The sequence below is a fragment of the Ylistrum balloti genome, unplaced genomic scaffold (assembly GCF_031769215.1).
Source record: "Ylistrum balloti isolate Yb309-2 unplaced genomic scaffold, AGI_CSIRO_Ybal_v1 Utg370370, whole genome shotgun sequence".
NCBI classification, from domain to species: Eukaryota; Metazoa; Mollusca; class Bivalvia; order Pectinida; family Pectinidae; genus Ylistrum; species Ylistrum balloti.
Window position 1 is genome coordinate 198,880 of NW_026782260.1, and position 144,179 is coordinate 343,058.

Consider the following 144,179-nt stretch of genomic DNA (forward strand, 5'->3'; position numbering starts at 1 on the left):
ATACAAATTATTGTTGTGTTTCCCTCGGTAAGATGTAATGCTTTGGTCACCAGATCTCACTGCATGAAAAACTTATCAAGTGCTTTGAGTTAAATTTCTGGCCAGGATTGTTTCCTATCTGAACTTAAGAGCAAATAGCAAGCCAAGTTATGAAATTACCGGAAAGCTGCAGATGAACATATTTAGAGTGAAACTCATGGGTTCTAAGGGTGCTCCCAAAGTTTATCCAAAGAGTGAAGATCATAAAAGACTGTTAATGTAATAAACAAACAAAAAATACTATATTTGAAACATGTTAAATGTTTACTGCAAATATATAGCTTGTTTGCTTTTTTACTTTTAAAAAATCTACGATCACTTTGAATACCTCCCCTTGGAACTTCATCGGTCCCCTTCAACGGAATTGTCTCGTGGCTATGTCTCCGACATCAAAGAATTTATGCTCATGTTAATGAATGGTGAAAGTGACAACATCAGTAAGAAATAAAATTATTTAGACGATTTTTTCACATCTTTGTATGCTTTCCTCGGACAATGTCACCCTTCTGTATAGGCCCAACACCTGGGAATCAAGAGTCCATCTGGTAAACGAAATGAGTCACTCAGAAAGAGGGAACCACCGTCTATTTTGGGCACATGGACTATTCTCTGCCAAAAATGTGACGTGAAAGCTATATATAGTAACGTACTTTATAACATACAACTTACCGGTATTTTGATATAATTGATATACGACAGTTGTATTTTCTGCCTTTGCTTCTGTTGGTGATGTCATGTGATCAACTTACACATATAGGCAATGCGTTAATTGAAAGTGTAATCAAGAGAAACGACACCGTTTCCCGCTGTCCGGTTAAAGATCGATCGATGTGTGTATTCTGTTGGATCTTCTACTAGTTTAGTTTGCCCCAACAAACAAACAATTATAGAAATATTCAACAACGATTCCCTTGTATCAAATTAATGATTGTTTTGCTGCTTTTTTGTTTTGAACAAACAGTCAATGCTGATAAAGAAATAAAACAATGTAAGAAATCGTATTTTCAAAATTAATAATACTAAAACAGGGAGTACACAAATTAATGGAACAGCAGGGAAACGCTGTTCGGCTTAGATAAGAATTACTTCCCCTGTACTACAACAATGCATTCCGTCCGTACAACAAAGTACCAGAAACCCCGAAGAATGTATTTGTTTCCGTAATGTGTAATTTCTAGATACTCCATCTTCAATGAAGGAGTCGTTTAAGGAAATACCGCCACAGGACTGCTCTTTCAAACTAGACTAGGCTAGAACATGCATTCAAACACTGACGTAATACATATATGTCTCTGCTTCGAAGTACCTGGATATCAGTTTATTTATTATTGTATCATTTTTTGAAGTATTTCAAATTGTATTTTCCTTCCATTTGTGTCTAGTAATATATCTGACCCAACAAGAAGCCTGCAGTAGCTGTTATAGATACGGACGACGGTCGTCTACTGTATTTCTATTTTGGTGTTTCAGTTGTTGCCGGAATGGAAAGATCTTGTCTAGTTCAACATTTTCGTTGCCCGACTAGTTAATGCATTTTAGTTTTCATGGATTTCTAGTTCGATTTCACCACATGCAAAGACCACGCGACCCCGCACTTATCTGAGGCCAATACATTTAGTAAATATTTGATCAATATATAATACCAGGAGTGTCATTACAGATATATATGCAATATATTCGGTTTACGGAACGTGCCGAGGTTGTCTCGCTCACCCAAAATTGTGTAGTCTATAGTTACGTCACCATTGTTTGCGTATAGCAACCTATAGCTAAGAAGTTTTGCAAGCGCGCAAATATGTCGGGTAAGAGAATGCATTATTTCTGAAACAACATGTGCATTAGCATAAACCTGACGTGGTCTTCACCTTCAAAAAATATCGATTGATCTTATGAACGATGTTTCCAATGGTTTCTGGATAATGTCTATTAAGTGTAGTAGTAGACTGTCCTAGTTTATTCGCTAGACCTGGCCCCAGGATCTCGAAACTGGGGCCTGTCCTAGGCAATGTGCATAACAGACTGGGTGATGGTGAAGGAAAGGTCGTAGATACAGGGATTAATTAGAAAATAAGCAACTTTTTAATATTCTTTAAACATAAATTGAAAACATTATCATCTGTGTTGCTAGGTTATTTACCTAATGTAATTATAACTGAAGCCTCATCTTTCGTAAATACTCACAGAAGTAGAGAAATTTTTTCGCATGATTCTAATTCAATAAAATTTCAATACGTTTATAAAACGCTTATCAGATAGAAGTCTACATTTTGGAATTCAACTTTTAATTGTTCTTAACTGTGAAACTAATTGCACTTCAATATTTCGAAAAATGATGATATGATTCATTAAATAGGACCCTGGAAGCCAATTTTACCCATACCATACCCCCAACCTGCTAACAGGAATGAAGTGATGAGATCACGATTAGAAAAATACCTGGAAGCACCAAAATCATGTAAGAAACTGAAAATGAGTAATATACAAAATAGGTTTATAGTCATCACAGTGTTTTTAATGATTGACAGATACATGTAGAATTTGCTTTCCAATTGCACAGTGACTTGGGTGAAAAAGCATTCGTCAAAATTAAAATGATATACATGTTCAGTGTAAAAATTGAAAATGATTATGTTTGAGTTTTTTTTCTTTACATTGAGCAGACAGTGATGTAGGAAGCATGCATGTACGGAATGTATCCCTAATCAAAACCTGGCTTCAGTGTGATCCTGAAATGGAGGACCAAGCACTGCGCAAAAAACATGCAGAACGTGTCAATGTCTGGAGGCTGCTTCTTGCCAACAAGAAAAATGGTAATTTTTGGTAATTTCTTTTTTATTCCATACTAAAAGGTGAAAACAGTAGTGTATTGTGCTTTTCATCCTGACATTTCAAAGATTAAATTCTGTAATAAATTATTGCAATTAGGAAGTTTGAAATTACAATAAGATCTTATCCACACCATAATATATATGCAAGAAGATATTTTGAGGAAACTTGAAATACAACTGTATCACCTACTGGTGGTGTGTGCTCACTGCTGCATTGAAATTAGATCACTCTGACTTTTACCATAAGATCAGAGGTCAAATCATGTCAGGGCCTAAACCTCTGAACCATCAAAAATATCTTGATGAAACATGTGATAGGCATTGTATAGTGATGGAAAATTGGTAAAAAGCCATAATCAATTATTGGTTAAAATTGGAAAGACTTTTTGATGTAAATTATCAATTACTTGATCCGCTGACTGACTTAATATTCATTAACAGTGAATTATGACAGTAATTTTCTTGAAACTTTTCATCTAAAAATACCTCACTTGCGTAAAATTTACCCAAAGAGTGAATATTGATGGCAATTGGCATCCTTATTATGCTGAATAGGAATTTTGTTTATGCTAAAACTGAAGTAAATATTAAGGTACCAATGATTATGAAAAATTACAATCAATTATCACATTAGATGAGGTTAAAAGATTAATCAATCAATTATATCTGGTCATTGTCCCATCACTAGCACTGTGCACAACAGTAACTCTGATATTTTGTCACTTTGACCTTCAACCCAAGGTCAAGGGAATCAAGTTGACCGAGTTTAATGAGCTAGCTTTATGCATAAAATTTTAACATAAATGTCAAGTTGATTATATATCAACTAATAATTACTTTGTTGTGAACAAGAAATGTGCTTGGCTAGCAAGCAGAGACAAAATTTCCTGATAGCATGGAATTTGCTTTCACTTTTTTTCTTTTATGTATCAGAAACCTACCTTCCTGGTGTATTTAGATACAAGTCTACCAAGTCTCTCTGGGACACCCTCTGCCCAGTAAGTCTTTATTGCAATTGTGTATATATGTATTGCAATTTGCTGTTTTACAGAAATACATGTATTAACAAGAGATACATCTTTATTGGATAACTTTAAACACATGTAGTACAAATGTTCTCATGTTTTCTTAAATGTTATTTGAAATGTCTTTTTTTCTTTCTAATTTTCTGAAGAATGATTTTCTTTTTTTTTTTCAAATTTTATTGTTTATAAAACATGTCAAAACAGGTCCTTGTGAGACCTTTATCTTTGATTTGTAATTCTTACACATGCATAAGGTACAAAAACTTATGTGACATTGTAATTTTTCTAACACCACAGATGGAGAAAACAAGGCCAGAGGACACATTTGAAATCATTGATCTGAATGATATCATCCCTGAGATTTCCATCCACCTCTGTGAAGATGTGGGCGAGGTCGCATTAGAGAAGCCACAGGAAGGCAATAAGAAGAAACAGAGAAAAGGGAAAATTCTCTGTTGCTTTTGAAAGTAAAATGCTTCAGATAACAGCTGTAAATAGAGCACAGACCCACAATACTGATTTTTATCTTACACCTTTTTTTGTTAAATGAGTATTAATTTGTTAAGGAGATGCATTGTAGTTTACAAGTTGCCAGTCTATTCCCCATGTTGTGTGAAAGTGTATAAGAGAATAATATCTCTTGTGTTCAGAGTCAGTCCCGTGAATCAATAACCCATGCAGAACCTTTTAATTCAACATATTATTTCAAAGATATTAGAATTTCTAAGATGTCCATGTATTATCATTATTCAGGCAAATATCATTTATTTGATATCCCAAGTTTTTAAAAAGCACTTAGCAACCGGTTTTTCTCTATTTTCTTCATTCAACATCTAATTTGATCATAAACAGATTCAATTTTCAGAAGATATCTAATGTTTACAATCTGTAATAAATACGTTTCCACATTTCATAGAAGAGCAAAAATTCCATACCTCTAAAGTTTGCATGAAAAAGATAAATTACTATGTATTTTTCATTTCAATACTACTGTTCCTACGTAAATTTTCTTAATCATTATCCCTTTACAGTAGGATCTTGGAGAAAATCTTATTTTCAGATTGTCCATTCTTGTTTATCTGTTTATATCTTAAGACATTGGAGAAGACATCGTTTGAAATTGCTCATACAAAGTACTTGTTTACCATTTGTTGTATATAGGTCATGTATCAGAACACCAGAAACAAGTTTGTGTTTTTGGTCGTCAAGACCATGGTCAATGTTACCCCAAGTGACTCGGGGTGCTGAGATCATCTCATGCATCCAAATGGGCTGTTATTGTTTACAGTTTGAAGTTATTTATTCTTTCAAAAAAATTTTACCATCTTTTCATTTGCATTAATAACACTGCAATAAGTGGTCTTTATATCATGCTATTGATATTTATGACTAATCATCTAAGAGTTAAAAGGAAATGTTTAGGATAGATTCAGGTGATTTATATCCTTTTTACTATCATCATCCTTTAAAATTCTTCAAATGTTTGTTCTATTCTGAGTACAAACATGTATAGAAATTCTATAAATTTGCTTAAAGATTTGATTAAAAAATTCAAAACAAATATATTTCTAAAACCTATCAGTTTATTTTGAATTTCAATTATAAATTTTGTTAGTAAAAAAAAACTTGCGTTACCTGAATTGTTTTTAAAAAATGAAGTTATTTTCTTTTAGCATCTTTTTCAGTTTTTAATCCACCCGTGCCTACATGCAAGTATAATTTTTAAAAAAATTCAAATTCATAGTTAGCTTAAATTTCAATGTATGTATACAAAATTGTTGGAACATTCGCTTTCCTAATCTTGTCAGCCACACTTTTCAAATTGTATTTGATTTTCTCTCCCAACTTTGGTTTGTAAATAACTTCCCTTCTAAGAATTCTTATATCTATTAAAGATAGCCATTCAGAATATTTATTTAAATGTTTTCAAAATCTGATCTCTAGTTCATACCATGAAAATTATTATTTTTACCTTTCAATTCTTAGTTGATAATTGGACACCTTAGAAGTTCTTTCTATCTTACAAATCTTCCAAAAAATCTTATACGAGTATAAAAATTATTACTAAGTGTATATCCTATTATTATTCCAATACACCTTTTTATAAAAAAATATTTTCATTATTCATGTATATTTAATGTTTCCTGGAAAGTGTAAATAACTTCAGAAATTGTTTGTATGGCAAATATTTTTACATCTGTTTATATTGTACATGTACATGGTTTTATAGGCTTCATCAAGCTGTACTTGTCTCTGGTTAAATGTTCTGTGGGTTTTTACTCTCTACATGATAATGTTTACATATTTTTTAAGAACTCTTTTATGTTTTACGTTATTAGTACAAATGATATAAAGATACTTTTTGATTTCATGAAAAATCTCCATTAAATTAGATATCGTTCTTAACTCTGTTCAAGATGATGTGATACAATTTATATACATGTTCCATGTTATATTTAATATTTTTAAGCACATTTTAAAATTTATTAGCCATCTCTATTTAATCAATTTCCATACTCCTTCACTTCTTTACAACCATGTATGTCTCTGTTGCCAGTTAATCCATATTAAACATTTAAAGTTAAATCTGTTCTTGTCTTCATTTGCTGAACATGTTTATATAAATACAAAGCAGAAGAAATTATATCAATAGAATTTGTGATGATATACTGGAATGCAATTGAAAGACTTTCATCTTTTCTAGAATATTGATTTTCACTAGTGAAGATTTGGAATTTCCCTCAACACCTTTTACATCTTATAAATTGAACTTTGATCTAAACTGTCAGTATTCAACGTATTTTATGTCACCTGAGACAAAATGACTTTTATCTGTTGTCTGTCTGGCGTCATAAAGAATATACAGTTTTGACTTCTCAATGACCGCAAGGCCCAGTTCTGATATTGGGACTGTAGCATGCAGGGAGCTTGACCTTGACCGACTTTCAAGGTTACCAAGTCAAATGTGTTAAAATCTTCAAACCACTTCTTCTCAATAACCAAAAGGCCCAGAGTTTTGATATTGGGACTGTAGCATGGCAAGATGATGAGCTACAAAGTTCATTCAAGTGGTTGACCTTGACTCTCAAGGTCGTAAGGGTCATATGTTTGCATATTTGTATTCATATTCAGTTGGAATTACAAACAAAATAAGTTGGAATTCAGGGCCCTAAAAGTTGGATTTTGCAATGTCCTTTAAATCCACACTTGGTGCAAACAATACTCTGAAGGCTTTAGTCTGAATGCCAGATATTGGCTAAGGCCATTTTGTTAAGTTTTTGCTTGTTATTTGTTAAAAACAAAAAAATCAACTCGGGTGACCCTCAGGGCCTACTGGCCTCTTGTTTAACTATACCAGATTTTAAAAGAAAATCAAAACATTCAATTTGTATCATTTGTCTCTTAATCAGTACAATGATGTGATGATGCTGATTGTGACATTGAGGTTGTGAAGTTGGAATTGATTCAAAGCGATACTGTATTCAAGATGTTGAGGTTGTGATATTGAGACTACTAATGTTACGTTGAAATTGTGTTGTGGAGTTTTTGTGTATAAGTTGCGGTGCTAAATTTGTGGCATTGAAGTTGGGGTGTGGAAAATGTGATGTTTAGGCTGCAGTGTTGAGAATTTTGTGTCAATATGGTGATGATGAGCTTGTAATGTAGAGGTTGTGTTGTTAAGGATATGATGTTGACATAGTGTTGATGGGAGGTTGTGATGTTGAGGTTATGGTGTTGCTATGAGGTTGTGATGTGATATTGAGATTGTGTGGTGAGATTTGTTGTAATGAGGATAAAGTAAAGAGGCTGTGGTGTTGATGTTGTGATCTTGCGATTGTGCTGCAAGGTTTTTGATGTTGAGGCTGAGCATATTAGGTTGTGTGGATAATAATAATAATAATAATAATAATAATAATAAATTCTTTTATTTAAACAGGGTAGCACATTTAGACTTACGTCTAGTTTACAATATGACCCTGTAAAACACATATTTCCATCAGCACATTACAGACGAATACAAAGCATTAACATGTTGACATGACAATACATGATATACATAATGTATTAAATAAGATACATCAGTAAGTATGGATAAGAACAGTTCATCATTCGGTTGCATAAATAAATATCAAATTAAATATCAAAAGTTTTCTGTGTATAATAGGTATGATTTATGAAATAATTAAATACACAAAATTGATACAGTACCATCACAGATAAGCCTAGAATTGACGAATACATTTCATGAAGTTGGATTAAAATAGTTTTATAGGTACAATGTTTTAAAAGACAAAACATTTGTTGCATTCCTGATCTCGTCACTAAGATTATTCCATAGGTTGTGCATGAATATTGCAAAGAATGTTTGTATAAAGTAGTTCTGCACTTAGGAATATATAATTTGTTTGAACTAAGAGAACGGGTTGTCCTGCTTGAAATTTGGCTAACATAGGTAAATAAATTTTAATTCAAATATCCAGGAGCCTCATCAATGAGGATCTTATAGGTAAGAACACATTTTCTGAAAATATAAAAATCAAGTATAGGCATCCAGTTCAAATTCTTTAAAAACTGCGTGGTTAGAGTAATGATTTCTTTTATGTTTAAAATAATTCTTGCTGCTCTTATTTGGAGCTTTATAGCTTCTCTGTAAGTGATGTATTTGAAGGGGTACTCCAAACAGAAGAACAATACATAAAGTGTGGTAGGACAATAGTTGTATACACTTTTTTGGACATTTCAATTGACATAAATTTTCTAACAGGTTATAGAACACTAATCTTTTTTGACAGTTTCTTACATAAATAATCAATACGGTCATTCCATGATAAATGATTATCAATATAAACTCCACATCGGACAGTTCCAATTACATTGTCTACTTTAATACATAAAGGTCTAAGTTTTGACAGCCTCTGTAAGGAACCAATTAGCATACATTGAGTTTTTATTAAGTTTAAACTCATCTTATTTTCTGCCATCCATTTACATGATAATTCCAGATCCACATTTAGTTTACATTCAACTTCATCAATAGATGAACATTTCACACTTTGTGACGTGTCATCAGCATACATCGTAACTGATGAGTGCCGTAAACTTTTGGGATAAGCATTCATATGAATTATGAAAAATAATGGTCCTAAAATTGAACCTTGGGGAACGCTGATCGTGAGATTCGGTAAGTAAATCATTAGACGACAAATAATTATAGAATGAGTTGTGAACATGTCTCTCTAAATTTTACTAACAACAGAGAGAACAGATACAGGTCTATAGTTATTTACACAGGTCCTATCACCAGATTTGAATATTGGTGTCACCTTTGCCTTTTTCCACTCTGTAGGAAATGATCCTGAGTTTATTGCTCCAATAGAGAGTAGTGGTGGGTAGTTGTCTAGTAAGGTAGCAGGAAACAGTTAATTTGCATTTTTCCTGAAATTATTGGTCACATTTGAGATATACAGGTATAGCATTTTGGTTATGAAAAATACATCATTATATGTATATATATTTATAAATTACATAACAATTAATCTAATGAACAAAAATACCACCCATGGCCACACTGAGAAACTGTGTACTGCTACCTAGGTAGCAACAATAGAAGAAATTGGAGTGGGTATCAATCTCAAAGAAAACAAAAGTGAAAATGTATATTCATATATGTACCTATACAGGCGGTGGAGTACTGCTAAATCATTGACATCATCAGCCGGGCCCATCTGTCTCTGGACGTTTCAACCCCTGTCCCGGAACGTCCTCGTGATGGTGGGTCGACAGTGCTGATCAACTCACTGCCTGTCAATGGATGGCTTCCAGTCTTTCTCCTCCCGTCTACTCCACAGCCAGCATTATGCGCGTTCCGCAGCCTCCGCAAGTCTGCGCACCACCGTCTTCCGTGTCCTCCCGACCACACACAAACCCTGAAACATCTTCCAGACTGAGCGTGCCGGGAACCCTCTACAGCCGACTTCCACAGGGAACAGCCAAGTGCACCGCCCACTTCTTCCCCAGGTCCTCTCTCATCTCCATATCATATACATATCAAAATATAAAGGTTGCATTCATGTATTGTTTAAAGTATTTATGTATATTATATAGTATATTTTGATTGATTCAGTACTCTACATTATAAGCCGGTAGAGTGTTTGCCTATGCACCATGAAGGTCAAAGGTCACAGTGTGGTTTGATGCTTTCTACCCATGGCGATTTGTCTTGTACATGGAGCTAAGGAAAAATACTGTTTGTGATATTGTGTTATGTCCTTGGGTATGACACTTCACCCGTATTGCTCTGAATGGCATGCAATGAACCTTCCTTATGCTGTTCAGTAAGGTAGTCAACAGCTTCAATGACCCTGTCTTGTTAATAGCAACAATAAAGAATATTCTTAAGAATATCACCTTTCTGTGATAAATGTTTGTCGTTTCCATTTACAGCAGACATATTAACTGACATTTTTTGGTTTAGAAGTCATTGAGCAAAGTACATAATACTTTGACAGAAAACACTACTCCACATCCATCCCCAACACGAAATAGTGACAAATAGGGTTTTAAACGGGCCTGGAAAATAACACCAAATAAGATTCATTTCTGGCTAAAACAAATGCTGCAACTCCATGGTTGAATCTTATCAGTACCTTTTCCTCAACACCGCCAACTAATTCCAGTTCGATGACCAACAAGTGGCAGCCAATGGTTAAGTGATTTCAGACCAGCTAGAAAAATAGAAGTGTGCTTTTGCATATGTTGTACACTTATTTGTGTATATTTACTTTTCTCTTTTGCGACATTTTAATGAGCTAGTGAGCCTATATAAACAGTGAGTCAATTAGTAAAATTCTTCACAATTTAAGTTTCGGTTCCTGTCGGAAAAGAAAGATCATGTCCAGTTCAATACTTGATTTGCCCCTGACCAGTTAATAGCTGGTGCAATCTGCTCAGGGGATTCCAAACTACCATCTATCTACAAGTATCAGCCTCGTCTGTCAATACACACTCATATATTAATTCTTAACATGAGTGTATGGATACTTGTGCCTGTGATCTACCCAACCCACAAGAATTATGGCTGCATTTGTACCAGACAGAGACGTATATATCACGATATATATGTCTCTGGTACCTTACCTTATGTTACCTTATGTTGTCTCTGCCCGCAGGACCTGTTGGTCCTCTATAGGCAGCTCAAAATTGTCATTACGTCGGTTTAATGTCCTTCCGGTGTCTTTATCTGGTCCATATCTTACTGTATGATTAAACCTCAATGGATGTCTTTCCCAGTATTTGTCGAGCCTGTTTTTGAATTGGTTTGTTGTGGTAGCTGTAACAACTGTGTCAGGGAGGCTGTTCCAAGTGTCCACTACCCGATGAGAAAAGCTGTACTTCCTAATGTCCTTAACACAATGTTGTTTAGTTAACTTAAGTGAGTTTCCCCTGGTGTTGCTGGTCATGTTTAAATTCAGTATTTTCCTGGTTACTTTTTGGTCGTATATTCCCTTCAAAATTTTTAAACACATCGATCATATCCCCTCTCATTCTTCTAAATTTCAACGATGGTAGTCCTAGGTGATTCAGTCTTTGTTCATAATTCCAGATATTTTTTCATAACTTACACCTTAGGATTTTCGGAATTGTAAGCATGCCAATGGGATATGTCTCCAATATTACTTGGAACACAACTCGACCCCGTGGTGTAGGTACCCCTCCATATTCCCCATATTTGTGCAGTAATTCCCCTCCTCTGCAGTATATTTCTTGTTTGCGGAAGTCCCGATTGGAACTTTTGTAGTCTCGGTCAAAGAGCTGCTTAAATACGAATATTGAGTGTGCAGACAATAAGCGTGTAAACAACCATGACTAAAACTGTGTAGTCTATAGTTACGTCATCAATGATTGGGTATAGCAACCTATAGCTGAGAAGTTGTTCAAGCGCGCAATTATGTCAGGTAAGAGAATGCTTCACTTCTGGAACGACATGCATGTCAGCATATCGTTTCCAGTTTGGTAAAAGTATTGATTGATTTTATGTGAGATATGCCCAATGATTTTTTTTAATACTGTTGTAGTTCAGTAGTTGCAGGTAAGGCCATTGATAAAAAAGTTAACATTAAAACCCGTTGGAATAAAGCTTTGATATTTCTTGCAACATTAATTGCAAACATCACCATTTGTATTACTTTTAGAATATGTGATGAAATTGTTCCCCAAACACCTTTCGGGGATGCTGGCACAGTGGATGGGAGTTTTATGTTTCAAAAAAGGATTCTATGTTCCTTGTGATAAGTTTTTGTAATGTATAAACAGTTATTTTAAATAAGACCAGTAAATTTTAATAGCTCGTATAATGTTCTTTATTTTTCTCTGGAATATAAAGCAAAAACATCATCTGGCTGTGAGGAAACACCAGTCCTGCTCTCTGTTTGGGGTAAGTTTCGCTTCTTTCGTTTAATGATTTGATATTTTTCCACATCATATTTGTGTAACCTGTATTATAGTTATACGTCCCTGGTGTAACAGAGATTATTATTCAATGCCTCTGCTAGGATTCGAATTTGGGACCTCTGGCTTATGGTAGCAGGAAACAGTTAAATGGCAATTTTCTGAAAAATAAGGAACACATTCCAGATAATTACACACAATAGATTAGCTGTGCAAAACAGACAAATAAAAGTATATATTTGCATAAACTACACACCACATGCAATTTTGATATACAATAAAACATTTCTAAACACATGTTTAGTCTGTATTAAACACTGTTGATAACCATGGCTACCACATTAAAAGACACTATAAACATCAAAATATTGTGATTTTTTACTGAAAATCTCACCAAATATGACAGAAATTTCATACAAGAACAAAATTATTTCTGTTTAAGGAAAATGTAAATCAGAATTTTTTCTCAACGTTACCTGGTGTCCAGACATCAGAATTTGGCTGCTGGTAAAGCTATTTTTTCTGTGTAGGTGCACTTTGGTATAATGGCCAAAATCGTAATCTCAAACCAGGTACATTATTTTCCTTTTTTTTTATGTAAAGCCCCAATATCCAACATCATCATGAATATACCAAATTTAGCCTTCATTTCTTTTCATTTTTTCTGCATGCATTTACATAGAGGTTCTCTACTGTACAAAAATATCACCCATGGCCACACCAAGAAACTGTGTACTGCTACCTATATTGTAATGCTCAATCAATCAAGCTATATAGAGATCTCTCTAGTTGAGCAGTATAGATTGGCTAGTATATTACCAGGGTTGAATTTGTATAGAAAATGCACTTCAGATTATTCCATGATTTCAAAGGATTTCAGTACACATGCATCAAAATTCAAGAAGCCTAGGGATGGGTTGGAAAGGGGGCTCACATAAATGTACATATACAAGTATACATAGTTTCAAAATTTGACCTAAACTGTCAATGGTTGTTCTTGAAATAAATGGAGAGTATCTTGGTATATTACCACACAAAAGAATATTATTCGTTATAATTTTATAAATTTTACATGGGACTGTAACTCTAATTTTTGCTACATCAAAATTGTAATTCAATCACGATGATTACCGAAAGTCTTACATGTTTCACCATCAAAAGCATTCTCAACACAACTTCTTTGTAGTGAGAACTTTTCAATTCAGAACATAAATTCATAAGGAATACGACATACCTCAGAAACATAGGTAAATCAACCTACTTCAATGAAAATTTGATAAGCTTTCCTTACATTTATCAGATGGAAGTCAATACTAAAGAAATTCTGCTTTAATTGGAAACTAATTTTATTTCTAATTTTAGACATAAAACAATGTTATTGATTATTTAAATAGGACGCTGGAAGCCACATTTTCCCCTGCCATGCCCCCCACCTGCCAACAGGAATGAAATGATGAATCCACGATGGGAAAAATACTTGGCACCACCAAAATCATGTAAGAAAACAAAAATGATGTCTACCTCTGAGGAAGTTAGTTGACAAGCCAGTATCACATTTCAGATATTATCATATCAACATTTAATTTCAGATTTCTGTTATTTGTAGTTTAGTAGATTCAGAAGTAAGTTTTTATTTTTATTAGCCCACCATCTGATGATGATCTATTCAAATCGCCCTGCGTCCAGAGTCCGTCATCCGTCCCTCTGTCCGTAAACAATTCTTGTTACCACTATTTCTAGAGTAGTACTGGTTGGATCTTTCTCAAATTTCATATGCAGGTTTCCCTTGGTTCCTAGTTGTGCATTGTAACTTTTTTGGACTGATTTGAAATCAAGGTGGCCCACAGGCAGCCATCTTGGATGTCGACAGTAATACAGTAGTTTGTTATCGCTGTGACAGGATCCTTCTCAAATTTCATATTTAGCTTCCTCTTTGTACCTAGTTAAGCATTGTCCCATATTTAAAATGATCTGAAAAACAAAATGGCCTATAGCTCTCCATCTTAAATTTTAAGAGCGAGTAATTGTTTTATAGCTATTTCTTACCTACATGATCAGTCATTCTCAATTTTCAGATTTTCTAAATTAAGTAAACATTGATAAATACACTGTTTAGGGTATGTATACTATACCATGCAATGAATTGAGTTAATGGCAAATGGGTTGACACATGAGAAGTAACAGAAGAATTGATTTATTTAAAATGTCAACAATTCCTAATATTTAAGTGTTGGTGTTACAAAAACATTAATGTAATAAAATAAAATCTAAAATTTAAAAAACAAAAAAAAAAAAATAGTTTTAAAAAACTTTGAACTTTTATTATACTTGTTGCACTCTTGTACATGTGCATCATTTCATCATCATCATCACCATCATCATCCATTTTGAATTTAATAAGTATACAACTTAATAAAGGGTGTTCATTTTATCCCTATATCCCTATAAAAATATCTTGTGCCATCATTTAGTACATTCAATGAAGACCAGTTCATGAAAATTTACAACACCTGCAAAAAAAAAAAATGAAATAAACAAATCTTCAAGAACTGAAAACAGATCCTCAAATGGTGGGCGCCAAGATCCCACTGGGATCTTTTGTTTTTTCATAGATAGCTAAGCAATTAGAATTAGTTAGTCATCAACTTGGTTAACTCAACTAAAATCAAAAAGACATACACTGTAAAAATTGAAAATGTCTGTTTTCTACTTTACATTAAGCAGACAGTGACATAGGAAGCATGCTGGTACGGAATGTATCCCTAATCAAAACCTGGCTTCAGTGTGATCCTGAAATGGAGGACCAAGCACTACGCAAGAAACACGCAGAACGTGTCAATGTCTGGAGGCTGCTTCTTGCTAACAAGAGCAATGGTAAATACTTTTTTATTTCATACTGAAAGGTATAATCCATAGTGTATTGCACTTTATATATCTTGTATTGTGCTTTATATATCTTACATCCTGACACTTCAAAGATTAAATACTTTAGGCAAATTATTCGATCAGGAAGTTTCCAGTAACAATCAGATCTTTTCTAGACCATAACTTCTGATCTGTAAGAAATGTTTTGAGGAAACTTGAAACGACTGAAATCACCCAAAAGTAGTGTACGCTTCTCTGAAATTAGGTCATTCTGACTTAACTCAGGATTAGAGGTAAAGTCAGAGCATTATCTTTTGAGCTATCAGAGATATCTTAATGAAACTTGAAACATAATACTGCATTACATACAGATGTGATAGAACTTACTTGTACTTACAGACGAGGTGCACTGTACAATATAGGAACACTGAAATTATGTCACTTTGACCTTCACTCCTGGGTCATGTGAATCAAATTTGTATTGGCGTACTTGATGTCTAAAATTATCAGATATGTGAAATTTACATAATTTACGGAATTATTTGTCTAACGCACCTCACAGTCGAGATTTTGAAATTGTTTGTATATCTCTTTGGATTGTCCTCAGTTGCCATCCATGTCTAAAATTTAGGCCTTAAGCATTACTTATGAGTCCTAGAAGGACAAAACAACTGTATGATACTGTAAAATTCATAGTTTGACTCAGCTTTATCTTAATAAATTAATACGAAAGATGCTGTTCACATGTGTATCATTTGTACAAGCTTTATTAGAGCTTAAAGAATATTGTAAAAATCATGCTTATTATTTCTAAACCAGTAAATACATGATTATGAACAAGAACTGTAAACAGCAAATAAGTTTTACTGATAGCATCAAAATTGACTGAATTGCTTCACTGATAACACTTTTTTCCTTTTACTTACCAGAAACCTACATTCCAGATGTATTTAGATACAAGTCAACAAAATCTTTGTGGGACACCCTCTGCCCAGTAAGTCTTCATAATATTTGTGTATATTGCTGCACTCAGACTGCTGAACATAGCACTTCTGTTCTTCTACATTCTAAATATTGATAGTCTGTTGTATATCGTTTAAAGTGTCTTTTTTCTCTGAACTTTCTGAAAAATGGTTTTTTTTTCCAAATGATATGGTTTTCGTAAAATGTCAAAACAGGTCTTAGTGAACCCAATATCTTTGCGACTCTTATGTAAAGGCATCAAACAAAACTAAAGCAAGCAATGTAATTTTTTAACATCACAGATGAAGAAAACAAGGCCAGAGGACACATTTGAAATAATTGATCTGAATGATATCATCCCTGAGATTTCCATTGACCTCTGTGAAGATGTGGGTGAGGTCACACCAGGGATTGCGTATGAAGATGTGGTTGAGATCGCATCAGAGAAGCCACTGGATGGCAACAAGAAGAAACAGAGAAAAGGGAAAATTCTCTGTTGCTTTGGAAAGTAAAAAGCCAAAGACATTGGGTGTAAACAGTGAAACAGATGAATAAGCTAGTAATTTTTTATAATTTTTTTAAAGTTGGCAATTTGTTAAAGAGATGCTTTTGTAGTTTACAAGTTTCAATCTCTTTTCATGTTTACCAGTGAAAGTGTATAAGATGATAAAACCTCTTATGTTCAAAGTCTTTTTAATCCATCTAGAATTCTTTAATCAAACATATTATTTCTAAGATGATAGAATTTCTAAGATGTCCTTGTATGTATTTAAAATTTGAAATGAACATAAGTCAATTTGAAGAAAAATGGAAAACTGAATGCTTAACATTAACAGAATTCGTTTATCCTCCAAAATTAAATTTCCATACTTGAAGTACGGAGAAGAATCTAAGCTGGCTACTAACTATAGTGTAAAAGATTTGGTCATTTCAGATAGATTTGATGTAAAGATAAAAAAAAAACCAATAATCCGTATTTTCTTCTATCAAGATATCATGATATCTAAAATAGATTCAACTTGAATTTTTATGTACTGTTCACATTCAGTAATATATTTTGGCATTTCACAGGACAGCAAAAATTCCATAAATTTGAAGTCATTATATATCTGTATCATAAGAAAACAGATAAGTTGTGGTATCCATAAATTTTTATCTGTTTATTAAAGATCTTGGAGAAGATATACTTTTAAAATTGCTCATACAATCTACTTATTTACTGTTTGTTGTATACAGGTCATGTATCAAAACACCAGAAACAAGTTAGTGTTTCTGGTCACCAAGGTCACGGTCAAGGTTACACTGAGTGACTCAGAGTGCTGAGATCATTGTATGCATTCAAATGAGCTTGTAATGTTTGCAATTTGAAAATGTTTATTCTCCAATTTTACCATCTTTTTATTTCTTTCAATATAAATTTAATAATAGGTATTTCCACCATGCCTTATAAACTAATCATCCAAGAATTTAAATAGAATTTAACATAATAAATTGTAGCGTTTTGAAAAAAAAGGGATATTTGTAGGTATCCTTCTAGCCATCATCATCCCTTAAGAGTCATTTTCAGTTTTTTGTTCAGATTTTGAGGATAAAAATGATTTACATCCATAGAATAAGTTCCAATAAAGATATGATTTTAGAATCTTTTTATCAAATGTATATGTATAAATATATGTAAAATATATCATGTCATCTGGATTTTCATACATTTAATGGTGTTAGTAACAAAAAACCTTTACTTTACACAAAATGATTTCCACAAAGTAATACGATATTGATCTTTACTCTTTAAGTTGCTTTATCTAGCACATTTTCTGTTTTATCAATGATATAAATATCTATAAGCATTATTTTTCAGCTTTTCATACTTTAGATTCATTTTTAAGTTCAATAATAAAAACATATAAGTATGTACTACAAAATTTATCTGTTGGTACCAAAGCATTTTGAAATCCTGTCAGCCAAACTTTTTCAAATCATTCCAACTTTTATGATATTTTACTTTTTTCTTTTAACTATGGGTTTCATAAAATTTTGATACTGATTTGAAAAAATGGACACCTTAGAAATATTTTTATATCTTGTAAATCTTCAAAAAATATTATTAAAAATATCCATCCAAATTTTTGCAAACATCGAGGGATATCATCTGTGCATTTTGTATTATAAGATTTTTACTTTATTTAGAAATAACTGGAAAAAAAGTGGATATCCTATTAATTTTACAATGCATGTTAGAACACCTTTTTATAAAGAATATCTGCATTATTTATAAGAATTTAATATATATTGCTAAGTGTAAATAACTGTTAAGAAATTGCTTATATGGAAAATATTTTTATATTGTACATGTACACAGTTTTTGTAGGCTTAATTAATCAAGCTTTACTTGTCTCTGGTTAAATGTTCTGTGGATTTTTACTCCACACATGATAATGCTATACTGTTTACATGAACTGTATTTTAACGTTTTATGATATAAAGGCACTTTTAAATTTTATAAAAAATTTCCATTAAATTAGATTTTATTGTTCACTTCATACAAAATAATGTGATACCATTTATATACATGTTCTAGGTTACATTTTATATTTTCTAAGCACACCTTTTAATTCATTAGCCATCTCCAATTAGTAAATTTCTATAAATTCATTCACTTGTTTACAACCATGTATGTCTCTGTTTCCATTTATTCAATATTAAACATTTAAGGTCAAATCTGTTCTTGTCTTCATTTGCTGAGAACATGTTTATTCAAAGCAACAGATATTCTTACAAAGAAAGAATTCATTTCAGAATTCACAAAAGGATTTTCAGAAGAATAATTGATGGTGTTATACTGGAGTTCGATTTTTCTGTCTCTCTGAGAATTACACAATAAATGAAGATCTGGAACTCTCCTACTGCTTTTTCATCATTACAATTGACCTTTGTATAGATACTCAATTCAAATTCAGTGTCAACTATGGCAGATTCAAATACTTGTTATGTATTGTGTAAGTAAATCAAGAGGTTTCATTGGTCTGTATCATTTGACCCTTATTCAGTATACTTGGCGGTAATATACTACAGATAAATTAGCAACACATTTTATTGTCTTGAAATTAAAAAGCAGGTTTCTGCCATTTGAACAAACTTTGAAGCCCAGCAATCAAGAATGTTATTTGATAGTAACATGAACTTAAAAGTCTATGTCACTTCATTGAAAGACTTAAATCAAGGCCTCTTTTTAAAGAATATAATTAACTTGCTCAAGAAGTGTGTTTGGCCTTTCAAAATTTTGAATTATCAACAGTTTACAATATCAGAAAACACTGTAGTTCTCCTGGATCAGGAAGCTGAAGGTTTTTGACTGTCTTTTTTTTCAAAACCAATATAATTTGGTGTCATTTTGTCAATTTCTCATGACACACCATTGGATCTGGAAAATCTTCATGAAGTCATTTTCTTTGGTATGGATAGATACAAGACAAAATGGGAAAATATTATATATTCATGTATTACTACCGTTACATAAATATTGGTCAACCTTACTGTGATGTCCAGATGAATCTCTGGTTATCGTACATAGTGTTGAAAATATTGGTAAATATTATTGGGTATTAGGGTATTGTAACTTGTCAGATTTTATTTCTAATACTGTAATTTGATCCAATAGTTAATTTCATGCTAATCCAATCAGTTTTGGACACAAACCTTAATCCTTTTAGCCATCACTGATGATTAATTTCTTTTTCTTCAACTATGAAAAACAAAAATTCACATAAAATAAATAACGTTTAAACACCACTTAACTATAATAAATATTTTAATAATCACATTGTTGATCCTCCATGTATGTCTGACAGTATAATATAGTACAATTATCATTTAATTATCTATACAGAAGGAACAAAAACAATATATATTATATAAGTAATTTTTCATAAATTATATTTGAATTACTAGTGTAGATTCAAATTGTTACTCCTATTCTGATGGATTTAGATCTTCTCATTATTCCTTGGGTAATCTCATGGACGAATTTTACTTGTGAAAAAATCGTACAAAAAGTGAAATTCAATCTTGAATTTTAAAGGAGAAACATAACATTCAACCATAAACAAGATGAATATGATATATTAGATATTCCAAGTTGATTCTAGTGTACTGTGGTAACATACATACTCAAGCAATCGTGCAGCTTTTCCAATACATATATGGCCATATAAATTGACAAGTATAATCTACATGCTACATATAGTTTACACAGAGAATTCTAGGGAGACATTTGCTTGTTGGGTTGATCGCCCCATGAACAACCGGGGTTATCTGAAGGCAGGAGCTTGTGGCTACCTCAACAACAATATACGGGAAGCCAATGGCATGACATTCAGAGTAATATGGGTAAAGAGTCTTGCCAAAGGCCATAACCATTTTTGTTTGTTTCTTTGCTTCCTGAGAAACAAAACAGATTGTTGAGGAACCACATGGCTGAAGGTGTACAGGCCAAGCCTCCCCTGACTGAGCTATCACAGCCCCAATAGATGATATTAAGTGGTAACAATTTAATAACCTTTAAGTAAACATTACAGGTTAAATTCAACAATGACAAAATTCAACAGACAAAACAAGCATTTGTTCCATCAATTATTGATATGCATTATACAAAATTTAAGAAATTTGATAAAAAGTTGGATGATGTGAAATATTCTCTACCCTTGAAATACAGAACACAAGACTATTTCTCATCAACGTTGATACTCTGTATTTCGTGGTTTCTTATACTTTGACAGTTTATGACAAGAAATTAAACACTTATTCTAAATCCTATAAATTTGTTATTTTGAGGAGATCAATCCATGGTACATGAATTTCAGAAAATTGTTATTTCACAGGCATTTGATATTGTTGATAAATAGTTTACAAGAAATCAGCTAGTACTAAAATTTATGTGAATCTGTATCATTTATCATTTCAGGGACATATGAACGTTTCACTATTTCAAATTCTTAGTTCTTATACAGTTTCGCAACGAAAGATTTAATAAAATATATTTCCCAAACTGAAAATCACAGAGTAATGTCATATGAGAGGATGTTTTAAACAAGGGTTGTGAAGTGAGAGAGAAATATTGTTAACATTGTCCCAACACCACTGAATCCATGATCATTTTACGAATGCGAAGGAGATGCTGTATTTTTCAAGGTTTTGAGCACCTTTGGGCAATATTAATTAAGTTGTTTGTACTTTGTGTCATATTTGTAAATTATCAGATTCCAAGTGATTTCCGAACAGTTCTTTCTGCAATTTCAAGAAATTTTTTCCTGTCATCTCTCCATGTTTTGGCTGCATCTACATTTGCTGCACTTTCATCATTTGGCTCTAGAAAACAATGGAAAACAGAAAATCATTGACCGATATTGTAAAAAGAATTATTATTATGTTCCAATTGCAGAAATTAAAGTATTAATATTTATTGATTTGAATAAAAGAAAAACATAAACAAGAGGCCAAAGGGCCTAAACGATCACATGAGTGAACTCACAAATGTAAACTACTGGAATGTGTAGGAAGAAGATGAAATGAGAAAATGCTATTTGTACTGGGGCAGAAGAGTTTTAACTTTAAGACCCTTCAATCTATAAAGAGTATTAGAATCTACTACATTTGTGTATAGAAAATTAAAAATAAATTCCAGTCAATTTCATCCTTTTTGGTCACATCTATCAGCCCCTGGGATCAGCCAAGGTAAAGTGCCTTAACGTCCTTCCATCAATGAGGAGTACCTATTTGATTCTACCTCGTTTGGGTATAGAGAAGAAATTTTATGAAATTTGAATCCATTTGATTTTTTGGCCCCGCCCATCAGTCCCTGGGAGTCAGTCATTATCAATATGTGTAAAACATCAAACTCTCATCCTAAGCTAACAATTCTAACAAAGTTTGATCTATTTCCAATTAAAAATAAACAAATCATGCTCAAAAATGTAATTTTCCTATATGAACTAGAGTAAACTTTACCTGCTCTCTAGGGGGTAATGTGTGACCCTAGGGTCATGAAATTTTCAATTTTGATAAAGCACATTAAGACCCTTCCATCCATGATAAGTATTAGATTCTACATATTTGGGATTGAGAAGAATATTTTTTTAAATTTTAGTCCATATGACCATTTTTGGCCCCGCCGCTCAGGCTTCTTTGGGGGTGGGGAACATATAATTTACAATTTTGGTTTATCTTTGGCCATGGAATGGTAATGCCATGTTTCAATGAGATATCAGTTCAGGGATTCTCCAGAAGTCAAAAATGTAAAAAGTTCACCGACGCACAACAGACGAGTGCTAGATGATGGACAACAGAAGACAAAAAAGTTTCACAATAGTTCACCATGAGAATTTGTCTTAGGTGACCAAAAACATAAATATGTTTAAAAGTAAACATATATCTTGCACAGTTGTGATTCATTTTACGATGCAAGATTAATAATAAATAGTAAATCAATAATTTTTTTAATTCTCATCTTTAGAATATTAAAAGATAAAAAACAATTCAGCAAAAACAGTCCCACAATACATCACTAAGGTCAAAGGTTAAAGTATAGATCAAAGTGACCTTTCGGTATGCAACACACTGTCTCACTAAGATGAACCCATATCCCCAAGTTTTCAGTTCTTATGATTAGTTATGTATGAGATGATTCACCCACTCAGGGTTTTCCATAATTTTGTTAGTAGTAGGCTGTGTAGTGAAAGTAGGAGGCTGGCGAAGCTAGCTGCAACGCGGCGAGGTGGGGGTGGCCTGCCATGTACGTGTAGTCGTGTACGGAACATTATTACGGAACTGGATTGGTGTAGGCGGTCAAATGATCAAAGTAGCCGGTAAAATTGGCCGCCGACCAGCTCTTATGGAAAATCCTGACCCACTGCTTCACCACAAATAGTGGTAATAAGAATTGTGTAAGGGGGACGGACAGAATGGATGAAGAGTAATTCTAATAGTCCTCCATCTAATGATAATGGGCTAAAATTATCTAAATCAAAATATAGGAAAACTGCTCCTTGAAAACATGTAAAAACCGTAATTTAAAAAAAAAAAAAAAGTATTTACCTGCTAACATACTGACAACAGACAAAAGTATTTTCTCCACACTCTGCACTGGACTCCATCTCTCTGCACTTGTCTCGTAACCCATTGGATCATCACCCGGTGCATGAAGAATTGATATACAAACACGACCATCAGAATATACTGCAAAGGGAAACCACTCTTAAAGTTATGAATGCACAAAATACTTATCAGTATGAAAAACGAAATTATTAAACACATATATTTGACCTCTTTCAGTATATTTCAACTGAGGAGATGGATTTTTAAATGTTAGACTGGCTAAATGCTTTGCTAAATTAATAATCTTTCCCAGAGTGTTGACATCTCCCTATCCAATACGTATAAATGAAAAAGAAAAGATCGTTCAACAGTGTTCAAAACTTCACTAATCAGTAATTTAATCAAACCATTCACTTTGAATGTACAATTTCATATTTAGAATACCATTCTGCAAAATTTGTTTCAGAAAAATTCAAATACTTGTAACTGACCTGTATTTCATCAGTAAATGAATCACTTTAATGAGCCCAGAGTGATGTAAAATCTACAAATACTAAGCTAGTGAAAGGATAAAATCCTAAATAAACAAGCTTACAGTTAGTGTTGCATGCAACACGTCCCCTGCTGTAAATTACTGTATTTATCAGCAAATAAGCCCATGTCTGTTAATAAGCCCACCAATGTTCTGTTGTAAAGCAAATGGGAGCAAATGCTACTTAACTGTTTGCAATAAGCTAACCCTTTACTATGGATCCGAATTTATATGTTGGCCCCATGATCTAATTGAAGTATAAATACATTATTTTTTCAAGTAATGCAGAACTTGTTCTGTATCAGAAGTGTCTTGTTTTCTTATTTCTAAGCTTCCAGTGTATCAAGTTTCAACCAAATCCATCAATCCGTCCTCAAATTATTGTCTGAAAACCAAATTGTGACAAGATTCTATTTTTAGTAACAGTGACCTTTGTAGTTGATCTTTTGACCCCAAACAAAATCCCACGCTATATTGCCTTATAAACTACCATTATATGAAGTTTCATCCATATCCATTCATCCATTCTCAAGTTATTGTCCGGAAACTAAAATGTGACAACAATTTCTATTTTTAGTAACAGTGACTTTTGTAGTTGATCTTTTGACCCCAAAACAAAATCCCACGCTATATTGCCTTATAAACTACTATTGTTTGATGTTTCATCCAAATCCATTCATCAATTCTCAAGTTATTGTCCGGAAACTAAAATGTGACAGCAATTTCTATTTTTAGTAACAGTGACCTTTGTAGTTGATCTTTTAACCCCAAACAAAATCCCATACTATATTGCCTTATAGACTACCATTGTATGACGTTTCATCCAAATCCATCAATCTGTTCTCAAGTTATTGTCCGGAAACTAAAATGTGACAACAATTTCTATTTTCAGTAACAGTGACCTTTGTAGTTGACCTTTTGGCCCCAAACAAAATCCAACACTGTATTGCCTTATAAACTACCATTGTATGAAGTTTGATCCAAATCCATCAATCTGTTCTCAAGTTATCGTCTGGAAACCAACATCCAGACAGATGGACAGACGGAGACAAACACTAAAGTCCCCTCCGGTTTCACCGGCAAGGGACTAATAATTTGATCAGACAAGTACAAATTCATGATAGTATGTTCATAGCATGTTTTAATTTACTTACTATTAGGGTGGAAAATATCACAAGTAAATTTCATTTTAGGAGGACTTAGAGGGTAGTCTGAAGGGAAAGTAAGTCTGGCAGGAAACACTCCTCCCTCAAAACAAGTATCCTCAGGTCCCCTGAAGACGAAGAAAAAGTGTTTAACATACAACATAATGTACTGTAATATTTCATACCTGTCCAATATAAAATGAGACAATTAACCAGTAATAAAAAAGATATATCTGCACAGTACCTATACATGTAAATTAATTCCCTTTGTTCTTGATACCCCACTTAGTAATATTATACAGACAACTGGTGAATAGACCTTACCATAATCTCATTTTACAATGAACATCAAACACAAAACAGTAAATATGTTAAATAATTGTTTTAATGAAAGATTGTCTCTGATATTTCACTCATATGGCTAGAATCAATCAGCCATTCTGTAAAATTTATGTTCTACACTTGAGTGACAAATTTCACCATTAACATACCTCAAACAGAGACAGCAATAGCTCAGTCAGTTAAAACGTTAGTCTATCTAATCTCAGATGAAGATCCGAGGTGCATAGTTTGACACTCCCTATATACCTATGGTAGCTTGTGTATCAACCATTGGTTTTTACCCTAATTGCTCTAAATGGCATATAATGGGTCTCCTGTATGTTGTACAGGGAGGTGACCACCTGGTACTGCAAGGAGACCCCATCTTAAAATGACCATGGCTGATCACAAGGCAATATACCCAACCATGATGACAAATTTACAATACTACAATGTATGATAAGACATGTATTAACATATATAAAGATTGCAATATTTCTTTTTCTGTTTTTTTAGATTACATATCATTTTAAATCCTTATTTAGGTTATCAATATATTTATAAAAAAAACACTCCATTACTTATATTCTTTACTCAAATCTAGCTACCTCAATGAAAAATATTAGTCCCTGGTATACTATCACACTTGTAAAACCCTCAAATCCACAGAATCCAGAAAATATTTCAACATCTACAGAAAATATTGCTAAAATTTATGTCCAAGGCTTCAAGTCTGGATACAAAATACAGATTATGGCAAAAATGGACAGCCAGGAAATAAAACTTCAGTAGTATTGTAATGAATAAATTGTAATACTTTTAAAGTTTCAATGAAGGAAGCAAATTTTTTATTAATAGAATCAATTATTGAAAGATTATCTGTTATCACAGCTTTTCATTAAAAGAAAATTTAATTGATATAAAAATTGTAAAAACATATTTTACATAATTAGTGCTTCCCATTCAAAGAAGTTTTCTTCGTCGACCGGTCCAGCTATAATTCCTTCTGGGGGATTCAGTGTCAATTCTGTCAAGAAAAAGAAGATTGTTGTAGATACCGTTACATGCATGTATCATGAGAATATTCATAACTTCTAAAATTGCAATATTTCAGAGTTTCAAAAAATATACTGAGAAAAGAGGTATCTTCAAATGATATCTGTTCATCATGTGCTGTCCATAATTTGATACTGTTATATATTAAACAACACTGACATGTTCTTTTTACATATATGGAAATAACTATATGCAAGAAATGTAATTTAGAGAATTTGATGAAAGACGCGACAAAAGGTTTAAGGCTAAATATTTAGTCGATCGATACACACTTCATCACAACTGAATGTGTCTGCCAGTTATCCTTGCAACGTATATGCTCACGATTTATTCAAAGTGTGATGCTCACTTATGCCATAGATTTCTTGTTGTTTAAATTCTTGTGTTAGTGTTTCCCCTCTCTGAATTATTCTATATCATAATCTAAATGTCATATGAAAACTACATGAATCATATCCTAATAGTAATAGTGTACGAGTTTACGTATGTAACTAAAGACTTTCAAACACCATACAAGTGATTTCTTGGGAAATATCAGATCATATTCATTTCAATTAACAATTCTTAATGTTATATGATATTCACGTTTGTATTCAGCTAACAATCTCTTTAAAGCTGAACCAGCCATGGTGCCTCTGTGGAGTTGGAAATCAAGCAATACAAAGCATATTGCAACAGCTTCTGACAACATCAAGCTCTTTGGTGATGAAGGTTTGGTTTGACTCTTGTTACGGGAATGTCTGTTGGTCAGCTACATTACATTCATCCAATGAAAACACACCATACAACTCGTTCTACTATCTCTTTAATGGCGGGTGATAATTAGGGCTGAGTGTCTCGCATTGCAGCTCATTTATTCTAGCTGCAAATACGAACTACATGGTGACCACCAGTTTATAGTACCACTCTATTGGGTGCTATGAAATGCAATCAAAATGTGCAATGTGAATTAAAATAAGACGGTGTAAACATAAAGGATTGTTCGGGAAGCACCGGCCATCACATCACCGTCGGCTTTGTTGTGAAATATTATTTTGGATTTTTAACCCATTCTAGTGATCTGGATATATTATTAAACGAATACGTATGGCCCAAGCAAGCATTAACAATAGCCTGCAATGGGTGGTAAGTACATAAACTGATACGGTCAGCATGTTGATAGTTTTAACAAACAAACATTCAGTTCACAGATGGAGGAAAGGTTATGACCCCATGTCAAGTCACGTGGCTATTTATCCGATATCCGATTGGACGCACACCGCGGGCACTTTCAAATTTAAAAGCGGTGCGAAATCACAACACGTTTGCTGGGAATAGGGGGAAGGTAGCGGAAAAAATCACCTTAGCTAAAAGACCTTGTCAGTCTCAGCAGAGAGATTTTGCCCTTCTTAATGGTGGTCGTCTTATAACAACAAACAAAATGGCAGAGGGACCGTTGAAGGTAACATCAAAAGACAAGGCAAACTTTTTTACTGAAGAGTGGTGACAGAATTACAATTCTCCATCGAAATGGTCTCAATGTAGATCATAACGTTAGCAGTCATACCACGTAACACAATGTTTGAGTGATGAAGTTCTATTGAGAAAATAAGCCGTTATTGAACTATACAATCTCTTCCTCAGGTTGACCTCCCTGCCTCCCCAGCACCAGTGTTCTTTACTTGCAAGATACATGTGCCCATGGTGTCGCCCACCTATTGATATGCCATTGTCTTGTATACATTGACTGAATATATCAAACCCACATTTATCATTGGAATGACACTACATCCTAGTGGTGATACAATCACCATTTTCCAATTTCTTTTAAATAATATAGTCTTTTGATGCTTACCAAACCAATAACACAAGGTGTATTAGATTTTTCAGCAAGAAACTAAGCAATTTTCTAATTGTGCTATGTCCATCAGCATGACATGCCCCACATTACAAACCCCAACCCACTGTGTCCAACTGTTCCAATCCATGGTCTCGTTTACATTGAAAGAACAGTTGAAATCCACATTAAAACATGTGTTCAGTGCTATCATGAAGTACAAAATTGCCCTAGAATTTACAGATTAGAAACATGATTTGCAATCATATTGATGTCTTGCAATTTAACAGGACAGGGAAAATACAGCATTGTTGCTAGAACTATAACAGTACCAGTAAAGTAGATATTATAGAAAGTTAGTTGAGTTACTACAAGTTAAATTTTCCTTGACAGCTGGTGGTTCACATTTTGATTGTATTTCATTCAAGAAAAGTGTCTGATTATAGATTAGCCTCCCTTAAGCCCACAACAATATTTGCTAAACTGTAGTTTTTCCAGGGACCAATAAGCCAGATTCTATGGTAACAATCAATTTCCTATAAACTTCCAGATATATACTGTCTCTTTCAGTTTTGTATATTAATAGCATTTGTGCATTGCTTTCATCCAATTCACCACCAACATGATTTGGTAAGCCAGATTTTATAAGGTGGTATACTTATACAGATGCAATACCCAAAGTTATTTATGTCATGTCTTACAGAGCTCTATTTTAAAGATTGAAGTTGTCCCTGTAAAATTTTTTCACGATCAACTGTGCATTTTGGTTCAACTTATTTAATTTATTTAATTTTTCATTTGCTTTAGACTCTTTTCGATAACATGAATGCCAAGGCTGAAAATGAGAAAAAGACCAAGAGTAAAGGAAAAGCCACCAAACCACAAGTTATGGAAGGAGAAAACACAGATATCGTACACTTACCAGCGTCGGGGGAGGGAGAAGATGCCAAAAAGGGAACAAAGAAACGTGTTTCTATTGAAAGAATATACCAGAAGAAATCACAGTTGGAACACATTCTGCTACGTCCAGATTCCTACATTGGTTCCACTGAACCTGTAACACAGGTAAGTGTGTAACACTTAAAGTATCATTTGAAGTAAAATTAAGCAAGATGCAGTAGTGCAGTGGTGCTAGCTCTTCTGAGTTTGTAAGGTCAATCTAAATATGGCCATATGACTGACTCAGATAAGGAAAAATGCTACAATCTTCTGATATTTGAAAGTTTCTAATTCAATTTGGGATCTAAGATAGTCAAATTAATATTCAAATAGACAAAGAACATCCAGGGCTCACGCTGTCGGTAGCCAAAGTAGCCATTGACTACTTTTATTTTCAATTGGCTACTCAAAAAATGATGTCATCATCTAAGTACTTAAACAGATATGATACAGTGAAAAACAAAACAAAAAATGTTTCTGGAAACCTTACCTGTCCTAATGGTTTTTGTGCCTACCCAAAGCTTTTAAGCAAATTTACAAAGAAGCACTGTACAGTCATGAGGTTGTTCTTCTATATAACCCTATAAGATTATTTGTTAAAGTAATAAATGTTGCCTACTTCCTAACCATTTTTGCTCAAATTATAATTATTTGGCCAAACTATGCAACAGAATTGATTGTAAGGTATTTTTACCTGATTACTCTCTAAAACAACATGTCACCCTTGAGTTTGAAGGCCATGACCAGATACTATTTAAGAAGAGGTTGGTGACACTTGCAGCTTGCTTTTGCCTTACTTCCATAAGTAGAAACCCAAGTTTTCAAAAGTTTCATTATGACAATCTCACAATATTCCGTTTTTGTTACTGCAAAGCATATACATTCTCTTGAAACAACTTAGGTAAAAACCATACTGTTTGGATAGCTGCTGTAAGAATTGCATTGTGGGGGAGGGGGGTGGATGACCACGTATGAGTATGAGTGGCTCTTTTGTTTTGAATTGATGCAATGCTGTGCAATACCTTGACAGAAGTCTTTGTCTTCAACCGGTTTCTGAACCGGGATGGGGGAGTATTCAAATCAGCAAAATTGAACATATAATTTTTGAGAATTTAACAATTTTGAACTAATATCAGGAAATAAGAGGTTTTTGTTCTATTTTTTGAAGGCAAAGAATGAAACCATCTCTGATAGCAACTGATGTGATGAAAGACTAGTAGTGTCAGTTTCCAGTAAAAAAAAAAAAAAAAGATGAAAAATGTTGCTGCATATGATACTGATATGATGCTTTGTTGAAAAGATTTTTTGTCAATGACCTCTTATTTTTCAGGGTATGTGGGTGTACGATGATATACAAGAACAAATGGTTCAGAGAGAGATCACATTTGTGCCTGGCCTGTACAAAATCTTTGATGAAATTTTAGGTAATATTATAAATTTATGTTGAAATGTAATACATTCAAGAAAAACAGATAAACTGATCCTGTTTTATTTGATAAAAAACAATGCTTAAGGTTGTTTTTAAACCAGAAATTTTTGTAGGATTTTTCAGGCGAGTCCAAGACACCCAATTCCAAAATTTTGATGAGTCCCAATACTTAAAGATATAGTGGGTTCTCTAATTTGGAAGTCCAGTCATGTTGAACTGCTTTTTTCCTTGCAACACACAAAATGAAAATTTTTTTTTTTTTTTTTATTATTCTTTTCCTAAATTGATATTTGACTAACTTTAACATCAAAGCAAACCTTTGAATACTTATAATCTCCTGGCATAAGCATTATGTAATTGTATACGCTAATTGTGACTTTAAATTCAATGTTTACTTTTGTAGTTAATGCTGCCGACAACAAGCAGAGAGATCCTAGCATGAACTGTATAAGAATTGAAATAGATCCGTAAGTTTTCATAAAGCAAAATGTGTAATGCTGAACTTAAAAAGGACTGATGCATTATTTTATAATCTGTGACATACTGATAATATTCCCTGGAAAAATTCTTGTAAGCATAAGTAGTTGTGATCATTCTTTCTCTCAGAGGATTTCTGGTTTTTTTTTTTTTTTTTTTTTTCTCTATGATTAAGAACAAATTTTATTTCTTAACAGCTTCTGAATCAGAATTTCGAAAATTACAAAGGTCTAAAAGCTGTAAAATTGTCAAGAATTTTCTATTAAACTGTCTGTTTTTCATGTCTCCTGCCCAATCGTAAAGTTAATTGATACTGTTTTGACAGCGAGAACAATAAAATAAAGATCTGGAACAATGGCCGAGGCATCCCAGTTGTTGAACATAAAACAGAAAAGATGTATGTACCAACCATGATTTTCGGCCATCTCCTTACCTCAAGTAACTACGACGATACAGAGAAAAAAGTCACAGGTAATTAGCTGATCTTTTTTATGCTTAAATGGTTCTTATTGCAAGAAAATTGATGATTATAGACAATTTACAATTTGCCATCTTTTGTTCTCTGACTCCCTATTTGAAAAGTTCATTGGTTTTTAGACCTTCATCATCAGATGGTGGGCTCTTCAAATTGCCTTCCCTCTGTCCGTAAGCAATTTTTTTGCTATTTCTTTAAAGGACTTATTGGATCTCTCTCAGATTTCATATGTAGGTTCCCCTTTTCCCTTAGTTGTGCCCATCTAGTTTTGGGACTGATCAGAAAAGCAAAATGGCCAACAGGAAGCCATCTTGGATTTTGTCTAGTAAAGATTATTATCCCTATTCCTTCAGAAGTACTGAATGATTTTCTCAAATTTCACACGTAAGTTCTGTTTGGTCTGTATTTGTGCCTGTTTGATTTTCGGACTGATCAGAAAACACAAAATGACTTTCAGACATACATTTTGGATTTGGCAGGTAAAGATTGTCATCACTTTTTCTGCAAAGTGATGTTCAAATTTCTTACCATTACGAGCAAAAACAGAGAAGAGAAAAGAAGGGGGAAAATCCAACTGTCAAAGAGAAAATAAAGATCAAACAATGGTGGGCGCCAAGATGCCTTTGGGATCTCTTGTTTATAGATCATATATTGAATTATCCTTTTTATCACAGGAACAAGTATGATTGCAAACATGACAGAAAAAAAAATTTCTTTGTCATTTTTCTAATTATGGCATCTTAATGCATTTTTTTTTTTTCAAGTTTTTTACATTGGTTTAGAAATTACAAAAACCTTACATGGTACATTACATCAAACATTTTTAGCAATAACATATTTACAAGTTCAATATTCTTAGGTCATCATACAGCATGTAGTTCAAAACTCAAAGACTCAGAGTAACACATCCTTTCATCCTCCATCACACATGATCCCACCCACACTACCAAACACCCTTCCTGTCACTTTCGAACATACATTAATGACATCATTTCATTGTCATCCTATGACATCACAATAGGTCATATGACATTTTTCTTCACAAAAACATGAAATGGGTATACGCAATGAATATCAGCAGTCACATGAGAAGTAAATACACAAAGAGAATGATTCAATTTGACATTCTTTATATGATGCCGTCCTTTCCAGGGGGCAGAAACGGATATGGTGCCAAGCTGTGTAATATTTTCAGCACTAAATTCATTGTTGAAACCTCTTCCAAAGAATACCATAAAGGATTCAAACAGGTAAATATTGATATTTTGTCTTGGCATGGTCTATATGGTCTGAAACTTTTTATAAGCTTCAGATGAAGATGAAGATAAGCTTGTATATAGGATGTGTGAGGGAAGTGGCTTAGTATGACCTGTTTGCATACCAGAACAGTTTTATTGAATATGGTATAATACTCTGACAATGACTATACAGTTTCATCATATTCATTCTAAAACTTGACTTCATAAACAAGTGACTTTGTAATTGAATTCAAACACTTTTGTGAAAACTTCACCTGAAAGTTACCAAACAAGGACTTGTCAGAATAAACACACAAGAGAACAAATTGTCACTCATCAATATCAATATATTTATGAAACAAGCTTGGCCTTATCACAGTATATGTATGGTACATGTAGATACTCATAGATTTAAATATCAGTGTTTAATATTTAACATCCATGTTAAAATTCTCTTGTGATTACTTTTACAATTTTGCTTCGATAACAAAATTTGCTGTAACTTGCATCCGAAAGAAGATTGTTTCACAGTTTCTTGATACGTCTGATTTCCATACAGATTTGACCACATTTGGACCAGAAAGATTTATTTCATAGTAAAGAATTTGGTGATTATTTTGTTTACAATTCATTGTAGACTTGGATTAACAACATGGGCCAAACAAAGGAACCAACAATTACAGAGGCAAAGAGTGACGACTTCACAGCTATCACATTCTACCCAGATCTGCCTAAGTTCAAGATGGAGACCCTGGATAGGGACACAGTGGACCTCTTCACACGCCGAGCCTATGATATTGCTGCAGTGGCAAGCGGTGTAAAAGTGTGGCTCAATGGGAAAAAGCTACCAGTAAGTCATGATTGGAAAAATCTCACCAAATGGACTAATGCAGGGATCTGAAAAAGGCTCTCAGAAGCGTCTTCATAGGAAAAAGGATTGGAATGGCAGCCCTTATAATGTGAAATTATGATTTAAAAATTGTTGTGTTTCAATATCTGACTACTTTTATTTTTGCTTAATATAAAATTGTCTTGCAACGAGGACAGAGAAAGTTTTTTGGGTACTGTCCACACTGATTTCTATATTCATCGATAACATTTGAAAAATCATTTGCATATATAAACAAAAGTTATGTCTGTAAAAAGTGAGAAATTACTAAGACCTTCGTTCATCTTTTCATGTTTTTCTTCAGGTAAAGAATTTCCAGGAATACATTAACCTTTACGTGAAGGATAAGATGGATGAAAATAATATGCCTATCAAGGTGTGTTATGAGAAAGCTCACGAACGCTGGGAAGTGGCAGCCATGATCAGTGAAAAAGGATACCAGCAAGTCAGCTTTGTAAACAGTATAGCCACCACGAAGGTAATTAGTCACTGTAGCCTAGAGACTCTTATATCTGATATTGATAAAACATATTAAAAAATCCAGCAACATTTCATGATCACTTAACTAACCCTGAAGAAATGAGCATTATTGTTTTAAAAATCAAGAGAAACCTGAACACATGCTACCTACTACTTGTAGAGTTTATATGAAACCTCCAAACACAATTTTAGATATTGATAAACTGTTATTATGTAATTGAGTTTGAAAACTTAAGTCCTGTGACATTTTTCCTCTACCTACTTCACTTGTCGTTGACTTACTTGTCGATAAGACCATCTTACCTGCAGATTACACTCATTTTTCATCAATTCTAGTCTTCTTAAAACCATTATTAGTGTTGCTGTATGAGAAATTGATCAATATTACATGTTATTTATTTCTCTCATGCATTAGGGTGGTCGTCATGTTGACTACATCACAGATCAGGTTGTCAACAAGCTTATTGAAATTGTAAAGAAGAAAAACAAGGGTGGAGTGGCCATCAAACCTTTCCAGGTAACCTTATGCTATTTTGTAAACATATTTTTTTGATCATCCATTACTTTTACAGAGATTAGAGCAAATCTGTCTGTTTTCTTCAATTGTTACCATCTATCCAGTATATGTTTTCAAGACCAGGTATTTTCTCAAGGTTTTATGGGATATTTTTAGATTGCATGTCTATTTCAATGTTCCACAGGGCAATAACCATTGGCATGCAGACAGGTTCAAGTTCTATGAACTCCTATATATTGTCACAAAGTATTTTCCTGTTAAATGAAATCTACTGATAAACCAAAATCATTTTCTTTCTTCTTTTTTTTTTCCCTATTTATATAACTGATTATTTCACTTTACTATAATCATGTGTTCCCTTTGAATTTCAGATCAAAAATCATTTATGGGTGTTTGTGAACTCCATGATCGAAAACCCTACATTTGATTCACAGACCAAGGAAAACATGACACTGCAGGTCAAGGCATTTGGATCCAAGTGTTCTCTGTCCGAAAAATTTGTTACCTCAGTAAGGAGTCTCTAATCATACTTTTTATGGAAATGTTTTATTAATTAAAAGGATACAGATCTGGGAAGTTATTTCAGTTAAACATGAGCTGTCTTGGACAGAATTGATAATAAATTTTCAAGTCAGTTAATGGTGTTAAGAAGATGCTATTGTGATTGGTTAAACTTGAAGCAAATAAAATGTATTTTCACAGAAGTCAGGGAACAGACGGTGAATCTACTAATTTCAGTAGCAAGGTATCTATTTTTTAAGGTTTTATCACATCCTTGAGAAAAAGTCCCTAAAAAAAAAAGACATCATTTGCAGAAAAAACTTTGATAAGTTCTTGCTTGTCACTCCTGATGTCATACTAGTATATGTTATAGGAAACCAAGTACATAGTGAAAGACTTTTTTGAAGGTAATCTTCAATTATGTATTGAGTAATTTAGGGTACATCTGCATGTGAAATTTGATTCAGGTGATATTTGTAGAGGATATATGAGTTTGTATTATTCATACATGTAAGTGTAGTGTTAAATTCTGTGGAAATATTTCAGGTGAGTAAGTGTGGAATTGTGGAAAGCATCATGAGCTGGATGAGATTTAAGGCCCAGGCTCAGCTCAACAAGAAGTGTAGTGGCAGCAAGCACTCTAAACTCAAAGGAATTCCCAAACTGGACGATGCCAATGAGGCTGGTACAAAGTTCTCCAAGGATTGCACTCTTATCCTGACGGAGGGAGACTCAGCCAAGACTCTGGCAGTCGCTGGCCTAGGGATTGTTGGACGTGACAAATATGGAGTGTTCCCTCTCAAGGGAAAGGTGCTCAACGTACGAGAAGCTACACATAAACAGGTATTATAGGTTGTCTGATTTGATTTATATCTGTCTAATAAGGGTCTCAAAAGAAAGTGCAGGTGCCCTAAAGTAATCACTTGTCTGTCCATCCGTCTCTCTAAACAAGCTCAAACTGTATGCAGTGCTTCCTTATTGAAATTGCTTGCATCGGACTGCTTTTCAGCTTCAAAGGTCAAGGTCACTATTACTATAGATAGAAAATCAATTTCTGTGCAAAAACTAGAGTTTGATTTGACCAATCTAACCAAAACATTTTACGATGCTTCCTTTCTTAAAGTGTTTGCATAGGATTGCTTTACAGTTTTGAAGGTCAAAGATCTAGATCACTTATTATAAATAGGAAAATCAGTTTAAAATATCTCCTGTACCAGAAATAATGTTCTGAAGCGAAGGGAGAATAGATGGAATCATGAGTATATGATGGGCTATCCTGAAACTTAGTCTTGAATATAGATTAAAGTGTAAGGCCCTTGTTGACCTGTCAGTGGTCTAGTTGTACAATTTTTCATTAAGTCAGGGCTTAACAAGTAACGAAGCTGTATAAATTAGCATGAGTTTTATTCACAAGAATTTCACAGATGCATATATATTAATAAAGAAGAAGAAAAACCTGTACTTTCAAAATATATGCAAACAGCATGTATACAGTTGTGAAAAGTTCAAGTGTTATTGCTAATTAATTCACTTGAACCATGCACTAATTCACTTTGTTACCTACGAGTGATTTGTATGTAAAGAAACATTTTAATCATGCTACATTTCAATCACTTCTAGATCATGGAAAATGCAGAGATTAACAACATAATAAAGATCATGGGCCTACAGTTCAAACAGAATTATGACAGCGAAGAATCACTGAAGACATTACGTTATGGTAAACTGATGATCATGACAGATCAGGACCAGGACGGCTCCCATATCAAAGGTCTCCTCATCAACCTGATGCACCATTTCTGGCCTGCCCTACTCAAACGTAACGTCGTCAACCAGTTCATCACACCAATCGTCAAGGTAGGAAAGATTTTTTGGGATTTAACTTTGTAAATATGTAAATGTTCTCTGATTTTAATATTAAATGGGGAAAAAGCATACAAGATGAATTAAATGAGTTTTGTTCAATATTAATGTGAATATTTTGGAGATAGACTTTCATTATGATTGACAGTTGCTTGTTTTTTTTGTTCATCTTATAAACACTAAAGTTGTTACAAGTATTGGACTCTTTGACTGTGGGTTTTACCAGTTTGTGACCTCGAGGGTGAAATATCCCATCCTTCATTCCAACATATATGAAAGAGTATTTATCTCTCGTTTCTATTTCTAAAATATTTGGGAAAATAGTGCCACACATTGACAATGCACAACAAATGACACCATATTACACAGTAATCATATGTTTAATTATGCAATTAATTGACATAGAAAAGGAATTCTCTGCTCATAGATTAAGCAAACAAAGTTTGCTCTGGAAAACTGAAACAAAATATAAACAGTCACTGCAGATAACTATTTGTACACTAATGCGTATGCATTGTATTAAACATTAACATCATTTGGGAAGGGACACCTCACATTTCTATATGCACCTGCTTGTATTGCATGGGTGGATGTGTAGTACAAGAACAGTGAACCTTGCCCTGTAGAGAGCAACAATACCTGGGTAGAAATGAGAGAAACAAAAAGTTAGCTAGGTAGCACAAGAATACACAAGTAAACTATCTCAAATCAAACTTAAGGAATGAGCTTTAGGCACTGGAGAAAAGGCAGCTTATCAATTCTGAACTTTGAAAATGGTCACTTCTCTCAATGTTGAAATTTCTAGATAGAGTAAATATTTTGCTGCAATTGTTTTGCTGTATTGCTTTAAATTACCATTTATTTATATGTCTTTGACTTATATTATCTGATATTTTGTCATATCTAATGGTTGATTGACAGGTAACAAAGGGTAAGGATGAATTATCCTTCTACAGTCTACCGGAGTTTGAGGAGTGGAAGAGGGATACTATCAACTGGCACACATGGAAAGTCAAGTACTACAAAGGTTTGTCTCTGTTGGTCTTCTCACTCATGTCACTTAGCTAGACATTCAGAATAGCCAAAGGCTGCTAATAAAGCAATAAAGAAATCAGATGATTGTAACCACAGAAATTCTCTCGAATGCGATAGTTTATTGTGTGGCCTACAGAGCTGGCGGACACTTAGGGATCACTTTGTCCGTCATCAAGCATCGTTGGCGTCCGCAGAAAGCTTTCCAGACATTTTTCGGTAATGCTTTGAGTTATCAAAATGAAATTTGGCATATGGCTTTTTGTTGCAAGGGTACAGATTAAGGTTGATTCCCGGCTGTCTGTGACCCTTTTTGGCAGAGTTATGCCCCTTTCAACTTAGAAAATTTCTCAGGAATATTGCTTTGCCCAGTTTTTCCTTTATGCTTCAAGTTATAGAAATGAAATTTGGTATTACAACTTTATGGTTGATCGTTGCACATCCAGTTCAATTTCTGGGTAACCATGACACTTTATGCAGGTGTCACATACAGTTCCGAGGAACTCTTGTTAAGTATAGCAAAAGCAACAGATGAAGCTCAGCATGTAATGCTATATACCAAATTGTCAAATTGGTATTTGCGCAACGAAACAAAATAAAAAATTTGGTTATTCCTGTTGCAATCCATGTGAAATTATGCATGCAATTTGTCATTGGTGAAGATAAAAGACTGGGATTTTAGACTGAGAGTAAGAAATGAGCTTTTCAGATGGTTAAGTTGACAGAAACAAAATAAATCCATTATACTTAAAGATCAGATGTTATTTGGAAGAATACCATGGTTGTAGGTTTGGGTACCAGCACAGCCAAGGAAGCAAAGGAGTATTTTGCTGATATGGATAGACACAAGATTGACTTTCGTTACACTGGTGTAGAGGACGACGCCTCCATTACTCTGGTATGGTAGCTATTTCATAAGTAATGACAACAATGATTTACATATATAGTAAATGTTGAATTAAACAAACACTTTAGCATACATCTTGGTATGAAAACTTGATAATTTGTAATGGAACAAAAATTTACTTCTGACATGAGTCCATAGATTCTTATGTTGTTGTTTCCTGTCTGTTGTGTGAAATCTTATGACATTTGTTAAACCTCAGTTTTAACAAATACACAGCTATGTACAGCATCTGGAATTATGATTTTGAATACAGGCATTTAGCAGAAAGAAGATTGAAGAGAGGAAAGAATGGCTGACTACATGGATGGAGGAGAGAAAACGTCGCTCAGAGATGGGGTTGCCAGAGGTACGTCAAATACTAAAACAACAATCATAGATGTTGGATTAAACGTTTTGTGAAATATAGGGAATGCCACTGAAGGGACTGCAACACTGTAGTAAAATATCAATTTCACAATAAGTCTGCAGTAATAGTTCTTATAAAACATGCTGACTTGATGAATTGGACTGTTGTAGCTGTACCTGTATGGCAAAGAGACGAAGCACATCACCTTCAACGACTTCATCAATCGAGAATTGATCTTGTTTAGCAATGCCGACAACAATCGCTCCATCCCTTCCATGGTGGATGGCTTCAAACCAGGACAGAGAAAGGTTCTCTTTACATGCTTCAAGCGTAATCAGCTGAAGGAAATCAAGGTTGCACAGTTAGCAGGCTCTGTGGGCGAACAGTCTGCCTACCACCACGGAGAGGTAAACTACATATTTTATCTTAGTTTGAGCATTGTTTCAGGTTTAAGTTTTCTTAAGGTTGGTAATTTGCTGTGCCAACTTCTTTTATGTATGCAACATTACATCTCAGAAAATTTAAGCTGAAATTGTCTTATTTTGTCCAAAATATTTCACAAAAAGGAGATAAGGAGATATGTGAGTTATCACAAGATAAGTCTATGATATCGCAGACTTCTCTTCTACCAAGTATTTCATATCATGTAATTGGCATATGTCCTTTTTAGAACTCCTTGATGGGCACAATCATCAACTTAGCCCAGAACTTTGTCGGTTCTAACAACATCAACACGCTGAAGCCCATTGGTCAGTTTGGTACCCGTCTACATGGTGGCAAGGATGCTGCTAGTCCCCGTTATATCTTCACTGCACTCAGGTAGCATCACTTTACCTATATTTGATAGAGTCATCACTGTAAAATTTAATGACCACTAATAACTTGGGGTATTAACCTTCTATGTTCCAGCTCTTGCAATTAAGTTATGAGGGCTATTTCAGTAAAAATTCTTGACAGCAGGACTCTCAAAATAATTCGAGTCTGAACCATGGTTCAGTTTCCTTCCAATTTTAAACAATTCATCAAATGTTTTCTATTGGTAGTACCTAGAAGCAAAACCCTTGAATCCAGGGATGGGATAGATGTTTTTTTTTTCTTAAATAGACCTCAACTGATGGAAAATAATAGGAATATGATCCATATTGAATAGAATTTTGATAGTAAACTGGTGCAAAGATTAAAAATATAATAGGATATATCATTACTGGTATACAGGATAAAATACATAGTCTATTAGGTTATACCTCCAGTGACTGATTTATAACTGATGAATACATACGAAGCTGAAGAAAGGCACAGAAAAAGCAGATTCTCTTACTGCAGAAAACACACAATAACTCTCGGGGTAATTGGATTGTCATTGTAATCGATGCATTAATTCAAAGAATTTAGTGTGTATTTAGTAAAAAAAACATTACGATACTTAATACCATTCTGTGCGTAACCTATTAAATTGAGGATGGATCAGGTATGTGAATACAGTTATCATGTATACAAAAATGGAATTGATACTCTTGCAGTCCAATGGCCAAACTTGCATTCAACCCCAAGGACGAGCCACTACTGGAGTCCAACTTCGATGATAATCAGAAGATTGAGCCAACTTGGTACTGTCCGATCTTACCTATGGTGTTGGTCAATGGAGCTGAAGGAATCGGCACAGGCTGGAGCACAAAAATTGCCAACTATGACCCACGAGAGATCATCGCTAACATTAAGAGACTTATGGACAATGAAGAAGTTCACCCAATGGTATGGTTAATTTGGAAAGTGTTTTCTAATTGAGAGAAAAGTTTTGTTGCTTCCATCTACTAATATTTAAATAAAAGAACATTATGTGGCTTATTTTGATGTGATATTGTGGTTCCAGTTGCCTTCCTTCAAGGGTTTCAAGGGCACCATTCAGGAACTGTGCCCGAACAGGTACCTCGTGTCGGGTGAGATCTCCATCATCGATGAACAGACAGTGGAGATCACAGAACTGCCAATACGTACCTGGACTCAGAACTACAAGGAGGATGTACTGGAGCCTATGCTTTACGGCAATGACAAACAACCTGTCATGATCACGTAAGTCACAAAAAGAATTCTGATCGTACAACAAAGACCAAACACTCCTAAGTTACATGATATGTGAAGGCATGTTTAAGAATCTGATGACTATTCATGTGTTGTTTATGGAAGTTTAAGAATTAGGGAATCATAACTATAAAAACCTGTATGAAATGGTCAAAGCATATTCACACTGACAGGCCACGTAATTAGCAAGATTGTAAATTAATTGATTTCAACAACAGCTTAATCTTCTGTACTTTGTGTCTTCAGAGACTACAAAGAGTATCACACAGACACAACGGTGAGGTTTGTGGTCAAGATGACTCCAGAGAAGCTGGCCCAGGCAGAAGACACAGGGCTACACAAAGTCTTCAAACTACAGACCAACTTGTCACAGACTTCCATGGTGAGTTGTGTACAAACTTGATCCTCCACCTTGATCAGGCAGAGTTCCATGTTATGCCTCCATTTCTATTGATTTCAGGTCAAAGCTAATTCATAAAATAAAGATGGCAGGCAAATATGTCTTCATTACCTGTGCTTTTCAACTTCTATATTGAATATGAATAGATAAAAATGGTGTTGTAGTTGATTTAATAGATCAGTGTTTTAACATTAATTGTGCTTTGCAGGTATTGTTTGATCCCAATGGTTGTATCAAGAGGTACGAGACAGTGGAAGATATCCTACGCGAGTTTTATGCCCTTCGCTTAGAGTACTACCAGAAAAGAAAGGACTACATGCTGGGAATGCTATCTGCGGAATCATTGAAGTTTGATAACATGGCTCGCTTCATTCTTGAGAAGATTGATGGCACTATTGTCATTGGTGAGTTAGAGATGTAGGATTGGGTTCTGAGGCAAGTTAAAGTGATATGTTCTTCTGTGTAAGATTCTACAATAAACCAAATGATGGTGTGTAAAAATAAAAACAAATTGGAATCCTTGTTAAGGTAGCTGTGACCCTAAAGCTCATGATGTAGAAATGATGTGCATGTTGGCTTGGTCGCAGGGAATTATAATACAGATACAGTACTAGATGGATTTTAGGAAGCTTAATGGCCAGATCAAAGGACTTTACCTGTCACTTACAAATGGCTGTCTGATTGTGTAGAATATCCATGCAGATATTGTGTTTATGAGAAGTGTGGGGTGGCTTAACTTGTCTTCAGAGGATTCTGGTAATGAATACGCTATGAAAATCATTATTCTCATTTGATACAATTATCATTTTTCATAATCAATCAAAGGTGCCTTAATATTTCCAAAACTAGATTCATATTATGCATTATAAAGATGCCATTTGCCAATAATATGTTCAATATTATGCAAATTCTAGGTAAGTGAGGTATTTCAGGTAAAAGGTTGTTTCAAATATGTTACTGCAACAAGGAAACCATTCACTTTCTTTAAAAATTGAACAGGTGATTATGAAGTTGTTTAACTTCATCAAATAGCCTATCTGATTTTAACCAATAATGGATTATAGACATGTAAACAAGGAATTTATCCAGTATACAAGAAAACAATAAATTTATACTGTACACATGTAAACATGGAATTTATACTGTACACATGTAAACAAGGAATTTATACTATACACATGTAAACAAGGAATTGAACCTATACACATGTAAACAAGGAATTTATACTGTACACATGTAAACAAGGAATTTATACTGTACACATGTAAACAAGGAATTGAACCTATACACATGTAAACAACAAATTTATACTGTACACATGAAAACAACAAATTTATACTGTACACATGTAAACAAGGAATTTATACTGTACACATGAAAACAACAAATTTATACTGTACACATGTAAACAAGGAATTGATCCTATACACATGTAAACAACAAATTTATACTGTACACATGAAAACAACAAATTTGTACTGTACACATGTAAACAACAAATTTATACTGTACACATGTAAACAAGGAATTGATCCTATACACATGTAAACAACAAATTTATACTGTACACATGAAAACAACAAATTTGTACTGTACACATGTAAACAACAAATTTATACTGTACACATGTAAACAAGGAATTTATACTGTACACATGAAAACAACAAATTTATACTGTACACATGTAAACAAGGAATTGATCCTATACACATGTAAACAACAAATTTATACTGTACACATGAAAACAACAAATTTGTACTGTACACATGTAAACAACAAATTTATACTGTACACATGTAAACAAGGAATTGATCCTATACACATGTAAACAACAAATTTATACTGTACACATGAAAACAACAAATTTGTACTGTACACATGTAAACAACAAATTTATACTGTACACATGTAAACAAGGAATTGAACCTATACACATGTAAACAAGGAATTGATCCTATACACATGTAAACAACAAATTTATACTGTACACATGAAAACAACAAATTTGTACTGTACACATGTAAACAACAAATTTATACTGTACACATGTAAACAAGGAATTGAACCTATACACATGTAAACAACTAATTTATACTGTACACATGAATTTATACTGTACACATGAAAACAACAAATTTGTACTGTACACATGTAAACAAGGAATTGAACCTATACACATGTAAACAAGGAATTGAACCTATACACATGTAAACAACAAATTTATACTGTACACATGAAAACAACAAATTTGTACTGTACACATGTAAACAACAAATTTATACTGTACACATGTAAACAAGGAATTGAACCTATACACATGTAAACAAGGAATTTATACTGTACACATGAAAACAACAAATTTATACTGTACACATGTAAACAAGGAATTGATCCTATACACATGTAAACAACAAATTTATACTGTACACATGAAAACAACAAATTTATACTGTACACATGTAAACAAGGAATTGAACCTATACACATGAAAACAACAAATTTGTACTGTACACATGTAAACAACAAATTTATACTGTACACATGTAAACAAGGAAATCCTATACACATGTAAACAACAAATTTATACTGTACACATGTAAACACATGTAAACAAGGAATTGAACCTATACACATGAAAACAACAAATTTGTACTGTACACATGTAAACAACAAATTTATACTGTACACATGTAAACAAGGAATTGAACCTATACACATGTAAACAAGGAATTTATACTGTACACATGTAAACAACAAATTTGTACTGTACACATGTAAACAACAAATTTATACTGTACACATGTAAACAAGGAATTGATCCTATACACATGTAAACAACAAATTTATACTGTACACATGAAAACAACAAATTTGTACTGTACACATGTAAACAACAAATTTATACTGTACACATGAAAACAACAAATTTAGACTGTACACATGAAAACAACAAATTTATACTGTACACATGTAAACAAGGAATTGATCCTATACACATGTAAACAAGGAATTGAACCTATACACATGTAAACAAGGAATTTATACTGTACACATGTAAACAAGGAATTTATACTGTACACATGAAAACAACAAATTTGTACTGTACACATGTAAACAAGGAATTTATACTGTACGCATGTAAACAAGGAATTTATACTGTACACATGAAAACAACAAATTTGTACTGTACACATGTAAACAAGGAATTGAACCTATACACATGTAAACAACAAATTTATACTGTACACATGTAAACAAATTTGTACTGTACAGTGATTATTTACTTCAGTACCAAGGATCAAATCTCTGATATCATTTTTATTTGTAACAGAGAAGTAAAAAGTTTTTCTGATCATTATAAAAAAGGCAATATATGTATGAGCTGATGCTTTTCTATATCAGACTGAAGTGTTCTTGTCCTTACTGTGAATTACAGAAAACAAACCAAAGAAGGAGCTGATCTCTATGCTTGTGAGGAGAGGTTACGATAGTGATCCCATTAAGGCCTGGAAATCCAAGCAGGATATAAACATCAAGGTGGGCCATTCTAAACATGCAGGAAACAAAGAACTTTGCAAATATTCTGAGTTTGTTTGATGACAAGTGTTTAATCTATATCATTTGATGTTTGTCATTTTTACGTCTTTGGCACAGCTTAGATTAGTTGAGACATCTAAAAAAGGAAAAAATAATGTGTTGTATATTCAATACAAAAGTTCCATGAAATTTTCAGCAAAAGCCACCAATAAAATACTTACATGTCAATAGAATCTTCATTCAAACTTAAATTTCATGAAACTAAGGGAAAATATTTAAAAAGAAAACCCCTGAAAAAGGTCAAGGAAAATAGATCAGGTGTTCTGGATAAACTGGAATGTTGACCTTTTGTTGAGTTGAGAAATCTGATTTTATTGTTTATTATTTTATTGTTATATCTTGCCATAACATGTTAGCACAATGTTTTCAATGATATTTGTGCCTGGTAAAAACTATGACAATAAAACATCAGGGTAGATATGTCTTTTGTTGGCAGGATGATGATGATGATGATGATGAAGACAATGAAGGTCCAGACTTCAACTATCTGTTGGGTATGCAACTGTGGAGTCTGTCTCGCGAGAAGAAAGACGAACTGCTGAAACAGAAAGAGGCAAAGGTAGGAATGTCTCCTTGTTGTCCTAGAATATCCTCATCTGGTGAAAGACTGACCTGAATGTCCCATCTGTTGAAGAAGACCACAAATAAGAGATATTTTGGTGTTAGAAATTTTATCTAAATGGCAAAGTGGTTTTATTTTGATTCCTATTTGTTAATTAAATTGACAGCTCCTTCACTGTTTATGTCATCTGGTAAAAATTTGGTAGCCCAGAAAGCATTAGGCCAAATGTACCTCAGTGTACAGACAATGGGTTTAATAAACATTTATGTGATATACCACATGTCCCAGTTTTCAAATCTTAGTTGTGACCATTTCAATTGATTTGTCAAATTATAATAGAATTGATTAAAGCCTTGTGGACATACTAAGGCAATGATTTATACAATTAGATTGACATGTTTAGTTTTGGTACTTTTTTGCCAGGTGACAATTGTCAAATGTGCCAAATTGTACCTACAGTCTTGATCTTCCAGTTTTCGGTATGCCAGTGTAATAAGTATGTCTCGTGTTGGGATCTCTAATTGCCTCAAATCAAGAATTAATAGGTATATGTTTTTTACTTTCCTAGGCCAAAGAATTGTCCAGTCTCAGACAGAAGACAAAAATGGACCTGTGGAAAGATGATCTGGAGGAGTTCCTAACTGAACTAGATGTAAGTTGGAAGTGGCACTGATACATTACCATAGCATCTACTTGTTTGTCAGCATATTTATCATCCCCTCGCAGTGACCGCAGAGGGGATATAGCATTCTGTTTGTACGTATGTACATTCACTTCTTGTCATCACTCTAGCAGTTTCATTTCTCAACCAATTTTGAGTGTATGAAAACCGAAATGTTTTGTGAACTCGGTGAATACTGTAACAAATTTTTGTACTTGGACAGGAAGTGGAACTGAGAGAAAAAGAGGATGAAGCTATAGGCATCACAAAGGTGACCAAGACAAAAGGTGGCAGCAAGCCACGTGTCAAGAAGGTGGCTATCATAGAGACACAGCCATCGCCAATGGGCAAGCGTGTTGAACCACGAATAGAATCGGCTATGAAGAAGGTTACAAAGGCAACCATTGCAAAAGGGAAAAAGGCAGTAAGTATCAAATGTTTCTTCACACAGGTAAACTCTCTGCATACTCAGTTCAAATTTTGTGATCACAATTGGAGACTTTCAGGTCATTCTTTTGCGCATGGCGCATTATTATTAGAGCAAATGGCTGTAGTTCTTCAATAAAAGGATCATTTACGACTGTGTGGTGCCTATGATATCTGTAGGTTGATATTTTCTGGCAGTGATCTTATCATTTGGAATAAGTTGAAATGTTTCTATTGAATATCTGCTTGGGAAAACAATCATCGGTTCAGTAAAGTGATGAGAAGTATAACTTCATGTACTCACCATGTCACTCGTGTATAAATTATTGCTTATTTGTAACCTGTTTTTTGTTGCTGCACAAGGTATACATATTCCCATTTTGTTTTCACAATAAAATGTACTCAGTTTGATGTATTAAATTGTTTTTAATGGTTTGGTTCTGTTTTTCTTGTCATGAATGCCTCAGAAATTGAAAGCAGAATCAAAGTCCACCATTTTTTGTAAACAATCTTAACACTATCCAAGCAATATCGGAGTATTTCATTGTTTTAAAGAATGAATACACTTGAAAGATGGGAAGATTGTCATCATAGTTCTATGTTATAAACACTTCGTAAGCCAATTCCTACACATTTCAGACTTTCACAAGTATCCAATATTATATTGTTGTATGATATAAATTTCTGCTCCTCCATGGCAAAAGGATAACACTTGCAATTAGAAATTCTGTTTTTTACACCAAACTGAGAAATTTGCATGTGGCAACTTATTACATAGGACTTAAAGATTTCTCCATTATGTACTGTTGGAGAGGCATTAACTTTTATTGTGTAATGTTAAGTGTCTACTGGTACTTTCTTCTTCAGAAAAATTTTCAAGTGTAAATAATTCAGTGGATAAGGCATAATAACTAAACAAATTACAATGTGGAGTCTTATTTCTTGAATTTTTTTCATGATTTCTTGATTACGTCTAGAAAAAACAGAGCAAAAGTTTATTCACAACAAACATGAAACAGTATTTTCAATAATGGCAAACTATTTTATTAGATATTGTATTATTGTTTCTTCAGGGGAAGGAAGCCAAGACTTTGGAATTTAAGATGGAGGATGAGGAGGATGAGCCTATGAGTCTGGCTGATCGTATTAAGGCTAAAGATTTGGGCATGGCAGCAGGCGAGGGCAACGAAAAAAAGAAACGAAGTAAGGCAGCCTGTGCTACCAGTATATGTAAGACAAGCTTAAAGGAGTGATGTTTTGCAAAATGGCTAACGTCATATAAATTGAAATGTGTTTTTTTCAGTAATTGCACTTTCATGTTTGACATCTTTTTATTTGTTGTGGGGAAATATTTTGGAGGAGGAAAAAGAAAGGAATGGTGCCCGACTGAGAGACAAGACTTTTCATAAGGTAATATTTTTGTGTTCTAAATGTAGATCCAAAAAAACCGAAGGCTGAACCTGGTGCTCTTAAGAAAACCTCACCCAAGAAGTCCCCTAAAAAGGGCAAAAAAAGGAATCCCTGGTCTGACGATTCTGAGGAAGAAATGTCTGACTTCTCTAATGAGGACATGGATGGAAGCTTCCGTGAGACAGTTATCAGCAGAGACAGAATGCCAAGACGAGCAGCAGGTTTGTGTGCTCTAATTCATACATCAGGAGGGTAATGTGTGTCTGTTTTAAGTTTTTTTAGTCTTAAACAAAACAAAGACAGATGATTCTAAAAGATGTTTGTTCTTTATACATTATACATGGCTATCTGGCTTGAATCTGTCTATTTGGTAGGCTGCACTTTATTGACAATAAGTTATGCTTTTGATTTCTATATTAAAATGCATTTTGTTACAGTTATATCTGGTGTGGGATGGGTGTATATTTTTCAATCCTGTGATACTCTTGTTTTGGATTTGTTACCAAAACCCATTTGACTCATGTAAACAGCCAGAGGCTAAATAAGTTTGACATCCCATCAATAAAACTTTGATTTTTAAAGCTTGAAATGATGAGGCATTTATCAGAAAGTGATAGGGAAACTGGCATGTTTACAGCTTCTAAACCTCGATATAGTTACGGGTCAGACGAGGAGGCTATCAAGTCAGACTCAGACAATGATGACTTCCAACCAGTGGCAGATGCAGACTTTAAACCAGCTGCTGCAGATGAACCATTGAGTGAGGAAGAAGAATCGTTCATAGGGAAACCAGTCAAATCAAAGTTAGTATAATGTTTCATTTGATTACTTTTGATAATACTTTGGTAATTTATTTTAAAATAAACTGGTTTGTCTATTATCTTTAATGTAATAAGTTTTGACTGATATGTTAAAACCTGGTTAAATCCTTAAAAAGATTGCAAACATGAACCTTGTTATCCCTTGCAAAAACGCATTTTGTAGGGGATATTAGATTTGACCCGGGGCGTCTGTCCATGCAAGGTCATTTTCCAGACCAGTGCTCTGAAACCATTCAAGATGTTATTCAAAACTTTGTACTGTTATCAAGCTAGTAAAGATGTAGTGCTGTGGAAATTCTCCATTTAGACACTTTTTCGGTGACCAGGGAATCACAAATTTCAATTTTTCTGGACCAGTGCTCTGAAACATTCAAGATAATAACTCGAAATTTTGTACAGTTATTAAGCTTGTGGTATCTTTGGCTATTAAGGTTATCAAGTGGTAAGAGCTGAAGTTATATCAGTGTATTGTGATTATAATTATATAACAAGTATATTAAGGTCTGTTTCTGTTGTTTCATGAAAGTCATAGACGAACTCAGTCATTGAAATGTGTTTCACCTGTCAGAAGTAATGACCAGTGATGTCACCTTGTGAAATCTATGTATGGAAACCTTAGAAACATAATAGGAGAGATAGGGTTAAGAAATCTGCTATTCTAATTGGTATGTAATTATTGTTACAGAGCAGCTCCAGCAAAAACGACATTAATTTCATCTGGTGAAGAAGATGACCAGTTTAATGGGGATACAAACTCACAGGACATTTGGGGCCAGTCCCAATCACCAAAAGGTAAGCTGTGTTCATGTCACAATCACCAAAAGGTAAGCTGTGTTCATGTCACAATCACCAAAAGGTAAGCTGTGTTCATGTCACAATCACCAAAAGGTAAGCTGTGTTCATGTCACAATGACCGAAAGGTAAGCTGTGTTCATCTCACAATCACCAAAAGGTAAGCTGTGTTCATGTCACAATCACCAAAAGGTAAGCTGTGTTCATGTCACAATCACCAAAAGGTAAGCTGTGTTCATGTCACAATGACCGAAAGGTAAGCTGTGTTCATCTCACAATCACCAAAAGGTAAGCTGTGTTCATGTCACAATCACCAAAAGGTAAGCTGTGTTCATCTCACAATCACCAAAAGGTAAGCTGTGTTCATGTCACAATCACCAAAAGGTAAGCTGTGTTCATGTCACAATCACCAAAAGGTAAGCTGTGTTCATGTCACAATCGTCGAAAGGTAAGCTGTGTTCATGTCACAATCACCAAAAGGTAAGCTGTGTTCATCTCACAATCACCAAAAGGTAAGCTGTGTTCATGTCACAATCACCAAAAGGTAAGCTGTGTTCATGTCACAATCACCAAAAGGTAAGCTGTGTTCATCTCACAATCACCAAAAGGTAAGCTGTTCATGTCACAATCACCAAAAGGTAAGCTGTGTTCATCTCACAATCACCAAAAGGTAAGCTGTGTTCATGTCACAATCACCAAAAGGTAAGCTGTGTTCATGTCACAATCACCAAAAGGTAAGCTGTGTTCATGTCACAATCATCGAAAGGTAAGCTGTGTTCATGTCACAATCACCAAAAGGTAAGCTGTGTTCATGTCACAATCACCGAAAGGTAAGCTGTGTTCATGTCACAATCACCAAAAGGTAAGCTGTGTTCATGTCACAATCACCAAAAGGTAAGCTGTGTTCATGTCACAATCACCGAAAGGTTAGCTGTGTTCATGTCACAATCACCAAAAGGCAAGTTTTGTCCAGTCAGTCACCCATAAGGTAAGATGTGTCCATGTGGCAGTATCCTCAATACTCCAGATATTACAATCATTTTTACTCACTGCATTAGTGGAACATATCATGACAAAATTGAAGATTTCATATGCGACAACTTGTGGACAAGACAAAAAGACTAGTTTGATCCTTTGGTGTACATCAAATGTATCTCAGGGTCCATTATGTATTGTAATGGCTTGGAAGTTGGGTGTCACTCCTTTGTTATCTTCAAAAGGAGTGTATCGTCTGATTGGTCAGTTTTTTCTCCTGGAACCAATCAAATTACCTCACTTCTGCCTTCAATTTTGCCATGGCATGTTCCAGGTGTGCAGAGAGTGAAAGTGATCATAACCTCAGCTGTGTCCATATCATATGTCCATGTATACCAAAGGTAAAGCAAGCTTCTAGAAATAGGCAAATGATGTGTCCCACCTACTGCATACTTTATTGTTTTACATTTCATTGAGAATATTATGAAATCATTTTGGTCATTTAATATATTTTCATTAATTAAAGTTTAACTTGTACAACTCAAAGACCCTGTTTATTTTGATGAATTTCTTCAGTACTTGCAACCTTCACACCAAATATTAAAACTCACTTAAATTGAAAACTCAGATAACTCAAAGTTTTCCCTTTTTTCTAATCAACCACAAAATAATAAAGTTCAACTGTATTTGTATTTTACTGTCTTTGAACACTTTCAGAGAACTTTTGGTAATAATTTGACATGATAATTAGTGAACTTGACCAAAATATGTGCCATGAAAGTGCACTTGTTTTAATCCAGCACCTGAATGTTTACTATAGATAGGTAGGACTGTATTACTGTGTATTTAATATAAAAATACTGCTGTGATTTAACAATGTAGGAAAACTAGCATTGATATATAATTGAAATTTTCTTTGTAAACTTTGTAAAGTGTAAAATTAGAGAGAAACTTGGATCAGAAAAAGGGATATTGATGCTGCTAAAGTATAAACCAGTTGTTTACTCCAATTTAATTTGTAGGGTTTAATTGTAGTCATCTTCGTCACACTTACAGATTGTCTGTTTAATTTTCCAGCTGATCCAGTTATGGTAGGTGATAGTGATGAAGAGGAGATGTTTAAACCCATAGCACCAATCAAATTAAAGAAAACTGGGGCCAAAAAACCTCCAGCGAAGAAAAAGCCTGGTAAGAGAATGTGACCTGTTTTATGTAATATAGAGGATGTGCACCATGTAACCTGACACAAAAAGTAGACATCATAGACTTTTGCAGCCAGGGACCAATACTGAGCTTTTTTAGATAACCATTGGAAAATAATAAAAAAAAAAACAGTTCATGAAATCACTTTTTCACATGTTGTTGGGGCCTGTATGTTATTATTCTTCTTGAAATTAATATGATCCTCTATGACAAAGCTTTTAAATTCTTAAGACATGAACATTTTTGTAACATGTTCATATTGAAGGGAAATGTGAATTTTTTTACTATGTGAAAAACTTTACTTATATTGGTCCATTGCAGCAAATATCACTGATTTTAGAATTTGTTATAGTACATTGTAAAATTAACATTATATTATTCATTTTTCTGTGGGTTGTGTATTAACCGTACTGTGTGTATTCGTATAATGAAGTTTTCATCTCATGATAGTTCTGATTTCCATCAAACTCTTAGACTTTTATATGAAGTGTATTCCTTTGTGTTTCAACTAAATAAGCCAATGTATATTGTACCATTAACACATGTCCTTGATTTTCTATGTCCACTCTGGTCAGTTGACCAGTTAGGGATGTGATCTGTCCCTTTACTTATGTGACCAGTTCTGTACCCCTACAGCTGACCCAAAACAGCCCTCCATTGCCCAGGCCCTGGCCAAGACCAAGCCTGTCACAAAAGCCCCTATTCTACTGGACAGTGACGACGATGATGATGGAATTTTACTGCCCATTCAAGGTCTATAAGCTTTATCAAAATAAGTTTGAGAGAAACCACAAAACATACTAACTATATGTTATATTGAGATGTATTATTAATATTTCACTATATTGCTTTGCCATACATCTAATTCAGAAATTGTAGTGTTATCTTCCACAAATCATGTTTTTTACCAGCATTTGATTGTCTGTCATTCCATCTAAAACTGGTTCTCTCAATCTGAGGTGACCTGTTTGTTGAGTAAGGAGCTAGAGTACTAGTCCTAGCTTCAGTTTTGAAATAATGGTGTCATCAGTTTGTGGGATATGGACATTTGAATCAATTGTTGGGGTCTAGAATAAAAATCAGAATCGATGCTTTGCTGGGGCAGAAAATCTCTCAAGTACAGTGTACCTACATCATCTTTCACCGTCCCATCTTTTACTTGTATGTTTGGTAAAACACAAAATATATTAAAGTTTCCAGGTAAGCTTCATGCAATTAAGGCCATGATTAGAAAATAAGAAAAGATGCAGTATATCTTTTGTGTACTACAAATGTGTCTGACCACACAATAGCTTTACAACAAGCTTGTGTAATTTTTATTCTCCTAACTGTGAAACTGGTGGCGACTAAACTTTTCCTCCCTGTCCCTGTATATGCTCTAACAACTTCATTCCCAGAGCGACTCTCATCAAACTTCACTCACTTATAAATCAGCAAAATATCTTTGAGGAGTTAAAGTTTCAGCGTTTTTGGATGAAGGTCACTACTTTTAGAAAATCATTGTCAGTAGTCTAGCGGCTTCATTCCTTGATGGGTTCTTACCAAACTTCACACTCTTATAAAGCATCAAATCATTTGGGACAAGGCAGAGTTTCAGGGTTGTTGGGTCAAGGCCACTGTTACTATTTTTAGAAAATTTCTAAATCATTATAGTGTAATAGCTTTTGGAGGACATGTGTTGCTTGAGCAATACTCATTATGCTACTTTCTTTTGCTCTTGAGTCAGTTACTCGAGTGGGAGTGAGAAGAGTTGAGAGAGCAGTTTTCATGTTAAGATTTTCGCTACAAGTAGTAACAATATAGTCATTGAAATGTTTGAAGGCTCTTTCAGTTTTATGTTTACCCATTTTAGTAGACCAAAAGGAGTCAGCCTAACTTTCTTTATGCAAGTCTAATAAGTTTTTTGAAGCAGTACTGGATTACCAAAAATCTAGAAGCCCCTTTGACAGATATGCAGCTGAAATACTGATACCCGGATCATCTTATGAGACCAAAAGTAAACTTTCATCATCTTAGATATGAGCAGTATGGTAACCGTACTTCTTATTCTCTCCAAGATGTCAAAAATTGTTCATTGTTTTCAGCAATCATTTTAAAGAACCATGGATCATCTCAGACAAAGACTCTTCTTAAATGGCCTTAATATTTGTCAGTTGTTGAGGTAGTATCTTTTTGTGGGGGGAAAATGTGAAGTTTAAGAAGAAAGAAAGAAAACATCTCCTCATTTCATTAAGTATGATATAGGTGTAATTGCCATTCCCTCTCATCTAAGAGTTCTGTAGGGCCACTCCTACTTCACACACAGTTTCTTTCCATATTCAACTCATATCACTGTATGATCATCAGTTAACATGTCATCTGTTGAGACCAACTGTTGGACACCATTTAAGGGAATAGATGCATAAAACTTTACTTAGTATCAGTACTGCATGTGTGGTGATATTTAGCATATTTACTTGTGTAACAAGAGGCCATTGGCAGTTGTATTGATGTTTTATTGAACAACAAACATGCAGTCTTCGCAAAAGGCGACTGTCATGTCCGGCAAAATTCCCACCAGTCTGTCACTTTTGTCAAGTTGTCGGTCTGGTCGACGGGCAAGGTTTTTTGGCACAAGTATCTATTTTCGCCGACGTTTTTTTTACGAAAGAGCTGAGTTTCCAGTTTAATAACTTTGTAATGCATCAACATTTTTGATTGGTTAAGCAATGCCAGCCTATCCAATCGATTTGCTTGTATCATAGCCGATTTGTAAATGCTGTTAGCAAAGTTCCCGGACAAAAACAAGAAGAAAATTTCGATTATTGGAAACATTTTCAATACATTTCGGCTTTTGAACATCATGTAATGTATTAACATATTGTCATTACAAGTATTATGTCATTTCTAAGATATTGTGAAGATGCAAAACCTGGCCAGAAAGAAAAACAAACAGAAAGTGAAAAAAAAAAAAAACCAAAAGGTCAAAGAATATGAATCTAAAAGACCACCACGCTCATTTCAAGAAAGTTGGCAGACCGAAAGAGATTGACTAGAGTATGACACTGAACAAAATAAAATGTTCTGTAAAGTGTGTAGGGCTATGACACCAGAAAATGATCCAAAGGCATCATTAAACACTTTTGTTAAAGTTACCAGCAATTTCCGCACCTCAACAATTACGGATCACGAAAAGTCCAAACCACACCAGCATGCTTCCCTATGGGGCAGAGTAAGCCAAAAACAGCAGCTGAAGTTAGTCAGTCACAAGGGGGTGTTGCCCTAAAAATGCTTCATGCATCGGAACGTCACCGCATAACATATCTTTTCAGAAATGTCCATGCAGTTGCAAAGCAGAATCAGCCTATGTCAGATTATGTTCGGTTAAAATGCTTGTTTTTTGGGAGAATATTGGTGTTTCTTTTTTGGTCTGGCAGATTTATTCCGGTTTGGCAAAAAAATATTTTCAACAGTCCGGATTACTGGCAATTTTTCAACCCTTTCGTGAAGACTGAACATGTATGATTAACTTTATAATTTTTGCTAATTTCTTGACATTTTAAGAAAGTTTTATCATTGAAATTATCTTTTTCGTAAGAAGCAATTTTCATACCAAACTTTGCAAAGGCTCATTTCTTGAATAAATTTGTAAAAGGTCAACATTACTACACCATGTATAACCCTGTTGTTAGATTCATCTTTATATCACATGATTGCTGTGTTATTTTGCTTATGACCTCACTAATAAAACCATACACCGAATTGGGATGACCAAGAAATAAGACACATTTTCACTGAATGCATTATGAAGTCACAATGAGGATTGACATTTTAGAATCAAGATGACTCCAAAATGTGACGGAAAAGTACATTTTCTATAATGTTTGCGAAAATCCTTGTTTATATAATGAAAAGGATCTTAAATTTGGTTCTCATATGAAATGTAACTATTCAGGCATTATGACAAGTAGCTCCAGTTTAGGTTTTTGTATTATAGATGGACCTCCAAAAGAGAAGAAAGCCAGGAAACCTAAAGCTAAGAAATCTGTGGACTCTGATGATGAGGACAAGCCCAAGAAAAAGCCAGTGAATAAGAGACCGGCAAAGTATATTGATTCAGATATGTCTGGAGATGAATTTGTACCCAAGAAGAAAAAAGCAACAAAAAAACCAGCAAAGGTATAAATGTTAATTGCATAGAAATGATAGTAGCTGCATAACAAGGGTCTCCACTCAAAAACTTGTCTTCAGTGAATTATATAGGGTTCTTGTTGAAGGTTTTTCTTTGCCCCGTTATCCCCTTTCATACAATCACAAATACTTTATTGACTTCTATTTTATCTGTAAATACATGATAGGAGTCTTTTTTTTAACTTTTCACTTAAGATGATAGCTAATTTGAATTTCTGAAACGTTCTATCAACCAATTTAAAAGGAAATAAATGTGTAGATCTAATGAACACCTACTGCAAAATCATTATTTTTCCCGCAGGATTTATTTTCATTTTTCATTTTAATCCACAAATTCATATGTCTGCTAATGGTGAAAAAAAATTGGTGGCAAAAGGAGAGCTATGTTTATCCCAAAACTCAGGTGTCCATGAAATAGTTTTCGAAAAACCACAAAAATTTAGCTGCACAAAAATGTGATTTTACTGTGAGCAAGATTTTCTGAAAACATCTATGGAAACAAAAAATATCAGAGGTAAATCTAATATGTGAAATAGCAGTATTTGTATCTAGAAACCTCTTTCTTAAGACATCAATTTTCAAGCTTTTCTGCACTCAATTGTTCACATTGATACCCATGCATTTCAACATAGAATAAAAATTACAAAGGTCCGAGTACAAAACCAGCAATACTGGATATATAATGAACTGATACAATAGTAAACATTAACCAAGATGTTTTCATAAACATGAAAGCAACATTCTCTGTACGTGTCTAGGAATGTGCTGGACATATTTCTGTAACAGGTTTTACAACTGTATATATAATGTAGGATAATTATAATCAAGATGAAACAATTAATTGTGATTCAATATATATCGCAATATTTGTGCTAAGACTCGGTTTTCGCTATCTTTTCACTATTTTGATATGATACCATACACCATTTAGTATAATCATTCAAAATCAATAGCTGTTCTCAATAACTAGGAGGAACGTCTAATTTTATACTCTACATTTCTAGCCTTATTGGTAATTAGTTTAAATACATTTTACGTTGGCATCTTGTGCTGATATATCACTGTTTTGTAGTTGACTTTTTGTTGCTTTTAAAGTCAGCATTATACGGTAAATTATCAAATCAAAGGCTGTGATGTGCACTGCATTCAAGCCAAACTGCTTACAGCTTTATCAAACGTACCCTGTTTGGAAAGCTCATTTTTCTTAGTATCTTAGTGCTATTAAGATATTGTTTCATTGACATTTGGTCTCCACAGGGCAAGAAGAAGGCCTTTTCCAGTGACGATGATGGAAGTGACATGGCTGACGAGGTGTATGTCCCACGTGCTACTACAGGAAGGGCTCGCAACGCTGTCAAATATACATTTGAAGACGATGACAGCGACATGGATTGAACATAGCCGCATGGTTTAAGAACCTACAAACACTTGGAACACTGGTTGAACTTTGATGTGTTCTCACAAGATCATAGCATTGGGACTTCAATGTTCGGATAAGGTCTTATTTCACACAAAATTAGGATTTTTCCCGACATCCTTGTAAGATCTGTATGGAATAACCTCACTTGTTCTGGTTCAAACGGGACCTTTTCTGATTTGTGTTACAATGTTCTGCCATTGCGGCAGTCCGTTCACATACAGATGTAGCTCTTGTAAAGATGACTACTGCACTATTGTATGTTGTGAAGAGAGCAGAATCTCAAAATATGTATTCTGTAATCATAGAATTAATTTATTTTAAACGAATGACAAGGAATTTTATCAACGACTGGGGATACTTTGTGTCTTGTTTGTGAATTAAATTTGTAATACATAAATGTATGATTGAAATATTTGATAGTCTGCAAGGGTTTGAAGAAATTTCTCCATATTTTTATGGACGGTTAAATTACAGTTGAAATGATAAGAGACTATATCACACAACAGATGGGCAGCTTTGAAATTTTTAGTGTATACTCCTGTTATTAAGGGTAACTGTAGAGAGTACAATATGAACATTGTTGCTTGGGCAGACCCTTATCAAACTACACTGGATATTGTACAACTATATTCGCTATCTCATGCGAACTATGATATGAAAAGGTAGTACAAATATCATGATTCTCCTAATGTACTTGTAGCATTTTATGTTTCATATTTTTGTCACTGAACAAAATTCTGTGAATTGATATTGAAGTGTAAATTGTTTCTTTCTGTGCTTTCGTCGCCAAATAGAAACAAAAAAATTTTTTTTTAATTTGAAACATTTTGGAGAGCTTTTCTGTATTGATAACTTACAGACGGTATCTAGCAATTTTTAGTACATCATAAAAAATGTAAGTTTAAAGTATATTTATCATCTGTTTTTAGTTTTAAATCTGTTTTGATTGTGAGAAATGATTGTCTGTGATCAACTTCATGTTTCATTACCATCCCATGTTTGCTGTATTTCATCTCATTAGTATATTTTGTGACTACTTACTTTACATTGGTAGCTTGAGACGGTTGAATGCTGGATTTAAAAAGTCACTTTCATCAATCAACGTGTACTGTTTTAAACTTTCTGGACATTTTGCTTTCTGTAAATCTCCTGTCTTTCTTTCGATCGTGTTTTGTGTGAGAGAGAGTACGATCTACAGGCAGTTATACTGTATGAAAACAGAATTCTTGTCATGATAATATTGTCCATGTCTCATTAAACCATTGACCAAATTTTGATTGATTTGTCATCTTTGTCGTGGTTAAAGTTATTTTAACCAGGTTAGTGAGAATCTTTCTGGTTATTGAATCAAGAATCAAAGACTGAGTTTGGAAGTAAGCAAGATTCCCTCATGCTTATATCCTTGATATGTAATGGGACAGTTGTGATAAGATATGACTGAGGTTAAAGATTATTTCTTAAGAAAAACTTGTGGCATACATCACTGCTCGGGTCCTTTGGTCGTGTTTAAGTTTAATAAAATTGGTGTTTGGCAAATTCAATGGCTCCGTGCATGATATAGACCAAATTTCATGAAAATAGAGAAAGTCGAATTTGAATTACATGACTAATGAAAGCTTGTCAAATTCTATCATTCAACACATGACAACAAAAGAGTTCAGTAATCATCTGTACATATATGTCTATGCAATACTAATAAATGGACAGGACAAGCTGTTGTCCAAACAAACTAGCTACACACAATTCTGTAACACTTTCATGTGATGGGATGAAGGGTAGGGTTTTACTACTCTTTGTGATCTCAAGGGTTAAATATCCCATTGTCCTCCCCAACATACGGTTTATCTCTCATTTCTCACGAAATTTTGAAAAAATATGAACAACAATGTACTACCAATGATGATAAATCATATGATTTGTTTAATTTCCATTTGAAACATTTAGAATTATGACCAAATGATAAGCTTATTGGTATACCCATATTGATCCTGGTGACCTCCAGGGGCAGATGGGTGGAGCTAAAAGGGGGTGAAATTGACTTAAATTTCCAAAAATCTATTTCAGCACCCAGGTATGGTAGAATGAAATACTTCTCATGAATGGAAGTATCTTTAGGTGCTTCACCAAAATGGCTCTCACATTTCTTCCTGGGGAGGAAGTTAACTTTACTCTTAAATTTTAAAGAAAAATTGCAGTTTTTTGCATAACATTGTATATTTCTCAGTGGAAATAACTTTGTAAGAATTATCAGTATAGGATGAAGAGTATTGATGGTATGGATGTATTGACACTGGATTACTATCACCAATGTCACAATTTCCTTTTCATGATGCTTGAAAGCTTCTTACCCATTAACTTTTATAATTAACATTGCTTATCTCAGGTGACTGTCAAGGCCGCTGACCCTCTTGTTGAAATTTTTTGTCAATAAAATCGTTTTCGGGAAGCATTCATTAGATTCACTGATACTCTTGTTTTATTATACAGTTAATCAACAAGTTGACATCAAAAATGAATTCTCCATACTTAGATTTGACAAAGTCTGCCATAGAAAAACATAATATAAAGTAGAGGGCGAAACGGATTGACAGTTAGTAATAAATCTAAAGATGTCCTGATGAAGCCCAGAGAGAGTGAAACGGATTGACAGTTAGTAATAAATCTAAAGATGTCCTGATGAAGCCCAGAGAGGGATGAAGCCCAGAGAGATAGACAGTTAGTAATAAACTGTGATGAAGCCCAGAGAGAATAAATCAGTTAGTAATAAAGTGGTCCTGATGAAGCCCAGAGAGAGTGAAACGGATTGACAGTTAGTAATAAATCTAAAGTGGTCCTGATGAAGCCAAAGAGAGCGAAACCGGTTAACAGTTGGTAATAAATCTAAAGATGTCCTGATGAAGACCAGAGAGGGCATAACCGATTGATGGTAAGTAATAAATCTAAAAGGGTCCTGATGAAGCCCAGAGAGGGCGAAACAGAATGACTGTTAGTAATAAATCTAAAGTGGTCCTGATGAAGCCCAGGGAGGGCGACTGCTAGATATAAATCTAAAGTGGTCCTGAAGAAGCCCAGAGAGGGCGAAACACAGTTGACAGTTAGTAATAAATCTAAAGAACTCGTCTGATGCTGTCGTGATTGATATTCCTCACTTGAAATTATAAAGTTGCTTTAATAACTATTTATACACACGTGTATACATTGTATCATACGATGGCATCAATTGGGAAGGGACACGTTACAGTTCAATACATACATGCCTGTATTGCATGGATGTGTGTGTAATAAAAAAAAACCAGCAAACCTCGGTGTTTTGCCCTTAGAAGACTAGTATTACACAGGTAGAAGTAAGAAATAGATATATTTGATTGTTTTACCTACTGTTGAATAAATATTTATGGATCTACATCTTTATTTTAAGATCAAATCATATAGTTTTTTTAGGATAAAAAAAAATAATAAATTAAAGTATTTTTATCTTTATTTTGATTTCAACTCATATATTTTCTCTAACTCTTTTAAACGATCTTGAATATGTTTTCCATCAGCTTCCGTTTGACTTTCAATCGAGAGCTGAAGTTTCTGAAATAAGTCTGAACACACTTGTTTTTCTTTTGAACTCAAAAACTGCACAGAAAGGGAAAATCTGTTGGCTGAAGATAATCCCTCAACAATTGCAAGAATAGCAGTCGAGTCCGAGTTAGAAAATCCACTACACAGAGCTGTTAAAATATCGCCCAATAATCCAAAGCTGATCTCAGTTTTAAAGATTTCTTCTAGACGTGCTCCTCCAATGCTTAGCAGAAAGTCATATTGACCCTCTACTGTTTTGTGGTGTCGTCGCCAGTCTCTTGCAAATTCTTGTCCATTTTTAGGTAAATTGTCAGTCTGAAATGAAAAACGATAATTCATTATTGAAATTATTTCCATAATAAAAAAATTTACTGAAAGCTGTCCCTGCTTGAATAGAGAACTAGCACTAAACTAATTGAGCCAGGCATGATAATAATAATGATCGGATTATATTATTCCAGTAACTCCTCCACCTAGAAACATGGAACATACAATAAGGATAAGATCGTCATAAGTGATGTCACAAAACTGGTTGTGAAAAGGAGTCGCTAGAATGATGATTTTTTTTATGCATTCAGGGTTTATGTTATAGAGTAATGGTGAACGAAACGGCCATTGATGGTTGGAATCCACCTGACGATGCTGACAACAGAAGGCTCCAGAGCTCCATGTCATCAGTGCCTAACCAAAGCAGTGGTTGGGTTATCATTAGCAGAGAAATTTGTAAGTTCACATCGTGACCTTGACCTAAGAAACTTTATAAAGTTAAATCCAGTTTTATTTGTGTTGACTTTCACAAGTCTGCTCGACATAGGAACACCAGTAACTTATAAAACTCATTTTCTGCTATAAGAGAAAATTCATCACTAAAAGTGGTATCAGGTTGCAGTTTGACTCATTTGAGTGATTTGCAATCAATGCCTTTTTTGTGGTTGAGTACATGAAGATTAACAAACCTTGTGAAGATTGCTTCCTGTTGATTTGAGCGGTGCTGCATTCTTCATTTTAATTGCATGTGAATTCCATGGCTGATCAAACACAATATTGTTGAGGTTATCTCCCTTTTCTAATGGTTTTAGATGAGATGCTTTGACAATGTCTCTGTAATATTAGAAATGAAGACTGTCATATATATATTAAAAATACTGGTGGTTTCTTTCGCACAAAAAGAAACAAGAGTATCATGAAGTGGATCATTTACATCTCTCCAATATCATATCACAAGCTTGTAGTCAGTGTTGCACACAAAACTTGTTCCCAGTCGTTAATCAAATTTTCTAAGCAACATAGACCTTTATAGCAATGAACAAATATCTCATTTTAACAACTGAAAGTCATCCCTCCAAAAACCAGTATCTTGACGGGAAGGTCACAAAAAGCTGAAAGTAACACAGGAAAATCACTTTATATGTACTTCCTTATGCTAGATATGTAGTTCTAATCAAGTTTGTCATCTCTAATTCAATTAAGTGATTATCTGGAAAACAAACTATAACACTGACATATCAGAAAGGACCTGGTTATGTGTCTGCCCTTTCAGGGTAAATTAAGCATGAAAATATGTAAAATTTGACCTTGACCTTTTGACACAGTGACCTTGAACATTGCTAAGTTCACTACTTAATAATAGTGATAAATGTCTATTGTAGTGACTTTCACAGTCTTAACAGTTGAGCTTTTGACCTCTAGCTCAATTCCACCCTATATTTGTTTTAATCATTTTTGATTGTATCAAGTTTCAATACAGTCAACCCTATCACAAGTTATCATCTGAGAGCCAGAAGATGATGATAAAAGTCTATTTTTAGTAACAGTGACCTTCGTATTGACTTTTTGACCTCAAACTCAAATCCACTCTATAATACTTCAAAAGCTACATTTTATAAAGTTTCAACCAAATCCATCAATGCTTTCTGAAGTTATTATCTGGAAACCAAAATTTGATGATAAAAGTCTGTTTTCTGTGACCTTAGTAGTTGATCTTTTGACCCTAAACATAATTCCACTGTATATTTTCTCATAAGCTTACATTTTATGAAGTTTCAACCAAATCCATCAATCCTTTATGAAGTAATCATCTGGAAACTAAAATTTGAAAAAATGATCTATTTTCAGTAACAGTGACTTTCGTAGTTGACCTTTCCATACCAATCTCAATCCAATTACCTAATATGCAAATATTGTATAAAGTTTCAACCAAATCCATTAATCCTTTCTGAAGTTATCATTTGGAAACCAAACTTTGATGAAAAATTATCTATTTTTAGCAACAATGACCTTTGTAGCTGACCTGTCGACCCCAAACTCAATCCCACTCTGTATTATCTCATAATCTAACATCAGATGTTTCATTCTAATCCATCAATCTTTTCCCAAGTTATCATCTGGAAACCAACATCCGGACAGACTGACAGACAGACAGACAGAGACAAGAACTTTAGTCCCCTCTGGTTTCACCAGCAGGGACTAATAAAAATGTTTCATAAAAGTACATAAAGATATTGAAATCCAACGCATCTTGCACCATGTCATAATAAAAACTGAGAATGAGCCCAGCTAAAATTTGCAAAAGATCTTCCAAAAAGATTACTACCAACATAATCAATTTGTTATGATTAATAGGTGCACTCAGTAATTGCCATGTAAACATACAAAAACAGCAATTACTGTCATACATACATAAAGTGCAAAAAATGCTTAAATAAGATTATCACTTATACATTGTAGACTAAGCATTAAGAATAAAAAAGGTCAGGGATACTAATTCTTCTAACTTTTATCAAAATCCCACTCAAAGGAAAACAACAATACATTTTGTGATAAGACATTTTATCATGTTTCAATGATATTGTTAAAAAAAGCTGGGAGAGATATCTGTACAAGTCTCTAATGGTGACAAAAGGAAACTAAAAATCTTAGAAAAATGTGTGTAATCAAAATACCACACAGCAAGTTCACTGAAATCTGTGAAAACTTAGATATGATATTTCACGGCCAACAAATTTTATTGTAAGGTACAAATGAACAGATGATGTCTGGCTTTGTTATGTCCCAACAGAAAATATAGTTGGGTACACCTCGCCAATGGTTGTAATTAAGGAAAACAATTTTATCATCAGCTATCAAGCTCTGCATAAAGATACTTAACAACTTATATTACTACTTAACCAACTGAACATTCCTGGTTGCTGAGAGCAATGAGCCTTTTGTAGTATTTTTCTTTTAAAATAATATGAATGGGAAAGAAGAAAAACTGAGAGGTCACTTCATATATTTTTATACTTTCAGTGGCATTTATCAATGTATGAACCGTTAACTGTACTTACTGAAACTCCTCATAAGATTCCACTTTTTGTCCAACTGCCCGAAACTTTGCATCATTTTCTCGCCAATATCTCTTGTCTGCATCTACAGCTGCATACAGTTCTTTCTCCAATTTGTCAAAGTTAAGTGATTCATCATCATGGGACTTTGGCTTCTGTGTCGACATCTCAGATTGCAAATGTTTGTCTGCTATGAGGGAAATATAAAACATTTACTATCAAATGTAGCCGAGTTGAGGAAAATTTGTCTTGATTCAACTGGAATCGTAAGTAGTTGGATGACACTGTTTCATGAAAGTATTCTAAATGTATGAAATGTTTTTTTCAAGTTTTGAACTTGATTTATGTCTTTCATGGGTGCTTGTTATAAACAGCAACTAAATAAACATTTTCACATTCATAGATGGATTATACTTAATCTCTGTATCTTATAGAGCTCTACATCATTTTTAAACTGCATCTTTTAATAGTCTTCACAATTTTGGCATTGATTAACTGGTTAAATTTCTTTCAAGTGATTAATCCATATTACAATTATTAGTAAATCACTAAGAATAAGCCACTCATTGTAAATAAGTTATTAATAACGATGCTTTAATCATGAATGTCAGATTTTGCTCAGAAGAATGCATGCATACATGATGTATTTATTGCTCATGAAACTTTGATGTAATTATTTATTTATTAGTTGTTAAAAAATCGATATCTGTTCATCAAGTTGGTCATTGTTGACATAAAATTTAACTACTGGATTATTTCTAGTTCGATGCTGACATTTTTCATAAGTAAAATAGGCATAGATGTAACAGGAGACTATTTGAACAGAATGTCAACAAACAGTCCTGATACTAAGTAGTCCGAAATATTCTAACGTTCTATCGACTAAACATATCAGATTGAATTCGACAAAATCCCAGCTGATATATAAAAAAAAACAATAGAACTTCAGAAGAATTCTGACTAGAGACACTGGAATAAGTTGGTTAGTTTAATATTCAATCAGGTTTTGTACAAAAAGCAATTTTGATCTTCACATTTTTGTTTTATTACTTTTCATGTTGGGGATATTTATCCGTGATTGAAGGCAAAAAGAAAAATTGTTTACAAGGGACAAAATTTTTTTTATCTTTTATTTTTTATTCAGTTTTATCATCACAAACACATAACAATACATTGTACATCATAAATCTTCAAACTACAGCAAATTTGTTGACCTTATGTTCTTCACATACAAAGCAGATAATTTATTTTTCACCACACACATACCAACAGACAACCCAAGTGCATACACACTTGTATTAGCCAAATGTCACACATACAACACAAACCACCACTAGTACCGATTAAAACAATAATGTATGTACTTGGTATGAGACCATGCATCCTCTGAACAGTATTGGGTTATTAGTAAAACATATATATAGATCTATAGGAGAATAGTGAATGTATATTTATAATGTATATTTTACATACCCATTGTGTCAAAAATGTATAACTTTGCATTCATACCTCAGCCATAATCAGAAGGCATACTTACCTTTTACATGTATATTTACTTACAGAAATAGTTTACAAACATTTTCATACAATTGTGTTGTGACTTATGAGAGAGAAAGGGGGAGGGAAGATATAAGGGATAAAATTAACAAAAATGTTATATTACTGTTACGACGATTAAATGTTTTATTTAAAAGGGAAAAAACTCCACTGCAGAAGAGAGTGAGCGATTTGGTTCCTAGCCTATTGATGACAAGGGTTTGTGAGTGAGAGGACCAAGACTTACCACAAGAACACACCAAGAATAAAGCCGATATTCAAATTAAGCCTCTCACAGTGGAAAAAATGTCAAACGCGTCCCTACCAACTCCACCATGTTATGACACGTTGTCACGTGATATAATCTACGTCATTTCATTTCTTGTCTTCGGTGGTTGCAACAATAACAAATTATTCTTCTGGTCGTTTCAATCATTTTATATATATTTAGAGCTGATATTAGAAACCAAATATCTACTGTGGCAGAATGCGGACAGATAAATAGATGGAGTGGTTAGAGATATGTGTATGCGAGTCTTTATCATTCAGACGCTTTTGTGTTTATTTCCTGTTTCCTGCTATGCGCTAGTGAAGGATTTAAACGTTACCTACGCCAGGACCGTGTTTATTGACTTTATTGTCCTGATTTTAATGTTACTATAAAAACCCGTTCTTAACAATACATATTAGATGTTTTGATATATTTTGATTTAAATTGTGAAAGTAAGTGGACAATTTGAAATATTTAGGGTTATTTCATTTAAAATTGAAAAAGAAGAAATTCAAACAAACGATATATGAATGTGGACAGTCTACCGGATGTTGAAGAGTCGTCTGCTTTCACGTCAGGGATATATTGACGAAGAATCATGTCCTATGATATGATACGATGGCGTTTCCTTGTTTATGTATACTACTTATCCTTTCAGTGGTATAGAACATACATGGTCTACCGTTGTAATCTTGATAGCTTTACAAATAACTCGTACAACTTGAATGAAATGTGTGTCGACAGTTTGGTAGGTTTTTGCATCATGGACCAAGTTGTCATAGAAGACGTTCAAACGGAAACAACAAATGGATAAATGATCACATCAGGGGCAATAATATAGAGAAATGCAAAGAAAACAATGACTAAATACTGTGTAGTAGAGTATAAAAGAGGCCGAAAAGCCGATATGAACGCAGTAAACAAGTTTTCCCAACAATATTAACCAACTACAGAAACAGGAACTGTTTAGCTACTTTTCGTCGCTATTGGAATTTGCGTTTTCCAAATTAACGATACATCCGTTTACCCCCTTCCCCTCTCCATGTAGATAACTGTACATAAAACGAACCAGAGAGGAAAATAAAAGATGCCACTCATAGGACCAAAATTCTTAAAATACTGAAATTGAAAATGACCTGGGTATGTCAGTGGTTGGACAATTTGATTTTCGATCTCATATTGAAAATTCTATTCCATTAGAGACATGTAATATATACGTCTCTGATGACTCCAATGACCTTTTGTGTGTTACCGTGCCGTTAAGACTGTAATAACAATATTATTATTAAGTAAATATTCGTTTCTTTTGAGGCCCCCGGAACGGTCTTTTTCCAGGTGGCTGGTTCACTTCCAGGAAGGTCCTACAATTCTTTGTACTTGTCAATGCAATATATATATCCTCCTTTCCGCTGAATTCCGTTTTCTCCGCTGAATATATTTTACATGTTCATCCATAAAGTTGCGATATAGCTTATCAGCCTCGGTAAACTTGCTTATTTTCAGCAGTAATTTTCTAACTAGCAAGACAGTTTGGTTGGTAAAAAATGTATACTTATACCTACCCTCTAAGTCTGGATGCGGAACAATGAACCACAGAGAATTGAATACTTCTTAGAAAATCAGGAGATTGATTTACACTAGGTATCATTCCTGCACTTGTTACATCTATACAAAGAGGAAAGACTGCATTTTAAATGCCTGCAATTTTGTCAACTTTCTCCTTTCTTTTTGTTTTTAGTGCTGTGCTTTTACTAATATTTCATTTTGTACAAAGTATCTGTCTTTAATTAGTTATTTGGGCCATTGACAAAAATACGACTTGCGCAAGTAATATACACTGTATCAGGCCAAGACGACCGATAAATCACTTTGCTAACTACGCAGAGTTATTTACACTGATGTGCATTCAACACTCTCGGTCATCAGAAATGGTAGAGTGTAAACATTGGTGAAAAGAGAACCTTCTAGCGGGGAAGTTCAACACCAGCATGAGCTCGGTAATTTCTTTATTCATTTGTGCGAAGGGTAAAGTAATTCAACACTAATTGGAAAAGACGTACAGCGAACCACATTTTGGCAACCCATGTTCTCTGGCTATGGCCATTGCGAAATGTCAAAATGTCTGGGTAGCGCTTACGATTTTCTCTGCAACACGCATCAACAATGTACTGTAGAATGTAGGAAATGTTTAACTCTGAAGTCTGGTGTTAGAAGATCGAGAAGACCATGTACAGGGAATTATTCAGATTAAAGTCAGCAATGGTTTAGTAAACTTAAGCTTGTACTGCTTGCAGCACTCAGGTACTGTAGCCTATTGTAGCGTAAATGAGAATGGTCATTTAATGTTATAGATCTGTTTTCGTTTTTCTATGATATAGCCAAACCTTATCAATCATACCTGACAATGAGTGCCACTTGTGTTCTGGTATAGAGTTAAGAGTTGATAGCTCGCCACGAAGTGTAAAAAATATCTGCGCCTCCAAATGGTATAGAAAAAAAAATCAAAATATCCAGTTATATTCTGTCAGTATAAATGACTGGTGCTTTTAAAACCTGTCAAAAATTTCTCTATCTGTCACATGGGCTTGATGATCTTCATTATGTAAGAGAGGTCATTATTCATTTTAATGCCTCTGCTAGGAATCGAACCCGGGACCCCTGGCTTACTAGTCTGACGCTCAACCAATCGAGCTAAAGAGAAGTTCTCTCTAGCCGAGTGGTATATTGCGGCTAGTATTTTACCAGGGTTACATACTCCCCCTCCAGGAAAGAACTCGTCCTCGAGTTTCCAGGGGTCACAGCGATGCCGATGGGGCATGGCTAAGTACTAATCCCGGGTCCCTACATGGGCGCCAATGTAAGAGAGGTCATTATTCATTTTAATGCCTTATCTTTAATCAACCAATCGAGCTAAAGAGAAGTTCTCTCTAGCCGAGTGGTATATTGCGGCTAGTATTTTACCAGGGTTACAATTATCTTTAATCATCAAGCCCATGATGTTTAGGTTAGTATATCATGCATCACTTGATATACAAATAAGATGTGATAATGTCACCAACAGAGCAGGCATTTTTTCAATATGTTACAGCATGCATTCATGTGCATGTGTTTACCAAAACGCCTTGGAGCTAAATCAGATGGAATCATGCTGAAGGTATTGACAAGTTCACTTCTCCACAAAATGTACTTGTAAAAGTCCTCATTGAAATAAGTTAGGAACAATGTTAACCATCATGACATTTTTTGTTTCATTTTTGGAGAGTAACACACATTTTGCCTAGGGGAAACAGTCTTTCATTGGCTGTAAAATAAGGCAAAAAATTCACTTGATAATTTATTGATTAAAACACTGAGCATCATGAAGATCTACATGTAAAAGGAAACCTAAGTTCTTGGAAGAAAACCTTAAATCAGATCAGTAAAATATCATAACTTTTAGCTACACCTGTATTTACTCTTTATTGTTATTCTTTTGTAGATTAGAAAATAAGGTTAACTGGAGCTAGAATCTACTGAACAACAATGGCGGAAAAAAATGATCCAAAAGGCTGGGTGGAAGGTCTGGAAAGTAAGTGATGTTACAGAGGTCATCATTCATTTCAGTGTTTCCGTAGGGGATGAACCCAGGGCCTGTGATTGACTAATCAAGCTAGACTTACTAGGGTTTTTACTAGTATAGGAGATTGGATGCTATTGTGATTGTTTGCATGATGTTAAATTTAATAAAATTCAAAATGTTGCAAAATGAAGTCATAAACAATAGCATTACCCTAAAAACTAAATAATTTTGTCTTATTTCGAATGTTTCTGATATCGCTGATCAATGGAAAAGAAATTTTTTGAAAATTCTCTTAAAAAGCTGATTTTTGTTTCTTTTTAATTATTTCTGTTGTTGTTACAGCTAATTTTAGAATAAGGAAAATCTTGCAGTGTTTAAAAAAAACTGACATTTTGCTCATACTATTACAGATTCTTGTGTTACAAATGAAACCCAATATAAAACAGTTTATCTTGATAAATATGTGATTAATACAGCTAATTCCAAAACACTGTCAGGTTAATTCTTGTTTACTTAAATAAAGCCAAATTAATATGCTTAAACAATATCTATTTAATTAATCATTTGTATATCTGTGTGTCTGTATATTTGGGATTGGAAAACAAACTGATATTGATTTCTCCTTTATTTCATATATATATATATATATATATGTGCATGGTATGTCCCCGTATATATGCATGTGCATATATATTGCCTTTGCTTGTTGTTGCATATTACATTCTTTGATATCAATATATATGAAATATGATCTCACAATGTTTTTTCTTTTTTTTTGAGAATTTTTTTCCAACCAGCCACAACACCAGAAATTTCTCTGTAGTCACTACAAACACAATAGTCAATGATGAATTTTAGTAAAAGCGTGGAAAGACTTTTCAAGATCATAGTCTGCTTGGAGAAATCATCCATTATGTGCTCTTAGTCTAAAATTAATAACAAGAAAAAATGGTTCCTTGAAATCAGTCAGATTTATTCACAAATGATGTAGTAAAATAAATTAAAAGGGTGGAGACATTTTAAGTTTTAGGTCAATAAATGTTTCAAATTTTCAGCAAAATTGATATCCGGTATCGATACTACTGAATAGTATTACTTTAAAACCCAGAAAATGTCAAAATGTTTTAATTAAATTGCCATAAGATGATGAAGATGATCAGGCTTGCACGGAACGGAAGAATTTTCGGGATATGGTTAGAAAGGTTTTACAGCAACAACAAGCCCTGCAGGTTCATGACGATCAGGGGCCTATTGTGATGATGCCACATGTATCAAAAAAATGGACCACTCTTATAGATGACACTATAGGTGAGAAATCCTTCCAGATCAATATTTAATTATGGATTAGTCAATTTAAAACCCACAAAGTCTGAAACACAAATTGTTGTTGGTTCTAGCTTAAAATTGATTTTGAATAGTTTAGTAATCTGTGTCTGAAATATTTAATTTACTAAAAGAAAATAGCCTAGTTTACTTATAGTTAGCAGAATCTTTGGACGAGTTGGCCCATCATAAATCATCACTAGTTTTATATGTAGCCTGCATTCATCATTATACCTTTTATATTATTCCACTTTTTACCATCATTAATTTTATGTTAATCCATCGTTCATCATCCTAAGTTAGTCAATTTTTTTATCATCACTAGTTAGTTAGTCCATCTTTTCATCATCACAAGTTGGTCCATATTTTCATCATCACAAGTTAGTCCATATTTTCATCACAAGTTAGTCCATATTTTCATCATCACAAGTTAGTCCATCTTTTCATCATCACAAGTTAGTCCATATTTTCATCATCACAAGTTAGTCCATATTTTCATCATCACAAGTTAGTCCATATTTTTATCATAAGTTAGTCCATATCACAATTTATTCTGTCTTCATCATCACAAGTTAGTCCATATTTTCATCATCACAATTTATTCTGTCCTTCATCATCACAAGTTAGTCCATCTTTTCATCATTACAAGTTAGTCCATATTTTCATCATCACAAGTTAGTCCATCTTTTCATCATCACAAGTTAGTCCATCTTTTCATCATTACAAGTTAGTCCATATTTTCATCATCACAAGTTAGTCCATCTTTTCATCATCACAAGTTAGTCCATATTTTCATCATCACAAGTTAGTCCATTTTTTCATCATCACAAGTTAGTCCATATTTTCATCATCACAAGTTAGTCCATATTTTCATCATTGCAAGTTAGTCCATATTTTCATCATTGCAAGTTAGTCCATATTTTCATCATTGCAAGTTAGTCCATATTTTCATCATCACAAGTTAGTCCATATTTTCATCATTGCAAGTTAGTCCATATTTTCATCATCATGAGTTAGTCCATCTTTTCATCATTGCAAGTTAGTCCATATTTTCATCATTGCAAGTTAGTCCATCTTTTCATCATCACAATTTATTCTGTCTTCATCATCACAAGTTAGTCCATCCTTTCATCATCACAATTTATTCTGTCTTTCATCATCACAAGTAAGTCCATCTTTTCCTCATTACAAGTTAGTCCATATTTTCATCATCACAAGTTAGTCCATTTTTTCATCATCACAAGTTAGTCCATATTTTCATCATCACAAGTTAGTCCATATTTTCATCATTGCAAGTTAGTCCATATTTTCATCATCATGAGTTAGTCCATCTTTTCATCATCACAAGTTAGTACATATTTTTATCATAAGTTAGTCCATCTTTTCATCATCACAATTTATTCTGTCTTCATCATCACAAGTTAGTCCATCCTTTCATCATCACAATTTATTCTGTCTTTCATCATCACAAGTAAGTCCATCTTTTCCTCATTACAAGTTAGTCCATATTTTCATCATCACAAGTTAGTCCATCTTTTCATCATCACAAGTTAGTCCATATTTTCATCATCACAAGTTAGTCCATATTTTCATCATTGCAAGTTAGTCCGTATTTTCATCATCACAAGGTTGTCCATATTTTCATCATCACACGTTAGTCCATCTTTTCATCATCACAAGTTAGTCCATATTTTCATCATTGCAAGTTAGTCCATCTTGTCATCATCACAAGTTAGTCCATATTTTCATCATTGCAAGTTTTATGTTATCTTTTCATTATCACTTGTTTTATGTAATTTTTGCATTCTCACAAGTATCAAGGTGCCCAATTTTCATTTTTCTATTAGTTGGTATACCATCAGGTAAGAATATTTACTTTTTATAGCTTTGTTGTTTGACAAACATTTCCAGGTTGTAGAGTGTCCAAATTGCCTTTCATCTGTGGTCTGTCCTCAAATATTTTATGGTATTTATGTCGTTTGAGTTTCTTGTCAGAATTATTCTGACATTCTGTCATTATTGATTGATTCTATAATGCTATATAAAAGTGGATAGAACATCAGAATAATTCAGACTAACAAATTTCATATGTATGTTTCCCAAAGTCCCTAGTTGTAGTCATTTGGAGACTGATCAGAGGATGCTGAAAGTAATATCAGATTACTTCTTTTTCATAGAAAGGACTGGATACTGGGCAGAGCTTTTGTAAATTTCACATTGAAGTAGCTCTTTAAAAACATGATATTTAATTCTGATTGGAAGAACAGAGAACTATCTTGGATTTTGAAAACTATACTAATCTCTAAAATTTTCATGGTAATGAAGTCAGAATTCATTTTTCGGTTCAGCGAGGTTCTCTTAAAATTGGAAACGACTGAATGATAAAGATTGCTTCATCTTTTTAACATTTGAGTATTGTTGTCACAGTTTTTCAACAGGTGCATATGGATCTATCTTAAATTTCACACACAGATTTCTCTCACTTCCAAGATTTGCAAATAAAGTTTGAGAATGATTTAAAAATATAGATAGAATTAAAAAAGTGAAATTAAAAATTTGTTATCACTATTTGTCCGAGGGTACTGGAGCAACCATTCTCTAGTGTAATCAGTAGGTTGCTCTAGTTTTGCTATAGAAAATATACTTTGTCGGAGTTTAGTGATATTTGAATCACTTGTCAGTAAGCTGAATGATAACCTCTCTTTGTAAATACAACAGGTTATATCTGTTGTTGGGTTTATTACCCTGTGAACAGGGTCATTTTGAGACAAGGTGTCCTTTTAGGAACTGATGGCGACCTTAGCAGCAAACAACATACAGGAGGCCCATCACATGTCATTCTGAGCAATTAGGGTATAGATTCTTGCTCAAAAGGACACAACCATCGCAGCACAGACATGTCTCTTACTCAGCTTCCTAAGAAACACAAATCACTACAGGTAGGGAGGTTGAATGAAGCACCTCAGATCTTCACCAGAGATTAGGTAGGCCAGCACTCTTAACAGACTGAGCCATCACATCCCTGTTTTTAATTGAGGAAAGACCACAGAGAAATATAAGAAATCGTATAAAAATTCAGACTTAGAAAGGTTGGCACCAAGATGTTCAAAGGATTGCTAGTGATACATGCTTGTTTATTATCTATGCTTTTACTTTCTATCTTGATCGTGATACTTGGAAAAGAAGAGACTCCCCCCCTCCCCAAAAAAAAAAAAAAAATCTTCCTACAGGGTATAAAACAAATTTAGTTTCTAAGCTATTAGCCTAGGATAATCATTCACTGCAAAATTATATTTTATGTAACTGTCTGTATGTTTGAATAATTTATTGAAATACATGTACTGGAGATTTAGTCTTAACATGTTCTTGACATAAAAATTTCACAAACGATACTGTAGACAAGAGATAAAAAAACCATCTGAAGTATAAATGTTTTGGGGAAAAAGGAAAGTGTGTCATACTTTCAACTGTAGGTCAAGAAAAGTTTTGACCTTAGATAGCTGGGTTTAGTTTTCAGGAAGTATTGATATCTGAAAACTAGGTGGGCAATGAATTTACTGGTAGTGTAATCTTCTGCTGTACCAACCATAAGGCTCTTCTCTAGGCTTCTGTATTAAACTCATTCTGCATTGCCAGAGGACCATCTTGCACAATATGCATATACTGCACCTGTATCATTCACATTATAAGGGAAAGGTTGGAAATGCATAATGATAGGTATTTATTGTTCCATGTTATCAATTAAGCATATCTATTCTAACCTTAATTGCCATTTTTTCAGATATCTACATTCCATTTATTTATCTGGATTCATTTCTGGTTCTTCATATATCTATGAAAACATTTGTTTCATTTTATCTCTCAGTTTGAAAAACTTTTCCTAATATATTTTATGTAGAATAATTTATATTCATAATGTGTTTTGATTGACTGACAAAGCTATAAGATAGACTGCAGACAGAGCCATTTAATTCAATATCATTTCTTGAAGAAATTTTTATTTGATTTTAACAATTTTTCAAGAGTGAAGCAAGAATAGTATGTTTGTAAAAAACTTGTGAGATGTTTAAATTGATAATCTTTTAAGTTGTGGACATTTTCAGATATAAACCCATGTAAGAAATCCCTAAACTTAGGGGGTCATTTTTATAGCATTTATATACAGGTCATCTGAATTTAAGGTAAAAACAAAATTTATTGTAAGAAAAAATTTTATCTATTGAAATTAGAACTCAAATTAAATGTCAGGTTTCTACATATGACAATATATTAACTCTATAAGATGATCTTAATATATATGTAAAAAGACACAAAAATAATTTTTCTAACTTGGATTTACTTTTTCATCACTGATATAGTAAGTGTTTCATGGTGTTTCATGTATGAAGTAATCAGAATGTTTGTTTGAAATCTGACTGTATGCTTATTTGTTGCATGTTATGCTTATATATGTGTGACTGTTGTAGCTTCTGTAAAGCGCATGAAGACAACTGTTAATCCAAAGACAGAAGAAAGACAAAGGAGGGCACGATCTATACCAGCTGCCTTTAGTCAAGAAACTTTAGACAGAGGTCAATATTTACTGATATAGAACCTTACCTCACAGATTTTATCAGGAAACTTTAGATAGAGTTCAATATTTACTGATATAGAACCTTACCTCACAGATTTTAGCAGGAAACTTTAGACAGAGGTCAATATTTACTGATATAGAACCTTACCTCACAGATTTTATCAGGAAACTTTAGATAGAGTTCAATATTTACTGATATAGAACCTTACCTCACAGATTTTAGCAGGAAACTTTAGACAGAGGTCAATATTTACTGATATAGAACCTTACCTCACAGATTTTATCAGGAAACTTTAGATAGAGTTCAATATTTACTGATATAGAACCTTACCTCACAGATTTTAGCAGGAAACTTTAGACAGAGGTCAATATTTACTGATATAGAACCTTACCTCACAGATTTTATCAAGAAACTTTAGACAGAGGTCAGTATTTACCGATATAGAACATTTACTTATCATATTTCATTTATTGAAGGAGGTTTCCTAAGACAAATTTCAAATATTTAGATAATTTCAGAATTTTTTTTACTTTGTTGCACAATATGCATGTGCTGCACCTACATAATTCACATTATAAGGAAAAGGTTGTAAATGCATGACTGTTAATACTTATTATTCTGAGTTAACAATTATACATATTTATACTAATCTTATTAGCCATTATTTTTCAGATATTTACATTCAATTCATTTATTGGAATACATTATGGCTTCCTCATGTATTTCTTAAAATATAATCACTCCATTTTGTCTCTCAGCATGAAAAAAACTCTTTTAGGGTATTTTAAGAAGACAAATTTATATTCAGAATGTGTTTTGGAAATATTGATCGACTGATAAAGCCAATTTTTCAAGAGTGAAGCTAGAAAAGTATGTTTTAGACATATATTGATAATCTTTTAAGTTGTTGACATTTTCAGATAGAAACTCCTGTAAGAAATTCTTGAATTCAAAGGGTCATTTTTATAGCATTTACAGACAAGTCATCTGAATTTAAGGCATTAAAATATAATTAACGTTGGGATATAAGATCAAGTTGAAACACATTTTAATTCAGGATTACAGAGCGTCCAATTGTTAAGTAATTAGAAGTCTGTTATATATATTTTTTTCATTGGACCTTGAATATCAAAACATAATTACCCATGGGTCATGTGGCTGATAAGCCAAAGTTCAGACTGGTGGATAAGTCAAGGGTCAGACTGTGGTGGATAAGTCAAGGGTCAGACTGTGGTGGATAAGTCAAAAGTCAGGCATTTGTGGATGAGTCAAGGGTGTGACTGTAGTGGATAAGTCAAGGGTCTGACTGTGGTGGATAAGTCAAGGGTCAGACTGTGGTGGATAAGTCAAGGGTCAGACTGTGGTGGATAAGTCAAAAGTCAGGCATTTGTGGATGAGTCAAGGGTGTGACTGTGGTGGATAAGTCAATGGTCTGACTGTGGCTGATAAGCCAAAGTTCAGACTGTGGTGGATAAGTCAAGGGTCTGACTGTGGTGGATAAGTCAAGGGTCAGACTTTGGTGGATAAGTCAAGGGTCAGACTGTGGTGGATAAGTCAAGGGTCAGACTGTGGTGGATAAGTCAAGGGTCTGACTGTGGTGGATAAGTCAAGTGTCACACTGTGGTGGATAAGTCAAGGGTCAGACTGGTGGATAAGTCAAGGGTCAGACTGTGGAGGATAAGTCTGACTGTGGTGGATAAGTCAAAGGTCTGACTGTGGTGGATAAGTCAAGGGTCAGACTGTGGTGGATAAGTCAAGGGTCAGACTGTGGTGGATAAGCCTGACTGTGGTGGATAAGTCAAGGGTCAGACTGTGGTGGATAAGTCAAGGGTCAGACTGTGGTGGATAAGTTAAGGGTCAGACTTTGGTGGATAAGTCAAGGGTCTGACTGTGGTGGATAAGTCAAGGGTCTGACTGTGGTGGATAAGTCAAGGGTCAGACTGTGGTGGATAAGTCAAGGGTCAGACTGTGGTGGATAAGCCTGACTGTGGTGGATAAGTCAAGGGTCAGACTGTGGTGGATAAGTTAAGGGTCAGACTTTGGTGGATAAGTCAAGGGTCTAACTGTGGTGGATAAGTCAATGGTCTGACTGTGGTGGATAAGTCAAGGGTCTGACTGTGGACGATGAGTCTGACTGTGGTGGATAAGTCAAGGGTCAGACTGTGGAGGATAAGTCTGACTGTGGTGGATAAGTCAAGGGTCAGACTGTGGTGGATAAGTCTGACTGTGGTGGATAAGTCAAGGGTCTGACTGTGGTGGATAAGTCAAGGGTAAGACTGTGGAGGATAAATCTGACTGTGGTGGATAAGTCAAGAGTCAGACTGTGGTGGATAAGTCAAGGGTCAGACTGTGGTGGATAAGTCAAGGGTCAGACTGTGGTGGATAAGTCTGACTGTGGTGGATAAGTCAAGGGTCAGACTGTGGTGGATAAGTCTGACTGTGGTGGATAAGTCAAGGGTCAAACTGTGGTGGATAAGTCAAGGGTCAGACTGTGGTGGATAAGTCAAGGGTCAGACTGTGGTGGATAAGTCAAGGGTCAGACTGTGGTGGATAAGTCAAGGGTCAGACTGGTGGATAAGTCAAGGGTCAGATTGTAGTGGATAAGTCAAGGGTCAGACTGTGGAGGATAAGTCTGACTGTGGTGGATAAGTCAAGGGTCAGACTGTGGTGGATAAGTCAAGGGTCAGACTGTGGTGGATAAGTCAAGGGTCAGACTGTGGTGGATAAGTCAAGGGTCAGACTGTGGTGGATAAGTCAAGGGTCAGATTGTAGTGGATAAGTCAAGGGTCAGACTGTGGAAGATAAGTCTGACTGTGGTGGATAAGTCAAGGGTCAGACTGTGGTGGATAAGTCAAGGGTCAGACTGTGGTGGATAAGTCCAGGGTCAGATTGTAGTGGATAAGTCAAGGGTCAGACTGTGGAGGATAAGTCTGACTGTGGTGGATAAGTCAAGGGTCAGACTGTGGTGGATAAATCAAGGGTCAGACTGTGGTGGATAAGTCTGACTGTGGTGGATAAGTCAAGGGTCAGACTGTGGTGGATAAGTCAAGGGTCAGACTGTGGTGGATAAGTCAAGGGTCAGACTGTGGTGGATAAGTCTGACTGTGGTGGATAAGTCAAGGGTCAGACTGTGGTGGATAAGTCAAGGGTCAGACTGTGGTGGATAAGTCAAGGGTCAGACTGTGGTGGATAAGTCCAGGGTAATCATAAGATACTTGGTCACTTCTGAAGCAAAAAGATTGGTACATTTGTTTACATCAAAGTATTGTAACAAGATTTTATTGGTTAAGGTCACTGCATCAAAGGTCACAAATTTCTTGGAAGTAATAGACCATTTCTGATGGTTTGATTAAGGGGTAAATCTACTTGGGGACCAAACTCACTCTCTTAATGGATTTTATTTAAATACAAACAGAGGATGAGACATGGGAATATCTCAGATAGATTCTAGGTTTCATTTCATGATAATTATAACTAGCATCGCTTTGTCAGCTTACATGTGCTATGTATCTGTACTTTGACAGTACTTCAGTAACTTCAACTTTTTAAAAAGTATAAAAAACTGTCAATAAAGTACACAATGTAACATTTTAACAACTTAAAATTTAGGCTGTTTTTACTTTGTTTAGAAAACTATCAAACAGAGAAGTCATATTTGTACAGAATGGGATAATTGATATCATGTCATTTTTCAGATTTCCTCTGAGACTATTTAAGTCTCGCAGGATTATACCAGAGTGCACAGGATTTCTGCTGATTTAAGAAACCTAAGATATTTCATGGAGGAAGGTTAAAGAGCATGGTTCTGGTTGAATGAAAAGTAACTTGATTTTTACGCATTCAGTAATTGCATCTCACCTTGGTTGGGGGGGGGGGAAGCATTGTATCAAACTCCGAATCAGTGTCAATTTGGTCACAGGTCACATAAAAGTAACCATTTGGTTTTTTCAGTTTTTCCACCGGGAGAAGAAGAGCAGCCAGAAAGTTCCTCATCATCTGAAGGCATACCTGAACCCGAAAGTAACCCAGTATCTGGTGAGGTACTTGAACTAGAAAGTACCTTTTCACCATCAGACTGCCTCCCTCCTGTCTATGAACTTCCCATGTCTCCACCACCGACCTATGAAGAAGCCAAAAATCATTCACCAGAAGCTGCTATATATCAACCCAGATTTGAACCAAAAAACATCACCCGCCCTAAGAGGAAAGACTTGTACAGGGATGCTGTGATGCCCGAAGAAGAAGTGGAGCTTGTAAGTAGGATTTTGTCATGATTTTGTAAGGACGAAACTTTAATTTTGTTTCAGTTTAAGAGATCATGAAGCTAATTGAACATAAGGTGAATTGTGTACAGTCTTTACAGTTTACTGGCTGCTCCTATGTATCCATCATCTCGCAGACTAAACAAAATTTTTATGCTGATACTTAAAATTACAGTATTGTAATAATAATATCATTCAAACAGTAGGATACAAGTATTTATCTTACCTAATGTTCAAAATGAATTGAACATCAAGCTAATCCATACAAAACAGGCAACATACCTAAAAATGATAGAGGTTATTTAGAAGTGTGAAAGCAGTTTCAGACATGAGTCTTTGGTAAAGTATGGAAATTAGCGTTAAAAAAATCAATATTTAGTAGATATCATGGTGTGATTTATAGGAAGCAGTCAGCAATGCAGGGTTTTTTTTAAGAATACAATTAGGTGAAATAATTAGATAATTTTATTGAATAAGTAAGTTCTAAATCCACAAATTTATATATCCATGAAATGATAAATAGAAAAAATGTGACAAAGATTATAGTATAAAGAGAGTTTGAGGACACAGAAATCCACTAAACCAAGTGCCAACACCACTTTAACGTACAAGTTTACATATACCAATAACAATCCATTATGAAAACATGATTGAAGTCAGAATTGAATATGATGTCCATGAACCATTGTTTAAACTTTTAAAACTAGTTATATGATATAACTCCAACATTTTTAGATGTGTTGTGAGCAATGTCATTCTGACAAGTCAGGTAAGGTCAGAATTGATGAGTAGGTGTCATGCTCAACCTTTTTTCTAGACGTTTGAATATATAGATGAATTAATGCTTAAAGTCTACATGGAGAGTAATTTTAATGACTGAACTACACTGTTACCGGTACTGTGTTAGAGGCATCATGAAAAAATGAGCAGGTTACATCAGCATCACACTTATGATTGGTTCATAATTCATAAATTAGCAGACCAACCATTCTAAAAACAGAATAAAGGATCTTAGAACCACCTTGTTACATGAAGTCAAAAAACAAGGCACTGGGATTTGTAAAATAAAATTTTGTCCGATAAAAACATTCTCAATTTTTGAAGCTGGGTGGCAGGGTGAGGTTAACATCAAAAGAACAATGATTTCTGTGAAAAGAGTGGATTTGAGTTATGATACATAGATATACATATATTTATATATGGTTGTTACAGATACTAGTTGCACCTGTATCTTCCATGGTAAGAAAATTGTTTCCTCTGTTATTTATGTCAACAGTGAGCACCAGCACATTGTTTATCCAACAATAAGCCCACCAGTAATTAGCCCACTCTCAACTCCGCATCTTTGGATGTCAGAAATTGTCCTTTCAGAAGCCCACTTTCCTTCTAGGGCTTCAGCCTATTGCAGGATAGATTAATAGAATTTTTCACCCCCTTGGAGGTGAGATAGGCGGATCTCACACCAAGTGGAAAGAGGATCAACTAAAGAATCTTTTACCAAGGGTTGAGATAGCCCTATCTCTACAACAAGGGGGCGAATGATTATTTTAGAGTGAGAAAAATGAAATCTCGCACAGATAAAAAGTGTTGATTAACCTTTCCAGGGTAAGAGAAACAATAAACCAGGTTTGTCTGGACTAACCAATTAATCTCCAACCTGTAATCTACGGACAAGTGGAGTCAAGTTTTCCCTCACACTTCTAACATGTGAATTTCTTCTTCTAGGTCACACAAAGGTTAAGTCATCATTTCTTTTGGTGTAACTGTTACACAAATGATTGCTATCTTCAATATTAACTTTTAATAGACCATTGTTAATGATGCAATGTATACAGTTCACAATAACTTATTGTGAATTGAAAATGTTTGAAAATGGACAGGGATTTCTCAGCCTTTGGGCAAAGCCTCATGGACAAGTGTATTGTTTCTTTTGTTTTTAGGTGTCAGTTAGTGCACCTGATTTTGATGTTTTTAAGTGTTAGTGCACTTGACTTTGATGTTTTTAAGTGTTAGTGCACCTGACTTTGATGTTTTAAGTGTTAGTGCACTTGACTTCGACGTTTTGTACACAGTCATCATTTTTTTCTGCCATTTTCACTATGTGTCTGTATAGGTCTGTATAAACTACCTGAGGCTAATGTAGAATGATATTCTATAGAAAAAGTGTCCTGAACTCAGATTTACAAAAGAAACTGAAATTTTACATCATTGATGCAGGATTGAAATAATCGTTTTTCAGGCTGTCTTACCCAAATTGGTTTAATAGGCATAGGCCATGTGTGAACCTCTCAAATTTTCTTTTCAAGGTCCACTTGTGAGATTTACATGTAGTTAAAACTTACTTAGAATGATCCAAAGATTGTTCTAACTAGATGTAGTTATTAGCTCACCTGGTCTGAAGGACCAATGAGCTTATGCCATACCTCAGCAGTATCTGTTGTCCATCATCTTTATTCCTAAAAAATGTTACTAGTCATAAACGATAAAGAAGATTTCGACTAAATTTGGAGTAAATTCTTTGATATCCTCCACTTCTTATAGGAATTATTGGATTTTGCCCAAATTTGGTCTGGAGCACTCTTAGGTGAAGGGGAATCAATTTTGTATAAAGGCAGGTCTCGACCCCCCCACCTAATGATTGGATTTTGCCCTTATTTGGTCTGAAGCATGTTTAGGTCAAGGGAAATCAATTATGTGTTATCAGTGGGTCTCAGCTCACTGGGGCAAGAGGAGGGCTCTAAAGAGGAAATAAAACATATTCTTTTAAATCCTGCTCTTCCTTCAGGAATTATTTGATTTTGTCCTGATTTCATGCTATGCATTGTTGGGAGAAGGGAAATCAATTTGGTATAAGTTATGGGTCGCGGTCCCCTAGGGCAGGAGGGGTGGGCCAATAAGGGACCTAGAGGAAATTCATTAGATTTGTGTACGAATGATTGGATTTTGCCCAAATTTAGTTTGAAGTATTCATGGTTAATGGCGATCTATTTTGTATAATCAGTTGGTCTCAATACCCTTGGTTGGAAGGAGCAGGAACGATTAAATGGGAAATAGAACAAACTATTTAAAATCTGTCTTCTGCTATAGGAATGGCAGATCCTGTTTCAACTTCATCCGAAGCATGAATGGTATGGCTTAACCCCTTTGGGAAAGAGGGTTGAGGCTCAATGAGAAAGTAGATATGGTGTGTGTTGTGTTCTTATATATTTAGAATTCCTTTTCCTTCAGATCACCTGATGCAATTGAAACCAAAACAAATTTCTAAAAACCTGTTGAGTGATACAGGCCCTATGGACCTCTTTTGTGTTGTTTATGTCTCCAGATCGAACGATTGGAGGCATATTGATTTTGTACTGTATGTTTATCTGTTGTCAACTCTAACCTTGCCCGTTACTTTTGCATCTGAGGAGGTTGGGCTTTTATATTTGGCATGTGCGACCTTTCTGATGGTACCAAATTTTCACCATTTGACCATCACCTTTGACCTACATTTGAAAGTTAAAAAAACAACATTACCACAATGAAGACATAAGTGTTTCACAAAAAATGTATGCAATTAGCAAATGCCTTACACAGTACAGTGTCCCACTTCAGAATTTTTTTGCAACCAAGGGTATAATGTCTCAGAAACACATCTTGTACCTATAACAGATGAATACCCGGTACACAATTATTGTTGTCTCACCAACACACATTTTGGATTTAGTTTTACTTGTTTGAAACTTATCACCAGTGATCCTGAGATGGCGTGACTAAAAGTTGCAATATTTTGATTGGTTCAGAATGTATAAACACGATTATCCAACAACATTAAGAAATTTAAAAAAGGAAGAAGAAAAGAATTTTTAGATCATACCAAGCACAAATTTGTAGTAAGGTTATGTAATGATTTGTAATTTCTGTGTGATCTTGTGTAGTGTATGTATGGAATAATTGTACAATACTGTGACTAAGTATGTATTATCATATATCTGTGATTTACATTTATATATATGGGCCATTATTTTCAAGGTTGGAATAAAAACACTGAAAAAAGATACTTTGAACATTAAATTGATAATGAAATCTACAGTTGTTCAAAACTTTTTAGGTACAAATAATCCCTTTGCTCTCCGAGCCGTTGATAAAACTCTGAAAATTTTAATGTCATTATATAAATCGATAAAGTATATTTAAGCTTGATCAACAGAAATATCTCAGTTCTGTTGGTAGTATAGAATTGATCTTAAGCTGAATTTTTAATGGTAAGAAATAAATTATTTAAGATCCTTCAATAAAGATCTTTGCAGTAAGAATTGTTTATAAGTTAAGAAAACTAGCCTCATAACTACTGTGTTTATTGGGTACAAATTTACTCAGTTTTTATATAAACTTTTTGACAGAATATTTGTTCATTGAATTCTAATACCAAAACAAAATTGAGTCTTTTTCTTAAATAAATTTGTTTTCTTTATTTCATTATAACAGCAGCAAATGCGCCCCAGGAGGATACCTTATGAGGAGGAAGCCCCAATTGATGATGGGCCTACAAGGGAGGTATACAAGGAGTCGTCACTGGATGCAGCGCTGAGCCTGGACCCCAAAGATCAACACAGATTTCCTCAGGTGGTGCCTGACTCAGATATAGAGGAACTCCCACCAGGCCAGGAGGACAAAGCTACACCACAGCTCTCTCTCTCATGTACGATTCTAATTGTTTTTCATTATTGATTGATTAACATCTCTTATTACTATAATTGAATTTATCTAATTAAGGTAATTACTTTCTACTTTGTGTGTTATTGATTTATTTAACAAATTAGCTGTTGATTTATTTTTTGTAAAACCCTTTATAATTTCAGTTTGATCCCTTTATAATTTCAGTTTGAAAAATTGGAAAATTTCCATGTTTTGATTTTGAAAAAATTTAACGATAAAAGCATGTTTGTGTGTTTTATGAAATTTGTCTAAGAACAGTATTTCAAGGTCATTGTCTGACCTTTCTGTACTCTAAAAATCTGTTATATACCTGTCAGATGTGTAATTGGGATTGCATATGTAATATTTTCTTCGTTCAAATTTTAGTTTCTAATGAGACAAGTACACCGGTCGCTGATGTTGAGGCTGGAAGAAGAAGGGAGAAAACAAGGTAAATTCAAAATTACTTCTCTTTTTAGTCCACCATCATCAGATAATGTAGTCTGATTGTGGTACTGGTGACATCTTGGAGAATGGTATGTCAAATGCATTGCATATTTTTTATGCAACCATAAACATGGTCCTATTTATAAGTCCTACCAAAGATGTTGCTGTTCATGGATGGTATTTCATTATCCTGTTATAATCCTACATTCAAGCTTGTTTTGATAAACTTTAAAGAAACAGACTATAACTATCTTTTCATTCAACGCAATAATTTTATGAAATGTGCTTTTTTTTACCATTTCAAAACTACAAACTAGTGTTTTTACAACAACTTCAAAACAAGCCATCAGCTTATAATAATCATTGCTATTGGCACGGATGGAAATGTGGGAAGTATCGTTACTGTGGGAAGAAACTAGATACCCAGGGAAAAGCCACGGGGGCTGGGCAGGTGATATAATACTTTCACATTGAACCAAAATCGCCTCGTATCTTTAAACTTGTGTATACACATAAATAATAAGTCTAGGAAAGGAGGTTTTCCGAAAAATGGTTGAATAGAACTTACTATATATAATATAGACAGCATTGAAGGTGATCTGTTTGTTTGAAGTTGTTATTCTAAGAATGTATTTACAAAGCAGGATTCAAAAAGACAAAATGACAAGTATTGCAAATCAGCTACACTTTTTATTTAAAATGATTTCTAAAACAGGTGTCTATTATTCTTGTGTCCTTTGTAATCAAAGCATCTTTTGTAAATAGTCATAAATGATAAATAAATGATAAACAAAGAAATATGTTGATCATCTGATCATCATCTCTATCTTATTTATGTTAAAGTCTCTCTCAGGAATTTGTTTCAGTCAAGAAATTCTGAAATGGTAATTGTCTTACCAAATAAAATAGGTTTTTATTGATATATTTTTGGCCTCCTGAAAATACAGGAAATTCTATTTTACACTGATTGACCCCTCTTCTTGTAATACGTATTTGATATTACAGCGAGACGTTTCAGTGCAATTCCTGTGGATTTCTTAATTCCGTCGTGACTAGTCTTGGTCGCTTCTTCTTACGGCGGACGGAAGAAGCCCGTGAAGGATCTCCAGCTCGTTTGCTGATACTGATAGGAGCAATTATCGGATTCCTCGGACTTATTGTGTTCTTAGGGGTGTTCCCCAACAGTTTTGTGTATGTGGAACACTACGAGGTTAGTATAAGGTCAAGGTCATTGATACTGTTAAGTAAAATACAAACAAAAAAAAAGAATGAGTTCCCAATGGGTCTATCTAGGTCAAGGACATTTTAACTAGTAATAGAACAGAGAGATGTGAAAAAATTCATGTGTCAAAATTCATGTGTCAAAATACATAATTTTGTATCTAAATATTTCTTTTCTATTGAGTTGGTAGTGACAAGTAGATGTTTTACTGGAAAAGCCCTCATGATGACGTCCACTAAAGAATAAGAAAATTGATGTTGTAGATTGCCTTGCTGAAGAACACGTATACTGGGACTGTGTACCGCGACTATACTTACCATCCTGGCTGTTATGTCCTCGGGCCTCAGAGAGAGTTTGTCAAGTTTCCAGGCTCTGCGGTATTTGTATCTCTGACAGAGGATGTCTTCACCAAAGACAAACTTGAGATATCAATCACTTTTCACTTTCAGTATTTCCTCAGGTAATCTTTTTAGAATAAACATAACCTGTGATAGATTGACATTACCTGTAATAGATGGACATTACCTGTGATAGATTGACATTAACTGTGATAGATTGACATTACCTGTGATAAATTGACATAACCTGTGATAGATTGACATAACCTGTGATAGATTGACATTACCTGTGATAGATTGACACAACCTGTGATAGGTTGACATAACCAGTGATAGATTGACATTACCTGTGATAGATTGACATTACCTGTGATAGATTGACATAACCTGTGATAGATTGACATTACCTGTACATTACCTGTGATAGATGGACATAACCTGTGATAGATTGACATTACCTGTAATAGATGGACATTACCTGTGATAGATTGACATTACCTGTGATAGATTGACATTACCTGTGATGGATTGACATAACCTGTGATAGATTGACATCACCTGTGATAGATTGACATTACCTGTGATAGGTTGACATAACCTGTAATAGATTGACATTTCCTGTGATAGATGGACATAACCAGTGATAGATTGACATTACCTGTGATAGATTGACATAACCTGTGATAGATTGACATTACCTGTAATAGATTGACATTTCCTGTGATAGATTGACATCACCTGTGATAGATTGACATTACCTTTGATAGATTGACATTACCTGTAATAGATTGACGTTACCTGTGATAGATTGATGTAACCTGTGATAGATTGACATTACCTATGATAGATTGACATTACCTGTGATAGATGGACATTACCTATGATTTATTGACATTATCTGTGATAGGTTGACATAACCTGTAATAGATTGACATTACCTGTGATAGATTGATATAACCTGTGATAGATTGACATCTGTGATAGATTGACATTACCTATGATAGATTGACATTACCTGTGATAGATGGACATTACCTGTGATAGATTGACATAACCTGTGATGGATTAACAAAAATTTACATGGTCAAGCAGGTGACCTCTTACCTTATACCATCCAATCAGGTAATCAAACCCCAGTCATTTAGGTTAAAGGGAAGTGTGAACCATCCATTGAAAATGACTCATTAGAATAAAAGGCTGAGAATTATGATACATAAAACAACTTTTCCTTGTAGACATTTCTAGTTTAATACTAAATTTTCACAATTTTTTATGTGAATATTTGATGAAAGATACAGACCCTCTGGATATTTAATTTTCTTGTTTGTAAATTTTGTTTGTAAATGTATTGGTATGTTTTTTATTCAACAGAGCTTCTGAGCTTGGAGAGTTACACAGGAAGTTTGGTCTCGACTACAAGGATATTGTTAAGAGTGTTGTGCGCAGCAAGGTTAAGAATTTTGCAGCTGACATCAGCCTTGATGATTTCCGATTCAACAGGACTGAGACAGAAAAGCGTTTTTGTAAAACCATCCAAGTCCGTCTTCAGGGTAAGCTTTATTGTTAGACAAAGTTCATAAATACAGGTTGTGTTGTTATACATATGTCTATTCTTCAAATGTTGGTAGACATGTAATTATACATTTGCCTATGAATTCTGAGAAGTGGCTCTTTTCGAAGTATCTAGTTGACTTGAAATTTGGTTTACACCTACTTTAGAAAGAATGATTTAACACATAATACTGGTTTTTTGCTTGTTAAACAAAAAAACCCAAGGATGAAATAGATTTTGAATTTTCAGAAATCTTCTTCTCAATAACCAAATGATGAAAAACCAAATACTTTTTATGTAAACTCTATTCGTGTACAAATAGTATTTCTCTTTTCACTTCTCTATACTACACATTTATTCCAATTGTTCTCATTCGTGAGTTTACTAAGGCGACCGTTTAGGTTCTTGGGCTTTTTAGGGTTTTTTTTTTTATTGAATTTTCTTTGATAAGAGCTTTCTCAGTAAGTTGTATTGATACAAATTATAGACATATTATCGGAGTTGGCCAGTGTTAAGAAGAGTGGGTAAGAAGTCTCCCATCTTATAGATATTTCTGTTATCATCCAACTAATGATTTCTTAGTGTTTCCAAGGGATATCTGTCTTTTATTAGTAATCATAAATAATCACACAAATTTCACTTTCATGTCTGTAATTAAAACTTAGTACCAGGCCTTTTTTTTCACTGATTTGGGCTGGGGCATTTTTGCATCATTTTGGGAAGAGAATTGCTGAATTAGGAAAGCAGTTTTAAGGAGTAAATCACAAATTTTGGGAATTTGACTCAAAGGTGAAATAATTTCAACAGGAATTAGGCCCATGATTGACCCAAAAAGATCTCAAAAAACCCTGACAACTTCCATTAAATGTAATTTAATCTAAAAGAACTGAAAATGAATTGAGTTTATTTTATGATGCCATGAAGAAATGTTGACCAAAATGTATATTTTGTTATAACATTATGCAGGTACGTGTTGTCCTGAGTGTTGTCCAAGCTGTTCCAACAAGACCATATGTAACCTGTGTGACACAACGTCCATGTGTGATCCCATCTACCATGTTGATATACGCTACTTTCAGCTATCAACAGTCTATATTGCAAGTGACATATCAGAGAGATATCTGCGGTCCCTACTTCTCAAGGTATTCTTCTGGACATTCTGTATATAAAATATCACTATTCCTGTAACTGGACATTCTGTATATAAAACATCACTATTCCTGTAACTGGACATTCTGTATATAAAATATCACTATTCCTGTAACTGGACATTCTGTATATAAAATATCACTATTCCTGTAACTGGACATTCTGTATATAAAATATCACTATTCCTGTAACTGGACATTCTGTATATAAAACATCACTATTCCTGTAACTGGACATTCTGTATATAAAATATCACTATTGTTGTAACTGGACATTCTGTATATAAAATATCACTATTCCTGTAACTGGACATTCTGTATATAAAATATCACTATTCCTGTAACTGGACATTCTGTATATAAAATATCACTATTGTTGTAACTGGACATTCTGTACATAAAATATCGTGATTCCTGTAACAGGACATTCTGTATATAAAATATCATATTTCCTGTAACTGGACATTCTGTATATAAAATATCATATTTCCTGTAACTGGACATTCTGTATATAAAATATCACTATTCCTTTAACTGGACATTCTGTATATAAAACATCACTATTCCTGTAACTGGACATTCTGTATATAAAACATCACTATTCCTGTAACTGGACATTCTGTATATAAAATATCACTATTCCTGTAACTGGACATTCTGTATATAAAATATCACTATTGTTGTAACTGGACATTCTGTACATAAAATATCGTGATTCCTGTAACAGGACATTCTGTATATAAAATATCATATTTCCTGTAACTGGACATTCTGTATATAAAATATCATATTTCCTGTAACTGGACATTCTGTATATAAAATATCACTATTCCTGTAACTGGACATTCTGTACATAAAATATCGTGATTCCTGTAACTGGACATTCTGTATATAAAATATCATATTTCCTGTAACTGGACATTCTGTATATAAAATATCATATTTCCTGTAACTGGACATTCTGTATATAAAATATCACTATTCCTGTAACTGGACATTCTGTATATAAAATATCATTATTCCTGTAACTGGACATTCTGTATATAAAATATCACTATTCCTGTAACTGGACATTCTGTATATAAAATATCACTATTCCTGTAACTGGACATTCTGTATATAAAATATCACTATTCCTGTAACTGGACATTCTGTATATAAAATATCACTATTCCTGTAACTGGACATTCTGTATATAAAATATAACGTGATTCCTGTAACTGGACATTCTGTATATAAAATACTATTCCTGTAACTGGACATTCTGTATATAAAATATCACTATTGTTGTAACTGGACATTCTGTACATAAAATATCGTGATTCCTGTAACAGGACATTCTGTACATAAAATATCGTGATTCCTGTAACTGGACATTCTGTACATAAAATATCGTGATTCCTGTAACAGGACATTCTGTATATAAAACATCACTATTCCTGTAACTGGACATTCTGTATATAAAATATCATATTTCCTGTAACTGGACATTCTGTATATAAAATATCACTATTCCTGTAACTGGACATTCTGTATATATAATATTAAGATTCCTGGTCTCATAAGTGGACATTCTATATATATATATATATATAACATCAAGATTTCTTGTCACTGGAGGAATATCTATGTAACATGAAACAACTGAATGTTGTAATTCATTTCTCAACTGTAGGCATTGATTTCAAGTGTCCTTAAAGCATGGAATTATAATATTTTGATTGAAAGCGTAATTCATATTTGAACATAAGGTAAACAAACATAAGATAATAATATTTTGATGTCAACCAGGGAATAAAAAATTTCAAAGTTTGCTAAATTGTCTATGTAGAAGTTATACAATAATAGAATTCAATTAATTTGTTGATAGGTGAGAGCTGAAGCAGAGTTCTTCAAACAAAACCACACAATGATTGAGAAGGAGACAGAGCGAATGGTAGAACAGAAAAAAAATGAAGGTATGAGGTTTGGATATTTGAGACAGTTAAGGTTTTCTTGTATTAAAGACTTTAGTGATCATTGTATAAAATGAGATTAAAAACGAGATGAAACAGATTTAGGAATCTATTAAAGAAAATATTTTGTAAACTTTTTACCATATTTTTCTGGGCTTTTTTCTTCTGCAGTCTGGTGTGAGGCTTATATGTGGACAAGAAAAATTGACAGAATGAAAAAAGAATAAAAAGTGTATTGTCTGGACATTGGTTCTAGACCGTTAAGCATTTTGGAGCAGCCATTTTGTCGAGGCATATCACATGCACTGTTGACCTGAGTGACCTTGCACCCTGTAACATGTCATGCTTCCAGGAAGAATAAAAAAATAATGATTAAAAAAAAAAACATTTTTTTAACGAGTACCTGTCCATCAGGTATTAGTGACTGAAACAGATTGCCTTGAACCGTCATTTGCAACCTTATACAGGGTGATTTTAAGACTGAAATGAAAATAGCATTCTCGTGGATTTAATTAATCGTACTTTTTAATATGAATCACAATAATATCTTCTTAACTTTCGTGGTTGCTTTGAAAGCCAAAACATAGTTTACAATAGCCTGTTGCATCCATGGATTGATAGGTCATCAAGTCAAATTCTAGAATGACCGCCATGCTTGATTACAATCAGAATGGCTTTGTGTATCTTGGAAGAAATATTTTGGGCTATAAGAATTTAGTCAGCATGCAGGGTCTTCGCTAATATTTAACAGTATAGACTATGATGGAGATATTGTTCAGTAAACTGTACGTAACATCAGGCCCTGTTTCTATGCGTAGACAATCTTTGAAACCTTCCAAGCCAAATGAGTGCGGTAATTACTTTTTTACGTTTTTGAAACGCGTAAATGAAATAAAGGATTATCAGTGTATAATTCATTTGCAAACTTATATTAAATGTTTCACTAACAATCTTGATTAATTGACTTCCGTTGTCTGTTTTATCAACAATCCCTTGTCAACATAATGGTTACCACATTATAAGAAAGAGTTCAACTTATATACTGGTGCGTCTTATATGTGGATCAAATTGAAAAAAATCACTAAAAACCAGTCCTGTGGCTTATACAGTACAGTTTATAGGGTGGAAAATACGATGCATACCTGACATACATATGTTATCTTCAAATGAGGGGAGTAGGCTTATTTCAGGACAAAGGATGAAGAAAAGTTTGTAAGCCATTATACAGAGGTGCAATAGATTTTGGTGGGCTTATTGCCAGGCATGGGATTTTATCCTAGATTTCTTATGAAATTTTATCCCTGATTTCTTCTGAATTTCAACCCAGATTTTGTCTTTTTACAGCCAATGAGTTGATAAAGGGAGGTGAAGCGACAAGTTCTGCAACAATGTTAGTGGCCGAGGCAAAGAGGGAGGCAAACATAACAACTGGGTATGCAGTGGCATTATGGACTCTGTACTATAGACTGGGTATCACTGATATGGATCACAAGCTGTCGCTGATGATGGTACGGGCCTTTGAGGATGTCAATGTCAAGGGCAATTTGTACCGTGGCTATAACTATGCCAACCAAACAATTGCAACAAACTTTGGTAGTGGATAGTTTCTTAGTGCTTGTATGACACAATAACTGGTGGCTAAATATTACAAAACTATGCACCAGGTCTTGGAATAATTCAACATACAACATAAAAAGTTTTGAATTTTTTTATGTAAATCTTCCTTCCCCAAACGTTTTGTTGTGAGAATATCTATGAGGAGTCCTTATTTCAGGATTCAAAAGTTAAGATTAATTTCAATAAAAAAAATTTGACAATATTCCTTGCTCCATAAACTTTACAGAATTTTAGTCAAACATTACTTGCCATTTGAGTAAGAGAATACCTATCAGGAATTTGTGTTTCAGCAATCCAGCGTCAGGGTTATTGTTACTGTTTAAAGCAATGTGTCATACAGTTTGTCCAATTTAGATGGAGACGAGGAAATTCCTGTTATGTTTTTGGGATCTTTTCAAAGTTATTGTACCTAAATCAAAATTTTCAGGTCAACCATACTTTTATCAATATATTTCATGATAACCATAAAGACCCCATATTAAAACTTGAAACTGTGTAATTGTGCATCCTTGTAAACCAGAATTTACAAACCTACATGTATATATCCGTCGTCTTGTGTTTACTAAGTGATTGATATACAAGTTCCTGTCTGTTTTTTATTATAAGAGATGATTAGAATTTTTAACTATTTTGTGTTGTTGAAGTTTTATTTGTGTACGTTTTCTTCAATAATAATTTATTTTTTCTTTTGATATTTGACTTTTTTTTCTAAACAAGCTTTAACTAATGTGATGTTGATTTTTGGACGTGAAGACCATTTTCTCTGCCCAAGAATTGGATGAATCCTTTTACAGTTTTATAGCTGTTCGTATTGACAACTAATATCTCGTCATGTTAGCTGTTCGTATTGACAACTAATATCTCATCATGTTAGCTGTTTGTATTGACAACTAATATCTCATCATGTTAGCTGTTTGTATTGACAACTAATTCATTGTTAGCTGTTGGTATTGACAACTAATATCTCATCATGTTAGCTGTTTGTATTGACAACTAATTCATTGTTAGCTGTTTGTATTGACAACTAATTCATTGTTAGCTGTTGGTATTGACAACTAATATCTCATCATGTTAGCTGTTTGTATTGACAACTAATATCTCGTCATGTTAGCTGTTTGTATTGACAACTAATATCTCATCATGTTAGCTGTTTGTATTGACAACTAATACCTCGTCATGTTAGCTGTTTGTATTGACAACTAATATCTCATCATGTTAGCTGTTCGTATTGACAACTAATATCTCATCATGTTAGCTGTTTGTATTGACAACTAATATCTCATCATGTTAGCTGTTCGTATTGACAACTAATATCTCATCATGTTAGCTGTTTGTATTGACAACTAATATCTCGTCATGTTAGCTGTTTGTATTGACAACTAATATCTCATCATGTTAGCTGTTTGTATTGACAACTAATTCATTGTTAGCTGTTTGTATTGACAACTAATTCATTGTTAGCTGTTGGTATTGACAACTATATCTCATCATGTTAGCTGTTCGTATTGACAACTAATATCTCATCATGTTAGCTGTTCGTATTGACAACTAATATCTCATCATGTTACCTGTTCGTATTGACAACTAATATCTCATCATGTTAGCTGTTCGTATTGACAACTAATATCTCATCATGTTAGCTGTTTGTATTGACAACTAATATCTCGTCATGTTAGCTGTTTGTATTGACAACTAATTCATTGTTAGCTGTTTGTATTGACAACTAATTCATTGTTAGCTGTTGGTATTGACAACTAATATCTCATCATGTTAGCTGTTTGTATTGACAACTAATATCTCGTCATGTTAGCTGTTTGTATTGACAACTAATTCATTGTTAGCTGTTTGTATTGACAACTAATATCTCATCATGTTAGCTGTTTGTATTGACAACTAATATCTCGTCATGTTAGCTGTTTGTATTGACAACTAATATCTCGTCATGTTAGCTGTTTGTATTGACAACTAATATCTCGTCATGTTAGCTGTTTGTATTGACAACTAATATCTCGTCATGTTAGCTGTTTGTATTGACAACTAATATCTCGTCATGTTAGCTGTTCGTATTGACAACTAATATCTCGTCATGTTAGCTGTTCGTATTGACAACTAATATCTCGTCATGTTAGCTGTTCGTATTGACAACTAATATCTCGTCATGTTAGCTGTTCGTATTGACAACTAATATCTCGTCATGTTAGCTGTTCGTATTGACAACTAATATCTCGTCATGTTAGCTGTTCGTATTGACAACTAATATCTCGTCATGTTAGCTGTTCGTATTGACAACTAATATCTCGTCATGTTAGCTGTTCGTATTGACAACTAATATCTCGTCATGTTAGCTGTTCGTATTGACAACTAATATCTCGTCATGTTAGCTGTTTGTATTGACAACTAATATCTCGTCATGTTAGCTGTTTGTATTGACAACTATCAAATCATGTTAATTTCACTGGGTTTTTTTTATATTATTCTTTTTTAAATTCTTTGAAAATGTGTGTTATTATCTATGTATTGGTGACAGTGCACAACTCAGAGTATCTGTCAAATATTAGCCCTGCAAAGTTCAACGACTACATGGTACATCATATGTCCTTTCACAATATTGAGACACACAAAAATGGCTGATATCAAAATATTCATACCACAAAAATAGCTGTTTTCACAGTAATGAGATTTCACAAAAATAGCCAATTTCACAGTATTGAGGCCCTACAAAAATAGCCAATTTCACAGTATTGAGGCCCTACAAAAATAGCCAATATCACAGTATTGAGGCCCTACAAAAATAGCCAATTTCACAGTATTGAGGCCCTACAAAAATAGCCAATATCACAGTATTGAGGCCCTACAAAAATAGCTGATATAACAGTATGGAGGCCCTACAAAAATAGCCAATTTCACAGTATTGAGGCCCTACAAAAATAGCCAATTTCACAGTATTGAGGCCCTACAAAAATAGCCAATATAACAGTATTGAGGCCCTACAAAAATAGCTGATATAACAGTATGGAGGCCCTACAAAAATAGCCAATTTCACAGTATTGAGGCCCTACAAAAATAGCTGATATCACAGTATTGAGGCCCTACAAAAATAGCTGATATAACAGTATGGAGGCCCTACAAAAATAGCTGATATAACAGTATGGAGGCCCTACAAAAATAGCCAATTTCACAGTATTGAGGCCCTACAAAAATAGCCAATTTCACAGTATTGAGGCCCTACAAAAATAGCTGATATAACAGTATGGAGGCCCTACAAAAATAGCCAATTTCACAGTATTGAGGCCCTACAAAAATAGCTGATATAACAGTATTGAGGCCCTACAAAAATAGCTGATATAACAGTATGGTGACCCTACAAAACTAGCCAATTTCACAGTATTGAGGCCCTACAAAAATAGCCAATATCACAGTATTGAGGCCCTACAAAAATAGCCGATTTCACAGTATTGAGGCCCTACAAAAATAGCCAATTTCACAGTATTGAGGCCCTACAAAAATAGCTGATATCACAGTATTGAGGCCCTACAAAAATAGCTGATATCACAGTATTTAGAGAATTATGTTAATTGAACTAATGTACCAAGTCTCATTTCTTCATTTTAATAAGAATATTGTGGGTCTTTTGTTTATGATTTATTTTCCTCTTGTAAAAGTACAAAGTAGAATTTCTCGTTACGGATATGTATGTTACTTTGTTAAAGATCCTATGTTTTTAAGATTTATTCATCTGGTAAATAGGCTGGACTCCATTAAAGAAGTGTCAGCTGTTGATCTTTATCGTATGCACTGAAGTAAAAACAGGTTTGTAGTGAATCAGATACATTTTATAGTGATGAAAATAAAAAAAAAAAAAAATGAAAGAAATGAAGAAATTTTTTGGTTAAACACTGGAGAATGTAGACCTGGCTGAAGACTTCTGATGAGCAGCAATTTATTAATTATATTTAGGAAGTGTTTCAGTAGATCCCAGAAGACTGGAACATGAGATTTCTACAGAAACCTGTTTAAAATGAATTCAATGAAACTGTATTATAAAATACTGTTATTTTTCTGTGATAAATCCCTGTTTACATTGAATCTTCAGGAATGTAAAACACAAAGTTTGTACAGTGACACATATTTATGATAAACTCCATGGACCATGTTTGTTTCTACAGAATTTTCAGGGGTCAAACCGGAAAGTTTTCTCCCTACTGTAATCTTTCGTGTCTTTTGACATGTCATGACAAGGGAAGATTTGTTAAATTCGTGTAATTAAGTTTTATAGCGTTGTCAATATCATCAAGTTGTCAATATCACCAAGTTGTCAATCTCACCAAGTTGTCAATCTCACCAAGATGTCAATCTCATCAAGTTGTCAATCTCATCAAGTTGTCAATCTCATCAAGTTGTCAATATCACTAATTGTCAATATCACATAGTTGTCAATCTCACCAAGTTGTCAATCTCACCAAGATGTCAATCTCATCAAGTTGTCAATCTCATCAAGTTGTCAATATCACTAATTGTCAATATCACATAGTTGTCAACATTGTTCTTCAATAGCAAGTTGGGGTTGGAATATTTCAAATAGGCATGTAAGATTCCGACTTGGTTGAAAGTAGTTATGTTAAAGTTGTTCTATACCTGTGTAGGTATCAGAAACATTTTCTTGTCACAAGTATCACAGGATTGACTTAGTGCTACAGAAATATGTAATTTACAGAAAAACCTTTCTAATTGATAGGTACGTTTTGGACAAATGATACTGTTTTAATCAGTGTTGCTGGTTTTAATCATTTAATTGTTGTAACTTGTAGAGAGTCAGAATATTTAGACACAGCTTCTGAAGTAGAAAAAATTGTCCGTTGAAAGGCCAAAAAGGCCATAAAAGTGGACATAAAAACCCATTAAATAAATCAAGTAGAAAAAGATCATTTTTGGAATGCAAAACTAAAAATAGGGCATTTTAATTTAGAATCGCTCTCTCCATTTGCGGATAAATGTTTCCCAGAAATTCTTGTTTCATTTAATGAATGGCTAGAGAATGGCAGGATTAAAATTATGTTGTGTGTGACATTTACACAATTTAACTTTATGTTATAAGTCTTAGATAATCTGTTTAATGTTGTGTGTTTAGATATAGGAATCTTTTTAGTTCAACTTTTCTACATCTCACCCTTTTGCCAATGGGGGAGATAATAACAAGCTGGTTATCCATCGAAGTTAAATTGGAAATATAGGTTTTTGTTCTATTTTTGGATATAAACATTTCCTTATATATTGTTATATATATGTATATATCACAAGTGCCTCCCTGTCCCATATACAGGTATACACACACTAACATTCACATTAAAAACAGCATGGAGATATTTTAGTGAAGAAATAGTTACCATTATTTTTTGATCTGTTGCAGTATAAACAAGGTAGAAAAGCTGCATAATATATATATATTGTTTTTTGTCCCTATCGTCATCTTCATGTTTTATACTCATTGGTGTGGTTGATTCCACTACTGTCACAAAAATGTGAAAAAATATTTCAAAACTGAATTCCTTCTTCATATGACGAGTATGATGTATCGTTTGTATGTTGTAATAATTCTGTTGTTTGTTTTATACTGTTAGATTTACACTCCAATGTTGAGATTATTGTGCTTTTCAGGGATCACCGCCTTGTTTTTCCATATTCTTATTTTATATAAATGACACATTCAAGAACAAGCATGTTTTGTATATCTTCTCCCTGGAGCAGTTGAATTTAATTGGTGTAATGTATTTGGAAAATCTGAAATGCAAAAATTTTGTAGAAATAAATTTTATGGTGTACAATTTAACCCTTTTGGCGCCAAATATCTCTCACAATGTACAGCTCAGCGCCAAATATCTCTCACAATGTACAGCTCAGCGCCAAATATCTCTCACAATGTACAGCTCAGCGCCAAATATCTCTCACAATGTACAGCTCAGCGCCAAATATCTCTCACAATGTACAGCTCAGCGCCAAATATCTCTCACAATGTACAGCTCAGCGCCAAATATCTCTCACAATGTACAGCTCAGCGCCAAATATCTCTCACAATGTACAGCTCAGCGCCAAATATCTCTCACAATGTACAGCTCAGCGCCAAATATCTCTCACAATGTACAGCTCAGCGCCAAATATCTCTCACAATGTACAGCTCAGCGCCAAATATCTCTCACAATGTACAGCTCAGCGCCAAATATCTCTCACAATGTACAGCTCAGCGCCAAATATCTCTCACAATGTACAGCTCAGCGCCAAATATCTCTCACAATGTACAGCTCAGCGCCAAATATCTCTCACAATGTACAGCTCAGCGCCAAATATCTCTCACAATGTACAGCTCAGCGCCAAATATCTCTCACAATGTACAGCTCAGCGCCAAATATCTCTCACAATGTACAGCTCAGCACCAAATATCTCTCACAATGTACAGCTCAGCGCCAAATATCTCTCACAATGTACAGCTCAGCACCAAATATCTCTCACAATGTACAGCTCAGCACCAAATATCTCTCACAATGTACAGCTCAGCGCCAAATATCTCTCACAATGTACAGCTCAGCGCCAAATATCTCTCACAATGTACAGCTCAGCGCCAAATATCTCTCACAATGTACAGCTCAGCGCCAAATATCTCTCACAATGTACAGCTCAGCGCCAAATATCTCTCACAATGTACAGCTCAGCGCCAAATATCTCTCACAATGTACAGCTCAGCGCCAAATATTATGAAAATGTATATAATAAAGATATAAAAATTGTCAACTTTAGTCGCCTACGACGGTCTGTCTGCATGTCGACTTTAGTCGCCTAAGGCGTCGAAAAGGTTAAGAACAAGAATTATAAACCTTTATGTTGATATAAACCTATATGTTGGTTAGTCCATTACTAATTAGATTAATAATTTAATTAATAATTCTATTAAAAATGTGCCGTTTCAAGAAATTAAATGAATGACCGAGACATTTTAAATATTGTGTTTGAAATTAACACTTTGATGAATAACTAACAAATTTGCATGCAATGTAACTAAATTTAGTGTACAATATTTCATGAACTTTTTTGAAAAGTCATGTTCGTGAAGTATTTGAAATATGAAATAATCTTTCCAGTACACAGTATTATACAATTCATATACTGCTTAGCTTGTTTAAGTTACATTAGCAGCAAATAAGGTTTAAGTGAATTTGTGTCTGATTCATAGTCTAAAATGATATATATTCCTTTTTGTGGTTTTCTTTCAAAACTTTAAATCTGATCTTAAAATTGATGAATTTGGAATTTCTTGTTTGATCTAGTTTGACATTGATATAGAACAATATTGTTCAGTTTGGAATCTTTTATATTTTCTAAGAAACTTTAATTTCAAATAATTGCGGGGAAAAAAATTGAATATTTGAAAATTGATTTACTTTTTTTAGCCAACTTGGAACCATGCAACGGGTCTTACTGTGGCAGAGAACCAGAGTACTGGGGAAACCCATGTGGTCCATTTGCCAGGAATATTTTAAGTTTTAACGTCCATTTACTATTTTTATGATTGTGATGGGTTACCGACAATGTTTCATGGCCTCCTTACATTATATTATTCTAAATAAGTCTTCATATTTCAGATTCTCATAACTTATTTTGATTAATACAATATTCCTATTTATTGATAACACATATTTCTATCAGTATGACACTTATACTGTTCTTATGAATGTTATACAACTTTTAAAGTCCTTGTCGCTGTTAAATTGTATACACACATCACCTCTCTATCCATTGTGATTAATAAACCAGTTTTTTTATGAAAAACATTTTGTTCTGATTTGTTTCACAGGGAGGATGAAAAAATTCAAACTTTTGAAAGTTTTAACAACTTACCGGTAATCATGCCTGTTAAGTAAATTAGTATCATCAAAGATATATATGATATTCGTACATGATATTGTGGGAAATTGTGGATTTTTTTTGTAATTAGAAAATTGAAACACTATATTCAATGATTTAACATAATGATGAGGACAATAATACTATATTGGCAGGGATTTAATTTCCCTACTCGCGATCAATAAAGAATGTATAAAAAATATCCAGCGAACATTTCTAGAGTCAATGGAAATCTTGGAAAATTATGTGTCATACTAATCTCTTAGGAGTTGCTTCCCTTGGTTTCACGCTGACGTTAGAGCGTATCACAATAAGCTTGATAGCCGATTGAGGCCAAGAACTATTCCAGCTGTATTTAGGAATCAAATTGTCTTTCTGGTAGCATTATCAACGATAAAGTGAAGTATGGTATCGAGATTTGAATGGATCACGAATCTGTATAAATATGGTTTATTTATCAGAATGATATTAAATCCGACGACTGTCTCATCTTAGATGTCTATTCTTTCATACACACTAGTTTCTTTTGCTTCCTTTCAAAGACAAGCTCTCGATGCTTTGAATTCGCAAAATGGACAACGTATAGGCATACGATGGTTCCTTGAAATTAGTTAACGCCAAATGCCACGAGAACCAGTACATTCTTATAAAAAAAACACAATGTCCGTAACTTTTATAATAAAATAGATATATAAAATTATGTACAATAGACCTATATAATAAACCAGCAAAGAGGTAGACCTTGTATACCGTAAAGAGTTCAACTTCACTTTCAGACAACTTTGTTATTAAAACACTTCATTTCCGGCCGGAAAAATCCTCGTCATGTCTTTGTATTGTAAGCTTAATATGACTATACTCCCTATAAGACCACATTACAATAAGACCAGTTTTAAAAAGTACCAGAGACCACCCAATTTTACCCCACTGATCTGATCAGTCACACAGTTACCTGGTGTGTACATCTGCCATCAGTTGTCAGATAAGTTAGGAAACTTTATTCCCGAATCTGGCTAATCAGAGGGGAAATATTGCACGTTTAATGTGCTGACTGCAAAAACACGGACGAAAGAGTAATCTGTGTTCTTTGTTATACTCGTTAATACTCGTACTATATCTGATGGGAGTTGTTCAGATACGCAAGGCTACATGAATTTGGTTAGAGCTGAGAACATTGCCTTTCATAGGCAAATACGTGGTCATCTGTTGCTCCAAAATCCATTTATCCTTCCAATCGGTAGCCATACTGAAGATGAACCTGCGATCAATATTACAGAACGGTCTGGCATTTTCATTACAAAGCTAGACGGAGTTTTATCTCGCCCTCTGGTCAATGTAGATAGTGTCATTACACACACACATACAAAGACAGATTTAAGTTCATTACGTTCTGTACCAGGACAGATTTATCGTTCCTCGGGAAAACTTGAATACCAAAAGAGAATATATCGACAAAACCGTAATTCTAAATGAAAGTCAATAAGAAGAAGAGAAAATGTATAAATACCAACAGACTCTGATAAACAAACCATTCTAATGAGATTTATTTCTCAACCATATTGTAATTCATGTGTTTACTACTAGTATAGAATTATTTAATATCCTCCGTACCGGACTCAAATATTTATAACAGTAATACATTAGATACATCAATAACTGTTCTATCGGGCTTACAATTATACATATAAAAATCTTGATCGTAACATTGCTTATCTAATCTACTTTTGACAGAATTTGCCCCTGGTCTTTCTGTAGGCAAGTGATTGCAAGCTGAGCTTGTTTAGTCTGTCTGCACATGGCATTTTATCAAATGCAGGTAGTTGCTGAATTGCCCCCTCGTTGTCTTGAGAAAATGAAAACGTCGCCTTACTAATGCTAATAAAGATTTTTTTTAAAATTGTGAACTGTGTTCATCAAATTTAACATCTTCGATACTCAGGGGGTTACAATCATTTTCGCTCTGCACCCCTGGAACATTTCGTGGCAAAATTGAAGGTTCAATGTTTTACACCTCGTGGACAAGACGAAAAGACTAGTTTAATCCGTTGATGTACATCAGACGAATCTTCGGTAGCTTATTGGTATAGTGTGATGACTTTGAAGTTGGATGTCTCGTCTTTGTAATCTTCAAACGGATCGTATCAGCCTGTGATTGGTCAGTTTTTTCTCCTGGAACCAATCAAATTAGTTCGTTTGTTCTTTCAATTTTGCCTTGACATGGCCCAGGGGTGCAGAGATCGAAAGATCGTAACCTCAGGAGTATGAAGGATCCAAAAGTGAAAACTGATTTATGATTTCTCTTATGTCTGTCTTCATGTCCAGTTTTGGCAATTCCTCGTTGTGTGTAGGTAATATATATTTTCTTTCGACATTATGCCTGTCAATACACATTAATTTACATACTTGAAAATAAAATTTCGGTAGCAATTTATATTCATCTTGGAGAATGGTTACGTCAACATCTCCCATATTTATTGATATAATTTTGTATCACCCGCAAAAAGGTAAGCTTCGTAGTGTATTGTATCATGTAGGTTATTTATGACGAATAAAGATGTTTTTTTTTTTTTTTTTTTTTTTTTTTTTTTTTTTTTTTTTTTTTTTTTTTTTTTTTTTTTTTTTTTTTTTTTTTTTTTTTTTTTTTTTTTTTTTTTTTTTTTTTTTTTTTTTTTTTTTTTTTTTTTTTTTTTATTTTTTTTTTTTTTTTTTTTTATTATTTTTTTTATTATTTTTTTTTTTTTTTATTATTATTTTTTTTTTGAGTAATTTACATACAAGTTATGTTAAACTTACCGGTCGATAATTGCTATGATCGTATCTGTCCCAATTTAAAGATAGGTTATCCGAGGCTTCTTACGATCAACCTGTATGATATTTGTTTTCAGCAAAATGATGAATAACTTTTCTAATGGACGTGCTATCGTTTCTTCCATTTTTCTGGGAAATAGCAAATGTAATCTATCTATTCCTGGCGATTTGTCAATTTTCCCATTTTGCAAGTTCGTTTAAAACAGAATCACGAGATGGCTTGATCGGAGAAATGATTTTAAACATAGACGAGTATGAATTTTTGTTTCTCGATCTGGCTTTGTAATATACACAGTTTTGATGTAAGTATAGATACATTTCCTTTTTCTCTGTCACTTCGATCTTTTTGGGAGTGATATAACTAGGTTCTGTATAAAAAATCTCCAATTTCAGCTTTTGTTTATGACTTCGATCGGATGTATCTCCAAAGTCATCTTTGATTCTATTTTGTGTCTGTTGATAATTTATCTTCAAGTTTACAATATGTCTTCGATTTTATTTTTACTGTTATTTTTTGTTTTTTACTTTATTTCTAATTTTGTAATATTTGTGCCTTACTTGCCCCCCTTCTGTAATTGCCTTTTTCCGGTGGAGTGTAATTTTCTTTTAATTTCTTTGACTTTGTTGTTTATAATTTATTTTTTGTCTGCTGAATTCAGTATTTTCACGGTTACATCCGTTATATAAGATCCACCAGTGTATTGTCAATATTCCTTACTGTAATTCATATAATTTTCTTTGATATATTTAGTCTAATCAAATCCCTCCATTTCTTTTTTTAATTTCAAGTTTTGTAAATTAGGCCTTATCGAATTTGTTTGGTCGTTAGGACTGAAATCGTAGACAAGAACACAATGTTCACTTTTTCCAAACGGGCTTTGGTACACTCTGCTCGCTACTATATTTTCCTGATTTCACAATACGTGATCCAGCTAGTTTGGTTTATTTGTTCTTCGCCATCTTGTTTCCATGGTAACATGCAGATATGAAAACGAATCTTTCATACATTCATCAAAATTTGTATCCCTTTGATTTATTTCTATTTCAAGATACGTGAGTAATGTTTATAAGATATATCGTATAAAAAGTTTGCACCATTTCAATATTTTCGCTCGTTCCACTTCCCTTAACTCATTTTCAATATGGTACCGCGTCAGCATCGACAACGAGTGGTTAAGTTAATCGAAGCAAACTTTCCGAAGAAACAAAACTTATTACAGCAGACAACGGCTCAGAACCAGCTGTCAGATCTCATAAGGTGTAGTAGCGTTTAAGCAATAAACTGATTTCAAAAGCGTCATTTTAAAGAAATCATAGGAGAATAAGACCAGTTGTTCTTGAAGAATTAATTATTCAAATTTATTTACAACATCAACCGCGTAAACTCAGTGTAAATAAAACCAGTATATGTATGTCGTTTGCTGAAGTTGAGAATTTGTTTTCAAAGTACGTAATCAATTGAACTCAACGAGCTTCAAACAAATCTGTAGAATTTAATGCGATTTGCTGAAGCCGTATATTATTGAAGCTGGACAGCTGCTGTAGAGAAATGGGAAAAATCCAATATGACGAAACTGAAATGAATGTCGTTCCTTTTTATATCTCTACAAAATTCCCCTTTGATAAATTGGATAGACATAGGAAAACATACTCTTGTTCTATCGATTTTTAGTTCGAATTCTGTTGACGACTTAATGGTATATTTAAAAAAAAATATATAATTGCATACAGATTAGACTCACTGATTAGCCCGGATGCAGACAAACGAAAGAAAACCTAACCAACTAATTAACACTTCTTCCGAAATGGTTGTAAATGTGGTGTGATTAGTCCTCGAAATTTTACACCAAGAGATATGCTTTTCAATGACAACGACAGCTAATTTCCTTTCTTGTCATAAACGAAAACATATATATAAATAGCTACATCAGGATATCTTACTTCGTCAAATAGGAGGCGATAGGCCGTAAACCCATTAGTTGTCAGTTGGGAACGACAGTTGAAACCTGCCTCGCATAGCCGATACCTTTATTCCGTTTTGTGACATATTCTCTCCATAACAACCAACTTCATTACAACGGATTGCACAACAAAATACACACAGTCAATACAATTTCAGAACTTAATACTGCACCGCCTATTGAACAATGAGTCTAATTGGTCATGCCACTGTTTCGCCCTGCTAAGGGTTCTTAGTGATAATCAGGATATAAGTTGTTGAAACCTATGATGCGACTGAAGAATATCAAGATTGGTAGAAATAAATGTCAAAACCAGTTATGGAGATGTTCCAGATTCATAAGTCAGTCAATAAATCCTGTCTATATTGACCGAGATATACAGTTAGAAGTAAGCTGTCGAAAGGGCATATGTTGAGCGTTACCGTGTGGCCAACAGTGAGGAGACCTCATTAGATAAGCAAACACCGCGGCTATTGATGGCGGTACTTTTTGGAAACGGCAAGATCAATATATCGGATATACAGAAAAATCCAATAAAAATATAATTATGTATTCCTAATACGCTTTAAAAGTGAGTTCTTATTAACTGTCTGTATTTTAATTCAAAATAATTCACCAATTACGCCATCACGCTTGATTTAGTTTAGATATTCAATAGAAAAGGATTTATATAAGTTGTATAACTTGTTTTCCAATTCCTCTGTATACTTTGCTATGTATTATTTGCATGTTGTTATGGAATAAAATAAAGTTTATATTAATATATCGGATCAGAGGTATTTGTTTTTTATATCAAATTATATGTGTTTTGATGCTTGATATCTACACAATACCTGATTTAAACCTTAATTTACATGGTGATCTGGTTTTATTATCGTTGTACTTTTTCAACGGTCTCCATTTTGAATTTATCCATTCATATTATGGTCACATAATATATTTAATTTTGAGCTTGAATGATAATTTGGTTAAAAGACTAAACAACGACAAACTGATTTCACTGAAGTGTTCTATATTCAAGTTACCAGGACATTGAGTTGATAAATGAATTGGTTTAAATTGACAACGCTTTTTCTAAATTTCATCTGTTCATATTAGTTTTTTATTTTTAAAAATAAGTCACAGTAAAACTTCACAAAACAGCTTGATTAATTTGTATCTTATGTTACTGTAAATAATCACTTTCAAAATGTTTACGATAACAACAACCTATTGTCATAAATGATAGATTTTATTAGTGATACATGACAAATTTTCTTATTCATCTCTAAAAATACTGTAACAACGTCTGTATGAATAATCAAAAAAATCATTACTGAAATATACAATAAAACAAAAATTAAATTCATATACAACATAAATTTGGTATATTTCAATACAACTCAGTTTATACATATTAATTTTATGAAATCTAGGATTGAAGTAATTTCTCACTCACGAAGACACGAAGTATATATGAAACGAAATATTGTATGGTATAGAACAATTAAATGCATTTACGTTATTTCATCCCTCATTTCAAACGGATATTAAAATGCGATGTTTGAAAACAAATGAATATACATACATATATATATATATATATATATATATATATAAATAATTATTAATTATTTTGAAATAGATTGATAAAATAATACACAAAAAGACAAGATTCGTATTAATCACATTTCGAATGTTTTTTTTCTTCGCTAATTTTTTTTAACATTTACCATTGACGTCATGATGGCGTGACGTCACAATGCATATCTTGTCTCATAGGGTGACATTCTTTTTTTTTCTTTTGAATATAAATGTATGACAGAATGATAGCATTGAATGATTTAGTAATTATTGCAAAAACATGCATAACAGTTCGAGATAAACCTAAAGATCTAAAGAATTGTGTGTGTGTGTGAGACAGTATTTGAATTTCTTACCAAGCTTCCCTAAACACATTCGTTTTATCACAGATTTTTATGTAATATTACAAATCATGAATTTTCGTGGACTATATATTTATGTTGATTTCGTAAGTATACTGCACTTTTAATCCACTAACTCATATGTACACACATTACTTAACTGTATCTAACCGTAGTTGAAGATTAAAAAAAATTGTCGTCAAAGTCACGTGCTCATTATTATTACTATTTTGTTCTCTTTTGTTTTCTGAAAAATACAAAACTTAAGAATTAAGACATGAATAATTTTTCGATATACCAAATATCGTGTCACCAGTATTAAATATACATTCCTTTTGACTTCAATTCAGATAAATAAATCCTTCAATTCTTTTGTTGAAATATGATACAAACAAAAATAAAAAAATTATTTTATAAACGGACTATTGTAAATAAGGTAAATGCTTTATACATAAAACTACAAAAAAATTATTGAAGTCAATCATTTTGTAGTGTCTGGTGGACACTTGTGTCCTGCCAAGGATGTAAGGAATTTATCATTCCTCACAACATTTGGTAGTTGGATATTAGAACGAATAATCTCATATATGTACCTTAAAAAGTTATTACACAGCTAAGCACTGACGTCATATTGAACAATTCGTTTCAATACAAGACGTTTTTATAGACTAATTCAGGGTCGCTAATAGTGAAACGCATTCACTTTCTTACGATCAAAAGTTTTGTCTTGATTGTATAAAATACTTAAGAATGGAGATAAGTATAAAATGTAAGGGCATGTTCCTTTGTTGCGTTCCAGAATGTTAGCAATGTCGACGATGTCACATGTGGGAAAATGACACAAGGTACTTGTAGCACTTCAATGGATATTCTCGTATCGTAATGTTTCATTTCCGTGTGTATAGTGATCCTCGCCTCCTAGATTTCCCCAGTTGATCTTATCGATAACATTTGGCAAAATGACAAATTTATAAATTAAAACGAAAAGCACCACGACGAGAAAAGATACAAAACCAATTATCGTAAACCATTTAGCCGCCTGGCCTCTGCCCTTTGAAGCTTTAATGTCTCCGTCCTGATATTTCTTCTTTGACAACAAAGCGCAGACTACTGCTGTACATCCCAAAGGGAAATTGCAAAGCGTCACAATCAAAGCCAGACCGAGAAAGTTTGGTGGCTGTGATGAAAACACCTTACCATCCATCCGGGTACCTGGGGTTGAATTTGGTATGTGACAAACGTGAGGTTTGTCTTTATTTTTTGTGTTACATACCGATGAAGTCAAAGGTTGAAAAATCTCTTCCTCTAGTCTGCTGTCTGATTTAGCAGCGTCGGAGAGCCTAGGTGAAACATCATGTTGTTCGTTTAAAGTCAGCAAATCGCTCTCTCGTTCCTGTAGCTCCATTTTCTGTAATTCAAATGAGCAAGTTTTTATCATAAAATATCACAAAAGCAAAACAATCTTATTTCAATCTTATTTCTTATTTCAATTATTTTTATTTTATAAACAATCTTATTTCAAGAGGAGTGTGATGCATAATTCGATTATCTCAACCCTTGGCGGTTTGTGTTTCCCCGAAACTGAGAAACAATCCTATCTGTGTTGGCGTGGTCGTGTTATTGAGGAACATACTTTACTCCTATTTTATGGATGGCATGTGTTGGGGTCTCGGTGGCAATCAGTGTGATGAAGGGGGATAACTCTTGTCACAGAAATTATGTAACACTAATGATGTTCCATACTTCTATAAACTATCAATGAGACATGTAAACGATGTTTCTGATCTGATACGATGAAGCCAACAATTATCGATAAAATAAAAAAAAAACACAAAAACAGTTTTATCATTATTATGTTTTACTATGCTGTTTACAAAACTGGACAGAAAATGAAAAATAAAACTCACCACAAACAAAGCAAACCAAAACAAAACACAAACAAATTAAATAGTAGGGTATGGGATGTGCGTTTTACTCATTTAGTCCCGCCACGACGAAAGATAACATCTCACGCCAGTATTTAAATAATCAAATTTGGTAGCCAGATAGTTCGTAAGGATGAAATGATCAAAAATAATGATATCAATATATCAATCAAGGTTTTTTTTTATAGGTCTCATGGTGACCTATTGCGATCATCTCAGAATCCTTCCCAGGCCTACGATAAACTAAACTAGTGAATTATACGTCCCCATTCCACAGGGGCATGAGGAGCGGGACCAGAAGGGGTCACGTTGACTCTAATTTCAAAAATCTTCTTCTCAACACCTAGATATGGTAGAGTCAAGTACACTTTATGGATGGAAGTATCTTAAGATGCCTTACTACGATTCTGAATTTCATGGTCCCAGGGTCTCACATTTCTCCGTGGGGAGGGGGTAAAGTTTACTTTAGTTTATATAAGCAAAATAGGTTTTTAAGCATAATTTGTTTAATTTCAATGGGAATTTGTCAAACTTGATAAGAATAATGGGCTAAATCGTATGCATATAGTTTGTTCGGCTGACCCCCAGGGGCTTATAGGCGGGACTTATATGTCAAAGCATTTCTTCCCAATACCAAGGCATGGTAGAATCAAATGCTCTGTATGGATGAAAGCATCTGAAGGTGCGTTAATTACCAAAATAGGTCTCACATTTCTTCCTGGGGAGACTTACTGTAATATTTATAGAAACAAAATGCATTTCTGAGCATGACGTATTTTGTTCACCACTGGAAATAACTTTTTATAATTTTATAATAGAATGACAGTTTTGATGGTTTGCATGTATTAACACTGGCATGCTATCATTATTGTCTTTTATTTCATTCATATTTGATTCTCATGACACTTGAAAGGCACTTACGCTTTACACTCAATATTGCTTGTCTCAGGTGACCGTCAATGTTTCTAGGCCTCTTTGTTAATGTTAATGCCTTTATCAGCGAATTATTGTACATATTGTATATATACATACTGTATATATTTCACTTAAAAACAGATTAATATTTATTGATAGCGTCAAATGCGCAAAGTATGACGCTTTTCTGCAAAAATGTATAATTTATATCGACCATAAATGCCACATAATGACAGTTCAATGCTTATATTCATATTTTCTGCACTTGATTCTGTCGTATTCCGATTTAAACTTGATTTTAAATAAATCATTCATTGTCAACAAGCTGTTCGATTGCTATGGTGCGTTAACACTGAACCTCTGTCATTTATACATACCCTAAATGCATTAAGAACACAGTTCAGTATTTAAATTCACATTTCCTACCCAATCTGTTATCATATTACAATCATAATTGGATATATTGGATATTTATAGATGGGCGTTGTTGTTTATATTAAATATCATTCGTCAAGGTGGCAACTTTTTTTCACCGTTACATGATCCTGGCTTTGACTAGCTGAGTATCCAAATACCGTAAACAAAAACATGTACCTTACTTTGCGATAATGCTATTTTAACACGTTTGACGTTATTGCGCTATTTTACAGCGACGACGTTCCGTTTGCAACATCGGATCTCAGAACGGCAAGACTATAGCAACATTTCAACAAAAACATCAATTCAAACTATTTTTTTTGAGGGGGTGGATGCACAAAGGAAAGATTTATATGGGTGTTATTTCAAACGAACATAAGACAATGTGTTTCATTTGATGTCATTTGAATACGGCCTTTCAATGTTTACAAGGTCAAAAAAGGCATTTGTTTGATGTGCGTGCTCTTAGGAGGCTGAAAAATGTTCCTGTAACCCTCTTTTTGATAGTGTGAAATTAAAGGCGATTTTATAGTTCTACCACACTGTATACGTCCTTGAACCATGAATAGAATAACCCCCAACCCCACTAACACCCCAACCCTCCACCCCCGGTCACATTACGCAGTCATGTCATTACACACCAAAACAAAAACGTTGAGTGTTAATGAGGCAGTAATTACTAGAATTTTAAAAGACTCAGGTATATATCGGCAAGGAAAGAACCCAAAACTCACTTCATTAATCCACGTATTGTCACGTTCTCAAATAAAGAGGCGTATTAGAGTGCATTGGCCAGGATATGACACGATTGGGAGGTGTTTGATGCTCGTTAGTATGCCTGGTGGTTCCGTTGTTGTCTAACAACATTACCTACTTGGCTTGACAAAGATTGACATGCCATCTTGTATATTTTTGTGTGTTCAAAAGATTAAAGTAGAGCCGAAAAAATTGGTCGATTTCTTACCATCTCGTACAAATCGTACGTCAGTGCAAGTACGCTCCTCATTAGTCATTTGTCTGATGAAGATGACCGTGTAGTCATAGAAACGTCACACTCAAATCTTCAACTGGTTGTGTTTTAAATAACTGCTATTCTATTTATTAGCCATATCACACAAACTAATACAATCATAAATGACAAATTGATAGAGATATTTCATAAATCAAATGAGACGTCTAACAAATATTAAAGTATAGTACAATTATATAGAGAAACTGCATAAATCAGAAGAAATGTCATATTTATACATATCATACCAATTAATTAAGATATTGTGCAAATTAATTGGAATTTTGTACAAATCAATTAAGACATTGTACAAATCAATTGCAAATTGATATTTTGTACAAATCGATTAAATATTGTGCAAATTGATTTAGATTTTGTACAAATCAATTAAGACATTGTAAAAATCAATTAAGAAGTAAAAATATTGTACAAATCAATTAAGACATTGTACAAAAGATATTGTGCAAATTGATTTAGATTTTGTACATTGTAAAAAAATCAATTAAGATATTGTACAAATCGATTAAGATATTGTACAAATTGATTAAATATTGTGCAAATTGATTTAGATTTTGTACAAATCAATTAAGACATTGTAAAAATCAATTAAGATATTGTACAAATCAATTAAGATATTGTACAAATCGATTAAGATATTGTACAAATTGATTAAAATATTGTGCAATTGATTTAGATTTTGTACAAATCAATTAAGATATTGTAAAAATCGATTAAGATATTGTACAAAACATTTAAGATATTTCACAAATTGATGGCGGTGTTATTCAAATTAATGGATAACACACAAAGTAAGAGATATCACATAAATTAATAAAAAAAAGCCAACTGCACAATGATATTAGCAGTTTTAAAAGAGATGAATAAAACTTAATATAAATATACATCATTGATTTTACAGAAAGAACGATAATCGATCACTTTCATCTAAACATAACTGTTTACTCAAGCATATGAGCTTGAAAACCTAATAGTGTAATATTTGAATGTCCTTATCAACCGGTAAAATCTCGCATATCACTCAATACTATTACAACAATATGTAAAGCAGAAAGCACACAACGAAAATATACAACAGGCAACTATGTCAACAGAACTGCGGAATATACCCTTAGGCAACAAATATCATAAAAGTCACTGCCATTACATGGCAGCTACTTCAGAAAACAGAAAATCGATTTGTTCTCGCAGGGAGATAGAGGCAATTTGGTAATTTGCCTGCAAGTACCAAGGCTTGAGAGGCAGATATTCTATAGCCTTTTTGTCTGTAATGACGAGAGGAAGTGGACCAATTTCATGCCTTGTGTATAGTAGAGGTTAACACAGCAAAAACAGAAAAATTCTGATCATATCTTTTTTCAATTACACAGTGTTATGCTGTTTCATTGATTTTACAACAAAATAAATGTGTTTGTAAGGATGTATTCGTTTGTGTGGTGGTGGTGGTGGTGTGTGTGGTGGTGGTGGTGGGGTGTGTGTGTGGTGGTGGTGGTGGTGGTGGTGTGTGTGTGTGTGTGTGTGTGTGTGTGTGGTGGTGGTGGTGGTGGTGGTGGTGTGTGTGGTGGTGGTTTGTGTGGTGGTGGTGGTGGTGGGGGTGGTGGGGTGTGTGTGGTGGTGGTGGGGGGGTTATACACGTTCTTATTTTTCTGTTTAAAATGAAACTTTTTTTGGTGAATTTGATTCTTGTCTGAATTAAATGCCATCAGATACTGTAACCTTAAAAATGTATGTATTTAGTTGTGTAACAATTTAATCTGTGTTATTACGAGCTTGACTATAACTGTACTTCCTCGGATATAACTTGCCTTAAATGACAGAAAAAGCTATTCAAATAATTAATACCAGACGACTCTCGGTGGTTCCTGATACAATAACAAGATACCAAATTGTAATCTAGTTATACTTTGTGATAGAATACCGCCCGTCTAAGCCAGTACAGTCGTTACTAACGGTTTTCCTATTTCACAAGGATCAGAAGAATTCTTTTATATTGTTCCCCGATATCGACTCGTTACGCATATTGTCTTTCTCACAACCTAATGTAGTTCTTTTGTAAATAAATCACACTTTATCAATAACCATAGTGTTGATATTCGTCTCTGTACATCAAAGCATGAACGTTCAAAGCCGATACGGTTTTATGGTAGACCGGACAAGCGAATATGAAGATGAAACTACAACGCGTCAATAAAGGGCAAAATTTAAAAGGATAGTTTGCTATAGAGAGTTTGTAAAAACAACATCAATCATGTATTTTTTTTAATATTCACTACTCTGACCTCAATCATCCTCCACTACAGCTAGAAGAGACAAATGACACACAAATGAATTTCCCCTGTCAAAACAAATATAAAATTGGATACAGTAGAGTTTTACAGTGAATTACACACTACATCATACAATTGTTTCGTCATCCTAGGAGTCGGCAGTGATGCTTCAGCATGCACTTGTTATGTCCTTCTAGGACTTGTCAGTGATGCTACATCATACAATTGTTTCGTCATCCTAGGACTTGTCAGTGATGCTACATCATACAATTGTTTCGTCATCCTAGGACTTGTCAGTGATGCTACATCATACAATTGTTTCGTCATCCTAGGAGTCGGCAGTGATGCTACATCATACAATTGTTTCGTCCTCCTAGGACTTGTCAGTGATGCTACATCATACAGTGATGCAATGATGTTATATCATCTATAGGACAATGATGTTATATCATACAGCTGTTTCGTCCTTCTAGGACTTGTCAGTGAAGCTACAGTAAGCTCGTCCTTCTAGGAGCAGTGATGCATACAATTGTTTTATGTCCTTACAGCATGCACTTGTTATGTCCTTCTAGGACTTGTCAGTGATGCTACATCATACAATTGTTTCGTCCTTCTAGGACTTGTCAGTGATGCTACATCATACAGCTGTTTCGTCCTTCTAGGACTCGTCAATGATGTTATATCATACAGCTGTTTCGTCCTTCTAGGACTTGTCAGTGAAGCTACATCATACAATTGTTTCGTCCTTCTAGGACTTGTCAGTGATGCTACATCATACAATTGTTTCGTCCTTCTAGGACTTGTCAGTGATGCTACATCATACAATTGTTTCGTCCTTCTAGGTCTCGTCAGTGATAAGGGCCTAAATTGTTGTCATGTAAGATTGAAATCAAAATCTGTCAATCAATATACGTGTCTATGTACAAAAAAAACCCCAGATAGGCAGGTACACTCAGCATACAGCCTTTTCGTCCATCTGTGACACAAGAGTATTTAGATTGTCTAGGATGTTAGGGCCTATAGAAAGTTTTTTTTTTTATAAATCTCGACCCTTTCAAATTGATATCACTTTCATGTATTTATTCTAAATCATGTAGCAACCATAATGAAGTGAATCGTGGCATAGATATCGTAGCCAATTGAAACCATGTTGTTCGTTTTTCACCTGATCATTAATTGCTAAAAAATGCTCTTTCGTAGTGGTCGAATACTAAGATATATATTTGAGAGGGACATTTAAAATATATTTATCACAAACACCCTAAATGCTTTTATGGAAGTCCATTGGTAACAAATGAAATTTTAAAAAATGCGATTATACGCAATAATAATTGTTAATATATGCAAATTCGTAAATATCACTGCGAATATACGCAATACAATTAACTACATGTCTTTTATGGCTCCTTGTTTCATGTGCTTTCTACCCTACATTCAAGTTCCACGGTGACAGACTGCATTACAACATGGATTTCTATAAGGAATGGCAACTTAGCCAAGAATAGTCCATAATTAGTAAAACACGTTTACTAAAAGATTATCAGAATTTTGGTAAACTCTGGTCAGAGTCAAGAAATAGCGAATGTGTTTAATGGTCTTTCCTTAGAGCTGTACTTCGATGCTAAGGATACATAGCCGGCTAAACCGCTCGTAATATTCAGGGCATTTTGAAGCGTACCTTCATCTAGAAGAACAGAATGTTTTACTTGTGTCCAGGAAATGTGGCTTCCCTACCGTTAAGGTCCCACTATAGAGTGTAGAGTAGAACCATTAGCATGTCTTGTCAATAATATATTTGCAATATTTTATTTTCTTCTTGAGATTTCATTTGGAACCAATAGGCTTCCGTATCGGGAAGTTTCAACATCACATTGTAGTATGAAGTTACTTGTGTTCGATAATCGCAAGTACGCCTGATAGTATCGTTATGGTTAATATTGTTCTAACTTAATGCGTTATACATATTTTTGACCTAGATGTCAACGAGGCACATGACACATCCGAAACACATTGTCTCCAGAATTGTTTCATATCTTCATATTATGCCTACTTTCAATAAAATGGCGTTTGAATAGAAAGTTGGATATCATTTCGGCTTTCTTTTGTTAATTTTCAATATGATTTGGGGAGTTATAAGAAAAGCGAATGTGTTGTCCTGAAGCATCAGTACAGAGCACTGTTATCTGCCCTTCTAACTTCTCTTTCGTATAGGCGTGTTGACATTTCGTGAAGAACAGTAACTGGTGATGTACATACGAATATACGTGATTCGTTGGCAGATACCTTGACAAAAACAGGAGCTTAATCATCTGATTTAGTAACAACCTGGTGTATTTCGTTCATTAAAGGGTGCATGCAATCTCTCTAGGAAAAATGTACAATGTGTTGATTGTCGATCAGGTTGACTTATAAATACTTATGAATCCAGCGCCTCAGTTTCAGAATCATTATTTATCGTTTTATAAATTGTAATCTTCCTTAACCTTCTAGCTATTTCAACCTTTTTACATTAAAAAGCTTCACAAGCGTTAAAAAGCATGATTGTAATTCTATGCCCCCGGATCAAAAGATAGGGGGCAGATCTTTTTGTGCTGTCTGTTTGTTTGTTGTCAGCATTAACCTTGTCCATATCTATTGTATCGAAAAAGGTAGGGTTTTCATATTTGGCATGTGTGTCCCTTGTGACAAGACATTTTCGGTAGTACCAAACGTTTTGGCAATGTGACCTCAACTAAAACGGTCAAATCATTACCACAATGACGACATAAGTGTTTCACAAAGTGTGGATGCATTTAGCACATGTTGTAACCGGGGGCGAAGCGTTCCATAAACACATCTTGTTCCTTTTATGAAAATAGTAAAAATAACAGTTTGATTGTTAAATGATAAATATCCTGTGTGGATTATTGATCCCACGCAGGGCTCCATAAAAACGACTAATTCTGACAAATAACCTACATCAGACAAGTGAATAGATATTATTCATAGCAACAAAATATCAATTAGCTCTAGATGATTAATGACCTTTTTCTGACCGATTGTCGTTATTGTTTCGAGCTGATAAACATATCCCGGGCAAACAGTATTTAATCATTAACGTATCCAGACTCCGAGTAAATTATCTCTCAACGTTCTGCATGAAAACATTTGTCGGACTTCTTCGGTTAGAAAACATGGCTTCGCTACAGACTGCCAACAGAACGATATCATTGATTACAAAACTAAGACATTTCATTTCTGACTTAAAATAAATAGTTCGTATATTATGAAGACATAACTAGGATGAAATGTATATGAACTACAAGTTGCTCTCACTTGTTTTTAGGTTTAATGTCCGTTTCGGTTGCTGTTTTTTTTCTTCTCATTATTATTATTATCAATTTTTAAATGGATTGCCGTACTTTTTGTCACTAACATCACTTGATATGACTTTCAAAGTACCTACCAAATGCCACTTTTTTTCTGTTTGCAAATCTGATCGAGTCAAGCTGACAGTAGGAAACATTTAAGAATCAATTGATAGACGATAATTAATTTAGCACATCTATACTTAGTAATTCCAGTTTCCATATCAGATAATGTAACTTTTTTCGATGGTTTAAATTCTTGCAGTATTAACACAAGCTGTAAGCAAAAAGGAAAATTACCCTTTTCACAAAAGTCATTAAAACTCTCTATGGTTATGTTTATATTCTGTTTGCTGTTTATTTTCATCAATTGTGTAGGTACTGTTATCCTAGATTGGGTGTCCACGAACTGTTAAAATTTGTACAAGTAGATTTATGGACCTTATTTAATCCACGAAATTATATGCCTATAAAAAGGCGATCGTTTGGAAAATTGAATGCTCGAAAATATATAATTTTACAGTATCCAGGTTTTTATTCCATTCCGAAAAATAACAGCGAGAAATAAATCCACACGAAAACTGCAGCCTTTACAGTATAGCCCAGTTTACTTGTAAATGTATCTTACATCATATTCATGTTCTGTAAAATCATATGTTTTCGCGGGTCTCAATTTACGCGTTTTTTTCCATTTTATTAAATTTTAACAGTTCGTGGACATAAGAGTTCGTTGATTAAGAGTACTAACGATATCATCAAAAAGGAACAATTAGTGAAACTGGTTAACAGTAATAGTGTGTCAAATTACGTATACTTTACCTTACAAATTGCTGTTGCTATTTTCAAGAAAAAAATAATTCAAATAAAAAACTAAAGAAATAAGATATATTGACAAAACATAACACAGCTCATCTATTTCTATCTAAAAAAAAAAAAAAACTTCATCGAAAGAAGTATTTGTCAGGTTTTAAACTTCCTTCTGATCATACATACCTTATCTAGTGTATATTATCCAGGTTGAGTTGCATTCCTGTCTCAGCCAGCAATATCGTGATATGCTTGTCTTACAAGTTGATGTCTGATACCTACTCACAGTTAAACGTTGTCAATCAATCTTAATTTGTTCGACAGCTTTTCATTTGACTGCTATTGCCAGATGTGGGCAGCTTTTAACTCTGTCCAGCTTTTCACAGCAGTTCAGTATTTAACATTTAAATCCTTCACTGAAGAAAACAGATACAAGCAATATTTTCTACAGTAATTCAGTTTCATGACTTTCTGCAGAAGAGCACGCGATAAAAATTGCTTTTGAACTAATTATACCTATATATTCCTCGTCAAAACAAGCTCACAACGCATCATTTGTTTTGTGTTAGACGTGGCTATCAGCATTCTGTGCAACAATAACAAGCTCAATATTGGCAATCTCGGTCAACATATGTACAAATCCATTTATCTTGTCCGAGCTTGTGTCTTGCTTATTAGTTCAATAGAGAAGACATATCCGTATGTGTGTGATATAAAACCGCTAGGAAAGTCGCAGTCCGTCTTCGTTTATGGGTAAACGAACATGTCATAGTTTTATTATAACCGCTTCTATGACTAGCTAGAGAACAAGCTGTCGTCTAGTTCACACAGTTTGATCGTTGCCAAGGTAACATCTCCCAGCTCGTGTGCCACTTACATGCACATTTACACAGTATGTGAGATTCAATCGGCGACAATAACGTACACATCTTTGTGTTTATCTAATCATGATTCTCATCGATAATTTGATATGGTCTACTGCTGCCTAAATTGTAAATAGAACGATACTGATTGAAGTGGTTGAGTTGAACACAGCTTCAGATATTAGATATAGACGCAGTTCTCTAACCATCGATTTAGCCCTTGTGTCACTAAAATAGAATGTCAATTAACATAGTCTCGGCACCGGGCCTGTTGAGTCTGGCATATTGTCATGAACTGTTTACCAAGAATTTTTAATCACATTGCATTCACAATGGATATAAATGCATTCTATGACTTGCACAATCCATGAAGTTAGTGGTTATGGTAAAGATGATATAAAAAAACCCACAAAATTGCCAGCAATGTATTGTTTTTTAAATAGTATTTGTGTACACTGATAAAAGAAATAAGGAATTTTGTTATTTCTACGCCAAATAGAATATGGCTTTTTGTCCATGTGCTTAAGGGTTTTGTCCCTCGATAGAGACAAACTAAATTCTATGAAATCAGTATTCCCTATGGTTTCTTTGGACGACAAGAACAAACATCTGTGATTGTACTCGAACACAAGAACAATGCTCGCGTCGTCCTGATAATAAGAACAGCAGCAAAAAGCCTGTTCCTAGAACAAAACTCTCTGACCTTGTCCCTTCACAGCAATACGTGACAGGGAGAACAATGACGGCGGCATAAAAATGAAGCAAACAGGTTACTGTGTATTTCATTTAATGTTCAGTTAATTTGTAAACGGATCAAAATCATGAACAAAAGTAGAATTTACACGGAGATTCGTGAAAGGGTACAATAATTACCAGACCAGGTGTTCGGGAATGATCAGCGACTTCTAATACATCGACGATAGACGAAAGTAACCAAAGTTAGTCTTATATCATCCATGTTCCTCTTCAAGTCATTAGTCTTTGTTGGTGTCAATTTACAAAAGTCATTTTATTTTTTTGTAGAATTTAATTCATTGAGAATTTTTTTTCTCGGCAACCGACGAGCAGGAATAAAAAATTGTTAATGCTGTCTACCGGAAGATAGGCGACTGAACATGAAGACATTTTTCTTATTCTCTCTTTCCCAAATATAATTTTCCCTCTTTTATACCTCGCAAATGTACTGGTAAACCCGTTGTCAGTATAATATATCCGACCGGGATAACGTGCTGTCGTGTTCATTTCAGTGTGATAGCACTTTAAATATGTACATCGTCGTCAAATGACCTCACCTCAGAAACTCCGAAGATCAATAACACGTTATCACACATCTTAAACTCTGTATTACTTAATACAAGAACATTTGTGGGCAATTAATTTCAAATATCAAACATTGTGTCGTCACTCAGGATTAAGGTAAAAGGTAAAAACGACATAGCCTTGAATTAGCCGCTGCGGTTAGATCAGAATTTTAATGAGTTGTAAAGTCACGTGACATTATGACGTCAATGGTGACATAGTCGGGTGAATCTAACCTTGTAAGCAATAGGGTGTGTTTTCCTCTTCCTCTTTTGCTAAATTTTCCAACACTATTTGTCTCGAGCAGATCCCTATAGTCCAGAATGGACCCGTCCTACTATCAACAACTGTAACTTTTATACGAGTAATTAATAATCCACAGTACACAAACAAAATTCTTGAACATGATTTTGTCTTTCCTGTAGAACATGTGTACAAGAACCATTTCATGTTGTCATGGAAACTATTTCAACAACCGTGTAGCTGGTAATTTAAACGGGTCAAAATTTTCGCGATTTGCTTTTAAACCGGTCAAATTATATTTTTACGGATTAAAAATCCGAAAATAACCGGTTATACGACAGTAGATAAACATTTATATTTAGGTATAGAATACTAAATTTTACAGCGTGTTTGAACTGTTATATCACTCACGTGACTTCTCTCTTGATTGATAACATCAGTCCCAGACGCAATGAGAAATGGCTCACACATAAAACTTGAAACTGTTTCCATGACATAAATGACAAATATCTTTTATACAAAAACAATTAAACCCGAATTTCAGTTTCATCTGTGTTGAAATCTTAAATGGACATAATTCATGACAAGCTGTCTTTCTCTCCAAAATCATCAGTCCAACAGGAAGTTTCCTTAATTTAGTGCCTTACATGTCAATTTTTGTGCACTCTCTGTTCCCACGATTGGCTACATGTCATTGTTATATATGAGACCGGTACTACGTGTACTTCTGCCATCTAGTTAAAAGTAATATCGGGCAAAATTGATTCCTCTTACAACAATTATGAAACAAATCGTATCAAGTAAGGTTAATTATTCTTGTCGGCCCTGATTTCAGCAAACATTTAGTTTTTTTTTTTTTTTTTTAACTTGTTTGTGACTTTTCAAATTCATGCATTCTTTCCCGTTCAAACTAGTGTCGATTTCTGACCATCACTAAGACTCGTGATCGTCAATACATTTGCGATCAATATTTCTTTTTTACAAATGTGCAACGGCTATCCCAACTTGATAGAGAACGCGCTCTCGCAATGCTCATAGGAGGTAGCACTCAACAGCAGGTTGCTACTTCGGAGTTCGCAAATAGTTTTACGTCTCAACGCCACAGAAAGAGCTGATGACAGACCATCAAGATCGGTCCATTAGGCTTGCCCACTTTCGTGACAATGGATAAACGGCAGTAGAATTGGCACGAAACACCACTGGTAATGGAAACTGTCGAATCTACCCCAAAAACTCATCTTCGATACTCCATGGACTACAATAACTGTCGCTCTCTGCACCCGTGGAATATGTCATAGCAAAACTAAAGGTGCCATGTGCGACACCTTGTGGACAAGACGAAAAGACAAGTTTGTCCCTGTACATTTAACGAATCTCGAAGTATATTGTAACGGCTTTGAAGTTGGGTGTCTCTACTTTGTAATCTTCAAAAGGAGCCTATGTAACAAGTGTCCCCACTGTTTTATTCTATCGTATGTGACAAATATCCACACTGTTTTAGTTAAATATGTTTGATAAGGGCATCCACTGTTTCAGTCAGACCTATGTGACAAGTGTCCCTACTGTTTTAGTCGGCCCTATGCGAGAAGTGTACGCACTGTTTTAGTCAGCCCTGTGTGACAAATCCCCCTACTGTTTTAGGCAGCTCTATTTGGCGAGTGTCCCCACTGTTTAAGTCAGCTTTATTTGGCAAGTTTCCCCATTGTTTTATTCAGCACTATGTGAGAAGTTTCCGAACTGTTTTAGTCAGCACTGTGTGACAAGTATCTCCCTACTGTTTTAGACAGCTCTATTTGAGAAATGTCCCTACTGTTTTTTAGTCAGCACTATATGACAAGTGTCACCCCTGTTTTAATCAGCCCTAGTTGACAAGTGTCCCCACTATTTTAGTCAGCACTGTGTGACATGTCTCCCTACTGTTTTAGGCAGCTCTATTTGAGAAATGTCCCTACTGTTTTTTAGTCAGCACTATATGACAAGTGTCACCCCTGTTTTAATCAGCCCTGGTTGACAAGTGTCCCCACTATTTTAGTCAGCACTGTGTGACATGTCTCCCTACTGTTTTAGGCAGCTCTATTTGAGAAATGTCCCTACTGTTTTTAGTCAGCACTATATGACAAGTGTCACCCCTGTTTTAATCAGCCCTGGTTGACAAGTGTCCCCACTATTTTAGTCAGCACTGTGTGACATGTCTCCCTACTGTTTTAGGCAGCTCTATTTGAGAAATGTCCCTACTGTTTTTAGTCAGCACTATATGACAAGTGTCACCCCTGTTTTAATCAGCCCTGGTTGACAAGTGTCCCCACTATTTTAGTCAGCACTGTGTGACATGTCTCCCTACTGTTTTAGGCAGCTTTATTTGAGAAATGTTTCCTTTCTTTTATTAAGCCTTGTGTGACAAATGTCACCACTTTTTAGTCAGCCGTCGGTGTTAAGAATCCCCTCTGGCCCCACTTGTATAAAACATCTCAACTTGAGATTTCCTCAAGTCGAGATTTTCCTCAGCTGATATCTCCTCAAAAACGGCTTGTATAAAATTTTCGCAAGGAACAGGAGGAAGTCATCGGCTAGGATGTCCTGAAATTCCTTGAGGAATTTTCATACAAGATATTTTCAAGGAGATATTAGCTGAGGAAAATCTCGACTTGAGGAAATCTCAAGTTGAGATGTTTTATACAAGTGGGGCCTGTTGCCTAAGTGAAAGTTAAATAACAATAAAGACTTTAACAAAGCCAATGGATTTATGAGTGAAGTAAAACCGAAAAAATGGTGTTACCCATGTAACTGTAGAGCTTCTTGGAACAAAAATTACATAAGGATTTAGTTAGTAATATTACGTTTGAGAAGTGAAAACAGCGATTGTCATAGCTTTCGCAGTGTGTTTGGTTTTACGCTTCACGTATAGCTATTTCCGGTGTACCGATGACAGGTGTTGGGAATCGTCGATAAGATAAAGCAAAAGACCCTCACCTTTCTGGGACACCTGGTCTTGTTCTTGTGCTTTTTCGTAAATCTTTCTTTTGTTGATATTTTGCCAAAGTTTTGTGAAATTTGAGTTTGAATTATGATTCTGTTGACATATCGGTAATCAATTTAAAAAATAAGTGTAAAAAAAAACAGAATCGGGAAATCAATATTGGTAAATTCAATGCACCGAGGTAGTATTAAAAATAAATTATACACATAAGTCATTAACGTGACACTCTCGTGTGTTACACCGGAATATGATATGCATGTGGTAATAATTGCATATGAACAGGACAATTTATCGCGATGCAATGTCAAAGGTCAAAGTGTAGGTCAGAGTGAATTTCCTTTGACACATGACACACCTCAACCAGGTGATCTTTTTTCCCAAGTGTGAATTTCTAGTGACAAGTAGTGTAGGAGGTAAACCCCGAACTAGATAGCGGAAGGACAGACGGTAAGATGGAAGAAAGGACAGACGTAACGCTAACCTACAGAATATATGATACGTAAAATGTCAAGGAAAAGATTTTTAGCAACTGGTCAATGTTCACTCGTCTGAAGTAAGATGAAATATCATGGCTCTGATCTCTTTGGGCAGAAAATAAATAAAAATGTATCTGCTAAATAGATGATAAAGTTACATATTTACACAAAGTAGTATATGCAACTTCTGTATCTCTTCTAAGTTGTATGAATAGATTATATCCCAGCCCCCTGCACACAGTATTGATTACTATACAATTTGCAAGTCAGCGGTGTCCCCTACACTGTTACAAAAATGTTATCCCTTGGCATTTAATATTGTTGAAGACAAATAGCGATTTTTTTCCGCACGATTTGGTTTGATTAAGTATAACACTTAAATTATCGACAGATGAAACAATATGACGGAAATGCAGGAGACGGTAGGCAAAACGTGAAACGCCGTCAGTGATCCCGGAATCATGCCAGACGTAAATTGATTGTTTTCACCAAGTAATGATACCGGTCGTCAAATTTTATTTTTAATTCTCGGTATTGATAGTAACATCTGTTTCAAAATTCTTAACATGAAATCACTGCTGATCATAGAGTAAAAGTTCAAAAATCTTGAAGATTCACTTAAAAAAAGTATCCTTCTGGTGTAAAGATTGTTAAATTTAGTTTGTATGCAGGATTTTTCGCCCCACGAACCTTGTCATCTTGATGCGGGTCCTCCGTGTCGTCTCTGGTGGATATTTCACTGAACAACATATGGAAGCCCCGCCGCATCCCGTCCAGAGCAATTGGTGTAAAGTGTCTAGACACAAACTGGTACGTTCTTTCCGAGAATTGCAAATCAGTGTACTCGGATCGGAACCCGAGTTATACTTTTATCGAGGTCCCGTCTGTGTAGTTATTCACGGAAGCTATCATCAGTGTAATGAGATAATAAGAAAAACTGGTTTGTTTTCAGTAATTAACTACAAAACAATTTCTTAATTAGCACAAGAAATTACGAATGGCGGACCAGGGTCTTCAATCGCGTGTGTTAAATACTGGTGCCATTGGTCTTATTGTAAAGCGCTAAGCACGAAGGGTTACGCCCTCCAAGTAAAAGAAGTGAACGAAGAGAGCCGAGGACGGCGTCCCAGTGGCATTCCTCCTAGGTGAAGATGAACGTAATGTGGTTTTTTTTTTTTTTTGTTTTTGGTTTTTTGTTTTTTGTTTGTTTTTTTGTTTGTTTTGTTTTTTTCCTATTTGCAACTTTGTAAAAGGAGCTTTTTCCAGTTTGGCAGATCGACAAGTATTAACAACGTCAATTCCTTTTTCACTAACAGGCGCCAAATGAAAAGAAAATCTGTAAAGGAACCTCTACATCGGACACAATTAACACCGATGATTTTGAATAGTTACCCCACGTGACTTTCTGATATCATACACATCAAAAACAAAAATGCCGCTGCCCGAATCAAGTATGTTTTTTTTTATTATTTCAAATATAATGTCTTAAATTACTATAAGTTTGAAGTGCCAACTTCCAACAAAAGAAAAAGCAATCCAACCAAACTAAATGTCTGACCACGGCTATTTGAAATTTTTAGTGTAAGTTGAAAAATATAACATATATCAAAATAAGGGTATCACTGTTAAACAGGTATATTTCAGATGGAGGCGCCTGAGGGGTGTTGCTGTGGGAAGAAACCGGAGTACCCGAGGAAAGCCCATGTGGTTGGGCAGATGACTCCATACCTTTTCATGTATATTGCGGGATTCGAACCCCGGTCCGTTACCAGTCCGCCACCCGACCACACAACATGTTGATAGTGATATTGTTATTTTTACAATATGATATACAAGATTATATATGTTTCTCAATTCCTGGTCAGAATTTCAAACACCTGTGGGCTGATGGTGGCTGCTGGGTATGATGACCTCCAACTCCACTACAGAAGTTCGTGTAAAGTATATAACGTCAATAGAAGCCACCTCACCATATTCGCAAAGCGATAGTCAGAACATTGATTATCTTAAACGTTGACCATTGGTCAGCTCCAAATTTCTGGCTAAATTTGTGAATAGGTTATGATTTTGAATTCCAACTTTGCTATAACAATTTTGTCGGCCAGCGAGAGTCTTCAGTTCGAAGTTGATAAAAACAGAGTAAGTATTTGACTAAAATGTAAAAATAATTTTGTAAACATGTATTATATTTAAGAAAAACTCAATGTTTTAACTTTCTTGTCGGATTATCCATGACAATAAAAGAATATGAACAAGTTAATGATTGACAGAAAAGTAAAGTCATTGGAAGGTAGAAAAAGGCAAACGGAGCCCCCTCACTTACTCTTGTAACTATTTTTCAAAAAGGAATTATCATGTTTCGACACTCACAACAACACGGATAAAAGTTGTATTATACAATTGGACGACAGAGTACATGCCAACAGTTAAATCTTCATGATTGATTTCTGATTGAAGTAGCTTCTGACGACCAGGGGATTAGCTCTTTTATAACAAAGATGTTGAGATGAAAACATACAAGTTTACATTTCAAATAAACTTTGTACAATTAACAAAACGCGAAAATAATTGTGAATTTATTTTATGAAACGAAAAGCACGATTGAATACATACATATAAATCATTCGGACAACACATGCCCCTCCCTTTAAATAGGTCTTATTTGTTTATCAACAGGTCACTTACTTTTCAATTTTTATTTTTCAAAATCATGGTAGAAGTTCAAGTAACGCGGGTGGTTTGCCATAACACTGAAAATTGCCTTACTAGATTGTCCACCGCGCTACCGACCCTTGTATTTTTGGGCAGAAATAGGAAACACTGATAAATTTTTGCCTAGACTGGTCTCTTATTTTTGTTACCAATACTTTTCAGCTTCATTGTAGACAACTAATGAACAACTCTTTGAAAAAAAATACTGAAGAGCTCCAGAGTTACCTCCCTTCACTTACAGTGACCACCGTGCTACCGACCCTTGTTTTTCGGGCAGAAATAGGAAACACTGATATTTTTGCATGGACTGGTCTCTTATTTTTGTTTAACAACACTTTTCAGCTTATAATGAAGACAACTAATGAACATGTCTTCGAAAAAAAAAAAAATACTGAAGAGCTCCAGAGTTACCTCCCTTCACTTACAGTGACCAAACCTGAAAAGACGGAACGGAAAATGCATGTTCATAATATCAAATTATTCCTATTTATATCTAGGGATCTAAACAACGTTGCTACTTAATATTCATATAAAAAATGTCAAGATTTGAAAATAAATAGTGAAAACTAACCATACATTTTCTTCTTCAAAACTTCGAAACTTAAAATTCAGTCCTTAACAGGTCGGATTAGAAGACACTTCTACTTAAGTAATAATGTTACCGTGGAACACCTCATTCAAAAAATAAATCAGGACTTTGTTATAGTAAATACTATTCCAATTAATGTAAAAGCTCTGATTTTGCAAGTACATGTAATTGCGTTTCATCATCATTATTATTGTTATTTATTTATCGATATCAATGCATATAATTCCGTCTCCAGAATAAAGTATGTTGATCCAGCGACGTGATATATGTCTCTGGCTGAATATTACTGTTATATTTGATCTCCCAGTGGCTATGATCACTTAACAGCACCCATGGCTTGCGAAGAAGTGTTTTATATTTTGTCAGATAAAGTGCTTCTCTAGGAACTCGCACGGGGTATTACGGAGAGAGGACACCATGACACCGAGGGAAAACCAACGCGGTTTCAAGGTTTAACGTTTCATTCATTCATCCTTATGTGTGTAACAAGAGGTCACATATATATGTACATATAGTTAACACGATAAGTGGCGTATGAGAAGTAAAAAATTACAACATTTTCTGTAAATAATAATTCACTTTTGCATTATTACGTGGAGAAGGAACACAATTGGGTACGGAAATTAACTAAACAATATATCGAAGTTTTCTATAAATCTTCAAATTTTTGTCAAGATTTTTACATTGAATATATCAAACAAACATGGAATTGTAATTTGACTTGGAAAAGTGAAATAATATTTTGGAATACATTTCTCTCTTAATCCGAGTTTTACTGATTCATTTTGACAATTGAATAGATAGGGAAATCCATCTCCAATATCGGAGTTAAATAATGTACAGGTTCTCTCTTGACAAGGAATACCTAGACATCTTCCTGTTTCTACAGGTAAGTTCATATTCTGAGAAGGAAACTTTAGTATTAAGATTTTTTTCTTGTTCAAATTTTGTCTTAAAATGGAATACGTCTGCATTTTAGATGATTTAAGAATATCATCGAGCCATTTCTGTATATATTGATCCTTTAATCTATCTTTCACCAATGTCTTAATTGCATCTTTAGAAGTGACATGTTGTTTGATAGTATTAGACATAATTCAGGCCAGTTTGTAACAGAATTTCTTTAACATTTGTGAGCTATTTAAATGGCATGGTTCCATTTCCTTGTAACATGTATTAACTTGATACTTGATAACTTATTGGTGGTAATCAACTCATACCAGAATACTATTATTCTACACTTAATGTCTAGTGGGTATGATCACCATAAACAAAGAAATTCGCTTACGCCAAGTTTTATTTCTATTTTTATTTCTTATCAATACAGGAGAACAGGTGACCCCATACCTTTTCAATGTCACTTGAGCAACCTAACGGCGGACGACTTGATGAAAGGAGTACGCGTTACCATTGCCACGGACTTGTATGCGCCACCCAATCATCCCAAAAAATAATATATTTGTACAGAAAGTAATGAATTGATGTAGCATATCTGATTAACAATATCATTTAATTTTTGTTTTTACTTGTCATTACAGCATGTTTCTAATGAATAACTTCTATTTGTAACCCTATAGTAACATCATCGCAATGAATTGTGAGTCCAGCTTCCCTTATTTCATTCACGTGCCAGTACACGTATCACTATGAACAATGCCGATATCTTCCGGGAATGATATTCCGAATAAAGGTTACCCTATTCATACTAGCTACGGCGAATTTCTGATCATTACCGTTATCACTCGTCCTATATTTTGTCCATAAAGTCATATCATCAAAGTAATCAAATCTTTCAAACAATATTTTGTACACAGTGTCGATGTGTCTTAACAAATGAATAGCTTAAAAAGAAATATACATGTATCCAATTCAGATTGGTCTATTAAGAATATGGTAAAGTTCACTCCCATCGCCATATTGTTACCTCTCTCATGTCGCCGGTTGACTCACTTCCTGGGTGAAAGTTTGCTGCAGACTCAAGTCTTAGTCTAATTTGAAACCAAACATGGCTGGAAGGCTTCCAGCGGTTGTCATAGATAATGGCACGGGGTATGAATTAATATTATGTTTGATGTCTTCAACAAAATCAAAACACCAAACCCGAAAATTGTCTGGGTGGGCGGACCGCACGGGTGTTAGTAATTTGGGACAGCGATATTTTCGGTCTTTGGTATTCAATTTTGCATGAATGTCATTTGATCGATCCAGTCACTCGTCGGCTATTATCATGTGTAATGAATAATTCTTCCTTGTACGTATTATTGTTCCTGATATCACGTGATTCTTTGCAGCCTATACGATGTCCAGTGTCTCACTGTTAACAGGAAATAAATGCTTGACAAACCAGCCATTTCACTTCCGTGTTTGAGTTGAGCACTGTGCACACCACGATACACATTTATTGTGAATCACTTGTGTCGTTTGGCCGACGAGCTGAAATAAGGCGTTGTCTACTAACGTGTTCTGGCTAAAATGTCAGTCGGTCCGAGTTTCAAAAGTCCCACGGGGACTCCAGCAGTTATAATTGACAATGGCACGGGGTAGGTCGACGTTCTTAACTAGTTTTTTTTCATTTACTTTAATCTTTAAACTGTCAGCAATAGTACTAGTTCATTGCAGGAAGTAGACTGCTATAACAAACATTGTAATTTCCTTGTCAATTTTGACAGCAATAATCTAATTTGATGTTCTTTAGTTGTTTGAAAAACCAGTAACTATGCAAGTGTTCCCTTTTTCACAGTGATGTTGTTTATTTACAAATACAAATGAGGGAGAAATATTTAATTATATATGAAACACTATGCTGTTGATTATCTGTTAAGGAAAATAGCTGTTATTTAGTTAACCAATAGATCTGTGGAAAAATGTTGGATGCAAACAAGGTAAAAACTATTTTGAGTCTGAATCACCCATGAAGAGATCACTATAAAATCTGTTGTCGAATGATTGTCAGTCTGATCTTGGTCATGGGATTGACCTGCTCAAATCATGAAAAAATGCCAAAGTTGCATGATATTTCCTGTCTTTCAGTATTTGAAAAATTCCAGATTCAAATTTTAGATCTATTTTGATCAAAATAATGTTCAAACATGTGCATAGAACATTATCTAAATACATACAAATGTGATAACTTTATAATAGAATTAAGTTCTGCTGGATAATCCTTTAAAATTCCATATCCTTGATTTTGAAGAGCTATGACTAGATATAATGATTAGAACCTGGTGATGCTGAAAGTGAGATTTAGAATATTTTGCAAATAGTTATATTCAATGACATTTCATTGAAATTCTCAGAATGTTGTATATTACAATTTCAAAATCACCCCAGAATTATCCCATAGCTTTAATGACCCAGATTTATCCTGGAATAACGGTATTATATAAAATTTACTGAATTACAATTAGATATTGTCAACCTGTTATTTAATTGTCAATGTGATTAATAATTGAATGATAGTTCGATATGAACAGTACTGTTGTAACCGAGATAAATAAGATATATAATTCTATCAATTTTACTTTACTATTTATAGATTTGGAGATACAGTTTACCAGTATTTTAACAGCCATCCTTATGTTGGTATATTTATTTCCTGAGTTTATTGCCAGGGTCTTTATTTGGCAAGAGTTACTTGTAGTATCTGATAGATATCTCAATGAACAGCATATGAGAGGCCCATGGCATGCCACAATTAGGATAAAATTGTCTTGCCCAAGGACACAACCATGATGACGCAGACCAATTCGTTTCTCAGCTTCCTGCAAAACACAAACAGCAGTTGGTAGGAAGTGTTGAATCGTATTCCTGGGATCGTCACTTGCAGTTTCGTTGGCCAATGCTGTAATCAGCGGCGTTTTCGCAACCCAATTTCTTTTAGACTAATTAATAGTCCTCAAAAGATAGTATTTTTGGTGGACTACAAAATAGATTCATGGGCAGAATTTGATGATTGTTAAATAGTTGTTTGATATGAGAGATATTAATTATATGTATTTTGTATTATATCACAGCTACACAAAGATGGGATTTGCTGGTAACACAGAACCCCAATGGATCATTCCATCAGCTATAGGTGTTAAAGAGTCGGCTACGGTTGGTGACCGATCGATACAGAGGCTCGGCAAGGGGGTAGAGGATCTGGACTTTTACATTGGTGATGAAGCTCTCAGCACTCCTTCTTACTCTGTGAAGGTTTGTTATGAGTTTGTATAAAATTTTTAAAGAGATTTGAATATAAGAGAAAATGTTAAGAAAGTGTGGTAGACATAATTGTACCTTGTTACAGTCACCAACAGACATTTACGAAGGTGTTCAATGCAATACAGAACTGGATTTGTTAGATAATTGTTCTAAGAGGTTTTATATCGATTAAGGAATTTCTATCTCCACTTTTAATCCAAAAAAAATATTTTGTAAGAATTTGGGAAAGATTTGGGAATGGTGGCTAGGAAAGCATTTTCCTGAAATTAAGTAGAATGCCTGTTTGTGTTGTCATTGTTGAAACAGATTACCACTATTTATAGTAACAGGTGTCTCAGCGGTGATGCACTGGCATTTCACAGAGGCATCCAAATGAGTTTTCCTTGGATAGTCTCCATCCAGGACAAAAGTAGTGATAATTGTTATGTTCTGTTAACCTGTGTGATGATTGTTGTAAATATGATACTCATAGACATATCACACTGGGAATTCAGTTCACTCATGTGAACATATGTGAAATAGATATTTCGCTTTGAATGCAAAAGTAAAAGATCATTTTTGGGAGTCAAAAACATACTGTCATGGGAAAACTGAATTCCTTTGTAAATAATGAAGTACATGCAGAATAGATGTTCTTGTAACACAACCAGTAGAAGATTAGACTGTGATGTTTTATTGACTACACAGCAACCTCCATCAGACAAATGACCAGTGTGGAACGTATTAGCACTAAAAAAAAAAAAAATAAAGCACATGGTCACAAAAGTTGACAAAGAACTTTTGAGGAATGAGATTTTTATTGTAAATGTGCATAAATGTGCAATTTTTCATTGTGAGTTGATGGAATTATTTCTCATTGCTTTTAAAGTTTGTGATGAAAAGGATTACCACCCGAGAATATAATCAAAGTACGAAGAATTGAAAAGTGTAAACAAAGAGAAAGGCACAAAGAGAAAAGAAATTGCTAATGTTCTTTGCTTTTAGTTTAAGTATCTGTATCAATGAAAAGCCTTTAAGAGCTGAAGTGATATTTTGTGATGGAGTATTTATCTATTATCAGTGGCCGATTCGACATGGCGTGGTAGAGGACTGGGATCTTATGGAAAGATTCATGGAACAGGCAATCTTCAAATATTTACGATCAGAACCAGAAGATCATTTTTTCCTCCTTGTAAGTAAGATAGGTAATAATATAAACTTAAAAGTCTGATTTTTTTTTTTTTTTTTTTTATATAGATTAATAGATTGATAATTTTTAGATGCATTTTTGCTTGGAGTATCTCAATACTCAATTCCATCATACACATTTTTAGAGAAACTGCTTTTAATGTGGTCCTGACCATATTTTACCTTAAGGATCCCTACCACATCTGTTAATACAGAATTTGGGAAAAGAGACAAAAAAGAAATGACTTAACTGTGATATCTCTGCTGAGTCCTCGTATAGTCTGTCGTTTTGCTCTCATTTTTCATTTGTTGTTAAAAAAAAATCAGAACTTCCTGGAAATTTGAATGGAATATGCTTATCATTTGGAAACTTACAAAACGAAAAAAATATGGGTTACTCTTCCTTATTTGAATGATTTCATAATATATTGTTTTTTGTTCATTCAGACGGAACCCCCACTCAACACTCCAGAGAACAGAGAATACACAGCAGAAATTATGTTCGAGTCTTTCAATGTACCAGGTTTATATATCGCTGTACAGGTAAGATGGTGACTTAAGTTACATATAGAATGTAAAGTGATGAACTGTGAATTCTACAGTTTGTATCCCTATTTAATCATGGCATATTGGAAAACTCAAGTTTGACACCTTGATTTGAGAGAAACGTAATGAAATTTTAAATCTGATTTTTGAAATTGCAAATACAAGAACAGTATCTTCGGGTAGCATTAGATGCAGTTTAAAATGTTAAAAATGAAACCGTGTAGTTTTAAAGAAACCTTTATTGATGTACATTTACAGAGAAATTTGACATCAGATGTTGACAATAATTACTTTGAAGTATTCTTTTTGCTTGTCCTGAATATCACAAACATCAACACATTTATCATTTATGGGACCTTAACTAAGATGGACGTATAGTTGTATGAGTTGTGAAAAATGTTATTTTGTGTTATTTATGGTGTAAGGTCTAATATTGTTTACATTAACAGGATGGTCTCATGATAAGTCACAAGCCACTTGATAGAATCTCAGTTGATTTCTTTATGAATTTAAACTTGATTGGTTTATCTTGTACAACTTTATAAATATCTGTAGCATTATTCAGGATTACATTACTTACATATTATTTCCTGTTATGTTTGAATTTAGGCTGTGTTAGCGCTAGCTGCGTCTTGGACGTCTCGACAAGTAGGGGAGAGAACTTTAACAGGAACTGTGATTGATTCAGGAGATGGTGTTACACATGTTATACCTGTGGTGAGTATAGATATCGGATGCAAGTCATATTTTGAATTTTCAAATTCAGATGCTTCAAATGTTGAGATCTGAAGTATAATTTTGAAATAGACACTCTTATGTTTTTCAGGATAGGTTTGTATAATCCAGACCAATTTTACTTGAGGTAGCAAATTGACCATTAGTTGATCGATGTGTTTGATCTGTAGTAACTTATTATTTTGTATCCTTTGGCTGATTATTGGTAACTTTTTGATTTGTAGGCCGAAGGCTATGTTATTGGTAGCTGCATCAAACACATCCCGATAGCTGGGCGGGACATCACATACTTTATACAACAACTGCTGAGAGAGAGAGAAGTAGGAATACCACCAGAACAGTCCTTAGAAACAGCAAAAGCAATAAAGGTAGGATTACACAGTGACATCCCATAATTTTCATATTTTCAGTCATTGCCAAGTAAGAGCTATGCCAAGTAGAACGAAACCTGCAGTTCTTCAGCACTCTCCATGTTAACATGGTATAAACATGCTTTATAAGTTCGTGACTCTCTTATATTTGCTTATATGGAACCATGCTATTTCTGAATGTTACCAAGGATGAACAATGACACCAAACTTCTTTAATTTTTTCATTATAGCGAAGTTGGAACCACAAGTAATTCTCTAACTTTTGTGTTATTACAAAGATAGCACTATAAGACATAGTTCACCAACTTTTTCGACAAGCATTGTTCTGAACTTCTGTTAATTTTACTCCACAATGATGTTACAGAGATCTGTATGTCTATCAATCAATTCATGGTTTTTGTCTGTCCGTCTGTCCACTCATGGGTTCTGTACATCCATCTGTCCATTTATAGTGACTTTCTCCTTTACTGATATCATTGTAAAAAATTATTTCAAGAAATACTACAAATTAGTTCTTAATAGATTTGGGAAAAAAAAAAGAATTCTTTAATAAATATTTTAAAAGATCCAAACAAATAGGTGCATTTTAATGGATATTTATACATAATGGTGGGAATCGTTTAACATATCTTTCTGATGTCTCTTTCCTCTTCGCAGGAGAAATATTCTTATGTTTGTCCAGATATTGCTAAAGAGTTTGCAAAATACGACAAAGACCCCAGCAAATGGATGAAAAGGCATGAAAGTATCAACAGCATCACAAAGCAGATATTTGGGGTGGACGTTGGCTATGAAAGATTCCTCGGACCAGAAATCTTCTTCCATCCAGAGGTATAATATAGTTTGTTTTTAGAATAAATCTAATCTGTTCGTACTGTAGGGGTGAAAATAAAATCTCATTACCCATTTAGAGATTATTAAATGGCAGGGAAAGTCCTGGGAATTGAGAGCAATGGTATATTTTCCGCTATTCTTCAATTGAGGTTGATGGTGAGGGACCCAGGACCCTTTTGCTTCCTGAAAGGCTATCCATGAAATGATATAGCCCTTGTCTTTGCCTCTTAGATTAAGATTTTTTGTTTTAATCGGCATTCTCCTATGTAATAAATACTACAGGTATAGTCTGTGGATCGATGTCATTTCACCTACGAAGTTCATTTTTGTATTCTGATGTGTGTTATATATACTTTGTATATCATTAAATAAGCCAAGGGGTCTTGTCTGAAATATTGGATTAAAAGTTTAAACTTATAACAGAAATATCAAATTTGTTGTGAAATAATTTTGGGAATGCTGCAAAAATTATTCATTTGCATTGTTTCAGACATAGAAATATTTATGAATTTTTGTTGTGAAATAGTTTTGGGAATGCTGCAAAAATGAATCATTTGCATTCTATCAGTCATAGAAATATTTATGAATTTTTGAGGTAATGGATGTTGTTTAATCAGCAGTTATTGTGCTAGTACTTGGAATATTTATCCCTTACGCAGAATTGAAATATTTTTTCAAGGAACAGGTAAAATAAGATATCAATTTGGTATAAATCTATATTTTTCATATATTCTTTGTACAAACCGTGTTATCTTCTTTGTTGATTCATATTTTATTTCATTTTTTTTTTTTTTAAGTTTTCCAATCCAGATTTCATCACACCTATCTCAGAGGTGGTCGACACTGTGATCCAGCACTGCCCTATAGATGTTAGGAGGGGTTTGTATAAGGTAAATATATACATGTCATACAAACATTTTCTGATTTATTCTTGACATCAGGTTGCTTCTGTGAAAACATTGGTGAAATGTCTAGATACAGATTTATCAGTTTTTGTGTCAAGGTGTGATAACTTTGTGTACAAGATATATCATGATCACCTTACCAAGATCTACACCCGAGAAGATTAGTCAAATGTCACTGTAAACAACTTTTAAGATAGTTTGTATATAAGATGAGGGGATGGGGGTATATTTGTGTGATCTCTTGCTGAAGGTTATAGGTCAAATGTCACTTGACAACTTTTAAGATAGTTTGTATATAAGATGAGGGGATGGGGGTATATCTGTGTGATCTCTTGCTGAAGGTTATAGGTCAAATGTCACTGTTGACAACTTTTAAGATAGTTTGTATATAAGATGAGGGGATGGGGGTATATCTGTGTGATCTCTTGCTGAAGGTTATAGGTCAAATGTCACTTGACAACTTTTATAATAGTTTGTATATAAGATGAGGGGATAGGGGTATATCTGTGTGTTCTCTTGCTGAAGGTTATAGGTCAAATGTCACTGTTGACAACTTTTAAGATAGTTTGTATATAAGATGAGGGGATGGGGGTATATCTGTGTGATCTCTTGCTGAAGGTTATAGGTCAAATGTCACTTGACAACTTTTATAATAGTTTGTATATAAGATGAGGGGATGGAGGTATATCTGTGTGATCTCTTGCTGAAGGTTATAGGTCAAATGTCACTGTTGACAACTTTTAAGATAGTTTGTATATAAGATGAGGGGATGGGGGTATATCTGTGTGATCTCTTGCTGAAGGTTATAGGTCAAATGTCACTGTTGACAACTTTTAAGATAGTTTGTATATAAGATGAGGGGATGGGGGTATATCTGTGTGATCTCTTGCTGAAGGTTATAGGTCAAATGTCACTGTTGACAACTTTTAAGATAGTTTGTATATAAGATGAGGGGATGGGGGTATATCTGTGTGATCTCTTGCTGAAGGTTATAGGTCAAATGTCACTGTTGACAACTTTTAAGATAGTTTGTATATAAGATGAGGGGATGGGGGTATATCTGTGTGATCTCTTGCTCATTTTGGTTTTACTTCTTCAGAATATCGTTCTTTCTGGAGGCTCAACTATGTTCAAAGACTTCGGTAAAAAGTTACAACGAGATGTAAAGCGTGTCGTGGACCACAGATTAAAGATTAGTGAGGAACTTAGTGGAGGGCGAATAAAGGTATGTATAGATATTTATTTCTCATGGTGGCTTGTTCTAGTAAACAATCGCAGTAAAAGTATCCTATATAAAAGTCGAAGGAAATTACAAAAGATCTCAGCCTTTCAGTCTTTATGTTGATTTTTCTTGCTTTGTATGTGAAATGGCTCTTGGTCAGGTCTCTTTGTCTTGTATGAGCTGAATTAAGTCTTTGAGATACCGTCAGTTATTATGCCGTAATTGAAAAACCTTTAGAATTTCTCCTGATATTGCTGTTTCACAGCATTTTTGACTGCAACAATTCAATGTGCCTCTTAACAAAAAAGTTTGAAAGACAAAAACATTTCAAGAGTCAGTTGAAACTTTTAACAGTTGAAAAGGTTATTAGCAAGTCTGTGATGGTATTAATTATATAAATCAGAGTTGGCATTCTTCTGTCATTTGTCATTTCATCTTTTTTCTTTCTTTCAGCCCAAACCAATCAATGTACAAGTAGTGACTCACCATATGCAGAGATATGCAGTATGGTTCGGTGGAAGTATGCTAGCCTCAACTGTGAGTTTCAAATTATCAATTATACCTTGAAACATTTAACTCAATGGAATCTTAACATTCATAGTAAAATCATGAAGACTGATATATATTCTAAAACTTTTGACGACCTAGTAACTTCAAGTCTGTCCTGTTTCTTAACATGGTTGAACAAAAATAAGATGTATGATTTTGGTGATTTGTTGAAAGGAATTAGATGGTGGGCTATTCAAATCGCCCTACATCTGTGGTCCATCATCCGTCCATCTGTAATCATTTTTTGTTATCGCTATGTCTTGAGAAGTACTGGATGGATCTTTCTAAAATTTCCTGTTTGTTTCCCATGATCCCTTGTTGTGCCGGTTTGATTTTGGTAATGATCAGTAATAGAGAATGGTCTACTGGTGGCCATCTTGGATTTTAACTTCGAAAGTTTGTTTTGGCTCTTGAGAAATGCTGCATAAATCTTTCTCAAATTTCATGTATAGGTTCATCTTTGTTGTAAGTTGTGCCTGTTTGAGTTTTTTGACTGATCAGAAAAACAAAATGGCTAACAGGCAGCCATCTTTGATTTTGCCTAGTAAAGATTGTTATTTCTTGAGAAATAGTGAATGGATCTGTCTCAAATTTTATATATATGTTCCCTTTGGTCTCTACTTGTGCCCGATTGATTTTGTGAGTGATCATAGGAAACAAATGGTTTCCAGGTAACCATTTGGGATTCGGCAGGTAAACATTATCATCACTATTTCTAGAAAGGAATGTTCAAATTTCTTAACATTAAGAGCAAAAACAGAGAAGCGAAGAGAAAAGAAGGAAAAAAAACCAATTCAAAGAGCAAATAAAGATCAAACAATGATGGGTGCTTTCTGGAATCTCTTGTTTGTTATGTACATGTGACCATTATAGGCAAGTATTTGTTATATACAGGTGGCCTTTATAGACAGGTATTTGTTATATACAAATGACCTTTATAGGCAGGTATTTGTTATATACAGGTGGCATTTATAGACAGGTATTTGTGATATACAAATGACCTATATAGGCAGGTATTTGTTACATACAGGTGGCATTTATAGACAGGTATTTGTTATATACAGGTGGCATTTATAGACAGGTATTTGTGATATACAAATGACCTTTATATGCAGGTATTTGTTACATACATGCGGCATTTATAGACAGGTATTTATTAAATATAGATGCCCTTTATAGAAAGATATTTATCATATGAAAATTATCTGTAAAGTACAACTAGATGTGTTATTGATACAAACTTTTCTTTCTTTCCAATTTTACAGCCTGAATTTTACCAAGTGTGCCACACAAAAGCCGACTATGACGAACACGGCCCAAGCATATGCAGACACAACCCTGTATTTGGGACAATGTCCTAACCGTATCTGCCTCCTAGGAACAAATTGAACTCATAGACTACAACAATTTGTACACAGACCAGAACCAAGGAGTTGGTGGGGAATCATGAGAGACATCCGACTGCCAATTTGACTACTGCTGCTGCGAGTTGATATTAATGCAGAAACCATTGAAAGGCATTCTCATGCTTGTCAGTGATAAGGACTTAAACATTCTGTTATAAAATATTTAAAAAAAAAAAAAGAAAAGAGGAATCGGTCTTGGCTTAATAGTTGAAGCAGATATTTGAATGGTTCCCAGACAAATGTAATGTCAGATATTTGCAATTATTTGATGGTATTTTTTTATTCTAGGAACATAAAAATGTGAGTAAATTTAAAGCATATGTTTCGGTACAGGTAGAGTGTTGAAAACAACCAGTAGCCAATTCTTGGTTTCTGATGTTCTGCTCTAGCCCTATAAGTTGTAATTTTGCTCACAGGCAAGAATCAAAGACATGATTGTATGCTATTTATAGATCGCATTATGATTAATACACATGAGTTTTATTGAAGACAGTAATATATTATCGATGTAAATGTTCAAGACTTGTGAGCATTACCGTAAAGGGGATATTTCACTCAGAATCTGACTGAAATATCTCGTAGGAAGTTTTATCAGGTCAAAACTATCATGACTAATCTGTGATTAAATTTGGTGCATTACTTTTTCATTACTTAATGTCAGTTATACATGAATAGTAAACATGACAGTTACTTACCTCCATGTTTAAATTGATGCAGATGTTCAGTAAAAAAATAAATAACAGCATTTTTTTTTTTTACTTTTACAATTCCAAATTTTACTAAATATTGTTTATTTAATTAGTACACCTTATGTAATCAGTTAATGGGTAACATCATGGACAAATTAAGTGACTTTAATAACACTAACAAAACTGAAATGGGAAGTTTTTCTTGAGTCATGTGATGCTGTTAACTATGATTTAATACACCAATTGCCAAAAATGATAAAAAAAATCTAGTTTTGCATTTATATTAGTGATAGAATCACATTTTTTTTTTATATATACATAATTTTTTTTTTTTAGAAAGTAGTGCAAAAATGAAATTTTTCGATGGATAATGATAGCGAAAATTTCCTTTAGTAATACTTATTTCAGCTTGAAAATGATGAGTTTTTTAAGTTGATTCATGGAGTGTTTAAAAATTCAGTTGGTATTGAAATGCACAACAATTTTCAACTTGGCAGTAGAATTTATGTTTGCTCTGAATATCTTTCTCTGATGATGCATGTAGCTTTCTCCAAACAGATGCAGTAGCCTTTTTTTAAAATTACGTCGGTAAATAAGGTTATCATGCACAAGAAGTTTCGTGTTCATAAAAATGTTGCTGGTAAAATATTGTCAGTTTTTTTACCGTTGACACTGAAAAATCTGATGTATCTTTTCAGCACTTCAAATTTTATGTGGGGCAATTTTCTGGATGCTGGAAACATGAGATTTAATAATTTTGTGCTGTTGGTAAAGATATTGGTTTGAAGCCATTTTGATATTATCAAAGTACAGTAATGGTCGGAAAGTATTGTATAAAAAAAATTCCCAAATTACGACATTCCAAGTATATGTGCCATTGGGAATTGATTTAGTGCTGTTCATACATTGGCCATCAGTTCTTTGGAAAATCATTAGTGATATTTGATATGACCGGAGGTTGCCTGTCTGTTATTATGTCATGTGGAAAATTCAGCAGAGACACGTTTGAATAGTGGAGTATGACCGTATCTGATGGGCTGGTTCCTATTTCAGTTCAAACTTCAAAACTTCTGACAAATTAATTTACCCATCATAAAGGAACATAAAATGTAGACATATTTAAAAAAGTTGCTTTTTTCTTTTGTAAATTTGTTCCTCTGCTATCGGGTAGTCTGGAATTGGCTAGAGATTTATGAAGTATGTTCCCTTTTATATCAGGTAGCGTTGATTTGTTTATTAATATTATTCCATACAGTCTGGTGAGGAAGACGGTTAAAAGAGGACATATCTGCACCATATAACACCACTAGGCCCCTATCTTACAGATTATGTTATTTTTATTTCATATCATATTTATGTTAAGTATATATTTTTTTATCTTCCAACATCAGTGTAATAGTATAATTATGCTGTTAAATATGCTGTTAAAATGCAGAAACTATTACACCCGACTATAACCTCAGTAGTATGATCTTTTATGATTATGACATTGCGAGATGATAATGTCTGCTTGATACTTGGAATGAAAAAGAATATTTTTGTTTTAAAATCCTAGTGAATGTTTTTTTTTTTTTTTTTTTTTATGAAATTGATAGAATCTTCCCTATCCTTGGCCCTTGACATAGAGAGAAATAAACTCCTGGGGAAAGGTGATTACACACGAGACTTGCAGAGTATTAGTAACATAATAATCTTTACCCAAGGGTTGAGATTGACGATTCCTGTGTAGAAATTGTCATTCTAGGAGCCACACATAAGTTTTGTTTGAAGCAGCTTCCCCACACTTGAATGTGTCGCCTTGCTCATAGAATAAAAATTTCAGGAACAGCTTAACGTTTATAACAAGTTTAAGACATGAAAAAGTGTGTTATTGGGTATATCTTCTGCTTAATAGGATTTTATTTAGCATTTTCAGACAGGTAGGAAGGGCTTGAAAAAGATGTTATAAAATCTTTGTTGCAATATCAAAAAACCATAGCGAGAGATAAAAGATATGATGGTCTTTACTTGTAAATTAAACAACCTTACTATGATAATAATCATACATAGTACTTGTATCAAGCTTGATGTATACTGTATACATGTGTTTCATTATTTGTTGACTATCATTTTTGGTATGTTGTGAAAAAATTACTTGAAATATCATACATACATGTTACCTTTTGTTCCTCAGAATGGAAATTTTTTTGCAGTATAAAATCTGTCACATTCAAAAACGGTGAATTTGAAATCTGTTTTTATTATAAAAGTTGATTTAGAGAAGTAATTCAGTGTTTTGAAAGTGCATTTGAATAATGTTGTAAAACATAGAGAAGTCGAAATGGAATGAGATGATAGCTGTATCGTAGGTATTTCAAATGAAACTTGACACCAGTGTACTTTTTACATTATTTTCAAGGTATTGTTATTCTGCTGCAGGTAATTTTCTTTAGTTTAATGCATAACAAAAGAATTTTCATAAATACAAATAATTAAGATATTTTACTCTCTTCCTATAACTTGTTTGCTATTATTATTTTTTTTTCGTACCGTCACATGAATCTGGTCAAAGGATTGCTTACAAGACATTTTCAAATTGATCAAATTTATTTCTAAAATAATTCATAGAAAATAAAATTAATGTGTACAGTGTAGTTTATATCATATATTGACTTGAAAAGCAGTTTACATGGGGTATTATACATGTATCATATACCTACAGTTTGCTAAACTTAAACATAGTGAAATAGCAAACTTTTAACACAGATTTTCCAGATTATGGGAAAACCAGCTAATACTAACACCGTGTTAAAAAAGGATATAGGAGAGAAAAAAGATGGAAGGTTTGTTCTTCAACTAGAAGATTGTAAGTATAATGTACAAACGTGGTAACATTTGATACAAAATGATATGTAAATATTAAAACATAAAATAATAAACAGCTGTGTTGTTGTACTTTATGTGTCTATCAAGGAAATGCATTTATCACATTTTGTTTTTTACACAGTATATTTTTCACATTCTGCCCTATTATACAAGTATGAATTTGTTGTTCACTGTCAAAAAATGTCTTATATTGTAAACAATGAAAATCCTTGTTCTGCCCTATCATATTAGTGTGAACTTGTTATACGTGGTCAAAAAATGTCTGATATTGTAAACAGCGAAAAATCAATTGGAAAACTCCTTTAAGAAATGTTTAAAACTGTTATAATTTATAAGAGCGACATGAATGCCCCGGCTGGAAACCAAGAAGCTTAGAAGTTTTCAGTGTTTAGGCTTTGTTTAGAGGTGTGCTCATACTCATGAATGCAACATAAATGATCTAAGAATCTTAAAAAAGATTGAAGTTTCGTCTGTGGACTTTCTTTTTTTCTCTCCATCTCAAATTGCCACTGGAGTTAGGCAAGGTCATAAATATTTATTGACCTAACTCTGGAAAGCATCATTTGACCAAAACCAATCAGAACTTGATTAGCATGTATACATTTTTGGTGTGCATTCACTTTTTTGCTTTATCAACATAACTGATATACATACTTTTATTAAAGTCAAGTCTGACATTTTTTTCTCTTGCCAAAATGGAATCTGCTATTTTGCTATTCCATCAGTTGTTGGGCTGTTCTGTCAGTGAGTGTAACATCCAATGACTGAAGATTATGCTCCTCAAAAATTTTCAGGGGAACATATAATTGTATATTTGTCTGTCTTTCCTTTCATGTCTAGAGCATATCTTTACTCACAGTTAAGAAAGGATCATGAGTTGTATATATTGGTCATACTAAGACGATGTGTAGCGTGCCAAATTCTATGCTTCCAACCCCTCCGTCACGACCACAACTTTGCTTGCATTTAAACTAGGATAATGAAATGTGGACAGAGTTATTGCCCTTTGTTAAAATTAAGTGTTCAATAAAGTTGTTCTTGGGGAGCATTTGTCAGTTTCAATGATACTCATCTATAAGTTAGCATACATAAAAGAAACAAATATAATAATTGTCAAAAACTAAGGATAACAAATAATTTTTCTACT

General features: G+C 34.0%; 5 protein-coding genes across 9 annotated transcripts; 3 read left to right on the forward strand and 2 right to left on the reverse strand.

Annotated features, from left to right (window-relative positions):
• Positions 1 to 19,958: 19,958 nt before the first annotated feature.
• Positions 19,959 to 26,976, reverse strand: LOC132553988 (ubiquitin-conjugating enzyme E2 G2). The gene is made up of 5 exons (XM_060218281.1): positions 26,897 to 26,976; positions 26,201 to 26,282; positions 24,944 to 25,062; positions 23,258 to 23,398; positions 19,959 to 21,532 (listed from the first exon to the last, which is right to left on the reverse strand). Exons 1-5 carry the CDS (start codon positions 26,937 to 26,939, stop codon positions 21,420 to 21,422), a joined length of 498 nt encoding a protein of 165 aa, XP_060074264.1. The 5' UTR covers positions 26,940 to 26,976; the 3' UTR covers positions 19,959 to 21,419.
• A 181-nt stretch (positions 26,977 to 27,157) lies between these two features.
• LOC132553982 (DNA topoisomerase 2-alpha-like) lies at positions 27,158 to 59,007 on the forward strand. Of its 3 annotated transcripts, none has more exons than XM_060218272.1 (33): positions 27,158 to 27,752; positions 28,935 to 29,192; positions 30,397 to 30,490; positions 30,899 to 30,962; positions 31,298 to 31,443; positions 32,600 to 32,697; positions 33,323 to 33,535; positions 33,879 to 34,052; positions 34,470 to 34,571; positions 34,943 to 35,080; positions 35,619 to 35,915; positions 36,693 to 36,929; positions 37,857 to 37,962; positions 38,756 to 38,865; positions 39,128 to 39,220; positions 39,391 to 39,627; positions 39,891 to 40,039; positions 40,741 to 40,972; positions 41,091 to 41,290; positions 41,546 to 41,681; positions 41,908 to 42,103; positions 45,136 to 45,236; positions 45,733 to 45,855; positions 46,427 to 46,510; positions 46,743 to 46,943; positions 48,019 to 48,148; positions 48,382 to 48,576; positions 48,993 to 49,158; positions 49,862 to 49,968; positions 52,021 to 52,131; positions 52,783 to 52,899; positions 56,123 to 56,304; positions 57,574 to 59,007. In XM_060218272.1, the coding sequence occupies exons 1-33, from the start codon at positions 27,516 to 27,518 to the stop codon at positions 57,709 to 57,711; spliced, it is 5,172 nt and encodes a 1,723-aa protein (XP_060074255.1). In that variant the 5' UTR covers positions 27,158 to 27,515; the 3' UTR covers positions 57,712 to 59,007. The 3 variants fall into 3 exon arrangements, with proteins under 3 accessions (XP_060074255.1, XP_060074257.1, XP_060074256.1); XM_060218274.1 differs by having other exon boundaries at positions 27,158 to 27,436; XM_060218273.1 differs by lacking the exon at positions 52,783 to 52,899.
• A 2,191-nt stretch (positions 59,008 to 61,198) lies between these two features.
• LOC132554029 (coiled-coil domain-containing protein 103-like) lies at positions 61,199 to 66,424 on the reverse strand. Its single transcript, XM_060218327.1, has 4 exons — positions 66,413 to 66,424; positions 64,633 to 64,819; positions 62,263 to 62,407; positions 61,199 to 61,621 (listed from the first exon to the last, which is right to left on the reverse strand). Exons 2-4 carry the CDS (start codon positions 64,794 to 64,796, stop codon positions 61,214 to 61,216), a joined length of 717 nt encoding a protein of 238 aa, XP_060074310.1. The 5' UTR covers positions 64,797 to 64,819; positions 66,413 to 66,424; the 3' UTR covers positions 61,199 to 61,213.
• Positions 66,425 to 68,368: 1,944 nt separating this feature from the next.
• Positions 68,369 to 94,032, forward strand: LOC132554016 (uncharacterized). 2 transcript variants are annotated; one of them, XM_060218310.1, is made up of 12 exons: positions 68,369 to 68,433; positions 69,915 to 70,004; positions 79,844 to 80,145; positions 81,367 to 81,393; positions 84,622 to 84,835; positions 85,219 to 85,282; positions 86,284 to 86,488; positions 86,764 to 86,960; positions 88,210 to 88,388; positions 89,357 to 89,532; positions 91,409 to 91,496; positions 92,838 to 94,032. In XM_060218310.1, exons 2-12 carry the CDS (start codon positions 69,959 to 69,961, stop codon positions 93,095 to 93,097), a joined length of 1,758 nt encoding a protein of 585 aa, XP_060074293.1. In that variant the 5' UTR covers positions 68,369 to 68,433; positions 69,915 to 69,958; the 3' UTR covers positions 93,098 to 94,032. The 2 variants fall into 2 exon arrangements, with proteins under 2 accessions (XP_060074293.1, XP_060074294.1); XM_060218311.1 differs by lacking the exon at positions 81,367 to 81,393.
• Positions 94,033 to 129,492: 35,460 nt separating this feature from the next.
• Positions 129,493 to 143,085, forward strand: LOC132553984 (actin-related protein 3). 2 transcript variants are annotated; one of them, XM_060218277.1, is made up of 11 exons: positions 129,493 to 129,589; positions 131,554 to 131,734; positions 132,804 to 132,914; positions 133,358 to 133,453; positions 134,066 to 134,173; positions 134,416 to 134,559; positions 135,220 to 135,393; positions 136,194 to 136,286; positions 137,401 to 137,526; positions 137,977 to 138,060; positions 139,338 to 143,085. In XM_060218277.1, exons 1-11 carry the CDS (start codon positions 129,546 to 129,548, stop codon positions 139,431 to 139,433), a joined length of 1,257 nt encoding a protein of 418 aa, XP_060074260.1. In that variant the 5' UTR covers positions 129,493 to 129,545; the 3' UTR covers positions 139,434 to 143,085. The 2 variants fall into 2 exon arrangements, with proteins under 2 accessions (XP_060074260.1, XP_060074259.1); XM_060218276.1 differs by lacking the exon at positions 129,493 to 129,589 and adding an exon at positions 129,986 to 130,080.
• Positions 143,086 to 144,179: the final 1,094 nt, after the last annotated feature.

Coding starts and splice junctions, on each gene's coding strand:
- LOC132553984 (XM_060218276.1), top strand. CDS start 130,013: ATGTCAGTCGGTCCGAGTTTCAAAAGTCCCACGGGGACTCCAGCAGTT. Junction 131,735..132,803: donor CTCCTTCTTACTCTGTGAAG/GTTTGTTATGAG, acceptor ATCTATTATCAG/TGGCCGATTCGACATGGCGT. Junction 134,560..135,219: donor AAACAGCAAAAGCAATAAAG/GTAGGATTACAC, acceptor TCCTCTTCGCAG/GAGAAATATTCTTATGTTTG.
- LOC132554016 (XM_060218310.1), top strand. CDS start 69,959: ATGGCGGAAAAAAATGATCCAAAAGGCTGGGTGGAAGGTCTGGAAA. Junction 84,836..85,218: donor ACCACAGCTCTCTCTCTCAT/GTACGATTCTAA, acceptor TTCAAATTTTAG/TTTCTAATGAGACAAGTACA. Junction 85,283..86,283: donor AGAAGAAGGGAGAAAACAAG/GTAAATTCAAAA, acceptor TTGATATTACAG/CGAGACGTTTCAGTGCAATT.
- LOC132553988 (XM_060218281.1), bottom strand. CDS start 26,939: ATGGCTGGTTCAGCTTTAAAGAGATTGTTAGCTGAATACAAAC. Junction 26,283..26,896: donor ATTGTTAGCTGAATACAAAC/GTGAATATCATA, acceptor TTTTCTTGACAG/AATTGACACTGAATCCCCCA. Junction 25,063..26,200: donor GAATGGGAAGCACTAATTAT/GTAAAATATGTT, acceptor CTTCGTCTTCAG/GGGACCTGAGGATACTTGTT.
- LOC132553982 (XM_060218272.1), top strand. CDS start 27,516: ATGACCCCATGTCAAGTCACGTGGCTATTTATCCGATATCCGATTGGA. Junction 29,193..30,396: donor CCACTGAACCTGTAACACAG/GTAAGTGTGTAA, acceptor CTTATTTTTCAG/GGTATGTGGGTGTACGATGA. Junction 33,536..33,878: donor TCAATGGGAAAAAGCTACCA/GTAAGTCATGAT, acceptor GTTTTTCTTCAG/GTAAAGAATTTCCAGGAATA.
- LOC132554029 (XM_060218327.1), bottom strand. CDS start 64,796: ATGTCGACACAGAAGCCAAAGTCCCATGATGATGAATCACTTAACTTT. Junction 62,408..64,632: donor GAATCTTATGAGGAGTTTCA/GTAAGTACAGTT, acceptor CTAATATTACAG/AGACATTGTCAAAGCATCTC. Junction 61,622..62,262: donor CAGGAAGCAATCTTCACAAG/GTTTGTTAATCT, acceptor TTTTCATTTCAG/ACTGACAATTTACCTAAAAA.